The sequence below is a fragment of the Anolis sagrei genome, chromosome X, assembly GCF_037176765.1.
Source record: "Anolis sagrei isolate rAnoSag1 chromosome X, rAnoSag1.mat, whole genome shotgun sequence".
NCBI lineage: Eukaryota > Metazoa > Chordata > Lepidosauria > Squamata > Dactyloidae > Anolis > Anolis sagrei.
The window spans coordinates 22,354,389-22,497,806 of NC_090034.1; the positions used below are offsets into that span (position 1 = coordinate 22,354,389).

At 48.3% G+C, this 143,418-nt stretch overlaps 1 protein-coding gene across 1 annotated transcript; it reads left to right on the forward strand.

Moving 5' to 3' along the window:
• The first annotated feature begins 31,167 nt into the window (after positions 1 to 31,167).
• On the forward strand, positions 31,168 to 99,723 carry HS3ST4 (heparan sulfate-glucosamine 3-sulfotransferase 4). Its single transcript, XM_060786429.2, has 3 exons — positions 31,168 to 32,080; positions 96,916 to 97,591; positions 98,607 to 99,723. The coding sequence occupies exons 1-2, from the start codon at positions 31,545 to 31,547 to the stop codon at positions 97,553 to 97,555; spliced, it is 1,176 nt and encodes a 391-aa protein (XP_060642412.2). The 5' UTR covers positions 31,168 to 31,544; the 3' UTR covers positions 97,556 to 97,591; positions 98,607 to 99,723.
• Positions 99,724 to 143,418: the final 43,695 nt, after the last annotated feature.

Below are 143,418 nucleotides of genomic sequence, written 5' to 3' on the forward strand. Positions count from 1 at the left end.
ATCCATCATTGTTTGGGTTCATTGTGCGGTCTGGATGTAGGTGAACTACAACTCCTATAAATCCCTCCAAAGACCTCCAGTATTTTTTGTTGGTCATGTGGATTCTGTGTGTCAAGTTAGTTCCAGGTCCATCGATGGTGAAGTTCAGAGTGCTCTTAGATTGCAGGTGAACTATAAATCCCAGTACATACAACTTCTATAAATCATGGTGAATTCTCCCCAAACTTCTCTAGTACGTTCAGTTGCTTATCAATTCCTTTGTTTGCTGTGCAATAGAAAAGAATAGGAAAGGGTTATGGGAGAGGCAGTGGATGGGGCATGCACATTCCACATCAATGGAGAAACTAAGAAGCACTGGGATGTCTGTGGTGGAGGAAACACATGAAATCTAGGATGAAATTGTCCCTGTATGAAAGCCTTCATTTGGGTGGCAGGCAGTATGGCATTTGTGGAGGACATTGGCAGGCCTCTTGGACATGTTTATGGCACTCTCTATAACCTGCAGTGTCTTTGGAGGGATGGCCATTGGTGGGAGTTGTAGTGGGCGTTATAGTAGTGGGCGTTATAGCTGTTTGTGGGGGCATTAGCTTGTCTGCGCAAGTGGATACCATAGCCACATTTATACATATTTTCACTTTTATTATGTGTAGGTAAAGGAAAAGGTTTTCTCCTGACATTAAGTCCAGTTGTGTCTGACTCTGGGGTGTGGTGCTCATATCTATATCTAAGCTGAAGAGCTGGCATTGTCCATAGACACCTCCAAGGTAATGTGGCCAGCATAACTGCATAGGGCGCCATTACCTTCCTACTGGAGTGGTACCTATTCATCTACTCACATTTGCATGTTTTCTAACTGCTAGGTTGGCAGAAGCTGGGGCTAACAGTGGGAGCTCATGCCACTCTGCAGATTCGAACCTGTGACCTTTCGGTCAGCAAGTTCAGCAGCTCAGTGCTTTAACCCACTGCACCACTGAGGGCACACATCTATGTATCTAGATGTATTAAGAATGTAAATTTAGTAGAGTTACCTTTTAAATTGAGAGGTATCTGTGCTTATAAATTCCAATATAGAATAGAAGAAATCCTGTTTAATGATCACGTGTTAAAAAGTACTTCTGTGAGAACAAACACAGAGGATTTCTTCACATACTGTAAAAGAAAATGGGGCAGAAGACAGTGGGAGGAGAAATATGTCTCCTGTGTAATGGGAAGGCAAATGGATAATTTGAAACTGAACAAAGGAATATTTGTTTAATTTCCAAACGGTGTGTTGTGAAGCTTATGGGAAAAACAACGATACCCAGCACTTTACTTATTGCGTGGGATGAAGTCCTCTGCCATCAATGACCCCCTTGGGCCAGCAGGTGGCAGGCAAATGCATTCCTGGCTCCCACTGGCTGCAAAGGAGTCCGCTGCTGGATCAGGACCAGAAATCCAACACTGAGTCCCAACCCTGGTCCCAGTTCCCAGCACTTCGGAGAGCATCCTGCAACCTATGTGGATCCACACTGCTCCTGACATGGAAGATCAGCCAGATCCTATTGGAGAATTAACAAGCTCACATCCTTCTTCTGTTTTTATGACCCCCAATCCCATTGTCATGCCCATTTCTCCATGGCGCACACACATGACTAAAGGCCATGCTCCATCTCCTTTGAAGGAGGAGAGTTAAAAGCTGTTGTTTTTTCGTTCCCAGTCAGTGTGTGACTCTCTCTGCATTAGAATGCCAACCTGTTAGTACCTTTGTGTTAGTTTTTTACCCTTTTTGCATGATGCTCTAGTGGACTGCATGGGATATCTCTTCTTTTTTTGTTTTACCATGCAAGAGAAAATCCTATTTTACTCCTCATTTTCCCAGACTTCCGGTTTCTACCTGGATTTGATCCACCATGGGATTAGAGCCCATGTGGTACTATGGTTTTTAACTTTGAATATTTTGATGGATTTTAACTGCGAATTTTTGAGTGCCGTTGGTGTTTAATTCTGGCTTAATGTTTGCATATTGGTATATTTTAAATTGTATACTAATGCTTTTATGTCGGGAGAGATAAAGCGGGGTATATAATAATAATAATAATAATAATAATAATAATAATAATAATAATGGTGCACCTCAGCAGGAGTACACCTTGCTCACAGCACTCACCAAGAAACCAAATGAGGTAATAAACAGATTATTGATAAAAACATTGATCAAAAGGGGCAAAGGCACCTTAAGCAAATGGAAGGCTAAAAATCCAAGAGTTAATAAAGGAAGCAAGTCCCAAAGGCAATAGGTAAATCCAGAAAACAATGGTTAAAACATGAACATGATTCCAGGAAACAAGGAGCAAAACATGGGCCTGAATCCAGAGGTAAATCCATAAAACAAGGAGCAAAACTTTAGCATAAATCTTGGGTCTTGAACTAAGATATGAACTTGGAATTAGACAGGAATTCCTCACTCCAGTAGCAACATTTCTTGATCTAAATTCTTAACAGTCTCTCACTAATTTAATTTAATTTAATTATGCCGAATTTAATTTAATTTAATTTAATTGTGCTGAATGTAAACCGCCTTGAGTTGCCTTCGGGCTAAGAAAGGCAGTATATAAATACAGTAAATAAATAAATAAATAAACAAGGACTGCAAAACATGAACGCATTCCTTTGAGCCTGCTTCTGCCTCTTTTTCTCACAGATTTTCCTGCACCTGAATCTCTGCCTCCTCTGAAGTAGCCTAGTATCTCTGTCTAAGCCAGATACTCCCTCAGATGAACTAATGTTGGCCTCCTCTCCCTGCCTGTTGGATTCCAAACAGTTTAACTTTCACACTCTGTCTCAGCAGCAGCATCTTGCTCTGAAACGCCGTCCGTTCCCTCATCTACAGAACCATTTTGCCCTCTGTTTGCTCATCTAAAGAACCATCAGGCCCTGAACCCCCAAACCTACATCTTCATCTGACTGAATCACAACAAATAATCATTGTAAGTTACATTCTTGTTTAAATCTCATCCATTTGGTGGATGTTGTTTTATTTTGGTTCTCTGATACATTTACTAGTGTGCGTTATTTGCTATTATTTTAACAACGGGAGGAAACAGGCTTTAGCACAGCAGGTTAACCACCAGCTGCAGTCAATCTTGCCAATTGGATGGTTGACAATTGAAAGCCCGGGTCAGGGTGAGCTCTTCTAGCCTTTAGCCCAGATTCTGCCTATCTAGCGGTTTGAGAGCAAAATGTGAGTAGATAAATAGGTACTGCTTAAAGCGGGGAGGTATTTAAGGAACCCATAAGGAAATGCCAGGAAATGCTGGTAATTTGATCAAGGAGGAAGTTTACAAACAAAGTTCTTTGGTAGGAAGATAAAGTGACAGCAACCTCCTGTGGCCAGAACTGAGCACAAGCCTCCAAGATGCCAAAGATGGGGAAAGCCTATATATACCTCTATCTATGTCCAGTTCTCTGTCTTGTCAGTGTACAACAGCATTGAATATTTGCTGTCCTGTGTTCTGTGTTCTGTGACCCACTCTGAGTCCCCTTTGGGGTGAGAAGGGTGGAATATAAATACTGCAAATAAGTAAATAAATAAGGACTCAGGAACCTTTTCAGGCTTACTCTGGATAGCCTACCATTTACATTTTTTGTCTCTCTTCTACTTTGCCCATTGATGACAAATAAAGAGTATGTTCTTTAATTCAAACAAGTCAAAGGCAATTTTGGTCAAGTAGCTAGATACTTTTGCCCTAGGCATAAATTAATTAATTTATTTATTTATTTATTTGCTGCATTTGTTGACCGCCGTTCTCAGCCCTAGGGCGACTCACGGCGGTGTACAACATATAAAAGGCAATTTACAAAAGGCAATAACAAAAAAACAACATATCCACAATACAACAGTTATATAGTTACACTAAATAATCCGCTCCGTCTCATAGTAGAATCGTAACCAATCTCATAATCCATATTCCGTTCCAGTCGTCTTTACCAAATTATTGTAGCACTTAATTAAATGCCTTCTCAAATAGCCATGTCTTTAGGCTTTTACGGAAAGAGAGTGTTCCACAGCCGGGGGGCCACCACCGAGAAGGCCCTCTCCCTCGTCCCCGCCAGGCGTGCCTGTGAGGCAGGCGGGATCGAGAGAAGGGCCTCCCCAGACAATCTCAAGGCCCTCGTGGGCTCATAGGCCAAGATGCAGTCCGAAAGGTATTTTGGGCCGGAACCGTTTAGGGCTTTGTAGGCCAACACCAGCACCTTAAATTGGGCCCGGTAGCAGATCGGCAGCCAGTGGAGCTGGAACAACAAGGGCGTTGTGTGCTCCCTGCGTCTCGCTCCAGTTAGTAACATGGCTGCCGCGCGCTGGACTAGCTGAAGCTTCCGGGCCGTCTTCAAGGGCAGCCCCACGTAGAGAGCGTTGCAGTAGTCAAGGCGGGATGTGACCAGAGCGTGTACCATTTAACCCTAACCATAATGAATGTGAGTGAGTGAGGTCCATCCAGCCCAGTTCTACCCACTCTGGCTGGCATGGACTGCACTGTGTAACACTTTTTTTTGTTCCTGGGTTATAAATGTTATTTCCTAATTGGTTCCATCATAAAAACATAGAAAAACTTTATTAACCTGCAGAAACATTGTTTTTGCAGAAGGGACATCCTGCAGCACATTTTGCTATGAATTTTCAATAAATATCTCATCGAGTCTTAACCAATTCAACACAGGACTGCTGTGGGTTTTTCAGGCTGTATGGCAATATTCAAGTAGCATTCACTCCTGACATTTCACCTGCATCTGTGGCTAAGGCATCTTCAGAGGTTTTGTTGATAGTGAAGCAAGTGGAGTGTCCAGGATGGGAGAAAGAACACTTGTCTGTTCAAAGGGGCCACGGTGGTGCAAAGGGTTAAACCGCTGAGTTGATGAACTTGTTAACTGAAAGGTCAGCGGTTCTAATCCAGGGAGTGGAGTGAGTTCCCAGAGTTACGCCTAACTTCTGTCAACCCAGCAGTTCGAAAACATGCAAATGTGAATAGATCAATAGGTACTGCTTCTGCGGGAAGGTAACAGTGCTCCATGCAGCCATGTTGGCCACATGACCTTGGAGGCGTCTACAGACAACACTGGCTCATCGGCTTAGAAATGGAGATGGACACAACTCTCCAGAGTCAACACGACTAGACTTAATGTCAAGGGGAAACCTTTACCTTTACCTAACCCTAACCTAGACTTAATGTCAAGGGGAAACCTTTACCTTTACCTAACCCTAACCTAGACTTAATGTCAAGGGGAAACCTTTACCTTTACCTAACCCTAACCATAATGTTAACAGATCCTGCCTGCTTTGGTAACTGGCCTTAGAAGTGAATGGAGGGGAGCCAGAACAGTTCCTATAAAGTCCAGACCAGATTGAATGTTCTTCTGCCCTGGAGGAAAGAAAGCCTGGCCTGTGGAAGAAGGCTGCAGCTGCTCACTTTGCACAGCAGGGGGCGACGCATGACTGGAAGACGATGGCCCTCTGTACCCACGGATTCCACCATCCACAACCAGATAATATTCCAAAAGGAATTTTTAAAAATCCTGAATTTGCAAGGTCCAAACACCTCTTGGAGTTCTCTCATTCTCATTGTTTTCGGTTAAAGCTTGATGGCAAATAATAACAGCAGGATGCATTTGCTGGTCCAGTTGTATTGAGTACAATCACTAGACGAAGACCAGCGCAGACCCGTCTAATTAAGGACACCCAAGGGAAACCATTGGCATCTTCCTTCCTGACCAGGATGGCAGCCTCAATGCCAAATAGGAGGTTGAAACTCTGAGAACTGCCACCCTTCCCCCCCCCCCCCCAAAAAAAACCCCCAGCATTCTCTGGCTCTTCGCTTTCTGCCTCTCTCATGTACACACTCTCTCCCCTTCTTCCTTTCCCTCCCTCCCTCTTTCTCTCTGCTTTGATCCATAAACAAGAAGCTTGATTCCTTGGGCTCCAGGGGTTTGCCCCCTTTCTAACTGCAGAGCTCAACATTCCCCGCTCTTTGCCATAAATCAACCTCTCATTGTCTCCATCACTTTCCTTATCAGCTTAATGCAATCCTTATCCCCAAAGTGCAAGAATCCAATTCCATGGGCCAGATGAGCCCGATTACATTAATGAATCTGTCTCCTTGGGAGAGTCAGACAAGAGCTTGAACCCGATCCCACCGAGGAGATCCATCATGTACACACCCCACTGTTCCCTATGCTTAGGCATACATTTCTAATAGGCCTTCAAACTGCTCATCAACATACGGGGACCTCATGAATCTTACAGGGTTTTCTTGGGTAAGAAATACTCAAGAGGCTGCTGTCTCCCTTCCATTTATAGTCCAGGCAGGGCCCTGTTCAGCTTTCAAGATCACATGAGATTCAGTGCTTCAGGCTTTCCCCAGAGTGAAATAATAATAATAATAATAATAATAATAATAATAATAGTCATATGACCACCATAGTTTTTTCATGTTAGGAGTGACTTGAGAAATTGCAAGTCGCTTCTGGTGTCAGAGAATTGGCCATCTGCAAGGACATTGCCCAGGGGACACCCGGATGTGTGACTATCCTGTGGGAGGCTTGTCTTGTGTCCCCACTAATAATTCCACTACAGGGAAATGCTAGTACAGTAGAGTCTCACTTAGCCAACATAAATGGGCCAACAGAACGTTGGATAAGTGAAAATGTTGGATAATAAAGAGGGATTAAGGTAAAGCCTGTTAAACGTCAAATTACGTTATGATTTTACAAATTAAGCACCAAAACATCATGTTTTACAACAAATTGACAGAAAAAGCAGTTCAATACATGGTAACATTATGTAGTAATTACCGTAGTTACAAATTTAGCACCAAAACATCACAATGTATTGAAATAGCTGTGGATCCAGGCGGGAGGCAGACTGTGTTGGATAATACAGAACATTGGATGAGTGAAGGATGGATAAGTGAGACTCTACTGTACTACTAATATTGTTATTATCCCATTTTCCTCTCTTAAGACTCAAAGTGGTTCCTCGCTTTTCTCTCATAAATGAGACTCAAAATAACATATTTGTTGTTTTATACTACTACTACTACTACTACTACTAATAATAATAATAATGTTGTTGTTGTTGTTGTTGTTGTTATCCCACATTCCTCTCTTAAGACTCAAAGTGGTTCTTTACTTTCCTCTCTTAAACGAGACTCCAAATAACATTGTTATTGTTGTTATTTTCATTATTATGGTGTTTTGATCTGTGAGCTACCTGAGAGAAAATCATCACGTAAATAAAAATAGGGCTACTCATTCCCATGTGGGGTTGTTAGCCATTGGTAGGAGGGAGTCCCACTTGCCACTTATGTCAGCCAATGGAGGATGTTACCAAAAGCGAGGCAAAGAGGCTGGTGGTCCTGTCTCCCTGCTAATTTTCTAGGGCTTTAAAAAAAATCTCCAATGCTTTGACAATTGCGAGGATTTAATTGCACAGCATGTAAATCTGTCTCGGGAATCAAGCTAATCTTTGCCGCCAACAGAGTTCCCCCTTCGCTGCCTGCCTCCAAGGAAAGAATTGGGACTGAAAGGAGGACAGGCCTCTTTTAATTGTCACTGCTTTTCCAAATGGGAATGTCTTGGGCAATTCATGGCTCTGGCTCCTGGGGCCACAAAAGGGATGCGTCCAAAATATTGGCTCCTCCCACTAGCAGCTGAGCCTTTGCAGAGACCCTTCAGTGCAGTGGTTCTCAACCTGGGGTCCCCAGATGTTTTTGGCCTACAACTCCCAGAAATCCCACCCAGTTTACCAACTCTTAGGATTTCTGGGAGTTGAAGGCCAAAAACATCTGGGGACCCCAGGTTGAGAACCACTGCTTCAGTGCATCAGAATGGGGCTTTAGCCTAGATTTGGAGGGAGCTCTCCAAGGTGCGGAACTTCTACTCCTTTGAGGAAAACAAAAAGGGGGAACAGAGGTGGGCTCTTTGTTGGAAAGGAGGCCCCCTTTCAGCCTCTCCCTGTGCCAAAAGTCAGCCAGAACATGTCTACACAGAGGGAGAGGGAGCCCACACATTTTTGAGGACAGAGAAAAAGGCCCTTGTTGCTCTCCTCCTCCTCCCTTCCCTCCCTTTGCCTCCTCCTACTGCTGCCCCCCCCCTTCCCAATTTCCTGGCATCCCACATCAAAGCTCAACCCAGAACAACATGAATGGAGCCCAGATCCCTTTAGACATTTGCTTCATCAAGCCCCTGCTTCCTCCCTACAAATCTGCAATTAGTTTTTGTTCTGATTAGGGTTCGCTTGCTAATGAAAGGCTCCCGAGGAGACAGCTGGGACTTCCAAGGCGAGGCAGGCAAGCGAGCTCTTCAGCATTAATTGCCAAGGCAGGAGCCGCATAGAGTCAGCCACCAAAGCAAGGGGAGGTGAGGCAAGGCAAGGAATGGCAATGGTAATGGCATGGCATAGCAAGGCTAGGCAAAGCAATAACAAAGATAAGGCAAAGTCAACGGTAGTGTCAAAGACAATGGCAATGGGAAGGCATGGCATGGCATGGCATAGCAAGGCTAGGCAAAGCAATGGCAATGGAAATGGCATGGCATGGCAAGGGTAGGAGGGAGTCCCACTTGGAAAGATAAGGAAAGGGGTAAGGAAAAAGCAAAGGCAACGGCAAGACATTGCATGGCATGGCATAGCAAGGCTAGGCAAAGCAATAGGAAAGATAAGGCAAAGGCCATAGCAATGGCAATGGTAATGGCAATGGCATGGCATGGCACAGCAATAGCAATGGCAATAGCAATAGCAAGGCTAGGTAAAGGCACAGGCAAAGCAATAGCAAAGGTAAGGCAAAGACAAGGCTAGGCAAGGCATAGCAAGGCTAGGCAAAGCAATAGCAAAGGTAGAGAAAAGGCAATGGCAATGCCAAAAGGAATGGCAAGGTGAAGCAATGGTAAGGTAAAGTATGGCATAGCTAAGCAAAGCAAAGACGATGAAATAGCAAAGGTAAAGCAAAGGCAAAAGCCATGGCCAGAGCAAGGCAAGGCAAAGCAATACAAGGTATGGCATGGCATTGCTAGGCAAAGCAACAGTAAAGGTATGGCAAAAGCAAAGGCAAGTCATGGAATATCAAGGCTAGGCAAAGGCAAAGCAAAGGAATGGCCAAGGAAAGGGACCAAGAGAGAGGTCTCTCCTAGGGGTCTCAGGGCCAGGGGAAGACTGCAACCCAATACCCTCCCCCTTTTTCTGTCCCATGAACCACCATTCTGGGAGTGGAGCTGGTCCAAGGCCATCAAGTGAAAGGGAAGCTACCAGGAACACTGTCTGCTCCGCTGATAAGCCAAATAAGAGAAACAACATCAGCTTAATGCAATTACATTCCTGGTCCTTTCAGGGCTTTCGTCGTAGGAGGGAGACAAGCATCTCCCCAAACACATTATCTCCAAACACTGCCTTTTCATTGCAAGGCAGGAGCCTTCGGAGTTGCGTCAGCAGAACAGAAACACGCTTAATTAAGTATCTCATTTTTGGCTGTCAGTTTTATAAGAATCTCGGAGATCAAAAAAGAGCATCTTTAATTTGCAAAAATAAATGGGATCCCTCTTTATTTCTTTTATCGGTCTCTAGGAGGCTGTTCTCAAGAGCCCCTGAAAAGAAGGGCGAGATGGGGCTTTGATGCGAGCGTGTTTCACAGGCGCATGCACACTTTTGCACTCATTTCTCCCCCTTTTGGAACAGTTTACTTTCAAAATCTAGAGCAGAGAAGCAACTAGTTAGAAATAACTAGCTGTTAGCAATCAATTCCTTTTTGTCAACATGAATTTTGCAATTGCAGTTTAATTCTCTTTTGATGTACAATGATATGCTTTCCTTTCTTTTGCAGTTGCAGAGTGTGAGCTTACAAGGTGGAGGAGGACGATCATGCTATTCCTGTGCTGGCTTTTGCTCCTTCCCATCAGATGGTCAAAGAACAAGATGGGCAAATGAAGAGCCCGTTTTGTCATATAGGGCTGTGAGTGTGTTTAAACATTTTATTTACTTCTGAAAAATGGGAAAGTAATGTGTTTGTGATGAACTAGACCACCTCCTGCTGTCTTTCATTAGTCATTTAACAGCCATTTATTACTTCCAAGGGAGCCAATGTCATACAATGGTTGGTGATCAGGGGTTGAATCCTTCCTGGGAATCCACTGGAAGACTTTCAAGGAGTCACACTCTCTCAGCCTCAGAGGAAAGCAAAGCCAAATCTTGCCAAGAAAACCCCATCATAGGGTTGCCTCAGGTCACCATAAATTGAAAGTAACCTATAGGTCCCCAAGGACACAGCCTCTGCCCAACTCTTTGGGTCCTTCTTGGAGGCACTACTCTTTCGCATCAATCTGCAGGTTGCCCAGCAGGAGTGGGCTCTTCCTGCGGCTGCAGTCCATCACCAGAGCATCTCCTGGCCTTTCTTCCATCTTTTTTCAAGGGGAAGCCGTCCTGAAGACGCCACCCATTTCCCAGTTCTGTCTTTTCCCCCCAGGTTGCATGGAAATTTAATTCATGTGCAGAGAACTTGGAAAAACTGTGGATAGACTAGCAGGCTTATCATCCACCACTGCAGTTGTGTGGCTCCAGGAACCTCTGGGCCAGGTGGGTGAGCTGCTCACTGCCTTGCTAACTTGGCACCTTTGCCATGCTCAGCACCCAAGAGGCATCCTTTGGGACTTATTTTTAAAATCCATCTTCTATTGACTTGTTGGGAAGCACCAAGAATGCCTGTCAGGACTTGCACAGGCAAAAGGAATGGCTCATTATGGCACAGATGCAACAGAGGGATGCAATTGATCTTCTACCTTCTAAAAACAACCATATTGGCATTAAAACTCCAAGTCTAACCAATGAGGAGAATTTATATGCTGACACACAGAGACACATATATTTTCAGGCCGAGCTCTCCCTCTGAGATTCTTCCTCTAGATTGAGGAGGAAGGTCTAGACCAAGTGAGAGATGCCTCAAGGATGCCCAGGATAGGGTCAGGCTTCTCTGGGGCTTTCGGGCTCAAATCCAAGAGGAGAGGGCTTCTGCTAGAGGGTTGTCTGACCCTTTGGCACAATTGAGGTGCCTTCTTCTCTCCCTTCCTGCCCCACATCTGACCAAGAGTCAGTGGCTCCCTCTTTGCAAGCGAGTGGCGAAGGCCACTGATCTCCGGGACGCATCCGCTCTGCTTTTGTCAGGGACAATATTGATGTGGCCAGCGGTGCCAGACCCTGCTTTCGCTCTGACGGTGCCTGTGCTGTCTCCCAGACACTCTTTCTCCTTGAGGGTTTAATAGAGCCATCGGAGGGGCACAAACATTGATTGATTCCTATTGACTTGCTGGGAAGCGCCAAGAGCGCTTGTCGGGACCAGCGCAGGCAAAAAGGAACGGTTCATTACAGCACGGATGCAACCAATGGCAGGGTCACAAGGGCTCCATCCACACTGGGATGATACTGTGGGTCCTGATGGGCGGAAAGTGGACTTTGCTGAATATTGCAATTCAGGGCATGTGTGCATGTGTTTGGATGTGCCCCAAGGAAGGCGAATGAAAAGCAGATGACCTCAGGGCAATTTACTTTTATGGCTGGTTGATATGTCCTTGCCATATCCTGTCCTCCCTTTAGGCCAATGGCCATGTGCTCTATGTCAGGAGGGCTGATAGTTGTATGGCACGAGTGACTGATCACAACAGTTTGGCCATCAGGCTGTGCAGAATGGCCTTTGGCCCCTGCACCATTTCTCAGGCAAATTTCAGTAGTGCAATTTTTAACTTCCTTTTAAAGTTTCATGCAGCTGAGATGCCTCGTCACTGCTGGGATCTTGGCAAACCTGAAAACTGAGGGGATGAGAGACCTTGAAGGCTCCCACAGCCTCAAACCTCTTGCAATAGAAGCAGAAGCCATAGCTCCAGAGAGATGAGTCCTTGTGGACAACAAGTTAAACATGAGGCAACAATGTGATGCTGCAGCTAAAAAAGCCAATGAGATTTTGGCCTGCATAAATAGGAGTCTAGTGTCTAGATCCAGGGAAGTCATGCTACCTCTCTATTGTGCCTTAGTTAGACCACCTGGAATACTGAGTCCAATTCTGGGCACCACAATTCAAGAGAGATATTGACAAGCTGGAATGTGTCCAAAGGAAGGCAACTCAAATGATCAAGGGACTGGAGAACAAGCCCTCCGAGGAGCAGCTGAAAGAACTGGGCATGCTTAGCCTGAAGAAGAGAAGGCTGAGAGGAGACATGATAGCCATGTATAAAGATGTGAGAGGAAGGAAGAGGGAGGAGGGAGCAAGCTTACTTTCTGCTGCCATAGAGACTAGGACGCAATAGAGCAATGGCTTCAAACTACAGGAAAGGAGATTCTACCTGAACATTAGGAAGAACTTCCTGACTGTGAGAGCCGTTCAGCAGTGGAACTCTCTGCCCTGGAGTGTGGTGGAGGCTCCTTCTTTGGAAGCTTTTAAACAGAGGCTGGATGGCAATCTCTTGGGAGTGCTTTGAACGCGATTGTCCTGCTTCTTGGCAGGGGGTTGGACTGGGTGGCCCTCAAGGTCTCTTCCAACTCTATGATTCTATGATTCTATGAAGGAAGAAAAAGAGGATGCACCTTTGCTGAGATTTCCCTTCCTGGACAAAGTGGAGATGTTCTCTCTTTTCATAGGAAGCAAATAGCGTGGTGTACTTTTGCATGTGGTACAGCCGCTTTGAGTGTCTTTGTAGAAAGAAAAATCTGGTTATAAATAAACAACAAAACAATTGTTATAACAATAATGATAATAACATGTCCAAAGCAGTCTCTTTCAGCCAAGCAAGCCCCATGCCAGAAAGGTTCCCAAGGTGTAGAAATGCTTTCTGTGGCTCAGTGGCCCACTGAACTTGCCTCCCTGCTGCCTGGGGGTGAGACAAGCTGGAGGTGTTGTTGGCAACCCCAGATGCCTCCTTCCATGTGAGACCTGCCCTAAAGCTAATCCAGAAAGACCCCTTCTCTGGGTCATCTGGTGCCCCTTGCTATCCTTTGGGAGCCACAGCTTTCCAGGTGGCACAAGGATGGGACCCAATGGTGGGAAGGGAGATGAAGGCCCTCCTGTACATCTCCTGCCCTCTCTTCTGAACAATGAGTCAGGATGCCGGATGCTCTGAAAGACAGTTCTCTTTCACCTCTCCATGGATTTCCTCTCAATACTTTTAATTCTATCTGTGCCTTAATCACGTTTCAACAATGCCTTCCCCGTATGTTTCTGCCTTGGCCTCCGTCTTTGTCACGTCACCTGCCATCCCCAGGCGAGGCGCCTCATCCTTCACGGCCATCGCACCATCTGGGCGCATTGATTCTATAGATGTTGCATCTTATAAGCAACATCTTTCATGCTGATAAGGAGGACGGTGTGCCTGGTGCGGCTCATTGGGAAAGTGCACCAGCTCAGCACAAGGCATGTAAGACATGGGGGTCATTGCTTATGCTCCTGCCTTGGACCTGGGATAAGGAGAAAGGCGGGATGTAAAGTAAATAAATAGCTGTGTCTTCCAGCCTTGGCTTTGGCAGGCCTCATCCAGGTGCAACATAACATTTATGGGAAGCAAAGGACTCCCGCACCAGAAATGAGTAATTGCTGCATAGGCTAATTGTTGCACATAACAAGTACATAAAAGAGATAAAACTGCGTGTTTATCTTCTCACAGCATAAACTTCCTGAAAAACCAGAGCCGAAGGTGTGCCTACGAGGAGCGTTCATGCTGCCAATCTGCCTTCCAGAAAAACCTTGTGGTTTACAGGATGGGAGCCCAAAATGGGCAGCTCTGGTGAGAGGCGGGTTGGTCAGTAGAGATAGCAAAGAGGTACAGATAATTCAAGAAATTGTGAATAGGAGCCATACTTGTCCCACCATCAACCCCCCTTTATCATCCACACACCTTTGTGGGCCCAGGCTGTCCTCCTCCTCCGATGCTTAATTTGCTTTGGCATCTTCCAGCCAATAAGAGAGACACGGAACACAGTAGGGGAAAAGAAGCACTGAAATTATCCATTTGGGATCCCAGGATCTGCACTGGTCAGTGTTCCCACCTTCCATCTCCATGGAAGAGAAGACACAGCCTCATTGAGTGTTAGAGTTGGAAGAGACCCCAAGGGCCATCCACTCCAACCCCCTTCTGCCAGACCGCAAGAGGACAATCAAAGCACCTTAGAATCATAGAATCAGAGTTGGAAGAGACCTCATGGGCCATCCAGTCCAACCCCCTGCCAAGAAGCAGGAATATTGCATTCAAATCACCCCTGACAAATGGCCATCCAGCCTCTGCTTAAAAGCTTCCAAAGAAGGAGCCTCCACCACACTCCGGGGCAAAGAGTTCCACTGCTGAACGGCTCTCACAGTCAGGAAGTTCTTCCTAATGTTCAGATGGAATCTCCTCTCTTGTAGTTTGAAGCCATTGTTCCGCGTCCTAGTCTCCAAGGAAGCAGAAAACAAGCTTGCTCCCTCCTCCCTGTGGCTTCCTCTCACATATTTATACATGGCTATCATATCTCCTCTCAGCCTTCTCTTCTTCAGGCTAAACATGCCCAGTTCCCTAAGCCGCTCCTCATAGGGCTTGTTCTCCAGACCCTTGATCATTTTAGTCGCCCTCCTCTGGACACATTCCAGCTTGTCAATATCTCTCTTGAATTGTGGTGCCCAGAATTGGACACAATATTCCAGATGTGGTCTAACCAAAGCAGAATAGAGGGGTAGCATTACTTCCTTAGATCTAGACACTATGCTCCTATTGATGCAGGCCAAAATCCCATTGGCTTTTTTTGCCGCCACATCACATTGTTGCCTTATGACCTTGACAGATGGACATCCAGCGACTGTTTAAAAGGAGCTCCTCCAGACTCCAAAGAAGAGAATTCCATTGTTGAACAGCTCTTTTTATGGTCAGGAAGTCCCTCCTCATGTTCAAGTGGAATCTCCTTTCCTGAAATTTGAACCTATTGCTCCATTGAGTCCTAGTCTCCAGAACAGCAGAAAGCAAGCCTCCTCCTCCCTTATGACATTTGCTCAGACATGCAAACATGACTCTCATGGCTCCTCTCAACCTTCTGTTCAGCAGCAAAACAGACCCAGCTCTTTAAGCCGCTCCTCAGAGGGATTAGTGGTTTCTAGACTTTTGATCATTTGGGTCACCCTTCTAGCTTTTAAATATGCCTTTTTGTTGGGTTTCTTCCCTGACTGCACCAGTCTCTAGCCCTCAATGAGTAGTTAGACTAGATTAGCATGAGGGATTCCTTCCCCAAGCTCCCTTTGCATGTCTGTCTCAAGAAGGGGCTTAGAAGGGATGTTGTCTTTTTCTGCATGCCACTATCTCCTTCCTCTTTGAATACTTAGCAATGTGATCTCTTCAGGGAAAATGTAACTTCCTCTTTAAAAGTATTTTTATTTCCCTTGGCTGGCCATACGGCCTGTCTCCATTTTCTGGGTCTCTTCTTCCTTTATTCTGCTAGAGTGAGGAGGCATCTTGCCATTGTTCAGGCAAGATGTAGTACATATAGCTATTTTGCTAATTTTTTTCTTTTCTTTTTTCCCTTTTCTTAGAAGATAGTTCAGTGAAGCTATTTAGCTCCAAGAACTTTTCCTATCCAGAATGGATTTCTTTTGTCTCCAATAAACGTATTATTTTTGATCCCATGAAGTTGTGGATCTGCAATCCTGTTCCATCTTGCTGAATGGAAACCAGTCCTTGCTCTTTACACATAAGCTTCTGCTGGTTATAAACTGTGCTTCTGGCACTCTGCTATATTTTTGTGGAATCAGTCCAAGGGAGGGTTATTTTTGAGCCTAACAGCTCCTGATTCCCAACACTTTTGAATTTCTTTGCCCGGAACGGTACACAGAATAATCCAGGTGAGGCCTGACCAAAGCAGAATAGAAAGGCACCATGACTTCCCTCGATCAGAACACTAGACTCCTTTTGATGCAATCTAGAATCACATTGCCTTTTTTGAGCTGCTGCATCACATTGGTGGCTCATGTTCCACTAAGACTCCAAGATCTCTTTCGCATTGACTGCCATTCTCATAGGCCACAGCTAGCCCTGCTCAACACAAGTGGCCACTTCCGAAACATGTGAATTCTTCTACAGGGGAGGACGTTTTGTCCAAGACATCTGCAATCAGTCTCAGGTTGTGTTACGTTCAGGGGATTCGATGTAGAAAGGTTGTTATAGCATAGAAAGACCTGCCAGAGCCTTTTCCACAACAGAAGTGGGACACGCTCTCAATGCTCAAAGGCAAGCAGAAAATAGGCTTCGAGACCCACTGTTTAGGCAGAACAGCCTGATCCTTTCAGGCTACACTTCCAATTTGGCGTATCCAATGCGCTGAGCCTGTTCCAGGGTTGGAGTTCAGCATCCTTCAAGGCTGGTCTGCATGAAGAGTTGGCTTTCCCAGAGCTCCTGATTCCCTTCTTGCAATTGGAACCAAAGCATTGATTGGGGGGCACTGCCCTACAAGGCATTTGGGGAGGCAATGTGCCCTTTTGTGGGAAGAACACTTCCCCCTCCCTCAAACACTGTTCCATGGTGAGTTCTGTCGCTGCAAATCAAGCTGGCCATTGGAGCCGCTCCCTGCATGACAGAATCTGGATAAAAGAAGCATCCCTTTATAACAGCAGGAAGGAGAAATAATTGCACGGCGGCACGGCGGCCTCCAACTGAAGGAAGGCTCTCTCCCGTGCATGTAATTGAGGAGGAGTCTCTCCCTTTGGGGAACAGGGAGCACTGAGAAGCTAGAGCAGCTGGAGGGGGAAAGAAGGCCCACTGGTTCTCTCCCCAAAAGTGGGGCTTTGTTGCCCAGAAAGGGAAGCAGGGCATCAGAGCCCCAACCATTGGACATCCATCCACAGCAGAGGTACACCATGGCATCTTTCTCTCTCTCCCTCTTTATCTTTATGGAGTGACTCCAAAAGCTATGCCATCCTTTGGAAACCTAGGGCCCCTTTTCCTGTGATTGGAGCCCTCCAGGAACTGCTAAAAAGGAGCAAAACAAAACCATATTTTCATCCAAATACATTAGGCAGCAGAGTTGGGAAGGAGTACTACAACTCAGTCATAGGACTTCTGATGGCAAGAGCTGTCTGACAGTGGAACAGGCTTCTTTCTAGGAGTCCAGTAGAGCCTTCTCTGGAGGTTTTTAAGTAGAGGCTGGATGACCATCTGTTGGGAGGGATTGGATTGTGTCTTCTTACAAGGCAGAGTGGGGTTGGACTAGATGGCCTTGGGAGTTACTTCCAACTCTAGAATTCTATAATTCAGTTTTCCAGGAACCTTCAAATGTCTATGAAGTTGGATGGGCATCTATTGGGAGGGTTTGGATGATACCTTCCTGGCAGCAGGGGATTGGATTGGATGGCCCTTGGGGTGGTCCTTTCCAATTCTATATTTATTTTAAAATATTTATAAAAAACTATTCAAACAGTACTTGAAATTGCTTGGAGTATGGTATCATCTCCTCCTCTGGAAGGTTTTTAAACCAGATGGGCCTCTGTTGGGAAGGCTTGGATGGTACCTTTCTGTCTGAACAAAGGGGGTTGGACTGGATGGCCCTTGGGGTGTTCCCTTCCAAATCTAGGAGTTGGAGCAGGGTAGTGTCTCCTCCCCTGAAGGTTTTTAAACTGGATGGCCATCTGTTAGGAGGGTTTGGATGGTGTTTCCCTGACAGCAGAAGGGGGTTGGACTTGGGGACCTCTGGGGGACCCTTCTGGCTCTATGAGTCTATGATGGGGACCTCTTTGTCATCCTCCCTGACCCCCTGCATCTCCGACCCTTGGCGCTTTGGGATTCATTTTAGGCAAAAGACCCTCCGAAGAAGTACGGGGTTGGATTGGATGGCCCTTGGTTGTCCCTTCCTACTCTTCTAATTCTCTGATTCTAGGGTGGATGCAGAGAAAGATGCAGCTGTTGGTGAGCTTTGGAGGCTTTTAAACAGAACCTGGATGGCCATCTGTTGGGGGTGCTTTGATTGTGTCTTCCTGCCTGGCTTGGACCGGATGGCCTTTAGAAGTCTCTCCCAACTCTAGGTTCTATGCTTTGAGTCAGGCTTCCCCCAAAAATAAAGGGGCGAGGGGATGTCGGTGACACTGCGAAGCGGCTGGTCCTGTTGCTGTAACGGCTCCCAAGGACAGGGGAAGTGACACTGACTAATTGAATTCTGAGCCAGGCATTGCAATGCAAATATCTGACAAATGGATTTAATTGCATTCACGTACAATAAAGCTGAGATCTAAAAGGTCAGCGGGAAAAGGGAAGGGGTCCCCAGAGTGCTAACAGGGAGAAGTTGACTGTAATACACATTCATCACATTTTATCATCTAATTAGTCCACACAATGCCAGGCTGATAGACAAGGACCTGAGCAAAAGTATTGATTGATTATTACCCTGGTATCTATCATATCCCCTTCAGCCTGACAGCATTGGGAAAAAAGGGGGCTGGTGGTGGCTATGGATCCCAAGGGGCTTAAATGGGAGGAATATGGGGGGAGGAAGGAGTGATGAATGGTCTTCTCTATGACCGCCTCCTCCAAAGCCAGGCAAAGCTTTCATGCCACTGATCAATGGGGCCTATAGCCTCTCTCTCCAACAGGAAGCCTCACTTTCTCATAGGGCCCATTCCTCAATCCAAATGGTCATAGAATCCTAGACTTGGGAGAGAGCCCAAAAGATCATCCAGTCCAACCTCCTTTGGCCAGGCAGGACGGCACAATCTAAGCCCTCCCAACAGATGGCCATTCAACCTCATAGACATTAGCAGGTTCATGGAGAAATAGCGCTATAGAATCACAGAGTTGGAAGGGACCCCAAATACCATCAAGTCCAACCCCCTTCTGCCAGGCAGGAAGACACCATCCAAACCAACCTGACAGATGGCCATCCAGCCACATAGACATTAGCAGGTTCGTGGAGAAATAGGGATACTGAATCACAGAGTTGGAAGGGACCCCAAATACCATCAAGTCCAACCCCCTTCTGCCAGGCAGGAAAACACCAGCCAAACCAACCTGACAGATGGCCATCCAGCCAAATAGACATTAGCAGGTTCGTGGAGAAATAGGAATACTGAATCACAGAGTTTGAAGGGACCCAAAATACCATCAAGTCCAACCCCCTTCTGCCAGACAGGAAGACAATATCCAAACCCTCCTGACAGATGGCCATCCCACTGCTGTGTCTAACCACCATTGAACAATATCTTCAGTGGGACTAATATTTGCAGTGTTCAAGCTTTTTGAGTTACCTTTCCCCACCCAAAAAAAATAATGGATGGCTGTTGTTGTGTGCCTTCAAGTCATTTCTGATGCTTGGCAATCACAAGGTGGTCTTGGGAGTTTTCCTGGCCAGATTTGCCTTTGCTACAAAAGCAACAATACTTAGAATATTCAACCATGCAATTTACCACTTTGACAGTTTTCTGCATTTGACTAAAGTTTGTTTCTGTTTATATTTTTGGCCCATAGGTGCATTTTAGATGCCCAAATTTTTGTGAACTTTGCAAATGTGCAAATTCTCCAAGGGTGCCTTTCTGTGCAGCAAGTTTCTTGGAGGTGTGCAAATGGTACTTTGGGTTCTTGCCTTCCATCCCTCCTCCTTGGTGCCCTCTTGCTGGCGAGACCAGGATGCCTCTCCAAGGCTGAGCCCATTGAGAACTGGGAAGCCCTGGCCCTTGAGCACTCTAGCAGGAGGTCAACTGTGACCAGCAGTGCTGTAGAATTTGAAGAGGCATGAATGAAGGGCAAAAGAGAGAAATGTGCCAAGAGGAAGGCGCATCAAGCCAACCCCGACCAGGACCGCCTTCCACCTGGAAACCGATGCCCTCACTGTGGGAGAACATGCAGGTCAAGAATAGGGCTCCACAGTCACCTACATACCCACCGCCAGGACACCGAACTTGGAGGACAATCTTACTCGGACAAAGAGGGATCACCTAAGTAAGTAAGTAAGTAAGAGCCCATTGACTTACTGAAGATAAAGAGACGCACTTCTTAGGACATGCGTGTCTCTCTGTAAGTTTCCTTTGCTGAATGCAGTCAGATGCAGCCTCATGGAGCAGTGCAGAGTGTACAAGGATGAGGAGGAGCTCCTAGTCCAAAAGGCAGCCTTTGGGATTCCATTGCAAATTGCCTTCTTTTCCCTGGGAGTTTACATGAAGACAAATCCTTGCACCTGGGAAAAGGGTTGTTTTCTGCTTCCTTTGATTCTATTACTTACATTAGCAAAGTTATTCCACTAAGTGCTGCCATTTCTGACATGATCGCTGTTAATTCCAGCTTGTCTCTCATTTCTTTTTGTTCATTGGTGAGTGGGAGTGTGGCCTTAAAAGAAGCATTGCAATAACTTGAAGTGAGAAAATGTTTGCTGCATCTACATTACAGAATTGATGCAGTTTGGTGACACTTTAACTGCAATGCTACGGCATTCTTGAAGCATTACCACAGAGATAAACACCTTGCAAACGACAACTCCCATGATTCTATAGCACTGAGTCAAGTGCACCACCTGACATCCACCGGGAAGTAGCAGCCAATAGTGAAAGGACCAAGGCATCCCTTGTATGGGTATCAGCCAGCATGTCAACGACTTAAATCAAGAAATAGTTTTCTAAGATATACAGAGACACTTGCTGGAACACCTCAGCAACTGAGAGTCCAAAAGTGGCAGGATCAAACCCAGAACCTCAATCAATGGCTGATACCAGATGAGAGACTCCCCCCTGGGCACACAGAAGACTGGGCGACTTGGAAGGCACTGAACAGACTGCACTCTGGCACCATGAGATGCAGAGCCAACCTTAAGAAATGGGGCGACAAAGTGGAATCCACAACATGCGAGTGTAAAGACCACCTGCTGCAATGCAGCCTGAGCCCTGCCACATGTACAATGGAGGACCTTCTTGCGGCAACACAAGAGGCACTCCAAGTGGCCAGATACTGGTCAAAGGACATTTAATCAACTACAGGGCTTGCAAATTTTGTTTTGTGTCTGTTTGTTTGTTTTGTTCTGTTAGAAATGTAATACAATTGTCTGGTTGCCCCTGACACGATAAATAAATAAATAAGTCAAGTGGTATCAAAGTGCATTAAATTTCCAGTGTAGATGCAGCCATGCTCTCACGCTGAGAACACGGACACAGCTGAGTGTGCGTGTTTCTTAGGGGCTCGTTGGCCTGTATCGATATGGAGCTGTCTGTGTCCTTCTTTGGGCCCTTACTTGCACCATTGCTCCCTGTGCTCCTGCATCCATGGCAAGCTCTCCTTCGTGCCCTGCTGTTTGCCCGGCGGCAGCAGCGTCTTGTATCGACTGCCTGAAATTGATCCTTGCTGCCACTCCGAGGCGGTGGCTGCTTCCACCTCTGAATAATCCGGCCTCTCTATTAACATGGAGGAAACGGTGAAGAAATAAATCAGGCCGGTCCAGGAAACCTGTCAGCTTTCCGAGGTATCAATTCTCAGAAGTGGGATGTTTTATCTACCGTGGAAGCACCTTGAAAAGTCAAAACCGCCAACCGACCGACCCACCAAGCGCTGGCCAAGAAATAAAGCAATTGCTTGAACGAAAGCCTCTGTAAAAACAAGAAGTCGGTGGCTTAAAGAAGGGGGGATGCTTCTCTTCAATGAATCCACATCTCTGGCTAAGAAGGGCCCAGATCCATTGCTCCAAGGGACTACCTTCCCCTGAATAGGCTTCCTCAGTCCCTTCAGAGAGTGATTCTCCTTCTCGATGCAGCGGCTGGCAGCCTCCACACCTCTTTCCTCCCTTATTGCTTATGCATGGTTCTATTGCTCTTTATTTAACACATGTAAAATATTTAAATGAATTCTTCATTACTGAAATACCAGGGTGGCATAAAACACAGCAATACGAGGATGAGATAACGGGAGACAATTTGATACACTGGCAGCAGATATGAGGGCAAATATACTACAATTCCCAGCAGAGGGAACATTAAACACTTGGGGGTCCAGAGAAAAGCCTTTATTCCATTGCTGGTCACTGAGTGCATGTGCAAAGAGGGGTGCAAAGAAGATGTTTGGTAATAGGGAACACTGAGATCCAAATGCAATGGCCACTGATAATTAAAGTTGACTCACTGGATCAGCTGCCCAAAGCTATATTGACACTTCTATAATCCAATGGGTCACCTCCAGTTGGGAGGAGACAGTGAGAGACAGTTGCACTGTGGTCAATCTGTTCAAGCTTTTAGTTTGAAATGTAAGACACCAGAAGAAGGCTCTGCACTTTCAAACCAATCCAGGATCGTGGGATCTAGCACTTGACATGCACTGGGATGGAGGCTAAAGGTTACCCATGTTCCATGGCCGTTGTCCATTGGGTCAGCTCAAGGGCAGACCTGGTCCCATAGAGGCCTTAAAGGAGCTCTCCAAGAAACTAAAAGCACTTTCTGATCCATTACAGCACCTTGGAGAGCTCCTGTGCTGCTAGTCACAACCTGGGATGGATTCACTGACACAGAAGCCAAGAGTTGCCACTGTTTGCACAACGAAGGAACTGGGATTAGGATATCAAGGCTGCTATCGATTTCCACTCAGCTGTGCAACTCTCCTCCTCCAATACATCCCTACCCCACTTAGTGAGGAAAACAAAGCACAAGAGACACTGCATCGGAGTCCTGGATTTGCAGAGTCCCATACACCAACGTGCGAGTGACCTGAGTGTCATCATTTGCCCAGATGATAAAGATGCACCTAACCAAGAGCAGCACAGAGAAGGAAGTCTTGTGAAGAGATAACCAGGGACACAGAGGGTTCTGAGAGAGCGAATAGGACACCCAAGCATGCCTTGGCATGTTTGCATTCCCAAATTGTGGAAGGGAAAGAGGTGCTGTTTATGGGAGGGAATCACCATCTCCTCCAACGTTTCTTGGAAGAAATAATGGTGGGAAGAAGCCAGCAGGTGCCAGATGCAAAGCGGACATGGATTTTTGCCTTTGAGCTGCTCCGACACAGGACATGGAATCCATTAGCAGAAAAGCAGCTTTTGTGGGTTAAATCATGGTAAGCCGTAAAAGGAGCACATCCCCAGGACTGTCCAACCCTCCTTTCCTCCCCCCTGAAGCAAGAAAGAAAGGGAGATCTTCTTTCCTCCCTCCCCAACCTGGTAATACACATAATTAGCATGCAAATGAACCCCCTTCCCATGCCCCCCCAGTTCCCTCAAAGGGTCTCCCCAGAAGCGGATCCGGCCTGGGCTTCTGCCTTGGCTCCGAAGGGCAGCAAAGCCTGGCTCTGGGGCAGGAAGGCCCTTGAGCCGAGGAAGGCAAACAGCTTCTGAAGAAGCGATTTAATGAGCCAAGGCAAAGCAATGCGCCTGAAACGGCTGCCAGAAGGTGCCACTGGTTCGAGCAGAACATCTTGGCACCATGTTATATTTGCATGAATTTACATAATTTTTATGTCAGACCATATGGAATGGGCCTTCACCGATGGTAGGGGCGTCTCTCGAACTGACTGTCTTCGTACCCCACAGTTGCTCACTTTCATATATATATATATATATATATATATATATATATATATGTATGAAAGAGAGGGAATGACAGAGAATCTTCTTGTTGCCTACTAATTTGGAAGGATTAAGCAGCCACAGCAGGTTCTGCTGTGTCTGTCACATGCAGTCACTGCTGAAATAATAGAACTGTTTTAAGGAAAGCAAGAGGCTCCTCAGGAATGCACAATTTCTCCCTTTCGCTGGAAGGAAATAAATGCTTTGCCTTTGGCTTTTGCTTCCTTGGCTCAAAAGCCCTTGTTTTTAGGAGAGAAGGAAGGAAGGAGGCTGGAAGCAGAGGGAGCCACATTCTCTCAGCCTCATCCACCAATCAGTGGTTGCTATGGGAAGACCCCAAGGGAAGGGGCAGCTTTGGTAATGTGTTGGCTCCGCGGGAGGATATCCGGAGACATTGGTTGGCATCTGCTGGGAGTTGGCAGCACCGCACATCAACCTGCAATGGCTCCCTTTGGAACTGAAGCTTTGCACAATCGTATTCCTCAAGGGAAGTGTTGTTGTAGTTGCACCGCTGGGACCAAAAGTCGAGTAAACAGCATGGCTGTTGTGCAGTGGTTCTATTGCAGACAAGGCAAAGAAAGGGGTCTCAATGCCTATCAACAAAACCATGGCTCCCCAGAAGAGAGGGTACCCCATGCCTGGGCAGAAAAGTGTGCCTGCATTTACAATGCCCTCTTCATCCATGAGAAAACTCTTGATGTTACATTTGGTTTGTGCACCAGGATCACACACATGTGGTTGTTGGACCACATTTGCCACTCAAAGCAAAGGTCACACAATTGATGCTCAGCTCTACCTGCTGTCACCGAACCCTTCCTTGGCCTGAGGAATGGCTTGCATGGTTTCCATGGTCCCTTCCAAGTTTGCACGCAATGCTTCTTTAGCACGTTATGCCTGTATATGTTATGCCACCATAAAAGTAATTTACACCTCCTGTTCCATATTTTTGTTTCTCAAGAGACTCGAAAGAGCAGCTGTTCCTCCTGGGATGGTGGGAGTATCTGTGACATATTGGGAAAGCCCAGAAACAGGCCGGGGCCTCCCTCTTCTCCTTTCCCAAGAAACACAACCAGAATCCTCAGTCTCCCCAGAGCAGCTACGAGGACCAGACCTCTATTTCCCACTAAATGGCCTTGTTTGGCTCTGAGCCTCCTGAGTAACAAAGAAAAACATTCTGGATAACCAGATGAGTTTTTTCAACTTTCTGGGTTGTTTTGGTATTTAATATACTTCTTCCTTGTTCCTCCTGTTCAGAGCCAAAAGGCACCACTTTGCCTTATGTAAACTTCATGCTCTTCTTAGGCAACTCCATGGTCCTGATCCACAGAGCCACATTCCTTCCAAACAAAATGAGAGCCAGACTTGGGCCCGATAGTCACTCTTAACAAAGTATGATGACTGTGACCTGGCCGCCACCTCTCTGTTCCTGCTGAAGCCAATCTGCTGGGGGCAGCCGCCTCTTTTCCTGGGGCCAAAGGGGCTTCCTCTTCCCCCTTTTCTTTCCTTGCAAAAGGCGGGAGCCCCGGCATCACTCAGCGAAGGCAGAGACCTCGAGAGATGTTTAAATTACTCTCCCTGCCATAAATCAAAGGCAGAAACAAGACTAAGCCGGGCTCCCTCCTGTTGCCGAGCTGGAAAAAAGGCGCTGGTATATTTATGGTGGTGGCAAAAAGAGCAAGCAGTTGCTGCTATAGTAAAACAAAAATTAATCCGCTTGCAGTGTTTGGTGTGTCTTCTGCCTTTCTGTCTGTCCAGGGACTGCAGGGTCCATGAGGAGTGTGCAAGGGCTGGATATTCTTTCTTTGCCATATTTGGGGGTGGGGGGAGAAAAGAATAGGCTGCCAGGCCATCTGTTGGAAGGGTTTTGGTTGTGCTTTCCTGCCTGATGGAAAGGGGTTGGACTGGATGGCCTTTGAGGTTGCTTCCATTTCAATGCACAGCTCATTAACTGGGCTTTCTTTTTCTGCAAATGCATCTGTCCTATGTGTAGCCATTAAGAGGGAGTTACACAAGTCCTAACTTGTGTAATCTATCTCCATAAAATCCTACCCCAACAGGCACTCTTAACAGTCCAATGGGTATCCTGGTCAAAGTGTGACATTGTCCTCCAACCCCATTACCTGGCCTTTGAGAAGCCATCATCAGTGTGGCTTTCTTACAAGACCAGCTGGAGAGGAGTGACTTCTACTTGTTTTTAGAATCACAGAGCTGCCAGGGCCAACAATGGTAGGAAACCATCACCTAAGGTCCTCAACCTGTGGTCCCCAGATGTTTTGGCCTACAACTCCCAGAAATCCCAGCCAGTTTACCAGGATTTCTGGGAATTGAAGGCCAAAACATCTGGGGACCCACAGGTTGAGAACCACTGAGCAAAAGAATCATGGATAGTGAGCTGGTGAATATCCACTGTTCCACTTCCCAGCAGTTCTGCTACCTGAGAGACATTCCCCCTTTCTTCTCATTTGGACCCATTCAGGTATGGATTCTGCTTTCTGAAGCAGTAGCAACCAAACCCACTCCACTTTCCATATAATGGATGCTTGAATGTGTCATCTCCACTTACTGTCTTCACTCTCTGGGATAAACACCCCGAAATGACTCTATGTCTAGGTTCTTCTTCTCCCCCCTAAACAATGTCCATGTTCAATGTGCAGTCAAAGGTTTTCATGGCCAGAATCACTGGGTTGCTGTGAGTTTTCCAGGCTGTATGGCCATCTTCCAGTAGCATTCTCTCCTGATATTTCACCTGCATCTGTGGCTAATGACATCTTCAGAGGTCTGTTGGAAGTGAGGCAAATGGAGTGTATATATATACCTGTGGAAGAATGTCCAGGGTGGGAGAAAAAAACCCTTATCTGTCTAAAGCAAGTGTAAATCTTGCCATTAGCAAGCTTTAATAGCATTGAGTATCCACAGGGAGGGGCCATTGAAATCCACAAGCATGTGAACAATTTCAATAGAAAGGAGGGAACCATAAAAATTAACAAAAAAATGTTTACCAATCTTTAAAAAAAAACACCAGAATCAAGACAGTAAATAAGGGACACCACTCAAAAACAGTGGAACTCCAGACAACAAACAATGAAGTGCCAGTTAACACCTCCCAAACAGAGGATGTTTCCAGGCCACAACAGCCAGGCTACCTCTATGAAGATACCATCACTGATTGACTTTGTAGCTTCATGGCTACACAATGCTATTCAATGGGTTGTTTTAGGTTTTTTCGGGCTGTATGGCCATGGTCTAGAGGCATTCTCTCCTGACGTTTCGCCTGCACTTTGGCAAGCATCCTCAGAGGTAGTGAGGTCTGTTGGAACTAGGCAAAAGGATTTATATATCTGTGGCATGACCAGGGTGAGACAAAGGACTCTTCTCTGATAGAGCTAGGTGTGAATGTTTCAACTGACCACCTTGATTAGCATACAATGGCCTGACTGCGCCTGGGGCAAACTTTTGTTGAGAGGTAATTAGATGTCCTTGTTTATTATATTTAAGCTTGCTATTTGCAACATTCATACTTGCTTTACACAGGCAAGGCTTCTTTCTCCCACCCTGGACATTATTCCACAGATACACACACAACTTGCCTCACTTCCAACAGACTTCTGAAGATGCCATTAGCCACAGATTCAGGTGAAACGTCAGGAGAGAATGCTACTGGAACATGGCTATACAGCCTGAAAAACTCACAGCGACCCAAACTTCCATGTTTTAAGTCCTTAGACTGGACACTGCTCAGTTTCAGAGGATGTATGAGCAAAGCAGGGCAAAGAGGTTTGTTGTCAGTGGCCTTGCTCTGGTGGAAGTCCCTGCGGTCCTCATTGTGTCCATCTGGTCAAACCCCAGAGTCCTGAAGGGGCCACACTGACACAGCATGGCTTCATTTTAGGGCCTCATGAAATGGGTCTGTCTCCCTCATTTGCATTGTTTAAACAGAATTTGGAGGGAGACCTCTGCTCGCTCAGTTCTATGGCTCTCCGATCTTACCCTGCTGCCTTAAGGTCTTAAAAACTGAAATTAGAAGTGCATTAACATTATTAAAATTCCCGAGCATTTTCATGTCTTTGCTGGAATCCAGGGAAGCATTAGGTCTTAGCGTATAATGCTTTCTTTCTAACTTGTTTTATGACGTGTCTATATATCTGAGCGATATCATTTGCATTCGAAATCCCCCTGCAAGCACGTTGGTGTGTCTGCATGCATTCGCTCCATCCCTGCACATCGTATATGCAAAAGCAAAGCTCCCGGTCGGAACAAGGATGAATCTCAGGCTGAAACTGGGTTCAGAAAGTGATCCCTGCAAAGGAAGGGTTCGCTCCCAGAGAGGATTTGGAGGGACACGAGGGCAGAGGCAGTGTGTCTCCAAAACAGGAAACCCAGTCCACAATTAGAGCCAAACCAGGGACAGAGAAGGAAGAGGGGATGGTGCTTTGCTTCTTGAAAGGGTCTTCTAAAAAAAGAACCCTTGCTCTTCTTAAACTCAGCATCATTAGATCAGTTGCAGACTTCTATCTATCTATCTATCTATCTATCTATCTATCTATCTATTTATAATAAAAGTGAAAATATGTATGTGAGTATGTGGCTGGGGTGTCCACTTACACAGACAAGCTCCTGCCTCAACAAACAGCTATAGCTCCCACCACTCAGAAGACACCAATGGCCCTCCCTCCAAAGACATTGCAGGTTATAGTGAGCACCATGAACATGGCCAAGAGCCCTCCAATGTCCTCCACAAACACAATACCACCTGTCACCCAAGTGATGCTTTCATATGGGGACAATTTCATCCTAGATTTTCTGTTTTTCCTCCACCACAGACATCCCAGTGTTTCTCAGTCTCTCCATTGTTGTGGAATTTGCATGACCCCACCCACTGCATCTCCCTTAACTCTTTCCAATTCTTTTCTATTGCACCCAGCAAACACAGAGGAATTGATCAGCAACTGGACATACTGGAAAGATATGGGGAGAATTCACAATGATTTATAGGAGTTGTAGGTCCTGGGATGTATAGTTCACCTGCAATCATTGAGCACTCTGAACTCCACCAACAATGGACTTGGAACTAACTTGACACACAGAGTCCCCATGACCAACAAAAAAAATACTGGATGGGATGTATAGTATACTGGTGGGTTTTGAGGGGAATTGGCCTGGCCATTTTGGAATTGTAGGTACTGGGATGTACCTATAGTTCACCTGCAATCTATGAGCACTCTGAACTCAAACACAAAATACTGGAGGTCTTGGGTGTGTGTGTGTGTGTGTGTGTGTGTGTGTGTGTGTGTGATACACGTTGATTTGGAGGAGTTGTAGTTCACCGACATCCAAAGAGCACTGTGAGCCCAAACACCGATGGATCTGGACCAAACTTGGGACACAGATCCGGTATGTTGAAATTTGATTACTGGAGGAGTTGGTGGGGGGCTGACATTCCTTTCTGGGAGTTGTAGTTCACTCACAACCAGAGAAACTGTCACCTCCAACGATGATGAATCTGGACCAAACTTGGCACACCTGGCCAACTGAACCTACCGGAGGGGTTTGAGGGTACTGACTCTCCATCGTGGGAGTTGTAGTTTACCCTATTGCCAGAGCGCACACTGAACCCCACTGATGATGCATCGAGATCAAACTTGGCCAACATAAAAAACTTTAAGTTCGCATGGAGTTTTTCAGGGTTAACGTGGCATTATGTGAGTTATAGTTCACCTACAACCTTATGCAGTTTGTACAATTGAAAAATTGGGCAATGTTGGGTAACCAAGCTAGTCCATAATAAGGGCTTAACATTTGTCCTAGTCTCCAAGATGTTGTCTTCAAATATATGAGAAATAGGGAGAAACATCTCAGGAGAAAGTATGGAAAGTATGCTTTCTCCTTAGCCCTGGGCCCATGCTTTGAAAAACCTGCCATTTCCATCCAAATTGTCCCCAAAGCCATGGAGGGAAAGGGAATATATAGCCCTATCCCCGAAATAGGAGTACTACCTACTTCTGCTGTGATATGGTGTTGCTTTCTTAAGGAAGGCCACCTTGTTCTTCTCACATAACACTCGCCCACACAGAAAAGGTACAGCCTCCTTTGGAAGCTTCCAGCCCCAAATAGACGAAGCCTGGCCGAAAGTGCCCTGCATGGATTCTCCCAATTAACACCGAGAATCCCCTGTGTGTTTGTTGTGTGTTGCTTTAGGTCAGGCATGGGCCAACTTGGGCCCTCCAGGTGTTTTGGACTTCAACTCCCACTATTCCTAACAGGCCCTTTCCATTTCCCCTTCAGCCTTGTCTCGAAGGTGGCACCTTTTAAGAGATTGGAAAGAAAGAGGAAGGAGTGAAGGAAAGAGGGAGGGAAAGAAAGAAAGACAGAGGAAGGAAGGAAGGGAGGGAGGGAGGAAAGGATGGAGAGAGTGTAGGAAGGAGGGAAGGAAAGATAGAAAGACAGACAATGGAAGGAAGGTGAGAGAGAAGGAAGGCGGGAGAGAAGGAAGGAAGGAAAGGGAAGGAAAGAAAGGGAGAGGAAGGGAAGAGGGAAGGAAGGAGGGAGGGAAGGAAGGGATGGAGAGAGGGTAGGAAGGGGGGAAAGAAAGATAGAAAGACAAAGGAAGGAAGGCGAGAGGGAAGGAAGGAGGGGAAAAAAGGGAAGGAAAGAAAGAGAGAGAAAGGAATGTGGGAGTGAAGTAAGGAAAGAAATAGGAAGAAAGGAAAGAGGGAAGATAGAAAGGAAGGAGGTAGGAAAGAGGGAAGGAGGAAGAAGGAATGGAAGGAAGGAAAGAAAGAAAGGTGAAGGAAGGTGAGAGAGAAGGAAGGAAGGAAGGAAGGAAGGAAGGAAGGAAGGAAGGAGAAGGGGAAAGGAAAGGGAGGGAGAAGACAGGAAAGAGGGAGGGATGAAGGAGGGAAAAAGGAAGAAAGGAAAGAAAGGGAAGGAAGGAAGGAAGAGGGAGGGAGGAAGGAGGAGAGAGGGAGGGAGGGAAGGGGAAAAGGAAGGAAGGAGGGAAGGAAGGAAAGAAGGAAAGAAAGTGAAAGAGTGAAGAGAGGGAAGGAAGGAGGGAAGAAAAGAAAGAAAAAGGAAGGTGAGAGGGAAGGAAGGAGTGAAGGATAGAAGGAAAGAGTGGGAGAGAGGAAGGAGAGAGGGAAGAAAAGGACGAAAGAGAAGGGAAAAAGAAAGAGGGAAGGAAGGGGAAAGGAAGGAGGGAGGAAAGGAAGGAAGGAAGGAAGGAAGGAAGGAAGGAAGGAAGGAAGGAAGGAAGGAAAGAAAGAAAGAAAGAAAGAAGGGGAGAGAGAAGGAAGGAGACCCTCCCAGGGCTGGCCCACACTCCAAGCCTGTGGGGGTGTGGAGGGATACCCCCCTCCCAAGGCCTTTTGAAGTGAGGGCTGAGCTCCCTTTCCCTCCCTCCCATCCGCCCTCCCCGCAAAAAGCCTCCCTCCCACCCTCTCCGAGGAGCCCCAGGAAGGAAGAGGAGGACAAGCCCGCTTTGGGTTGGGAAGTTGAGGCGCTGGGAAGCAGGGCTCCTCCTCCTCCTCCTCCTCCTCCTCCTCCTCCTCCTCCTCCTCCGCGGCCTCTCTGGGGCGGGAAGGGGAACGGCGCTCGGCACGCGCTCAGAGGCACCAGGGCACGGGGAGGGAGGGGCTGAAGCGCGGCGGGGTGGGCGTGGCTTCCTCGACGAGAGCGCGCCGCGCTTTGGCTCCGCCCCCTCCTCAGCCTCAGTCAGTCGAGGCCAGTCTCCGGCAGAAACTTTCGCGGGGGTGCTTCGCCTCGCCACGCGGAGGAGAAGCGGAGAGGAAGCAGAGGGGATTCCAGGGAGGGGCGGGCGGGGGCTGGGCCATGCGGGGCTCCCCCCGGAAGGCGGAGGCCACGGCGGGATGCAGAGCCAGGACCCGGAGCATCGGAAGCAGCCCCCGAAGCAGCAGCAGCAGCAGCAGCAGCCGCCGCGCCAGCAAGACCCCGAGGCCGGGCTCCATCGTCGGGGGGCGTCCGGCTGACAGGATGCGGCGGGGGCCGGGCAGGAGGCATGGCCCCCCCGGCGGCGGCGTCGTCGTCGTCCTCGGGCCCGGCTCCCGCGGGGTCTGCCCCGGCTCCTCCGGGCGGCCCTAAGGCTCCCCCTCCCCGCCGCGGGAGGCGCCTCCTCTGCATGTGCAGCCTCTCCCTCTGCCTCACCTACGCCGCCTACAGCCTCATGGGGGGCCCCCCTCTGGCCCGCGCCCCGCCGCAGGAGGCCCCGCCCGCCACGCCCAGGAGGCCACGCCCCCCGGAGGACCCCACCACAGCCCCGCGCCCCTCCTTACCCCCCTCCTCCTCCCCCTCCCCCTCCTCCTCTCCGGAGGCCCCGCCCCCTCCCCTCTCCGGGACCCCCAGCCCTTCCTTTCCCCCTTCCCCTTCCTCGGAGCCCGGCGAGCAGCGCCTCCCGCAAGCCGTGATCGTGGGGGTCAAGAAGGGCGGGACACGCGCCCTCCTCGAGGCCCTCCGCGCCCACCCCGCCGTCCGCGCCGTCGGCACCGAGCCCCACTTCTTCGACCGGAACTACCACAAGGGCCTCCAGTGGTACAGGTCAGGAATGGGGAGGAAGGAGGGCCGGGAGGGGGTTCTCGCTGACCGTACTCCATTGCTGTATACTGGGGAGAGTGCGGGTGAGCTCCCTCTGTCAGCTCCAGCTCCCCATGCGGGGACATGAGAGAAGCCTCCCACATCTGGGCGTCCCCTGGGTAACGTCCTTGCAGACGGCCAATTCTCTCACACCAGAAGCAACTTGCAATTTCTCAAGTCGCTCCTGACACGGGGGAAAATAAATAAGAAAGCAGCAGCTCAGAGTGGCAGCCCAGGTCGCAGGTTCGAATTCGGAGAGTCGGGTGAGCTCCCGCTGTTAGTCCCAGCTTCTGCCAACCCAGCAGTTCGAAAACATGCAAATGTGACTAGATCAATAGGTAGATCAATAGGTACCGCTCTGGTGCTCCATGAAGTCATGCCAGTGGCCACATGACCTTGGAGGCGTCTACGAACAACTCCGGCTCTTTGGCTTAGAAATAGAGATGAGCACCACCCCCCAGAGTCAGACACGACTGGACTTAATGTCAGGGGAAAACCTACCTCTACCTGCCTCTCCAAAGGGTCATCAGGGAGACTCCTCTCTCTCCGAAGCGGAGTGTTTTGGAGGGCTGGAGTGGACTGCGAAGGACCACTGGCTGGGTTTCAAAGCTTCAGACCTTAAGAGGGCCTTCGGTACATGTAAGTCAGGAAGTGAGACCGAAGACTTGTTCACACTGGAGTGTCTATCCACATGGAACCTTGTGGCTGCATCCTGCTGAATTCTGGGGTTTGTTATTTAGTGCAGCCCAGGATTCCTCTGGCTGAGCAGTTCGAAGGCCCCTTCTTATACTACAAATCCCAGGAGTCTGCAAGAAGCCACCACAGGATTTCAAGTAGATACTCTAGCGCAGGCATGGGCAAAGTTTGGCCCTGCAGGTGTTTTGGACTGCAACTCCCACCATTCCTAACAGCCTCAGGGTCTTTCCTCCCCCCCCCCCCCCCGTCAGCAGCTTAAGCTTAAAAGGAAAGGGCCTGAGGCTGTTAGGAATGGTGGGAGTTGCAATACTAAAAACCTGGAGGACCAAAGTTTGCTCATGCCTGGGTTAGATGGTCATCTGTTAGGAGGGAGCAGATTGTGTCTTCCAGTCTGCTCCCTCCCAAGGTAATAAAGAGCCAAGAGCAAGGAGATATGTTTTTTTTGGGGGGGGGGGGTCTGTTCACAGGTCAAGAGGGCGATGAGTTTCCTTTAAGGAGGAAATGTCCTTTGGATCTATCCAGGAATTTATTGTCGCTTTCATGGCCAGAATCATTGGGTTGTTGTAGGTTTTTCGGGCTAAATGGCCATGTTCTAGAAGCATTCCCTCATGACGTTTCACCTGCATCTATAGCAGGCATCATCACAACCTCTGAGGATGCCTGCCATAGATGCAGGCGAAACGTCAGGAGAGAATGCTTCTAGAACATGACCATATAGCCTGAAAAACTTACAACAACCTATCCAGGAATTCTGAAGAGCAGAGTCTCCGAAAGAGAAGCCAAGAAGGGATGCCCACTTATGCATGTTGCCCTTCTCTGGGACATGGATGCTAATCCAGTGGTGTCCAACCTGCGACCCTCCAGACATTTGGGACTTCAGCTCCTGACATTCCTGACCATTGGCCAAGCTGCCCAGGGCTGTTGGGAGTCAGAGTCCCAACCACCTGGGGCACCAAAGGTTGGACACCACTGCTCTAATCTCCTTCCCCAAAAATACATGTGATGGGTGGAGTTGTGCAGGGTAGACCCACAGCATCAATTGTGGAGTGCTGAATTGAACTGTAGGTAAATACAGGTGGCCCAATGCATTTGCAAGAGGATTTGTACATGGCAGGGCTATCCAATTCATTCCCATGGCTTCTTATGGTTGGCCTCCAAAGCAGGCATGGGCAAACTTGGGCCCTCCAGGTATTTTGGACTTCAACTCCCACCATTCCTAACAGCCTCAGTCCCTTTCCTTTTCCCCCTCAGCCGCTTAAGGAAAAGGAAAGGATCTGAGGCTGTTAAGAATAATGGGAGTTGAAGTCCAAAACACCTGGAGGGAAGTCCCAAGTTGGACCATGTCTGATCTATATGTTCTTGAAGGCTTTCAGGGCCAGAATCACTGGGTTGCTGAGAGCTTTCTTGCCATGTTCCCAAAGCATTCTCTCCTGACGTTTCTCCCACATCTATGGCAGGCATCCTCAGAGGTTGTGAGGTCTGAAAGAAATGCTAATCAGGGTGGCCAGTGGCAACATTTACACTTGCCTCCAGCAGAAAAGAGTTCTTTCTCCCACCCTATACATTATTCCACAGATATACACACCCCACTTGCCTAGTTTCCCACAGACCTCAGAACCTCTGAGGGTGCCTGCTATAGATGTGAGCAAAACATCAGGAGATAATGCTTCTGGTACAGCCCGGAAAACTCACATCAACTCCAAGTGATCTGTTAGCTGCCTGGGGTCCCTCTCAGGAGGAAGGCGGGATATAACTCAAGATGATGATGATGATGATGACAATCATAATAATGATAATAATAATAATAGTACTCGATTCCGCAGCTCAGAAAATGGGATCCTGCCCCTGCTCCTCCCTCTCTTTCTTCCTGCCATCCTTCCTCCTTTTCTCTTTCTCCCTTTCCTTCCTTTCTCTTCTTTTCTCTCTTCCTCTGGGTCACTTCTGTCTTCCAATGGGCCAGTCCCGAAAGCCTCCTCCCTTTCTCTTCTATCGGGAGACAGGACCCTCCCTTCATTCCTTTCGGAGAGCCCTTTCCTCCTCCCCTTCCTTCTTTTCCTCCTGGTCTGGGCAGCCCTTCCCTCGCTTTCTCTTTCTCCTTCCTTCCTACCATTCTTCCTTTCTCTCTCCCTCCTTCGCTTCCCCTTCTCTCTTCCCCTTCCCTTCCCTCTGCCTTTCCTTTTTTCTTTTTGACTCTCTTTCCTGTTTCCTTTCTCTTCTTCTCTTCCTCCCTTTTTCGCTCGCTCTTCTTTTCTTCCCTCCTTTCCCCCTTTCTCTGGCCCTTCTCTCTTCTCTTTCTCTCCCTCCTTCTGTTCTACTTCCTTGCCTTCTCTCTCATTCATTTTCCCTTCCTCTCTCTTCTTATACATAGTGTTATTTTAAAGCTGTTTTTGTAATTGTGATAGATGATATTTTAACGAGTGTATATGTTTTTATGGTTGGAAACCGGGCTGAGTCCCTCAATGAGGTCGAGAAACTTGGTATAGAAATCTTTTAAATAAATAAATTCTTCCCTCCCTACTTCCTTCCTCTCTCCTTCCTTCTCTTCCCTCCCCCCTCCTTCCTTTTCCTCCCTCCCTCCCTGCCTCCCTCCCTTCTTCGTCTTTCTCTTCCCTGCTCTATTTTCTCTCTTTTCCCAACTTCCTTTCTGCTCCCTTCCCTTCTCTCTCCCCTTATCTCCCTCCTCCCTTCCTTTTCCTTCCTGCTTTCTCTTCCTTTCTCTTTTTCTCTTTTATCTCTTTTCTCTTTCTTTCACTTCTCTTTCTTTCCACTTTCCTTTCTCTCTCTTCTCTTCCTTCCTCCCTTTCTCTCCCCCTTCTCTTCTTCCCTCTTTTCTTTGTGGCTTTTGGGGATGGGAAGACAAGCCACCTTAACACAACATGGGTCCAGGGACTTGGAGCTTCTCCAGTTCTAGAACTGTGGGATTCCTCTGGGAAGCAGGGGCCTCCGCTTCTGGATCCACCCTGGCTTCTCCAAAGTATTGCCTCTCTTTTGAAGAGGAGTTTCAGCATTAACTTTAGGGTTTCCCTCAAACCCTGGAGTGGATCCACTGCCCCTTTGACCTGGGGAGGAATGTGGAGGAGGCAGAAGGGTGCAAGGATTGCAAAGGCAGGCCTGTGTTTCCTTATGTGGGAATTCCTTGGTCTCTGCGGGGCGGCAGAAGAGCCCCGCCTGAATGGCCAAACAGAGAAGCCCTGAAAGGATTTCAAATGGAGGTGCAGCCGGAACACTGTTGGCTCATTCAGAGCCCTTGAAAAAAAAGGGAAGCCAGCGTAGAGCTGTGTCTCACCACTCACCCATCCCATAATATCCCCCAAGCAGGTTTCCAGGAGACGGAGACTTTTGATTAATAAGTAATTAATTGGGAGGCATCTGTTTGTCTCAGGCAAACTTGCCACACGTTCTGACCCAGCCGATGTTTTTCCTGATGGAAAAGCCAGCCGTGGTTGCCTTGCAAAGCTCCAGGGGGAGGGAGGCCTCACGGGACAGTGACCAGTGGCTGTCTCTCCTGCAGTCCAGGCCTCAGACCCGCCCAATGAAGAAAAAACCCATTTAGGCCAGGGGTTGAGGTTTCAGGCAGAGGGGTGCAAGGGGCATCCTGGGCCCAATCCGCCTTTTCGTGGACATTCCTCTGTTGCTGAGAGCCATTTGGAGCCTCCTCTGCTTCAGTCCTGGCTCTGAGCAGAGACCTACAGATCCCAGAGCTTGTGCCGCCCACTCCTTGCCCATGGACATCACAGGGCTCCTACCTTTCCCTCCATCGTTCCTCCTCCCTTTCTCTCTGGAGTACAATGGTTTGAACCAGGCATGGACAAACTTAGGCCCTCCAGGTGTTTTGAACTCCAACTCCCACAATTCCTAACAGCCACAGGCTCCTTCCTTTTCCCTCTCAACTGCTTAAGCCTGAGGCTGTTAGGAATTGTGGGAGTTGAAGTCCAAAACACCTGGAGAGCCCAAGTTTGCCCAAGCCTGGTTTAAACCTTCCTCTTTGAGCTGAGAGAGCTCAATGGCACCTGCCGAGGTGATGATGGCAGCCCTCTCTCTTTCTAAAGAAGCAAGGCTTGTTTTGGAGTGGAGGTAGTCTTCAGTTTGAGTCAAGGCTCATCTTTTGGCAAACCTGACTCTTGAGTGGAAGAGGAAGGGACTTCGGTGGTCCTCTAGTCTTACCCGCAGTGGCCAGTCCAGGAACCCACAGTTGAAGCATCCATTGCATTGCTCAGTAGCCCTTTGAGGTGTGCCCTATAACATCTTGAGATTTGTAGTTTGTGGAGGGGTACTTAAGCGAGCCTTCTCTGGCAAGGTCTCTATGTAACAAGGAGCCTCAGGATGCTACAAGTGGGATCAAAGCACTCTCCTTGTGCAGAGAGAAGGAGTGCAAAGTCTCCCTCCATTTCTGCCAGTCTCTAGTCTCTTTCTTAGTCCAAGACTCTGCTGCATTGAGCTCAGAGTCACCTTGCACCCCTAAAGTAAGATATCCAATGGAAGGGGTTGTATTGCCTCTTGGCTGGCTGTAAACACATATGCAGAAACTATCGTAAACATGTATCAGAGTCCTTCATGTGTGTGTGTGTGTGGGTGCATGCCCGTGCTTTGTGCCTTGCATACTCAGAATCAGTGATGCCAATGCTGGCAATTGGACTGTTGTTTGTTCTGGCAGTGTTTCTTCTCATCTGATTTTATTAATAAAGGGGAAAAGGGAATGGCAGGAATTGCTCTGCGTTGCCCCTGGGGTGAGCACATGAATTAACCAAGGATCCTGGCACTGGATGCGTGTGTAGGAGGAAACGTTAACCTGTTCGGTAGTAAAATAATAAATAGGCCACTGGCTCAGCTGCCTACGCCTTTTCTGGATGGCTTGAAGTCCAAACCGTTCCGACTGAAAATCTAGAAAGCAAAGCATTGGGACCAAATGCTTCCTCCATCCTTTCATGGCTAGCAGGCAGAATCTCTTTCTCTCCTGCATTGAAACAGAGTTCCAAAACCAAGGCTAGCCAAAAGCTATTCCTCTGCCTGGGAAGACAAAAGCCGGCTCCCTTTGGAGCCGAGAAAGGCCCACTTTTCAAAACTGAACAGGCCCAGCCAAGCTTTGGGATGCTACCTTTCAAAAGGAATCCATTATGTCACTTGCCACAAAGCATCTGTTTCTCCCCTCACCAAATAATTAACAAATGTGAATGTCACTTGTTACCTTTTTATTATTTTCGCAGTCATTAGAAGGAAGAATGACAACTTGCATTTGGTGAGAACGTGGCATAAAACTTGGGAGAAACTCAAAATTCCTCTAATAACAAAGAATGATAAAAGCAATGAGGAAATTGCAGCTTTTACACACACAAGATAAAATGGTTCCCATGTATTACATTATTTTTTGGAACGTACCAGGGTTGGGCTACAGCCTTGCTTAGGCAAATAGACTAAAAACATTACCAATGCCATTTGTCACAGGCTCCTTCCAAACTCTGCCCTGTTCCCCTCAGCATTTCGTGTTGAGGAATCATCTGGAAATGAACCTCCATCTTGGTTGCTGAAACATTGCCGCTGCTTCATGCCTGCTTTGTGTGCAGATAACGTGTGATTCATTGGTTTGCCAAATAATTTCCTTTGGATATAGCCATGTAATAGCATAGGAGGGCCATGGCTCAGATGGAAAAACCAATCCCATTTGCGATTGCAGATTTTCAAAGCCTGGTCCAAACAGTCTCAAGTCTCTTCTGATGCTGAAGTGTTTGGATTGGGCAATGCTCGGCCCTTCCTTTCAATTTGGGGGAGACCCTTGAATGATTCAGGGAACTGGGGAGGTAAGCGTTCCCTTCTGATGATCGTGACTCTTCCAGAGCCTTGTCCACCCTCCTTATTTTGGTGTGTTCCTCCTCTGCGCTGAACAACGGTATCACCTGTCTCTCAAAAGGCTATTGATTTCCTTGGCTCTGGCTGACAGTTCTCTGTGACTGAAACCAAGTGGTGTTCAGGGGTGCTTTGCACATCATGGGCCTCTTGTGATGAGCCGATCCCTGGCTGCGGAAGGAGGCAATTAGGCAGGGAAACTTCTGGGCCTTGGCTATTGTTTTCTGGTGAGAGCTTCTCCTTCTGGGGAGGGTTTGGCACAGGCCTGCTGAAGTGAATCTCTGAATGGGATGTGTATGTGGTTGAAATGTAACCTAACTCTCCAGGAAATCCAGGCCTGGGGTACTCCTGATTGAAGGCGACCATCCAGCCTCTTCCTCAGAACTTCTGGCAAAGGAGGTTGTCCTGCATTATCCAAACTACACAGCATACCCCATAGTGAAGAATTATGTGCACTCCCATCCAAAAAAGTCTAGAGGGACCTATGATTCCTGCTTTAATTTGGGACCATTCTTGGTTCTCCCCCTCTAAACCTTTTCTCTGATAGTGAAGGATGTTCCTCCCTCTTGACCATCTTATAAATACCCAGCCCTGAGGCCAGTGCAAGAGATGGACTCCCTTTTGGGTGTTGGATGGTTTGTTTGTCTGCCCGGCTGCTCTCCATCCATAGAAGCTGTTGACAGATGGCCAAAGAGGACTGGGGTCAAGGCGGGTGGCTCCAGATGGAGACAATGGGTGGCAGCCAGCAGAAAAGGTAAATTCATGCTAGGAGTTATTAGAAAATGGATTGAGAGTAAAACTGTCAGCACCGTTAGGCTTGGACACAAATCTCTGGCGTGGCCACAACTGAAATCCGTCTCAGAGCAGATGCTGCAGAGCGAGGAAAGGGACAGCGAGGAGGGAAGGCTGAAGCATCTCTCTCTCCTTTTTATTTCTAGTCATACTAGTAGCCACTCACTGAAGCCGATTGATGAGAGATCCAGGGCCAGCGGATATTTAGGATTTAGGGGTTCTGACATTGTGGGTTTGTAGATTCAGATGCAGTTTTAAGATCCCTTTGGCCTCAATAGCAGGTGCTTTATAACTCCTTCTTGCTTCATGGGAGCTGTCCAAGGTACGGACCCTCTTCCAAATGGACTGTTAGGCAATTGCACCCCAGAAGGGCTAAAGAGCTGTGGTTTCTTACCCCATTGTTCCAAAATTTGCTGCCTCATGATGTAGAGAAGTTTGGCTTTACAGAGAGACTAAACAAATTCAAACTAGTCACCTTGGCTATTAGCATCCCAATGATTGTAGGGTAAGGATACCTTTCCTTACACATTACAGGGAGACAAAGTGGAGATTGGTGGGCCATTAGCTCCCTTGTTTGGTTTGTGGGCTTCCAAGAGACAACCAAATGCCCATTGTGTGAGAGGAGATTTGGAAGTAGATGGAACTGGCTCAAGCTCTTCTTCTGGGACACTTGCATTAACTCAGTGGAGCCTCCATAGTTTACGGCTCTGAGTAGAACATGGATGGGGTTCAAGAGAAGGATTCTGATTGCAGTTTTGGAAGGCGCTGGGTGGCTATTGTTCTTTAGGAATCTGGGCTGAGGAAGAGCAGATCCTTCAGTGCCATTCCTCCCTTCCACTTCCCTCTCTTCCCTTCCCTTCTCAGGAGAACCCCTGAATCTGTGGGGCTTTGATGGAGGAGCATCGGGCACACAATTTGGAGCCTCCTCCTCCTCCTGTGAAGAAGGGATCGACTCTCCTTTGTGCTCCGTAGCTCCTCCGCACTCCCCTCTCCTTGTTGTCATGGGGACTTCTTTTTTCCCCGAGTTATTATATTGTGCGCTTCAGCAGAAAGCCTTATTGCTTTTAGGGCAGGGGAGGCCCGTGTGGGACGCGTCTTTCCCCCGCGGCTCGCGCCGTGTGCCGGTAATTTCTTTCAAATGATTTTTGCTTGAAGTGCTTTCAATGAATTGAGAAGGGCGTCTGGGCTTGAATGAACCGCGAGACTTTTTCGCACCGAATCAGGAGGCAGGACGTACACTATCAAACTTCCTGGAGCATTCGCTCTGGGTATTATAATTTTGCTGGCACTACATAAATAGGCAGCGGCCCACCATATATTACAATCTCCTTTGAAGCCTGCTTTTCTATCCTCTTTGAGATGCATTACTCAGAGTCCCCAATGACCCCTAAAGCTTCCTTGGCAATTTATTCCACTCTCCAGCCAACATCCAAAGTTTCAACCTTCATCTCGCAGTGCTAATCTTCATGGCTGCTGCAGCTGCTTTGTGATCCATGAACAAGGGCCCCTCCTAGTCATGGACTCTTCCACTTTTTCCTGCCTGCTTCCATCCAGGAAGTACCTCTGGAGATGGTACCAGTGGGTCTCCAGTCCTAGAAAGGCCCTTTCGTCTTACGAAGAAATGCTGCACCATCTCCCTTTTGCACCTCAGCACTATGGGACCCACAATGATCAATGCAGAAGGAACCCCTTACTTCGTATTTTACAGTCATACTCCTCCCCTCATCTCATCAGGTCAGGGATGAAGAGCATGAATCTTGGCAGAGGATCTTAGTGTTAAGAGACCCCAAGAGCCATCTAGTCCATCCTATGCCATGCTGGAAAGACACACCAAAGCATCCCTGACAGATGGCCATCCAGCTTCTGTTTTAAAACTTCCGGAGAAAGAGACTCCATCATGCTTTGAGGCAGCATATTTATTTATTTATTTATTTATTTATTTATTTCAAACATTTCTATCCTGCCCTTCTCAACCCCCGAGGTGGGACTCGGGGCAGCTTACAAATGGCAGCCATTAGATGCCGACAATTACATCAATCACATTACAAAACAAATTGACAATTAGGTGAACAACAGGATTACAAATATACTTTAAAATATTAAAATAAAACATTAAAAATTGAAACATTAAAACAGCGCCAAGCCATAATCACAAATCCAAATCAAAGTCAGACTTCCAGTCTGATGTGTATTCATGATTAATTATCATCGGTCAGTTGCTGTTACTGTTCGGTCAGCTGCCCAAATGCTTGGCCCCAGAGCCATGTTTTGACCTTTTTTCTAAAGGAGAGGAGTGAGGGAGTCACCCTAATTTCACTAGGGAGTGTGCTCCATAGGTGGGGGCCACCACTGAGAAGGCCCTGTCCCATGTCCCCGCCAACTGCGCATGCGAGAGTGGCGGGATCGAGGGCACGGCCTCCCCGATGATTGTAAACTCTGAGGTGGATCGTAGAGGGAGATACGTTCGGACAAGTAAACTGGGCCAGAACCGTATAGGACAAGTTCGGATAACTAAGCTGGGTCGGAAACATATGCCACTGCTGAACAGCTCTGGAGCATGTGAAGTTGCTCATTAGTTGTGCTTTGCAACCTGGTGAGAAACTGAACCAAGGCAGCAGATGAGTCTAGGCATAAGTGTGCATGCACAACCGTCAGCTCATACCTTTGTTTGCAGTGCTCAGTGCATCTCCATGCCAATGGCATCACATACACATCTCCTTTTTCTTCCACAATGAACTCCATACAGGCTTCTGCACCAGACTAAAATGTCCAGCTGTTTCCATTGGAGAACTTCAGCATGCATCAAGTGGCCATAGTCTTCCAACGTGTGTGCATCAATGTGCATGCAGGACCAGAGCACCTCCGTCTCTTTGCCTGGGAGGTTTCCCTGCCGGTCTCCATCTGGGATCTCCTGGAGAGAGTTAAACAGAGAGTTGGTTGGCATGTGATTTCTCCTCCTCTGCCTTTGGAGATTCTGCCTTCAGCAGGAAGCTGCTCCCTGGGGGATGAATGTGGTACGATTATAATAGCCTCTTGGAAGGATGGTCTGCAAAGCATCTTTGCAGGTAGATGGAGGTCCTCAAGGCACCGCCCATCCTGTGCCCCTTTGGGCTTTCTTAGGATTCGAGGCTGGATTGTTTGGTGCAGAAGCCCCTCGGCACCCCCTCCCCTTTTCCCACCGGCTCTTCCCTCTCAGCAGCCTTTTTATTTCCACCCAGCTCTCAGCTTGGCAGCTCTCTTTATTTGTGTGTTTTATCTCAAAAGTAGAAGTGGGAGAAAGAGAAAGAGAGGGGGGGGGGGAAAGGAGGGGGGGAGTGTTTGAAAGGAGGAAAGTGTTTGAAAGCTGGAAGAAGCATGTGCCATGAGGAAGAGAGAAGGGGGTTTCAGAAATGGCTATTTTTGTTCCTCTTCCCCAACGCTTTTCCCTCAGGGATCTGCACTGCTTTGGTAAATCATGTTGGCAGTGGCAGTGGAGGAGTCCCTCCTCTCCTTGTTCCCCGCAGCCAGATTTTAAATCCCTACAAGCGTTTTTTTTTCCTGGGACGGATCATAAACCCCGCGGCCCCTTTACGACTTCAACATTGCCATCGCCAGTCACATTTTATGTAAATGCAAGCATTTACCTCCGCAAACTCTGCCGTGAAGTACGCCGGCTCCCTTAAAGAATTTATTTGGCCACATAAACAGGAGAGCACCGTGCCACGGATTCATGGCTTTGGGGTTCATGAGAGACATGGTCGATTGCTTGAATCCTTTGCTGCCATTTGGGGAATAGGACACATACACATCCACCCCAGTTGGGAAAGCCAAGCACCCTTTCTGAACTGGAAATACTACAATGGACCAAACTGGTGTTCTGAAGGCTGGGCAACTGGGCTCAAACCTAAGCCGTTGAGGTACTGGGATATGCCTCAGGCATCATTCCTGAGCTGGAGGCTGATGATGGGCACTCAGGGCAAGTTATAACTGGGTAAGAGAGACAGTGTGGTGCTGGTATTCCAGGGTTCCATTATTCTATGAAAGGGGCCCCTGGTGGCACAGCAGGTTAAACCGCTGAGCTGCTGAACTTGCTGTCCAAAAGGTTGGTAGTTTGAATCTGGGGAGCTCCTGCATTTAGGCCCAGCCTCTACCAACCTAGCAGTTTGAAAACATGCAAATGTGAGTAGATCAATAGGTACTGCTCCAGTGGGAAGGTAACAACGCTCCATGCAGTCATGCTGGCTCCATGATCTTGGAGGTGTTTATGAACAACGGCAGCTCTTCGGAGATGAGCACCACCCCCCAGAGTCAGGCATGACTAGACTTAATGTCAGGTGAAACCTTTGCCTTTATTATTCTATGATTATATGATCAACAAAGTCCCTGCTTTGTTACAGAAATCTACCAGATGACCTTGGAGTAAGTCTTGCTCTGTCTCAGCCAGAGAGGAATGCAAAGAGGGCAAGAAACTCTTATTTTATGAAGGTAGAATCATGCATAATTTGAGTGTTGGGAAGCCCAGGGCGAAATTCGCACTCAGCTGTAGACCCCTGCTGGGGGACCTTAGCTAGTCCTTCTCCTTTGTCTACAACATAGAATCATGGAGTCGGAGGAGACCTTGGGGAGTCATCCAGTCCAGCCCTTTTCTGCCTTCATGCAGGAAAAGCACAATCAAAGTACCCTGGACAGATGGCCATCCAGCCTCTGCTTAGAAGCCTCCAAAGGAGAAGCCTCTTCCAGATTCTGGAGCACTGGGTTCCATTGGTGAAGTTTTTCCTAATGTTCCTTTCCTGTCATTTGATCCAATCAAACAAAAGCAAGGGTAAATCTGCCAAAAAAAAAAAGCCCTTTAGAGAGGGATGCCATAGGTGGGAAGTTTGTGTCTTTGCCTCTTCAAGTCTGCCATCTTTTGTGCAAAGAAATACCCCAGGACCCCCTTTTCCTGCCCATTGACCCCATCAGCCATTTCCTCCAAGCAGAAGCAGTGCTTTCTGTGTATGTGTTGGTGTGTGATGGCTCCCCCTTTCCCTAGTGGTGCCCACCCCTTGGTGATTGATGAACGAGGGTCTCTGGCCTGGGCATCGATCCGCCTCCCTCTCTGCATGCAGAGTCAGCTCTCTCCCCTCCTGGTTAATTCCCATCCATTTATTTGGACTAAATGGATCCTCCGCTTGCTCTTCCTCTGGATGCCTTGAACTCCCCTAAGCCACTCACTGGAGATGTCATTGCACACCTTGAGGAAAGGGGCCTGGAAAGTGGAAGTCTTCTGCTTTAAGGAGGTAGAAAGTGGGCAGTTACTTTGGGAATGGTTTGACCTGCATTCCATGTTTTGGCTCCTCTATGGACTTGTGAATTGGTCTCTCCATGGCAAGCAATGGCCACTTCCTGGCTGGGCACCAAGGGAGCGTAGACTGGTGCCAAGCTTCCTTCCGGCTCCTTTGCAGAGCCGGAAGGAAGCTTGCCACCAGTCTACACTGGTGACCTTCCCAGTGACCAACAAATATGAGGCACTAAAAGATGGACTCTATTAGCAACCAAAGAAGCTGCTGAGGCTTCAGAGGCTTCTCCTTTTGCTGGTGGAAAGGGGGCCCGTGGTCACGATCTGCACGCCAAGAGTTCAGGAAGAGCCAAGGTCCCTTACTCAGCTCAAAATCCTCCAGAAATCAAAGCGCCGGGGAGAAAAGTGCTTGAAGCCATAACTTCATTGGCAGAGCAACACCTCCGGTCACCGCACCGAATAGGATCCGCCGCGTCAGGGCTAATTCCTATGCAAAAAGGGTTTTTATCTCTCTAAATGGTATTCTGCATCATTACTCATTGCAGGGAGGTGAGGGCTGGCTGTGTTTAACGGGCTGAACTTTGCAACCTGAAGCTGGGAACTGGCGGTGCCGCCTGGGGCCCGATGCTGCGCAGCTCCGAGTGGTGCGGACGACGTCGGAACACATGTTGGGTGGGGCCCCCATTAGGAGCTTTGCCGCACAGGATGCCCTCCTCCCCACTTCCCAATATGCCTCCATCTGTGGGGAAGACACCAAGGGATTCAAAGGCAGCCTTAGCTGCTGAGAATGGACTTAGTGTATGACTACAGCTTCGATCCAATGGCTGCTTCCAACTAGAGCCAACACAGTTTATTTATTTATTGTGTCAGAAGCGAATTGGGAATATAGTTATAATGCATAAAAGAATCCACAAATAAAGTTAACAATTAGCATTATACTAAATTTTCTTTGAATAGAAGCTGGCCACTTGAAATGCTTCTGGTGTCGCTGTGAGAAGTTCCTCCATTCTGCATGTGGTAGGGCTCAAACTGCATTGTAGTAAGTGGTCTGTGGTTTGCTCTTCTCCACACTCACGTGTCATGGACTCCACTTTGTATTCCCATTTCTTAAGGTTAGGTGTGCATCTCGTGATGCCAGGGCGCAGTCTGTTCAGTGCCTTCCAAGTCACCCAGTGCCCAGGAGGGAGTCTCTCACTCGGTATCAACCATGGACTGAAGTTCCGGGTCTTAACCTGCCACTTTTGGACTCTCACTTGCTGAGGTGTTCTCTGTAGATCTTATGAAGCTATTTCTTGATTTAAGACATTGGCTTGCTGGTTGATATCTGAACAGAGGATGAGCCAGAGATGTCAATGCCTTGGTCTTTTCATTACAGGCTGCTACTTCCCAACAGATGTCAGATTGTGCAATGTCAGCAGACCCAAGGATTCCATAAGTGTTCCCCATCAAGCAGCTGGTTTGTATATGCCTGCCCAAGCCCACGACTGGCCATTGGCTCTGGGCCCCCTTCTCTCATGCGTCTTGTGGTTTGGTTTGGTTTTCCATGAAAGTCTGGGTCAAAGCTATTTAGAGAGGGAGCTCCCTGTGCATTCAGTGTGGTTCATAAAACAAGAGAACAGAAAACAGCCAAGAGGAAAGGTGGCCAAAGCTGGGTGAGTTGACTCTAAACAGCTGGTTCATGGATTTGTGGTGAAACTGCTCTCAGTTTTAGTCTGAACTTCTCAGGGTGTTGAATTGTTTTCAGAATGCAATTTGCCGGGTTCAGTAGCTCAGTGAGAGTCTAGACCAGGGATTCTCAAACATTTTCAGCAACTGAGCCCTTTTTGAAGCAAAAGTTTCTCATGGAGCCCCAAGAAATGTTCATATTGTGGTGGTGAGTTTGGTGGTGGGTTCAGTTGGGGGGAGGGTGTCCCTCATCATCATAATCCTCGTTATCATCCTCCTTGGCGGGATCAGTGGCACAGGGAGGGCATCTCTCATCGTCCTCCTCAGTGGCGGGGGGCTTGGGGATGGGTTGGACAGTGCTGTGGGTTTGCCAGTGTGGGGGGAGGGGTCCCTTATCGTTCTTCTAGGCAATGGCGGCTTCAGTGGTGGCAGGTCCCTTGTCATCCTCCACCTCTGCGGCAGTGATGGCAATGGCCCCTTGGGCTCCAAGTGTTGCTTTATGTGGAGGTCATGTGGTTGCCAGGATCACGTGGCCAGCATGCTGCAATTGTTACTTCATGAGAGCCCCTGCGTTGTTAAATTCTAGCCCCAGAAGACTACATCAGGAAGGGAAAGAAGGGAAGTGACGGGCTAGGGGAGACAGAAAATGGCTGGAAAGTGGTGGGGTGCCTGTGGAGCCCCTGAGCACCTCTTGAGGAGCCCCAATGGCTCCACGGAGCACAGTTTGAGAAATGCTGGACTAGACTAACCCCTTTGGACAACCCCTTTGCTCTCCAAGGTGACAATCCGATTCTGGAGGAAGGGCAGGTGGGAGAGCTCCTGTACAGTTCTGACTATGACCCAAAGCAGGCTCACTGATGTCATGGGCATCAAAGCCTCAATTCTTCAAGGTTGTGGGATGAAGCCCTTGTATGAAATTCAGAAGGCCAAGAAAGGCCAAAGGCAGGGGAGCCAGTGTGGGAGATTCAAGGGGTCCTGTGACATGCATGCCAAAGGAGTGTGGGATGAGGGTCGAAGGCAAAGTGGGGTTGGCCAGGCCTCTTGTGGTCTGTGCTCGCTGTGAGCATCCCTCTGTTCATGCCCTGCTCCCATCTGTTTCTCCTTTTCTCTCTCTCTGATGGCCGCAAAGCACACCGATTCCTCTTTGTTAACATGCGGAAGACCCCTTGCGTTTTTATCGCCTGACTCCTCGGCATTTAATGAATAACCTTGGTGTTACATTAATGCAAGTTTGTGTGTTGTAATTAATATTTGTGTTGCCACTGGAAATGGAGGGTCATAAATGGCAGCGAGTCGAGGAAGCGGAGGGCCGGCTTAATTGGCTGTGTGCAGCTCAGAAAGGAAGGAGCCAGCCATTAAATGTGCAGCTGCTGAGAGGGAAAAAGGAGGGGGCCCCAGAGGCTATGATACCACCAATAGGGGATAAGGGTGGCATCCCCTAAAACCCAGAAGAGGTGCCTTGGGGGTGGGGGGGGGGGGGAGAGATCAAGGGCGTTGCAAGGCAAGGAAGACCAAGGCCAGGATGGCAATATGGGAAAGGAGAATGGAGGCAGCATGGTTTTCTTTCCTGCACCCCATCCAGGGAACATACTGCTCTTTCTGAGCCATCCAGAGGCCTTCTTTTGGGGCACCATCAGAGCTTTTGTCAGGACAAACAAGCAAGATGTGTGTGGAGCAATGTGAAAGACATTCCTTTCATTCCCCAACACAAACACAGAGTCTCTATTCAGTTGTGTAGCTGCTGTGTAGCTTGCACCAATGACAAGATTTGGTCTAGATCCCAATGAGGTATGTGGGGAATTGCCCAATCTGGCTTGGAGTGGTCCATGGTCTTCCTGATCCCAAGTCTCCCATTCATTACTATGAGGAGTTCAGAAATGGCTGGACTGGGATTTTTTATTTTTCTGCGTCAGGAGCAACTTGAGAAACTGCAAGTTGCTTCTGGTGTGAGAGAATTGGCCATCTGCAAGGACGTTGCCCAGGGACGCCCAGATGTTTTCATGTTTTACCACCCTTGTGGGAGGCTTCTGTTATGTCCCTGCGTGGGGAGCTGGAGCTGACAGAGGGAGCTCATCCATGCTCTCCCCGGATTCGAACCTTCAACCAGTTTGTCTTCAGTCCTGCTGGCACAAGTGTTTAACCCATTGTGCCACCTGGATGACTTGTGCAGAAGACTAGCAGTCCTTCCAAACACTTGTGCCGCGTTCGTTTGGGCCTTTAAATACATTGTTTTGGCTTTGAACTCCTACAAAATATAAGTGACCAAAGCAGGAGGGCCTGAGTTGGTTCATTTTGGCTTCCAGGAAGGGTTTCTGCTTGGTTTTCCCTTTTTGTTCCAATCCACCAATAGCCTCTGGTCACCAAAAGGCTTGCAAACCTAAGACTGCAGGCTTGCCTGAATCAATCCATCTGTAATTTAGTCTTCCAAGCACTATCATTTTTCCCAATCAATCAAGGTGTGATCTAATGAAGAGTTCAACATACAATAACTATCCCTCCCCTTTTTTTCCCTCCTCCTCCTTTCTCACTCACTTTCACCGTTCTCCAGATGCTATTGACTGCCGTGTCAAGCCATCAATGATTCAGATTCTCTCTGAGAAGGGAGGCACCCGCGCCGCTGTATTGTCAGATAATGTGGCATCTTCCCAATGGGGTCACTGTAGTACAATTGGGCTATTGTGGTCCTAACTGCAGCAATTTCCTTCATTACTGTTATTATTTACCGAAGCCGCTCGCAGCTCTCTTTAGTTTTTAACAATGTTTGGGAAGAAAGGGGGACTTCTAGCGAGGAATTAATTAGCGCACGTACACGGCAAAGGAACCCGACGAACATGATGATAACATAGACACGGAGCTGTGTAAAATAACCCTCCACGGCACAAACAAGTTGCATTAATGGCGAGGAGGAAGGCGATCCGTGGAGAGGAAATACTTGAGAGCAGCAAGGCTTGAAAGCCGGCGTGAGGCCAGGAGGGGCGGAAGAGGGCTGGATGTCTAATCCCTGGGCAGTAATGGGGGTCAGGAAGGGGGTCCTCGCTCCTGGGAGGAAGAGAAAGCCCTGCTCAGGAAAGATTATGAGTATGCCCAGAGAGGAGGGGGATTTGGGAGTTTGGAATTGCAACTGATGGAAGCATGGAAAGGCTGTATCTAAACCAGGCATTAGCAAATTTGGGCCCGCCAGGTGTTTTGGACTCCAAATCCCACAATTCCTAACAGCCTCAGGCCCTTTCCTTTTCCCCTTCAGCCGCTTAAGCGGATGAAGGGGGAAAGGAAGGGGCCTGAGGCTGTTAGGAATTGTGGGATTTGGAGTCCAAAACACCTGGCGGGCCCATGTTTGCCCATGCCTGATGTAAACCCATTCTGATCATTGCAGCCACTCTGTCGGAAGCATCCCCAGCAGCAGGTAGCTGTCCATCCCCTTTCTGATGACCAGAGAAGGCAGAGTTGTACCACACATCCCTTGAGGAGCAAAAAGGAGACCCAAAAGCACCAAAATCCATGGACAGGGGATATGGTCTAGTTGGTGTGGCCCTACAGATAGAATCATAGAGGGAAGGAACCCCTCAAGGCCATCCAGTCCAACCCCCTTTTGCCAGGCAGGAGAAGCACAATCAAAGCACCCCCAACAGATGTACATCCAGCCTGTGTTTAAAAGCCTCCCAAGAAGAAGCCTCCACCAGACTCTGAGGCAGAGAGTTCCACTGTTGAATATGTTCAGAATCAGCTGTTAAGCTCAAAAATAAAAATACCTTTAAAAATACCTTTGAAGAGGGAGTTACCTCATCCCTCACAGAGATCATATTGCTACATCTTCAAAGGGAGGAGGAGATAGTGACGAGAGAAGGAGAGTAAAGACAGAGCCCCTTCTGGGATAAGCATGCATAGGAATGTGTGGACGGAATCCCTCACTCTAATCCTATCTAGTCTAGCTACTCATTGAGGACTGGAGACTTGTGCAGTCAGGAACAAGACCTAACAGAACAGTTCTTATGGTCAAGAGGTTCGTCCCAATGTTCACGTGGAACCTCTTTTCCTGTCATTTGAACCCATTGCTTCAAGTCCTAGTGTCCAGGACAGCAGAAAGCAAGCCTACTCTGACTCAGATTCTGATCCAATCCAGCATTTATTAAAGGAAATCTTTTAATGCATGGGTACTTTAATGGGAGTTGCAACTGATGGAAGCATGGAAAGGCTGTATCTAAACCAGGCATTAGCAAACTTGGGCCCTCCAGATGTTTTGGACTCCAACTCCCACATTTCCTAACAGCCTCAGGCCCCTTCCTTTTCCCCTTCAGCCGCTTAATAGTTTTTGTGTCAGGTTAGAATGGGCATGGGCAAAGTTCAGCCCTTCAGGTGTTTTGGACTTCAACTCCCACAATTCTTAACAGCCGGTAGGAGGGCCAAAGTTTGCCCATTCCTGGGCTAGAACTAGACTAAAGGGATCCACGTTCCAGTCCTGACAATGCTATCCTGAGGTTTGCTGCATGGCATTGAGCGATCCACCCTGGCCTTGCAAATTGGAAACGCATTGGTGGGTCATCTGGGGTCTTAACTGGAGAGTGTGGTCAAGGAGCTGCAGGTTCACAGGGTTTGTGTGAACCAAAAAGGTCCCATAGGAAGAAAAGAAAGGGGAGTTTGTTGAAAGTGAGGCCAAAACCTAGCTGGTTTTTCCGAGCACTCCTTCAGATGTTGCTCTGTCTTGTTATGAGTTCTTGTGGTTCTATCATCCCCCTTTTGACCAATCGATAAGACATATATGCACAGTCACACGCACCCTTCCCAGGGATAAAACTACCTGAACAGAAAAACACATTAATCTCCTCTCAGCTGGAGGACGGTCCTCGCCTAGGCTCTGCTTTAGACGTCTTGCTTAAGGATCTCAGGATGACTTTGCAGGCCAAGGCGTCTTTGGAGCCGCTTAACACTGTGCCGGCTTCCCCTTCGTGCCGCTAATGAATTTCAGGAAACGTCTGCTGGGCTCCTGGTGAGGAAGGCATGTGGCCTCTTTATGTCTGCTGTGCAAAGAGACAGCCATTGCCTCTCCTTCAGTTGTTGGCTCATATTGATGCCCGTGGGGGCAATGCGGTTCTTGGCTGCAGAACTAGGCCATTCTGGGGCCTCCCTTGGTCACTAAATGGCCATTTGCTGCAGGTAAAAACTATTACAGGAGCCACACAGAGGTAGCCCAAATGCTTGACAAACCATCCCACCTCCCTCCTGCTTCCAGATCTTCGTGACATAGAATCATAGAATCATAAAGTTGGAAGAGACCTCATGGGCCATCTAGTCCAACCCATTCTGTCAAGAAGCAGGAAAATCTCATTCAAAGCACCCCCAACAGATGGCCGTCCGGTCTCTGTATAAAAACCTCCAAAGAAGGAGCCTCCGCCACACTCCAGGACAGAGAGTTCCACTGCTGAACAGCTCTCAGAATCAGGAATGTTTAGGTGGAATCTCCTTTCCTGTAGTTTGAAGCCATTGTTCCACATCTTAGTCTCCAGGGCACCAGAAAACAAGACTGCTCCCTCCTCCCAATGTCTTCCCCTCACATATTTATACGACCCTCATCATGTCTCTTCTCAGACTTCTCATTTTCAGGCTAAACATGCCCAGCTCTTTAAGCCACTCCTCACAGGGTTTGTTGCAAACCTTTCATTGTGCATCTTTGTACTGCAGCGATTCCACTTTAACTGCCATGGAAGCTTCCTATGGGATTCTGGGATTTGCAATTTAGGAAGGGGCATTGAGAAGCCTCAGAGAAAGGGCTCCAGGGTCTCGCCAAGCTACGAGTGCCACATAGATCCCCTTGGGATCTCTCCAATTCTTGCAAACTCTTTGCATCCCAAAGCCGCCTTGCTGTTCCTTGGCCATGAATATTCTGGCCTCATTCGGCCTCTTCTGTGCCTTGCGTGCGTGGGCGTGTGTGTGTGCGTGTGACATGTTCTCCCCTCTAACTGTGCTGTACCCACTCCTCCCCCCACCCCTCCTTTCTCTTTACCTCTTCTTCCTAAACTGCGGATTCAATTAGTTCTATTTGCTGCTTTAGTAATAAAACAATTCCCTCCGTGGCATTAAAATGAGTTTCTCTCATTATTTCATTTGGCTCCTTGTTACGCTTTTTTTAAAGAAAATAAAGTAGTGAGAAGAGGAGGAGGAAGAGGCAGGTACAGTGTAATTACGTTGGCTGCTGCCTTCTCCCCAATTAAATATATGGGGAGAGTGGCATCTCTGGGGCCGAAGAGAATGCAATGCATGGCTGGACCACTGTGTGCGTCTTCCTCGCACATAGGCTCCTTTGTAGAAGCGCGTGGGCACTTGGGCCAATTGTGGAGTTGTGCCTATGACACTGTTGTGTATTGTCACCTCTTGTGCCCACAGGTGTGCATTCACATGGTATAATCATGCTGGTTGCTTGTTCGGTTGCACAGGTGATTGTGCATAATTGCATGACTCCATGAAAATAATGTCTCTTCTGTGTTGGATCCAGCCTCCTTTGGAGTAATTTCAGGCAAAACGGGTCATAAAAGTTGTTGGGGGGGAATCTGAGCTGTTAGGCTCAAAATAACCCTCAACTGGGATGATTCCACCATGAATATAGCAAAGTACCAAAAGCCAACTTCATAACCAGAAGAAACATGTGGTGAATTGGGATAGCCTTCTATATCTTAAGATGGCTCAGGTTTGCAGAGTCAGAACTTTAGGTTCAAAAATGTTTATTGAAGTGAAAAAATACATTCTTGATAGAAAATATCTTGGGGCTAACTAGCTTACTAAATCTCATCTTCTAAAAGAGGTAAAAGATCCATGCAGCTACATTTTGCCTAGAGTCTAGGCAAAATGCGTTCTTACTGAAAGGAAGAAAAGGCAGAAGAGAGTCAATCCAGGGCAATAAGACTTAAGGAGGAAGTTCCCTCACAGAATTCCATTGTGTCATCATCAAAGGGGGAGGAGACAGTGGCTAGCAGTGAAGAGGAAAGAGAAAGCCCTTTAGGGCAGTGGTTCTCAATCTTCCTATTTATTTATTTTTTTTGTCGTGTCAGGAGCGTAGCTTCTGTTGTGCGAGAATTGGCCATCTGCAAGGACGTTGCCCAGGGGACACCCGGATGATTTGATGTTTTATCATCCTTGTGGGAGGCTTCTCTCATGTCTCTGCATGAGGAACTGGAGCTGATATGCTGAAATTTGAATACTGGTGGGGTTGTGGGGGATTGATTTTGTTGTTTGCGAGTTGTAGTTGCTGGGATTTATAGTTCACCTACAATCAAAGTGCATTCTGAACTCCACCAACGATAGAATTGAACCAAACTTGGCACACAGAATTCTCATGACCAACAGAAAATACTGGAAGGGTTTGGTGGGCATTGAACTTGAGTTTTGAAGCTGTAGTTCACCTACATCCAGAGAGCACTGTGGACCAATTGTGGCACACAGACCCAACTATGGCCAACTATGAATACTGGTGGGATTTGGGGAGTTGTAGTTCACCCACATCCTTATGCATTTACTAATGGGAGTATTAATAAAAAACAAAACAAAAGGAAAGACGGACTTTTTTCTAATATATAGCATTACAAATTACCTGAGATGTTTCTCTGCTGCTTCTCCTCCTGATGCTGCTGGGCCACTCTCAGTCCTATGTCATGTGGGCACTTGAAGGGACTCGCTGTCCTGAGCCTCCCTCCAGCCTCACGTTCTCTCCCTTGCCCACGCATGTGCACCATGCTGCCATGTGCTGAGCATGCCTGCTCTCCCCTCCCCCGCTGGAGTCTCAGAAACAGCCTTCCCCTTGGTTGAGAGTCCAGCTGAGAGGCTGGCCAATCACAGCAGAAGGAGGGCTTTTGGGGGGAGGATTTGCCATCTGTTTCCAAAAAGGAAGAGAAGCACAGGTGGAGAGACCTTCAGCCTTCTCTGCTAAAGGGGTTCCCAAGACCATCAGAAATATGCATTTTCTGATGGTATTTGGTGACCACTCTGAAACCCCCTCATGACCCCCCCCCCTCAGTGTCCCCACCCTCAGGCTGAGAAACTTCTTTAGGGAAACATGCATAGGAATGTGGGGAAAAGAATCCCTCAGTTTTGCCCCGTCTCTAGCCTAGCTACTCATTGACCACTGGCAACTTGATGACACAAGAAACTTGTGCAGTCCAGGAATGAAAGGCAACAAAAGCAGCCCAGTAGGGGCCAGGCTGGGCCTTTGCTTTCCGGCTTCATCCTGAAGCAAGGAAGTCCCATGTATGGCTCTTGGGGATAGGGATGAGCTCCTCTGGTCCTGCCTTTCTCCTTGGGTGCCTGTGGATGTTTTATGGCAGACTTTGGGGCCCCAGCAAAAAGGAGAAAAGGGGTGCTTTGGAGCCAATGATTGGACAGTGGACTCTCCAAGGGGAGTCCTTCCAGGGAGGCATTTCTTCTGGAGTGGCCCCACTCGCTCACTCTTTATGGGGCATCCATCCGCGTGATGCATTCCCCTTCTCTCTCCTTTGAGTTGGCAGGAAACCTCATTTGCTTTCTTTCCCTCTTTTTCTTTTAAGGAATGAAACAAAACACTGGTGCAATTTCACCTAGAACGTAGACGAGAGAGAAGCGCAATTGGGGCCTTTGAAGGGCGTATTTTTCCATTTGCAGTGCCCCGTCTCCCCCGGTTCCCATGCCCCCTGCAAGGAGAAAGAGCTTTCTGGATCCCTCTTGGGGAGGGAGGGGGCCAATTACAGGGGGGAAAAACACAAAGCCCTTAGAAAGTGCTCCCACCCACAAATTATTTGCAAAAGCAAGCTCTCTCTCCCCGGCATCAGGCAAGGAGTGGATACATTCGTTGGGAGAAAAAGGCTGCTTTTGGATGAACCTGGAACATGGATGGAAAGGGAGATGTGGCCGGAGGTAGTGCCTTAGGACTTCATCACACTAGAGTAGGCATGGGCAAACTTTGGCTTTCCAGGTGTTTTGGACTTCAACTCCCACCATTCCTAACAGTCTCAGGCCCCTTCTTTTCCCCCCTCAGCCGCTTAAGCATCTGAGTATCTACTTGAAATCCTGTGGCTGCCTCTTGTAGAATCCTGGGATTTGTAGTTTAAGAAGGGGCTTTCAAACTGCTCAGCCTGAGGAATCCTGGGCCATACTAAACTACAAACCCCAGAATTCTGCAGGAAGCAGCTACAGACACTCCAGCGTGAAGAGGTCTTTGGTTTCACTTCCTGACTTACATGTACTGAAGGCCTTCTTAAGGTATGAAGCTTTGAAACACAGCCTGAGATCCTTCCCAGTCCACTCCAGCCCTCCAAAATACTCTGCTTTGGAGAATACTTTGCTTCCTGACTGTGAGAACTGTTCAGCAGTGGAACTCTCTGCCCCAGAGTGGGTGGAGGCTCCTTCTTTGGAAGCTTTTAAATAGAGGCTGGATGGCCATCTGTCGGGGGGTGCTTTGAATGCAATTTTCCTTCTTCTTGGCAGGGGGTTGGACTGGATGGCCCACGAGGTCTCTTCCAACTCTTTGAGTCCCCCCAGGGGTGAGAAAGGCAATATATAAATACTGTAAATAAATAAATAAACTCTTCCAACTCCCAGATGACCCTTTGGAGAGGCAGGTAAAGGGCTGCCGCTCTTTGAGTTGCTGCTTTGTTACAGAGCATGGAGCTTGGCTCTGGGAGGCTTGACATGTGGCCCCAAAAACCAGGACTGATTGTCCTCAGCAAGGAACATACCACCGCTCTGTCTTTTGCTGGGACTGAGCAGCTAAGCCAGACTTCCCTGGTGAGTGCAGGATCTTGTCTTCCTTCTCCTCCATTTACTGCCAGCCCCATGAAATAATTGGAGAGGCCTGTTTTTGCTCCTTTGCTTTCAGAAATCCCAGTGAAGCTCCTCTCCTGGGACAAATGCAAGAAGGATGGCTCTCTCTCTCATCTTGAGAAGCGACTTGCAAGTAGCTTCTGACATGAAAATAAATATGTTGGGTTTCATCCCTGGACTGCACAAGTCTCTTTTGTCACCGAGTCTCCAGTTCTCAATGAGTAGCAAGACTAGAGATAGGATTCGAGTGAGGGATTCCTCCCCCCACATTCCTATGCATGTTTATCCCAGAAGGGGGCTTTGTCTTTACCCTTCTTGCTTGCAACTATCTCCTCCCCACTTTGAAGATGTAGCAATGGAATCTCTGTGAGGTATGAGGTAACTTCTTCTTTAAAGGTATTTTTATTGCCCTGGGTTTGGCTATGTGGTCATCCTCCATTGTTGCTCTCTCTGCCTTTTCTTCCTTCTAGTGAGGGCGCATTTTGCCTCTCTCCAGGCAAAATGTAACTGCATGGATATTTTTGACTTTTACCCTTTTACTTTTATTAGAATACTAGCCATCCCCTGCCACGTGTTGCAGTGGCCCAGTCTGTGTATATGCGTTTTGTGTGTGTGTGTATGGGTATATTTGTATATATGTGGTTTTGTGCATGCATTGTAATGTAGTTTTTTTTGGCTTTTAAAGTCTCTTCCGCTGTGTTTTTCAGTGTTTTTATGAGTGATGGTCACTCGTTGGCCCGATAGGTGTATTGTGTCCAAATTTGGTGTCCATTCGCCCAGTGGTTTTTGAGTTATGTTAATCCCACAAAGAAACATTACATTTTTATTTATATAGATGAGTTTTAGTAAGCTAGTTAGCTCCAAGATCTTTTCTATCTAGAATTGATTTCTTTTTTTTTTACTTCAGTAAATATTTTGAACCTAAAGTTCAGACTCTGTAATCCTGTTCCATCCTGTTGAAGGGACTCTTATCCTGGCTCACCACATGTAAGTTTATGATGGTTATGAAGTTTGCTTCTAGAACTCTGCTATATTTATGGTGGAATCACCCCAACCGAGGGTTATTTTGAGCCTAATGGCTCAGATTCCCGAATAAATAATTAATTAATCCAGAATTGCCTTTTCCAGGGCTCAAGAGCTGACTGTAAAGCAGTGGTTCTCAATCTGTGAGTCCCCAGGTGCTTTGGCCTACAACTCCCAGAAATCCCAGCCATTTTAGGATTTCTGGGAGTTGAAGGCCAAAATACTTGGGGACCCACAGGTTGAGAACTACTGTTAAAGAGGAATAAAGGCTTGTCCATATGACTTCCAGGCATCATGAGGGATGAGTTGTGGAACAACAGCCTCTGCCTAGTGCCTGTCCTTTTGAGAGACTCCTTTGGAGCAGAAACGGGGGGGGGGGGGGTCGACTGAGTCATTGAGCAAAAGAGGAATCGCAGTGTTGTGGCTCCATGGGTCGGGAGACAGAACCGAAGGGCATTGCATGGTGTTTCCTTAGTGTGTCTTGCATCCAGCACTTGGGCCTCATGCTCTCCTGGTGAAGAGCTATCCATCTTTTCAGTCATCTTCCTGCAGACAAGCACTCCCCATACCCCATAGTGTAGTGGTTCTCAACCTGTGGGTCCCCAGATGTTTTGGCCTTCAACTCCCAGAAATCCTAACAGCTGGTAAACTGGTTGGGATTTCTGGGAGTTGTAGGCAAAACACCTGGGGACTCACTGGTTGAGAACCACTGCCATAGTGTATCCCACCATCACTGCTTGATTGTGCAGAATTTCCTCTAGGTCACTGTTCATATCCATAGGTCTGTCTGAACACAAATCTATGTGGCTTTTGACACAGAAAGCGCATTTCCTGTGCAAGTAGCAGGGTCCTCTGTGCTGGCTACGCTGCTCCTTACTCAAGAAACATGTTTCCTGAAGTAATGTGTTTTCCGCAGGCAGGAAATGGTGTGTTTCTGCACAGGGATTCACTTGCCAAGCACCAGGGATGGTGTGGGTACTTCGTGGCAACCTCTCTGCTTCCTGAGGGGCTTCCCAAGCATCAGGAGGCTGCTTCATCAGCCAGGATATGAATAATGTTGAACGCTCTTCCCTCTTCCTTTGGAGAATGCCAAGGTTGAGAGGCGAGGAGAGACGCCTGCCGCTTTTCCTTTCATGCCGGAGGAAGAGTCTGGTGCAACTCAAAAGCTTCCATTGCTGGTTGGATGTGCCGCTTGTCTTCCTCACCATTCGCTTCAACTTCCCTTGTGACTTTAGACAGGAATCATTTTAGGTGGGACACGGTGGCTACAGCCGGAGAAAGGGGTTATGAATTGCTATTAATTTCATTCGCACAGATCTTTTGCTCCGTATTCTCCCACTGCAAGAACAGCCTCCAACGATTATTCACATTTCTGCCTGCATGGTTTATTTGTGCAGAAAATGGCCTTTTCTGCTCACGAATGTTCTTTCCTGTGCAGAAGACATGCTTTATGTGGGAAGAAAAGAACATTCCTGTGCGGAAAGGGATGGATTCTATGGAAAGAGAGATGTGTGTCACCTCCAGGGTTCTCCTCTATGTCAGAGTCTCCTGAAACTTGAATCCCCCTTTTCTCTCTGTGTTTACAATCAGGTGGGGGTTGTCTTCTGTGGGTTTGGGGGGGGATAATAGGGCTGCCAGACCCCTCCAATTCCACAGAAGGCAACCCCAAGGCCATGGGACTCAGTCAGTGAAGATTGTAGATCGAAGTCTGTTGTTAATATCCAGCCCTGAGGCAAGAAGGGCTCCGAAGCACCAGTGTCCATTTCGGTTGGAAGGGCCTTTAACAACCGGGTGAAAAATTGGACTGCAGGATGGGATGAGAAAGACGTCCAAGTCGGACCATTAATCATGCCGGAGGGAGCGCGAGGAGGAAATAAACGTGATGAAAAGGATTTGCTGGAGCAGATTAGGGACACATTTTTAAAAGTGGCACCGGGGGCCGGCCGGCCTGGGAATGGCCCTCTTCGGCCTCTTCAATCACCAGCGATCGATCAGTGAGGCGGCTGCTTCTTCTCCTTCGGTGAAAAAGAGAATGGCTCCCCAAAAGCCCTCCGCCTCCACTGCCTCTCCGCCCACAAACAGCCCCATCCTCCCCGCGGCTTTAGATTAACCACAAACGGCGGCCCATACATTAAGCAGCAGCAGCATATTGAATATTTGTCTCCGAACAAGGCATTGGGAGGTTGTTTATTTCTCTCCCTGGCAAAGCGTGTTGGTCCTAGGCCCACATTCTGCCTGGAAGAGGGGCTGCCCACGCCTGCTTTTTTGCCCCAATTTGCTCGCCTTCACCTGCCAAGCAATGGTTGGGGGGCTGCGCAATTACAGCCCGCACTCCTCATAAACGGATTGTTTGTTTCTGGAGACAATTACGCCCAGCTTTATTATATGACGTCTGCTCCGCCGCCAACAACCAACTGGGCTTTATGGGGTTTCGCTGTAAAATACCAAGCCGAGATATGGCTCCGCTCCTTCATATGATTCAATTGTATTGTGTTATCTGACCTTTAAAGGGAACTTGCAATCTATAATAAGGTGGAGGAGGTGGTGGAGGAGGAATGGGGCAGGCAAAACAGGTAGCAAAGAGGAGGAAGGCAGCAGCTCCTTTGGGGAGCAGAAGGGGGCCCCACAAAGAGAGGGGCTCTCCCTTTCCCTCATATGCTACAGAGGAGCATTTTGGGGTCTGGAAGGAGCCCAAGGACACAGGGGCACCTGGTTCAGGCCTTTGCGCAGTATATGGAGGGGGGAGGGGCAGGAAGAGAGAAATTATTATCATCATTGGATTGCTGTAAGTTTTTGCGAGCTGTATGACCATGTTCTAGCAACACTTTCTCCTGATGTTTCACCTGCATCTGTGGCTGGCATCTTCAGAGGTTCTGTTGGCAGTGAAGCAAGTGGGGTGTATATATACCTGTGGAATAATGTCCAGGGTGGGAGAAAGAACCCTTGTCTGTTAAAGCAAGCGTGAATGTTGCAATTAGCAAGCTTGAATTAGCATTTGACTTTGCAAAGTCAATCAGTGAGAGTATCTGCATATAGCCTGGCCTTTGTTGCCTGGAGGCATCCTCTGGGAAATCCACAAGCCCATGAACAATTTAAACAGGAAACAAGTAACATCCAGTAACATTCTCTCCTGACATTTCGCCAGCATGTGTGACTGGCATCTTCAGAGGTTCTTTGGCAATGAAACAAGTAGAGTGTGGAATAATGTCCAAGGTGAGAAAAAGAACCCTTGTGTATTTAAGGCAAGTGTGAATGTTGCAGTTAGCAACCTTGAATAGCACCGAGTAGCCATGAAGCTGCAAAATCAATCACTGAGGTTATCTGTATGGAGGTAGCCTGGCCTTTGTTGCCTAGAGGCAACCTCTGCTTGGGCGGTGTTAACCAGGCCTTAATTGCTTGTTTGGAGTTCTCCTGTTTCTATGTGGTGTTATTTATTTACTGTCTTGATTCTGTTCATTTTGTTCATTTTGGTTTTGTTCATTTTCATGGTTTCTTCCTTTATATTGAAATTGTTCATGTGGATTTCAATGACTTTTCTGTGTAGTCTGGCATAATGGTTGTAACAGTGGTTCAGCATTTCTATGTTCTCAAATAATATTCTGTGTCCAGGTTGGTATCGTCATCATCATCAATACCATCATTTTCTCCCCTATGTCAGTTACTGTGAGATGGTGTGTTTGGGAGACAGGGACATGTTACTACCAGAGAAAATCTGCCTTTTCTGGGCATTTGCATCCAATGTGCAGGATGCAGGAAAAGCAAGGTTCTTCGCCTTGTTGCACAAAGTGGCAGAGCACCAGGCACCTTGGGGTTTAGGAGAAGAAAGGCACATGAGAAGCCATCTTTGGGCTCCTTGGGTCCCGATCTTCTGTCCCTGCTTGCAGCACGGACTCTCTGGGGCTGGAACTAAGGGCTGAAGAATCAATCCTGTGCTGGGAACCGAGCCTGGTTTTTGAGACATAGTTCCCCTCCTTTCTTGAGAGGTTCTCCAGCAGCGCTGGCACTGATTCCTTCTTTGGGCTCAGGCACAGCACGTTCCTCCCATGCAACCTTCCTCCTGCCCTCCTCCTCCTCCTCCAATATTGTCCTGGCAGAGGCTGATGTACAATCTGCTTCTCCTTCCGGGACTCACGCACTTAAGGAGACAGTCCCTGCCCTGGATGCCCATTTCCTTTTGGCCCTTTGCTCCCTGGGCTTCTCCTGGAAGAGAGCTCTGCCTTTCCCCCCTCTCCCACCTCCATCCACCCGTCTATCCATCCATCCATCTGGGTTCCTCCATTCGCGTAGGCTGTTCCTTGTTTTTTCCCAGACTCCAGATTGTCACTTGGCTGCAGGGACCCACAGTTCCTTTCCAAGGCAGCCTCTTCCTGTGCCAACGGACAATTTGCCCCCTCTCCCGCCTTCCCCCTTTTCTTCCATTTGAGAGATGTCTTCAAATATAGGTCAATTACATACAAAGGCAGACGTATACAATCCCTACACTTCTGTTTGCACAAGGTTCCTAGGACATTATAATGCCACTTGAGGCCATGCTCTTAAAAGCGGAAGGCAGCTGTGGATGAGAATGCATTCCTTGCAAAAGAGAACAAACATAGGAGAGCCCTTGAGCTCCCAAGGAGGAGATTCTCCAAGCTGAATGTCAAGGGAAGTTTGGAGGTTGGAACTGAGTCCCAGAGATGCCCATTGACCATGGCCTTCAGAGGCAGGAAATGTTTGTGGAGCGCAATCTCAGAAGTTGTGCTTCTGGGGTGTAAAAGAAGGCCGCTCCTGTATTGTCGAAGGCTTTCATGGCCGGAATCACAGGGTTGTTGTAGGTTTTTTGGGCTATATAGAACATGGCCATATAGCCTGAAAAAACCTACAACAACCCAAGGCTGCTCCTGTTTACCTTTCCCCTTGAAAAGGCTTGGCCTGCTCCATTGGGAAGGGCAGCATCATGGTGTATGACATCGTTCGCCAACAGCTGGGTGAGTCTCTTTCTGACTGCTCCATTGGGGAGACTGACAGTGCCACAATGACAACAATTATTATAATAATTATTATAATTATAATACTAACAACAGCGACCTGTTCTTCCAGTTGTCATGGTGCCAACAAAGCTCTCCCAAAGGACGCACCATTTCCCTTTTCAAAGAGCTCTGTTGCTTGCATTGCATTACATTGCAAAGGAAGTGCCACCTCAAAGGGAATGGCATAGGAGCTGGGCACTGATGGAGTCTTCTGTATACCTGCCACCATTCAGGGCATTGCGATTAATTTGGTTTATAAGTCAACACATCCGCATTGTGATAGAATCATAGAGTTGGAAGAGACCAGTCCAACCCCCTTCTGCCTAGAAGCAGGAAAATCACATTCAAATTACCCCCGACAGATGGCCATCCAGCCTCTGCTTCAAAGTCTCCAAAGAAGGAGCCTCTATCACAATCCACGCAAGAGTGTTCCACTGCTGAACAGCTCTCACAGCTAGGAAGTTCTTCCTAATGTCCAGGTGGAATCTCCTTTCCTGTAGTTTGAAGCCATTGTTCCGCTTCCTAGTACTTCATCACACTAGAGAACGAATCCACTTTAAATCTAATTTCTGCCTCCTGCAGAATTCTGGGGTTTGTAGTTTAGTGAGCCTGTTAAAGGCTTCTCCTTAAACTACAAACCCCAGAATTCTGTAGGAGGCAACAACCGGATTTAAAGTGGATTCATTCTCTAGTGTGATGAGGTCCCTAGTTTCCAGGGCAGCAGAAAACAAGCTTGCTCCCTCCTACCTGTGACTTCGCTTCACATATTTATACATGACCCTCATCATGTCTCCTCTCAGCCTTCTCTTCTCCAAGCTAAACATGCCCAGCTCTTTGAGCCACTCCTCATAGTGTTTGTCCTCCATACCCTTGATCATTTAGTTGCCCTCCTCTGGACACATTCCAGCTTAGAGTCAACACCTCCCTTCAATTGCGGTGCCCAGAATTGGACACAGTGTGATTCCAGGTGTAGTCTGACCAAGGCAGAATAGAGGGGGAGTATGACTTCCCTGGATCTAGTAGGCACTAGACTCCTATTTATGCAGGCCAAAACCTATTGGCTTTTTAAGCTGCAGCATGACATTTTTGGCTCATGTTCACCTTCCAGTCCACGAGGACTCCAAGATCTTTTTCACATGTAATGCTGTCGAGCCAAGTGTCTCCCATTCTGTATCTTTGCATTTCTTTTTTTCTGATATTTCTTCCTTCCTTGCTTTCTTTCTCCCTCCCTCTCCCCCTCCCTCTCCATCTTTGTCTCCTTCCTTCCTTCCCTCCCTCCTTCCCCATCTTTGCTCCCTCCTTCCCTTCCTTCCCTTTCTCTTCCTTCTTTCCTCTCTCATTCTCCTTTTCCCCTTCCTCCTTTTCCTTTGTTCTTTCCTCTCATTCATTCCCTTCCCTCCCTCCCTCCCTCTGTTTTCTACAGAGCCTGCTAAGGTTTTCCCCCCATCGATTCGGATGTCCACTTCATGCCTGCTTCTGGCTCCTCCATCCTCAGCATGGGATGCCCCATCTTCCCATTCATCCCCCACGTTTAAACTCCCAGACTCTTCTGTGGTGAAGATGCCATTCCACAAGTAGCAACAATCAGCCTTTGGGTTATACTGTATACTTGTTTCTATAGCAAACAATTTTTTTCCCTTGTTAAAGAGAGAAACCTTGACTCTTGGATTGATTTTTAAATAAGCATATATTTAGCTGTTTAGTGGCTGAAGTGCATGCTGGGCGCCTGTTCTTCTGCAGAGAGAGAGAGAAAGAAAGAAAGAGAATAATCCACACCGATCTCCCTGATAAATAATGCAGGGCAGGCATTCAAGGTTGCCCGGGTCTGGGTTGGCCTCATCTATGGGGAAGAAGGGAAGGAGGGCAGCTCAAGGGGGCTGAGCTAAAGGGGGCTTTCTCCTTCCCTTTGGGTTTCTTCCCTTCATGAGTTTCCCACCACAGTTACTTGGAGCAGCAATTGAAGATTTTAGCACTGTAGCATACCTTTACTCATCTTGACTTCTTGAGGTTGGGTTTCTCCATTGGCTCGCCTATCTATGATACACACAATGCATACATACTTGTGTGTATCTAAGCAACCAAGCCACCTGACCTGGGAAACTTATAAAAAGTCTCCTCTTATCAACCTGTTTCCACTTTTCCTTTTTTTGTCCAATAAGATGTTAGATTCCAGTTTAGGGGAGCCTTCTCCCACCTAGTCTTCTCGTTTCTGATCTCGGGAGGAAGTGCTGCAAGGAGGTGAATGCCTTCCAAAAGCAAAAAGTGAAGTCCTTTAATTGTGTATGTGATGCAGTTGCATCAGGGAAGTAGGGGAGACCCAGTGTTGGAAATCAGGAGCTGTTAGGCTCAAAATAACCTTCACTTGGGGGTATTTCCACAAAAATATAGCAGAGTGCCAGAAGCACACTTCATAACCAGTCGAAGCTTACATGTAAAGAGCAAAGATTGGTTTCCATTCAGCAGGATGGAACAGGATTGCAGATCCATAACTTCATAGGATCAAAAATAATATGTTTCTTAAAGACAAAAGAAATCTATTCTTGATAGGAAAGGTTCTTGGAGCTAAATAGCTTCACTGAGCTATCTTCTAAGGAAACAAATAACAAATTAGCTATGTCTACTACATCTTGCCTGAATAATGGCAAGATGCCTCCTCACTCGAGAGAAGACAAAAGGCAAGAGCAAGGCCAAAATGGAGAATTAACCACATGGCCTCACCAGGGCAATTAGAATACCTTTAAAGAGGAAGTTACATTTTCCCTGAAGAGATCAAGTATTCAAAGGGGAGGATCAAGTGGCATGCAAGATGAGTAAGACAATGCCCCTTCTAAGCCCCTTCTTAAGATAGGGATGCACAGGAACTTGTGGAAAAGAATCCCTCATTCTAATCTATCTTAGGCTAACTACTCATTGAGGGCTAGAGACTTGTGCAGTCATGGATGAAACCCAACACCCAGACCGGTTGCTCAGCTGATTCCGCCTCATAATAATAGATTTAGCTTCATAGTTTTCTTCCAAGGAGCAAACATCTTCCTCTCACACTTGCTTAAAGGAAGGATGGGGCTGGTATGGTCACCTGAGGGACAAAATACCTTCTTTTGCTTTCCCCCCTTCCTTCCTTCCTTCCTTCCTTCCTTCCTTCCTTCCTTCCTTCCTTCCCTTTTCAGACCCTTCCTGCCTTCCTTTTTTGAAAGGATGGCTTGTTAATGCGGACACGGATCCACTTAATTAATCTCTCGTTGGCTTTTGAGCCTCCGCCTCCCCTTCGGTCCCTTGTCGCCCCTTTTGTTCCTCTGCCTTTGAAGCCGTGCTCTGACAAGGGGGTTTTTGTGCTAGAGACCCCCTCCCTAAAACATGCTTGCCTCCATCCTTCTAATTAATAATTACACAGCCCACGTCTGGTTCAAGCACAGGAGAGGAGAGCAGGCAGGGAAAAGGGAGGCTTTGGCGGTTCCTTCTTCACGCAGGGACGCTGACACATGTGTGTGGGTGTGTAGGGCTGCCCCTTGCCCACTTGGTTAAAGGATGGGGTGGGATAAGCTTCCCAGCCTTGAATTCAGAGCCTCTTTCTGGCTAATGCAGGGCTCAAGCTTTTGCAAAGCTTAGGGCTCCACCCCCATCCCTTGCCAAATCCCACAATCTCTGCGTAGAGAGAGGCACGGGGCTTTTGTCTTTAAACCAGGGGAGCAGGAGACGCATCCTAAAAGCTTTATCCCAGTTCTTAAGGGAAGGAAAGGGGCTTTCCCTACCCTCCGAGGGCTTAGTCCTGACGTCAGAGGCCACAAGGGAGATTTGCAGGGGGAGGGAAACACTACCTCCATCCCTTGACCTGTTTCTGCAAAAAAGAAGCCCCCAGTGGTGCAGCGGATTAAACTGCTGAGCTGCTGAACTTGCTGACTGAAAGGTTGGCGGTTCGAATCCGGGGAGCAGAGTGAGCTCCCGTTGTTAGCCTCAGCTTTTGCCAACCTAGCAGTTTGAAAACATACAAATGTGAGTAGATCTAGAGATACAGCTTCGGTGGGAAGGTAATGGTGCTCTATGCAGTCATGCTGGCCACATGGCCTTGGAGGTGTCTATGGACAACTCAGGGTCTTCTGCTTAGAAATGGAGATGTGTACCACTCTTTAGAGTTTGACATGACTAGACTTAATATCAAGGGGAAACCTTTACCTTTGTTATAGGTTCCACTTTCCACAGGGAATCATTTCAGCTTTGTATTAGGGGTGGTTGGAGTCTGAAGGCCTCCTTCTCCCTCTTGACTGTTGCTTGGCCTCAGTGGCGATGGGGGCTCCAATTTGGGGTGCGGTTGCCATCCCAGCCTTTACTGGAGCCACTCAGAGTCCGGCATTGGCAACAAAGGGCCTGCTTTGCTTTCATGGAGCCAAAGCTCAGTTTAACATCCCTTTAGAGCACTTGGTGCTTAACATCCTAATGACTGTAAAAACAAGCTAGGAATTTATTAGCGTGAGAAGGGAAGGCAGGAGGGGAGGCCGAAGACGTGGAGCAGGGCTCTTCTGCAAAGGAAGCAATAAGGAGGGTGGTAAGAGAGATGGATCCAGGCCCCAAATGCAACTCTGGATCTCATTCTCCATCTTTCGCTGCAAGCCCTTTGAGGCCAGCCCCTTGCAGGACCCATAGGACTCGTTTGTTGGTCCTCATTGGGGGCTTCTATGAGATGGAGTCCAAAAACCTTTGGAGTTGAGAGAGTGAGTGGGCCATTTCTGTGTTGTGTGGGAGCAGGTAGCCTCAAAAGGACTGTCTTTGGGGCTGGAGAGGGGGGAGGCTTGCTTCTTTGGCGCCAACATGCCCCCCTCCCCTCCCCTCCCTTCAAGGCTCAAGGCCACTCTCAGCCTCCAAACAAGCTCTGCCCCCCTCCCCTGCAATAACGGCATCCTCCCTCCTGGTATCTCCTGTTTTGAAGCCATGACAGCTCATGTGCAGCCGAGTGATTTGCTTGGCACGAGCTATTTGGCCTTGTCAAGATACATCTTCTGAGCACGTAAATTATGCAGCTGAAAATGTTTCTTTATTAAATCGCCTGCGTTCCTTTTAAACTGCTCTTGTCCTGTCAGTCATTCCCCTTCGCAGCGGCCAGGCCCCATTAAAGAGAAGGGAAATGGAGGGAGAGGGGGAAGTGCTTCCTCATAGGCAGTGGCCCTCAAAGAGCCCCCAGGATCCGCAATGCGCAGGATGTAGGGCGCGTTGGTGGATCCTCTCCAGCACCATCTACCCTGTTTAAGGACAAGAAGGACTGTCCTCCTTGGTGGGGAGGGAGCCCACACAGGAGAGCTAAAACAGGAAGGCTCTGAGCGGCACTTGTGTACCTGTGAACAGTGAGGGGGTGTGTGCCTGAAGGAATGGGGCCACTCCGCTTGTGCAACTAGTACATTGGGAGCCTGCATTGGATCCAGGCCTGCCTTTGGGAGAGGGGGGTTGCACACTATGAAATGAGGGGGCTGCATGTTCCTTCCAGCTCCTCGCCCCTCCCATGCGGGTGGAGGGACCCACTTTTGCAGGCACATCAGAGCTACGAGCTCACTAAAGAAGGAAATCCAAGTTTTGGAAGCTCTGTGAACTTCCCTGAGTAGAGAGGAGACCCTGAGCAAGCTTTTCCCATGAGCCACAATGGCTGCTGTGAATCGGATGGGATCATAGAGTTGGAAGAGACCCCATGGGCCATCTAGTCCAACCCCCTGCTATGGAGGGAAAACATGCATTGTAAGATCTTGCCAAGAAGGTCTCTGGTCTCCAGACTTCAGATCCAATACATGAAATGGTCCACTGGAAGTGGAGAAATGGCCAGGAAGTGGCCATGCCACCTTCTTCCCCTCTTCCTCTTCTTCCTTTTCCTCTTCCCTTTCCTGGGCTGCTTCTGGGTCTGGACATCTTCTCCTGACATGTTGTTTTTCAGTACCTAAACAGTGATGCCAACTTAACCATTTTTGATTTTGCCACCTAACAGACTTGGAGGAGACATGAGAACCATGTTTCAATATATGAAAGGATGTCCCATTGAAGAGGGAAGCATCACTGTTTTCTGCTGCTCTGGAGACTGGGACACAATGGATCAGTTTATTTAAATTGCGGGAAAAGAGATTCCACCTGAACATTAGGAAGAACTTCCTGATAGTCTGGGATGTTTGGCAGTGGAATGTGCTTCTGTCTTGGTGTCCAGTGAAGTCTCCTTCTCTGGAGGTTTTTAAGCAGAGGCTGGATGCACATCTGTCAGGGGTGCTTTGATTTTGCCTTTCCTACCTGGCAGAAGGAGGATGGACTGGATGGGGGGTCTCTTTGATTCCATAGCCCAATATTTCTATGAACCTGCTCATGTCTATGAGACTGGATGGCCATCTGTTGGGAGGGCTTTGATTCTATGTTCCTGTGGTTGGACAAAACAGCCTTTTTTGGTCTGTTTTGACTCTAGGATGATTCTAGGATTCAGTGGTCATGAGCAGGAAACTTGGGCAACTGGGAACAAATAAAAGGGACACCAGAGCCTAAGGAAACAAATGGTGAGTTCCCAGTGTAGTCCTGTCAAGGGTCAATCCATACTTTGAAGGAATTGTCCAAAGTGCTGAACTCCCCCCTAAGAGGTTCAGAGCCACATGAAACTCTTTCAAAGTCCAGACTAAAACCCAGACTAGATGCAATGGAAGCTGTTTTTGGGGGGAGGAGGGGTTTCCCACTGCCACTGCTTAAGAGACTGAAATCCTTCTTTAGATTCTAATTAATCCTACCCTGAGGCCTCTTAACTAGCGGAGGGAAAGACACACACACACACACACACACAAACAGCATAGCCCAGGGATGTGTGAGAGATTCCTCCTTATTTCTCCTGCCCCTACATTTCCTTGCTGCCTCTGAGGTGTTTCTGGCTTGGTTTTAGGATTCCTCTTGGATTTCTTTGTTTAACTATTTGAAACAGGAGGAAAAAACAGCCGTCTCTGCCAAAGCCTGCCTGTCAATGTCTTTTGGCATTTTGGAGAGCAAACAAGCAGGTGCTGGGACTGAAAAGGATCTCTGCATTTGGTGGGAGAGATTGGAGGATGTGGCTCTTGTCTTCCTTGGAGGATGCAGAATGTTTCTGAGGCCAAGGAAATCCCTGCGGTGTTCCCTGGATTGAAAGAAGCCCTGGGACTTCCTGCATTTGCATCATTGGAGGCCCATCATGCCTGTGTCATATGTGTCACACGCAGCTCCAAAACGTCCTCCTTCCCTCCTATCAGTATCTACAGGGCAGGAGTTGTGGCCATTTTCAGAAAGGGAGACCGGTGCGAGTGTGTGTTGTGTGCCGTTGTGCACTGATCCATGCTGCTTCCAACCTCTCCGCCCGGCTCTGCTCTGCTTTGGCTGCTGCTTAGGGCCCTCCGTCTCCTGCTTTGCCATTCGGCGCAGCTGCGACTTGTTACAGAGAAGGCCTGTGCATTATTCATTGGCAGGGAAGAGGAGCAGCGCGGATAAATTATGGATCTGAATGTGGCTCAGAGGCTGGTTAGGAATTGGTGCCCTGAGAGGTTTCCTTTGGAGAGGGGACGCCCTACTTCATGCCCTCCCAATTCCGCACACATACATTTCATCTCATGCTGGCGGTTGGCACAGGGCCTCCGTGGTGAGGCCAGTTTGAGGAATGTTGGCAGACAAAGAGGGCAAAGATAGGGGCAAAGAAGGAGAGAGGGAAGGGGCTGTGCAGTTGAGGAGCCCCTCCAAGTATGACTGCATGAGGTAAATGTGACTGAGGCCTAAGCCAGTTCGCTCTGTCCTCCTTGTTCTAAGCTTCCACCTTTTACTTGTTTGCAGAAGGGCAGACACCACTCAGTTCAGTTGCCCCTTGGAGAGCCATGTCTTTGGGGCAGACAGCAAACAGGGGCTGTGGGTGGAAATGAGGCAGCCTTGCAGATCTCCACAGCAATCCACAAGGAGGGGTCCAGGTCCAGGAAAATGAGTATCCTCTGAGCCAAGGCAAAAGGCACTCCTTCTACTGCTAAATTCCCCACCCCAAAGGAAAAATGGCTGTTTTGGGTTTTAATCCAGACTTTGCAACCCAAAGTTATGCACCCATTTGAAGATGACATTTGAAACCCGGAGAGTTCTTTTAGGGTTTGTGTTACAGTCTTGTGAAGAACAACTGCTTTAGGTTGTTGTAGGTTTTTTGGGCTATATGGCCATGTTCTAGCCAGTTTACCAGCTGTTAGAATATCTGGGAGTTGAAGGCAAAAAGCATCTGGGGACCCCAGGTTGAGAACCACTGCCATAGATGCAGGCAAAACATCAGGAGATAATGCTTCTAGAACATGGCCATATAGCCCTTCCTGGAGGGTCGATCCCAGATGGTGAAGCTGGGAGACGCCTGCTCGGACCCCTGGCCTTTGACCTGTGGGGTCCTGCAAGGCTCTATTCTGTCTCCCATGCTTTTCAACATCTACATGAAACCGCTGGGAGAGGTCATCCGGAGTTTTGGAGTTGGGTGCCATCTCTATGCAGATGACACACAACTCTACTATTCCTTTCCACCTAATTCCAAGGAAGTCCCTCGGGTGCTGGACGAGTGCCTGGCCAGTGTGGTTGTCTGGATGAGGATGAACAAGCTGAAGATTAATCCTGACAAGACAGAGGTCCTTCTGGTCGATCGTAAACCAGATTGGGGTATAGGGTGGCAGCCTGTGCTGGATGGGGTTACACTCCCCCTGAAGTCACAGGTCCGCAGTTTGGGTGTCCTCATGGATTCATCACTTACGCTTGAAGCTCAGGCGTCGGCGGTGACCAGGAGGGTTTTTGCACAATTGAGACTCGTGCGCCAACTGCGACCGTACCTCGTGAAGGTGGATCTGACCAGGGTGGTCCATGCCTTAGTCACCTCCAGATTGTACTACTGTAATGCACTCTACGTGGGGCTGCCCTTGAAAACGGCCCGGAAATTCCAACTGGTCCAACGGGCGGCAGCCAGGTTGTTAACTGGTGCTCCTTACAGGGAGAGGTCAACCCTCCTGTTTAAGGAGCTCCACTGGCTGCCGTTCATTTTCTGGTCCCAATTCAAGGTGCAGGTGCTTACCTACAAAGCCCTAAACGGTTTGGGACCCGCCTACCTACGTGACCGCATCTCCGTATATGAACCCACACAATATCTCCGATCATCTGGAGAGGCCCTGCTCACGATCCTACCTGCATCGCAAGCGCGATTGGTGGGGACGAGGGACAGGGCCTTCTCCGTGGTGGCCCCCCGACTCTGGAACTCTCTCCCCAAGGACATCAGACAAGCCCCAACATTGGCAGTCTTTAGGAACTTGAAGACATGGTTGTTCCCGTGTGCCTTCCCAGAATAGGAAACTCCAAGCATCATGTCCCAAATGCACTTTACTAGAGATTTAAGATTGTCTGCACACTGCACCTATCTCCAAAACCTATCCATTTCACCTGTCATGCCCAGCATTTTTTAAATTTTTAATCATTACATTTGGCCCGGCCTTAGTTTAAATGTGTCATGGTGTTATTGTCTAATGTTAATTGCTATTGTTTTAATGTTTATTGCTTGTTTTATGAGTTTATTTATTGTTGTATTTGTTATGCTGTTGTTTTATTGATGTGTTGGGCCTCGGCCTCTTGTAAGCCGCACCGAGTCCTTCGGGAGATGTTAGTGGGGTATAAATAAAGGTTTATTATTGTTATCATTATTATTATTATTATTATTATTATTATTATTATTATTATTATTAGGTTGAGAACCACTGATCTATGGCAAGCATCCTCAGAGGCCAGTTTTCGTGTGTCTTGGAACAGTTTCTCCCTGTAGAGATGTTCAATGTATTGTTGAAGACTTACAACAACCCAGTGATTCCAGCCATGAAAGCCTCTGAGGATGCTTGTCATAGATGCAGGCAAAACATCAGGAGAGAATGCTTCTAGAACATGGCCATATAGCCCAAAAGATCGACAACAACCCAGTGATTCCAGCCATGAAAGCCTTTGCCAATACAAACAACTGCTTTTCCAAGCTCCGGGGCCTATTTGGAGCAGCTTCATCTTTAGGGTGTCCCCCACTGCAATTGTTTGGGACCTGGTATTCACAGATGTCCTGGTCACCTTGCTTGCCTTGCAGAAGGAGGCAGCATTTGTGGCCGTATTTAACATCGACGGCTTTAATAGCTAGGGCTCTTTGCCAGGTCGGTGCTCGACTCTCCGAGGCGCAAACGGCCCCTTTCTCTTCTTCTTCTTCCCCTGACCTTGCTTTATGAGGCTTGGCCCGACTGGAGCCTGGAAAGGGAGCCGGAGTTGGGCCAGAGAGACACAAGGCTATAAAAGGAACTATCAAAAGTTCTCTTCTAGATCAGAGGGCAAGGATAGCTGCACATTTCTCAAAGATTCCCCACTTTGCAGTCCGTTTTTGGAGTTGCAAATGAGCTCCTCTGCCAAGAACAATTCTTCTCCCCCAGCCCCTTCCTTTGTCTCGCTTCCAGGAGACCCAATTCCTGGCTCACAAAGGGGGTGCTGAAAGGGGGTCTCAAAGAGCCTCGGTAGTGATTTCCAGCATTCAGGTGGGAAGTGCTGACTCAGGCGCCTGCCTCTCGGGGAGAGCAAATGGTGCGGCAGTAAAAGAGATACCTCAGAGTTGTGGCTACTATAAAAGTGCCTAACAAATCTGACTGGCAAAGCCAGCTGTTCCCTGCAGGGAGATGGGAAGAGGAGGGGGGTCAGGAGGATTTATGGCCCCAAGAGATGGGGCTGGGAAATTGGCTGGGAAAGTTTCCTCTCCTTTTGCCCTTGATCGAAGCAGTGTTTGTCTGGGTGAGGTGTGTGTATCTGTTTGTATATATATTTGTGAGTGTGTATACTTGCTTGCATGTACACAGCAGGGGCTTTGAGCCTGCCTGCCTGCCGTCCTTCCTTCCTTCCTTCCTTCCTTCCTTCCTTCCTTCCTTCCTTCCTTCCTTCCTTCCTTCCTTCCTTCCTTCTTTGGCAAGAGAGGAGTGCCAGTCTTTGGGGTCCCCTGCCAAGTGTAGTCCTTCAGAGGAGCCACATGGTGTTCCCTTGCCATCTTGTGCACTTTGCAAAGCAGGTGGTGGAGGGACAGTGTGGCCTGTCTCTGGAGGAGATGTTCCTGGTATTGCATCTGCCACCAAGCCGTCTTTCCCAGTAGCTTCAGCTACCACCAGTATTGCTGCTATTATTCTTATTAGGGTGTTTTGTTGACTTGCCGTGAGATCAGGGAGGAGGCTTAGCAGCAGCTGGCCAACATGGCATTGAAGCCCCTCAGGTGGAGGAGAGCGTTGTAGATGGACACCTGGGGAGGGTGAGGACTGGATATAAAGGCAGAATAACCATTGAGGTGGGAGGCTTAAAAATCCTTCCGCCGTTAAAACAGTCGGAATTCACACTTTAAAGGTCAGAAGGACAAAAGGAATCATCGTTCTCATCCTCATTCTCATCATATTTTAGTTGCCTGCCCGGTGCTCAGAAGGGCCCAAGGAGTGCAGCGTTTGTTATTGTTGTAGTTGTAGTTGTTGTTGCTGCTGCTGTTCTTTCTAAATGGCCACCAGTTGTTGGCTGTTTCTGGATAGGGTCCTGCCTTCTTATTCCCAGTGTTTTCCCCACCACAAAGACTGGAGCAGCGCAGGGGCTGAGGAGGAGGTGATCCTTTCCCCAAAATAGCATTATCCCCTGATTTGTGCCTAAAACCATGCAAATCAGTGAGGGTTCAGGACCTGGCACCAGGGAAGCACTGAATGCATCGAAGTGGGCTGCTTCTGCTAGAAGACCCTTCTCCTCAATTAAAAATGGATTGTTGTTTTGGCTCTTCTGCAGTGGCTGCCGGGCATTTGCCAACCCTCTCCTGCTCAGGGGCTCCATCGTGTGCCATTGGCCAGTCGGCCTTTTCTCCGGCAGGCAGCGCCCCTCCGCCTCCATTGCCCCCTTCCCCCTCCCTCTCCTTCTCCTCCCCCTCAATGGAGCCTGAGGCCTGGAGAGCAGGTTGACTTGAAGTGCATCACCTGTCAAGCAAAATTGATTTTGGCTCCGACTTATCTGAGATAACAGCCGGGCTGCCCGAGCGCAGAGACGCCGCTCCTTTTAACAAGCACATGGAGGATTTCACAGCTCTTAATGTGGAGACAGGAAGGAGGGGGCAAGGGAGGGAAGGGGGGCACAGGTTGATTTCTTTCTGGCAAACCAGTTCTGCCTGCTTTGGAGAGAAAGATTGGGGGAAATGCGTGGCTGAATCCTCTTTCAGCTCTGCCTGGTTAGGGCCAGGGAAGGAGGACCGGCACACAAGAGGAAGAAAGCAGGTGGTGGGCACCACAACAGCCCTGCGGAGATGGCCTTGCCTTGGGCACCCCTCTCTGCATGAGCTGGAGACATCTGCACATGAGAGCCAATGAGGGAAAATAGTGATTGGGTTATGACTTTGGAGTCTGTGGTCTGAATCCCTGCTTGACCACAGAATCCTACTGGGTGTCTTCTGGGTGCCCCAGAGGAAGGCAATGGCACCCCCTCAAATTCCTCCCTGGAACAAACCTTGTCAAGAAAACCACACAATAGAGTCACCAGAAATCAGAAATTACTTGAAAGCACAAAACAAAAACAACAGGGAGGGAGGGAGAGAGGGAGAGAGAGAGAGCGCTCCTGAAAGCCTTTGCTGCCAGAAATGGCTTTTGTTTGTTGCTCCAGAGAACTGTCTGTTCTTGGAGAGAGGGGATGGCCTTGCTCTGGAGTCTTTCACTTCTTGGCAGGAGATGCTCTCTTTTCCTTGGCCTCGTTTCTTCCTGGGGCAGGAAAGCAACCTCCCTCGGCATCACAGTGAAGGAGCCTAGCTAATGGCTATGCTTCATGCCCTCCAAAGAGCTCTGGCTGACACATCCTCTATTTCTGGGAGCTTCCCTGTACCAGCAGCCCAGTTGGCTCCTCTTTACCCAGTGCTGGTGGGGCTGGTGGCCCTGGCTTTGATTGGGCAGATTGAACATGCCAGCAACCCCACCCCCCCTGCCCCAAGTCAGCCCTTTGCCTGTCTCCAGCAGAGCCTGAGCCATGAGCAAAACCGCTTGCAGCTTGGAAAGAAAGGGTGAGACTTGACCAGACTCAGACCCTTCCAAAAGAGATCACAGTCTGGGGCTGCTGTTTCCATGGCTCTTGAAGCCATCAAGTCAAGGGCCATGCTGGGATGATACCAGTTTCAGCTTTGCATGTAAGCTTCCACATGGCCTCTCCCTGCCTTTTGCACATCCAACACTCTGTTTACACTCAGAAGGACCTTTTTAGCTTCCTTTGGTCCAGAGAGGAGAGTGGCCACTCCTGAAGCACAAACCCATTCCAGGAACCCCTCTCCTGAAAGACACCACTGAAGGGAGGTCCTGAAAGGCAGAAGGAGCAGAGCAGCCCAAAGTCTGAGTGTATTTGGGTTAGGAGGGACATGTGAGTCCAAGGTCCGTCTGGTGAAGATGTCCCGGGGTCTGCAGCACTAGACGCTGCTGCCTTTGAAGCTGTGGGGCCTCCTCCTCTCTTCATGCAAAAGGGGGGCACCTGCCTGCCCCTTGCCCTGCCTGTGTGCACCAGCCCGTGATTTAAGAGCTGCCGCAAGCTTTTTCTTTGCCAGTAATGAAGTCAGTCACATTTTATTGCTAAATCGCCCTAGTAATGGCCACGTTACGGCAGCGAAGGAGGTGCCCAGGCCCTAGCAAAGGGAACCGTAAATCCAATGGAGCTTTGCTGGGGGAGGGGTGTATGTTGGGATTTCTTCGTGGCTCTTGAGCAACTCCCCTCCCATGTTTGTATATGCGAGCATGCTCACTGCAGGAGATGTGTCTCTTGGGGGTCCTTTCCAAAGACCCCAAAAAGAGCTACTGGTGGGAAGGATGAGGTCTAAAGAGAAACAGTGCCCTTTTGCACCTGGGAACTGCAGGGAGAGGCTGGTATTTTTGTTGTAATATCAGAACATGGGTCCATGTTTTTCCTGCATTCAGCTGCTTCGAAGGTGCCATGGTGGCACAGTGGGTTTAACCCTTGTGCTGGCTGAACTGCTGACCTGAAGACTTAAAGGTCGGTGGTTCAAATCCGCTAGACAGGGTGAGCTCCCATCTGTCAGCTCCAGCTTCCCATGGAGGGACATGAGGGAAGTCTCCCACGGGATGGTAACACATCCGGGCATTGTCTGGGCAATGTTCTTGCAGATGGCCAATACTTTTAACACCAGAAGCGACTCTAATTTGCCTCTGACATGATATATAAAAAACTGCTTTGAAAGGCAGTCAATTATGTTGGATTGCAACACCCAGGATGCCTCACCACTGGTTGTGCTGTTCCAAAGAGTCTCTGGGAGATCATCCAACCTGGGATGCATGTGGGAATCCTGTATTGTTCCTTTCTCCCAAATTTTTAGAAATGTGCTTTGGTCTAACCCCATCTAGTAGAGTTGGAAGTCCCCCCAGTCCCATTCGTCACAGGATTGGCCCTCCAAACACTCAGGGAGAGGGCTCCTGCCCTGTTTGGCTGGAACAGGGGGCTAATAGAACCCAGTGCCCTGGAGTGGTGCTTGTGTTGCTGCCAACACACAAAGGCCACTCTGCCATTTGCCTCCTGGCTGTTTTCTGTGCCATTCTTGCATGCCAACACTCTTTCCCCCTTTGGGCCCAGTGCCTGAGAAAGTTCCAGCATGGAAGGGAGTGGAGAGAAGGAGAGGGAAAGGGAGGAGGGCGCACCAATGTTGATGCCGCAGAACCCTTTCTTCCCTTTGGAGAGAAAGATAATAAAGCCTGTTTGGCAGAGACAGTAAAAGAGAGAGAGCAAGCATGTTGGCTCAGAGGCCTCCTCATCTTTAAGCAGGAGCTGTTCCTTTTGAGGTGACATTATCAGCCCCTGACGGAAGGGAAGGACCCCAGCAAGCAGGAGGGAAGGAGACCTGTTTGCAGGTCCCTGGGCTGAGCAGCAGATCAAGCAAGGCTCCTGGGTCTTTCCCATCACACCTCCTCAAAGAGGGGACTGGCAGGAGAAGGCAGATGTGCATCTGTGGTGTGTTCCAGAGGAAAGATGCCATTCACCAGCAGCACAAAGCCAGCAACACCAAGCCTTCTCATCTCCTTTTCCCATGGCAGCCAAACGAAGGAGCAAGTGGCCCCATCTGGGGAAGGGCAGGGAACAATTGCCCTGAGTTCTTGAATAGGGTCTGGGGGGAGGGGGGGAGCTATGGGGCCAGGAGGGCAAACCATCGAGGAGTAGAACTTATGGGCTCCCCTCCTTCTCCAATGACTTGGGGCTGGGACTAACCATTCAGTGTTGGGTAAGGATGGGGATCCTATCATCCTCTAGCTGTCAGTGGATGATGATGATTACTACTATCCAGCTGTGAAGCTAGTTAGTGCCCAGGACTGCTGCTCTTGGTCCTCTGTTAGCCCCACAGGGGAAATGATAGCTGGGCCCTGGTCCTTTCAGCTCCCAAACGGAGCCCCCAGTGGTGCAATGGGTTAAACTCTTGTGCCAGCTGGACTGAAGATTGACAGGTCGGAGGTTCGAATCCATAGAGAGCATGGATGAGCTCCTTCTGTCAGCTCCAGCTCCCCATGCAAGGACATGAGAGAAGCCTCCCACAAGGGTGGTAAAACAAACATCTGGGCATCCCCTGAGCAACATCCTTGCAGATGGCCAATTCTCTCACACCAGAAGCGACTTGCAGTTTCTGAAGTCTCTCCTGACATGGGGAAAAAAGCTCCCATTGTTGAAGGCTTTCATGGCCAGAATCACTGGAGTGTTGTATGGTTTCCAGACTGTATGGCCAATGTGTTCTAGCAGCATTTCCTCCTGACATTTCACCTGCTTCTGAGACTTCTTCAGAAGATCCTCTGAAGATGCCAGCCACAGATGCAGGTGAAACATCAGGAGGAAATGCTGCTAGAACATATTGGCCATGCAGCCCAGAAACCACACAACACTCCAGTGAGGAGAAGGACTTGATTTGCAAATGCAGTGTTCCTCCACCAGTGCCTGAAAGTGTGGGTTGTGAGTGTGGAGGGGGTGGGAGCTGCTTTTATACCTTTCCTCTCCTCTGTGGATATCTATACTTTTATTATGCATTATGTTTTCATTTTATTTTGCTTTCGTTTTATGTGTTCCGCAGAAAGAACATTTGCTGCTGGGCAGAGAGAGAGAGAGAGCGATTGTTGGGAGCCCCCCTTTTTTGCAAGCCTCCACCCCAAAAATATTTGAACAAGTTGTTGCCGTTGAGGCTAACTTTAGCTTGAAATGTTCTGGGCCACCCTTCCTACCTTCTTCTCAGCAGCCAGGTGGTAATTTATTCCAGAAAAAGCTTCGTCTCATTGAACACACAGAAAGCACACTTGGGGAGAAGATCAGGACACAGCAAACACACACACACACACACAAACATAAAGCAGCAAGTCCATACATTGGATTTTAAACATATATGTGTGTGTGTGTGGGTGGGTAGGTGTAAGTTGATTAATTGCATTATGCCTAGGCTTCAGAGTACACACAGACCCAGTAAAGGTGGTCCCAGTGGTGATCGGCACACTGGGTGCAGTGCTTAAAGACCTTGGCCTGCACTTAAACACAATCAGTGCTGACAAAATTACCATCTGCCAGCTGCAAAAGGCCACCTTACTGGGATCTGCACGCATTATTTGCCGATACATCACATAGTCCTAGACATGTGGGAAGTGTCCAATGTGTGATCCAATATAACAACCAGCATAGTGATCTTGTTTGCTGTGTACTAATCTTGTTGTGTTTCAAATAATAATTTATTACTAGTCTCTAATTGTGGATCAAGGCGGGGCACAACATGGTTAAAATACACCAAAATCTTTGCTTGTTTGATTCCAAAGGAGGTGAGGAATGGGTGAGATGCCCCACATATTTATGGGGATTTAGGAATGTTAAATGAGAAAGTTCAACAGTGAAATAAACCCAATTCCTGATGAGTTAGGCAGTGGCTATGAAGGGTTCTCTCACTTTGGGAGGGGAAGCCCATGATGCTTGGCTTTAGGAGAGCTCTCCGTTGTGGGTTCAGGACCTTGGAGAGCTCTTGCAGAACCAAGGGTGGTTCCCATGAAACTGTGTGTTGATTCACGAAGCCATGGGGCCACTGGCCATCAAGGAGCCCCCGGTGGCACAACAGGCTAAACCCTTGTGCCAGCAGGACTGAAGACTGACAAACTGGAGGTTCAAATCTGGGGAGAGCATGAATGAGCTCCCACTGTCAGCTCCAACTCCCCATGCATGGACATGAAAGAAGTCTCCAACAAGGATGTTAAAGCATCAAAGCATCTGGGCATCCCCTGGGCAATGTCCTTGCAGACTGCCAATTCTCTCACACCAGAAGCGAATTGCAGTTTCTCAAGTCGCTCCTGACATGGAAAAAAAAAGAAACCTGGCCATTTCAGGAGTACTGGGGGGGTGGTTCCACTCCTGTCTATGAGAGGAAAGGAAGGAACCTAGGGAGATTTGGGTGGTTGCGAGGCATAGATAACCTCTTCCCAGCCCCTTCAGATCAAGACTCAAGGGATTTCACAGGATGGGTCCATAAGGGCTAGTGCCCACTCCTCTCTTGCTGGCCCAGGCCCACAGATTCCCTTCAAGGCAAGCAGATGGCAGGAGGAGAATGCCCTCCTCCTTATTGGGGTGTTTGCTCCAAATGTGGTTCCTGTTTGAGAGGAACCAGCTGCTGCTGCTTTCCGAAGCCCAGTTTTCTGCTTCTGAGTCAGCAGGGGCTGTTTACACTCAGAGTATGCCATTAAAAATGTTATTTTTGGGCCCGACACTGATGCTTATGAATAGCGTGCAGCTCTCGTCCAGAAGTGCATTAGCCGCCACTGTTTGGCTCCCAGTCGGAGGGCTAATTTTCATAGAGAGGCCTCCTTCCTCTTCCTCCTCCTTTCTCTTCCTCCGTGGCTTTTGCTAAGCAGCAACGGAGACACCGAGGAGGAGGTGGTGGCGGCAGCGACGTGGTTGCGCTTGCTGCCGCCTTGTTCCTCTTCTTCTTCTTTCTTGCTTCCTTCCTTCGTGGGAGGAGGCTGTCTTTGTTTGGCCAAGTGCAAGCCTGACTGGAGCTCTTCAATTACCTTTCATTAGCATAAAGAGTGGAAAGTCTTTGCCTCCACCAGTTGGAGAGGCGCATAAATGGGCGGCCTGACTCATCTGCGGCGGCTGTGTGTTGACACTGCGCATGGCTTATTGATGGCAACCCACAATCTGGGCAGCCTGGCCCCAATTAGCTCCCCTGAGTCCCTCACACGCCCTGCACACTCGCTTTCTCTCTCTCTTTCTTTCCCCCTCCTTTTCTCTCTCTCTCTTTTCTTCTTGTTACGGGATGCAAGCTGCTAACCGTCAAAAAGACTTGAGCATCTTTACAGAAGACGTTTTTTTAAAAATATAAAAAAATAGATTCCACCTACAAAGAAGGGCTGACTGGCAGCTTCCACAATGGAGGGAGGCTTATTTTTAATCAAGGCTTGCAGGAGGAGGCTGGAGCCAAGGCCCACGGCTCCAAGACGGTGCTTCTGGCTTTCCCAGCTAGACTGACTTGCAAAGAAGAAGCACCTGCGTCTCCCCACCCCAAAACACCCCCAAAGCACCTTTATTTCTTCATAGCCTTGATGGTGATAAGGAGACTTGGCATGTGACACAGAGCTTGCTTTGCCATCAGCTGTGGGAGCAAAGAGCAGCCCAGTGCACAACCTTCCCAGTTTCCACAATGCCTTCTCTTCTCCCCAGCTGCCTTGAGCCCTATGGGAAGAAAGGCGGATAATAATAATAATAATAATAATAATAATAGTTGTTGTTGTTGCTGGCAGAGCCTCCAGTGGCGCAATGGGTTAAACTCTTGTGCCAGCAGAACTGAAGACCGACAAGTTGTAGGTTCAAATCCAGGGAGAGCGCAGATGTGCTCCCTCTGTCAACTCCAGCTCCCCATGCAGGGACATGAGAGAAGCCTCCCACAAGGATGGTAAAACATCAAGTCATCCGGGCAACCGATCGGCAATGTCCTTGCAGACAGCCAATTCTCTCACACCAGAAGCGACTTCCAGTTTCCCAATGAAAGTCGCTCCTGACATGAGATAAGTAGGTAGGTAGGTAGATAGGTAGATAGATAGATAGATAGATAGATAATTGGCACTGGGCTGAACCCCCCCTCCCCAGTCTCCCCTGTTATGCTCCAAACCTGGAGGGAAGAGGAGGAAAGGAAAAGGATCCAGGGACTCCTAACAAAGGATCTCCTGGTCATTCCTTTGGCCCTATAAAGCCCAGAGGCTCCCTGCAGGTGCAGCTCCAGGTTTTTTAAAGGGTTGAATCTTCTCTCATACAGTGGAATGGCTGCTTTATAACATTCAGGATAAAGTCTGGATTTTGCACTCAATATTTCCCTGGTGTGAAGGAGGACCAGCTCCAGGGTCCCTCGACCTGCCCTATGTTCCCAAAGCCCCTCCTCCCATTGAGAATCCTGAGATGGGGCTTGGAGGTGGTTATTTCCAGACTGAGGACCCCCTCAATCCCCCAACCCTCTTCCCTGCTTGAGGGCCCTCCTTCTGGCTCCTCTGTGGGGCCCCATGTCAGATAGAGGAGCCAAACAGACATGGAAGTTGATGGCCCTCAAGGGAGGGTCTGCAGTGCAGGGTACAGCTCCAGTTGCCCTCCCCCCTTGACTTAGTTTCTCCCCACTTGGAAGCCCCTTCCTCTCCTTCCCACTCTGTGTCTATCTTGCTGCCCTTTGGAGTAGCAGAGAAGCAAAGAGAGGAGCCAAGTAAGGAAGGGGCGAACGCTTCCCTTCCTCTGCAACAAGCGCCATCCCCCCTTGCGTCTCCCTGAATCTTCTTCCTTCCATTCCTTTCAGGCACTCCTCCTCAGAAGAATTGCTTTCCCGTCCTGCAACATCCTGCTTTAACAATGGTCTTTTGTTATGTCCTGATCTGTTTCGGATTTGTATTTATCTCCATTTTTTGCATTGGCTGGAATCCCAGTTCTGCAGGAAAGGCAAAGTATGAACTAAAAAGGAACAAGTCCGGGCTGCTCTCACTTTGTCTCTGATCTCCTTCAGATGGGAGAGTCCAGATGAGGCAGGAACAGAGCGGCTCCTCACCAGCTGATTGCTGGGTTTCTCCTAATGTTGTGGGCTTGGATCACATTTGCCATTTTGGCAGCACTATCAGTCTGGCTCAGGTTGGGCCCCAAAAGGCACCTGAGTCCTTCTCACAGGAACTCTTCCCACTCAAGGCCACATTACCCTCCCCTCCATCTTTGTGACACATGTTACTTCCTCTATCTCCTCCTCTTCCGGCCCTGGAATAAAGGCATTTTCTGCCCTTCCATGGGGTTCAGTGGGGCATTGTGTGTCCCCCCTTCCTCCTCTTGATCCCCCAGCTCCTTGGAAGGTGGCTTGAGATGCGCTTGGGTGATGCTGGACTCTATAGGGGAAGCCAATTTTGTGCTCAGTGACATGGGATAAGCTGACAAAGAGAGAGTGCTAATTGGTTTGCGTTGAGCATTTATGCTAATCGTCCTGCAATGCCTTCCTGGCAGAGCCACTAATTCTGTTTACCAAGTGGGTCCCTTCTGCCTTGGAGGCTTGGCCTGGGACCATTGCCAGCATCTCTGTGTGAATGTGTGTGCATTGCAGGGTGTGCCATGAGACAATGGAGAACCCCCTTCATCTTAAATGCAAGGCAAAGAGGAGGGTGACACAGGGCTCCTCGTGCCCGGCGTCCACCTGGGCCAACAGCACAGTTTTCCATTTGACCCAAAGTCTGTTATGGCCACAGCTAACCCTGGGAGACCCATCACCTCTCTTTGGGGGTCTTGGTTGAGTGATCCTTGACCTCTCCGAGGCCCTTTCTGCCCTCCTGGAGAAAGAGTGGGAAGGGCCATTGGAAAAGAGCAGTTGGTTGCCTAGAAAGCTTTGCTGGGTCTCCTTGGCACGCAATTGATTCCTCTGGTGTGGCTTGTGCCAAAGTTGTATTCACACATCAGTGCTTCTTGGCAGAAGAACAGTGGAGGAAAAGGTAGCGTTTCCTTAGCAGCAGAAGAGATTTGTGCTTCTTATCAAAACAATTGGAGAGTATGGTTGGGCTGGATTACCCCACTTCTCTCAGGCTCCTCCCTAAAGTATCACAGACCTGGAATTGGGGCTGACCCATTGTTTCTTCCTGGCACAGTGCCCTCCACATTTGGAGGGAGAGCTGTGAAAAGAAGGGCCTGTCTTGCCATTATCAGCAGCTCTGTATGTGTGTGTGTATTGGGGGGGGGGGGTCTTGACAGTTTGCCCAAGGCCATTAAACCAGTATTGGGGGGGTTGAAGTCCAGGAGGACCCTCATCCGGCTCCAAGAGAGGAAGCTGAGCCTCTCTCCAGCCGCACTGAGAGTGTGATCCGGAGTCGGAATGAGCGTCATAAATCTTGATTATTCTCTGTCTCTGCTGATTTGAACCAAATGCCTTGGACAGGGATAGAGTCCGCGTCTTGCTGAAAACGGCAAAAAAATCTGATTAAATGTACAAACTTATACAAATACTACTCTGTCTGTGTTACTGTCATCTCCTCAGCGCGATTACAAACACCCACCCTTTGCCTGCTGTTGGGTTTGGGAAGGAAATAGGGTTGCCCTCAGACATTGCCCTTATGTCTTGGCAGCGAAGGCCCTTTGAGGACCTCGTCCAGTGCCCAGTCTGGCATTACTGCCTCTGGATTGCCCCCTTTGCTGCCAGTACGGTCCCTGCAGAACAGCAGAGGTCCAGGGGCCATCACTGGCCAATTATGGGAGGCAGAAGTGCCCAGCATAATAAGATGGCCAGTTCCCCCGCAGGCGGATGATGGGGAATTACCACTCTTGCATGCCTAATGAGCGACTCTCGGCCTTGGCACCTGCAGGAGAGGCAGCGGGGGCACTTTGGTGCCCGATTTTGAGTGACTTGCCTCCCGGATCAGCAGACAAAGGCTGGCACCTAACCTAATGCTGTTGACGTGCTTCTTGCACTTTTGGAAGCCCCAGACAGGGGTCTGCGCTATGGCTTTAATGACAGATAAATAGATAGACAGCCTGTTATCTGGGGACATCACATCCGTGTGGCTGGGCTCCAGAGAAGAGGAGTTTATCTGCCCAGAGCCCTGAAAAGCCTCTGTCCAGCATGTAACAACTACATTGCTCCTAGACTACTGTTGGTTGTCTGGCTGCTTCTGTCTCTGGCATGAGTTCTGGGCCTGGATGATAGATGCAGGAACCTCACAAAGAGTATCAGGTCCTGGGAGTCCCTCTAGACCTCTGGGTGTTTTGGACTTCAACTCCTACAATTCCTAACAGCCAGCTTCCTTTATCCTTGGAGGGTTTGACTATAGATCAGTGGTTCCCAACCTTTGTTTGACCAGGGGCCACTTTGACCAGGGACCACTTGACCAGGGACCACTCTCCAATATTAGTACCAAAAGGGTTATGAATCAGTTTTTGGTCAGCTTTTGGATTCGGTTTGGTTATTTGGGGTGCTGATTCAGAAAATGCATTGGATTGACCGCATCAACTCTAGTTTCTGATGCAGAACATATGCCATTCAGTCGTCGCCATCTGCTCACCCACAAAAAAATATTTAATAAGCCTTGGCACTTTAAGAGGGGTTTTGCAAGACCAGTCACTCTTGTTGCAACAGTATAGTAATGGGGAGGCCACAGGCCTTATTTTAGTTCTTGCGGCCACTGGTGGTCCACACACCAAACATTTGGAACCACTGTTATAGAATCTGCGGCTGCCTTAGAGTCTAGTGGAGTCTCCTTCACGGGAGGAAATTGGATGGCCATCTGTCAAGAGGAATTAGATGATGTCTTATTTTATGGCAGAATGAGGGTGGATTGGATAGTCCCTTATGGTCTCTTCCAGCTTTAGGATTATATAGCCCTATTTCTCCATGAACCTTCTAATGCCTATGAAGTTGGATGGTCATCTGTCGGGCTTGGATTCTTTTAATGCCTATGAAATTGAATGGCCATCTGTTGGGTGGGCTTGAATGGTGTTTTTCTTTATGGCAGAATGAGGATGGATTGGATGGCCCCTTGTGGTCTCTTCCAGTCCTAGGGTTCTATAGCCCTATTTCTCCATGAACCTTCTAACGCTTGTGAGATTGGATGGTCATCTGTTGGGTTTGGATGGTGCCTTCCTTTATGGTAGAACAGGGGTCAATTGGTTGTTCCCTTGTGGTCCCTTTCCAATCTAGGATTCTGTGATTCCAAAAAGCAAAGCAAGTTGATCCCCTGCTTCTCTGTGTTCTTGGGAGGAACATGTTTCTCAGTTTAGCTAGAATGGGGAGGCCATACTGAAAGTATGCACACACCCCTCCTCCATTTTCCGCTCGGCCTGAGCTGCCCTCCTGCCTTAAGAGTCTCCATCTCTTGAGCCGCTGCTGCTGAAGCTGAGGTGGGGGCCGTGGGGAGGGGAATCTCCTTTTGGGGCTCTCTGTGCACGATCTTCATCCAACATCTGCTGCTGGCCAGGGGCTTGAGTGTATTTACCGATTTCCTCCTAAAAGCTTTCAGGCTGATCCGACTGGGCAGCTCTGCTCCGAGGGCCATTAGTTCTCACGCGCAGCTTTCGGAGGGAGTGGGTGCCCCCCGGAGAGGAACGCGGCCCTTCGCCATGGAGAGCCATGGCATTATATTTATAACTTTCCATTTTGGCACGCTCCCTCCTTCCCTCCCTCCCTCCTTCCTTCCTTCCTTCTCTTTTCAGAAACATTGCCGGCTCCTGAGGTGGGGCCAGAACGGACTAAATGGCACAATTGAAGCAAATCAATATTTCTTGTGCGTTGGCATGAACTTCCGTCTCTGCGACTTTGTATTTCCTATGGTGGAAATATTAATACGATGGTGAGGACTCCTCTTTTCATGGGGAAAGAAGGCTACTAGGTGTTCAGAGTAGGAAGGGCCCCATCATTGTGGGCCAACATTTGGCTTCTTTTCCTGCCCAACTCTCTAATCCCTAAACCATCCCTTTCCCCATAAAGACCTCTCATACTTCATAGTGCGGCCAGATCTGCCTCTCACGTTCCTGAGAGGAGCAATAGGGAGGAAAAGCTTTGAGCTGGATAAGAAAGGGGCATCTGCAAAGAGAGAGTCATGGAGCCGCATGGGGGGAAAGAGCGTGGAATAAAAGCCAAGGAAGGTGCCGAATGGAAGAACACGATTCCAGCGCATATATACACACAAAGACAGACGCACTGCTCTCAGCTGATGCCCGAAGATGATTTTGCCCCCATCCAAAGCTCTTTAGAGGTTTAACAAAGGAAGCCAGCCAGCTTTGAAAACTCTTAACAATGGATCTCTGAGAGCCACGAGGCTCTTGATCTCAAGGTGCCTGGAGCATCGCAGCGGATTTGAGGTCAAGTGCTCACAAATACCACAAACACACCCTGTCCTGGGCCCATCACCACCCATCTCTTCTGCCTCCCATCCCTTTGGGAAGCCCCTTTCCCACTCCTGATTGTGATGGCTGTCAGTTCCCACACTTGCCTCTTTGCCTTCCTCCTCTGTACAATTTCCATGGCTAAAGTTTGGCAGTCGGCGGGCACATGCATTGCAAATCACAATGCTTTGTTTGAAAATGTTGAAAGCTTTTTGTTTCAAGATTGTTCTGAGGACACACTTCAGTGGTGCAGCAAAATGGTAGGAGTCAATCAAAAGGGAGTCTGCTGAAGTCTTTGGCTCGTTGTGCTTCTCTCTGAACCTGACAGGCTCAGAGGGACCTCCATAGAACGGCAGAGGGCAGTTTCCACCCAATTTGGAGGAGCAAATTTGGGGCCGGATTCCTTCCAAGGAGAATTATATATCTAAAAGCACGGGGAGGGGCAGCCCATACAAGGAGGGCACTGTGCTGGAAGCCCTTGGCTACCAGTGGCCCATGCAACACACCCCAGTTTCCCTATAGACACCTTTTTCCAAATCTATGTTCCAGTTGCTGTAGCAACTTAGGCCTTCCTTTCCCTTCTTTTCCTTCTTCTGCCTTTTCTGATCCTATCAGTTTGCAGCTGATGTTAGCACCTTGGTTGTTATGGTAACGCTTTCCAACACACTCCATTGACATGTACATGGGTGTGTGTGTGTATGCGTGTGCATGAGAAGCGGCCATTGTGCTTTGTGGCACATCGCTCTTTCAGGTGAGCAAGAAAGAGTCTTGCAAAGGGAAGCTCCTCTTTGGGGGTTTTGGATGGAGGCTGAAGCCCCCCCCCCCCCAAGGGCTCCTGCCGCGTCTGAGGGTCAGCTGCATGGTGCGCTTCCCTCCAAGAGCTCTGGGGTGCATTAATGGTGGTGAGTGCAGCTGCCCTCTGATGTTTTGGGGAACAGAGAGGTGGATGCCTTCCTTGCAAGTGGGTCACGCAGGAGGACTAGAGCCCCCAGTGACACAATGGGTTAAACCATTGTGCCGACAGGACTGAAGACCAACAGGCTGGATTGTGTCCAGACGAGGGCAACTAAAGTGATCAAGGGTCTGGAGAACAAGCCCTATGAGGAGTGGCTTAAGGAGCTGGGCATGTTCAGCCTGAAAAAGAAAGCTGAGAGGAGACATGATAACCATGTATAAGTATGTGAGAGGAAGTCATAGGAAGGAGAGAGCAAACTTGTTTTCTGCTACCCTGGAGACTAGGACATGGAAGAATGGTTTCAAACTACAAGAAAGGAGATTCTATCTGAACATGAGGAAGAACTTTCTGATTGTGAAAGCTGTTCACCAGTGGAACTCTCTGCCCCAGAGTGTGGTGGAAGCTCCTTCTTTGGAGGCTTTTAAACAGAGGCTGGATGGCCATGTCAGCGGTGCTTTGAATGCAATTTTCCTGCTTCTTGGCAGGGGGTTGGACTGGATGGCCCATGGGGTCTATTCTAACTCTATGATTCTAGAGGTTCAACTCCGGGGAGAGTGCGAATGAGCTCCCTCTGAGAGGAGCCTTCCATAAGGATGGTAAAACACCAAAACATCTGGGCATCCCCTGGGCAATGTTCTTGCAGACAGCCAATTTCTCACACCAGAAGAGACTTGCAGTTTCTCAAGTGCAACAATGCAGGAGGAGACTTCCAGTTGAATACTTTCTTGCAATGCTGTCCCTGAGACTCCGGCCACTGGCCAGTGGCTTCTTCTCTCAGCCCCAGAAACAGAGAGGAGGGTCCCCTCAGAATGGGATGGCTCGAGAAATATGCTGCCTACCGGGGGCAAAAATACACCATATCACTCAGAGGCTCACCAGGCTCCTCAAGCCCTATCACCGTCCTCCCCTCATGTTGATTCATGTAGGAACCAATGATACTGCAAGGCATACATTTCAAAAGATCACAAATGATTTTCGAGCTCTAGGAACAAAGCTAAAAGAATGTAATGTACAGGTGGTCTTTTCATCCCTCCTCCCTGTTGTAAGACACGGACCCACAAGAGCCAGAAAAATAGTACAGGTCAATGACTGGCTTAGAAAATGGTGTCAGGAGGAACGCTTTGGCTTCCTCGACCATGGCCTGCTTTTCCAGGAGGATGGCCTACTGGCAAGGGATGGGGTGCATCTCACACAAGTAGGAAAACACCTTTTTGCTCACAGACTCGCAAACCTCATTAGACGCACTTTAAACTAGGTCCACCGGGGCAGGGGGACAACAGCCTTGCGAACACTACTTTACCCATAATGTCTGGGAATCGCCAGAAGGCTAAACGGAGGGCTGCACAAACACAACAAGGACCAAGGACCAAAAGCACAATAATCCCAATTAAACAGCTCAAGGGAAGATCCCAGGGGCTCACATGTCTTTACACTAATGCACAGAGCATGGGAAATAAACAAGACGAACTCCAACTTTTAGCACAACACCACAAATATGATATCATAGGGATCACTGAAACCTGGTGGGATGACTCCTATCACTGGAATGTAGATATCGAGGGGTATAACCTCTTTCACAGAAACCGAACAAAGGGGAGAGGAGGCGGAGTAGCCTTATATGTCAAAAACTCTTATGCTGCAGAAGAGATTCAAGACAGCAATCTGGGAAACCAGCTTGAAATCATCTGGATAAGAATCAAGGGAACTGGGACTCAAAAAGATGTCGTTGTAGGCGTCTACTACAGACCCCCAAGCCAGGAGGAAGAACTTGATGAAGTCTTCTGCCAACAGTTGACCAAACAGGCACAGAAAAGAGATGTAGTAGTCATGGGCGATTTCAACTATCCCGATATTTGCTGGAAAACAAACTCGGCCAAGAGTACAAGGTCCAACAAATTCCTCACTTGCCTTGCAGACAATTTCATGGTCCAGAAGGTAGAAGAGGCAACAAGGGGATTGGCTACTCTTGATCTCATCCTAACAAATGCGGAAGACCTGATCGATGCGGTCGAAGTGGTAGGATCCTTAGGGGCAAGTGACCATGTGCTCCTGCAATTTGAGGTACAAAGGAAGGCCGAAACTAAGACAAGTCAAACCCGCATTCTGGACTTTAGGAGAGCTGATTTCCAAAAAATGAAGGAAACACTGAGCAGCATTCCGTGGACACAGATACTAAAAGACAAGGGAGTTACGGATGGATGGGAATTTCTCAAGAGTGAAATACTCAAGACGCAATTGCAAACCGTGCCAACAAAGAGAAAAAATAGGACAAGTGCAAAGAAGCCAGAATGGATGTCCAAAGAACTTCTAACTGTGCTAAGACACAAAAGAGACATGCACAAGAAGTGGAAAAAGGGAGAAATCACCAAAGAAGAATTCAAACAAATAGCAAACACCTGTAGGGAAAAGGTCCGCAAGGCTAAAGCAAAAAACGAGCTCAGACTTGCCAGGGACATTAAAAACAATAAAAAAGGCTTCTATTCTTATGTCAGTAGAAAAAAGGAAAAACAAGGAGGCGATAGGACCTCTTCGCGGAGAAGATGGGGCAATGCTGACAGGGGATAGGGAAAAGGCAGAACTACTTAATGCCTTCTTTGCCTCGGTCTTCTCACAAAAAGAGAGTCTTCAACCTCAGCAAGATGGAGTGGATGAGGGATTGGAGGACATCCAACCCCAAATTGGGAAAGAAGTCGTCCAGGAATACCTGGCCGCTCTTAATGAGTTCAAGTCCCCAGGGCCAGATCAACTACACCCCAGAGTATTGAAGGAACTAGCGGAAGTCATTTCGGAACCATTGGCAACCATCTTTGAGAGTTCTTGGAGAACGGGAGAAGTTCCAGCAGATTGGAGGAGGGCCAATGTGGTCCCAATCTTCAAGAAGGGAAAAAAGGATGACCCAAACAACTACCGTCCGGTCAGCCTCACGTCGATACCGGGCAAGATTCTGGAAAAGATTGTTAAGGAAGCGGTCTGCAAACACTTAGAAACAAATGCAGTCATCGCTAATAGTCAACATGGATTTATCAAAAACAAGTCATGCCAGACTAATCTGATCTCTTTCTTCGATAGAGCTACAAGCTGGGTAGATGCGGGGAATGTCGTGGATGTAGCGTACCTGGATTTCAGTAAGGCCTTCGACAAGGTCCCCCATGACCTTCTGGCAAGGAAACTAGTCCAATGTGGGCTAGGCAAAACTACGGTGAGGTGGATCTGTAATTGGTTAAGTGGACGAACACAGAGAGTGCTCACTAATGCTTCCTCTTCATTTTGGAAAGAAGTGACAAGTGGAGTGCCGCAGGGTTCCGTCCTGGGCCCGGTCCTGTTCAACATCTTTATTAATGACTTAGATGAAGGGCTAGAAGGCATGATCATCAAGTTTGCAGATGACACCAAATTGGGAGGGATAGCCAATAGTCCAGAGGACAGGAGCAGAATTCAAAACGATCTTGACAGATTAGAGAGATGGGCCAAAACTAACAAAATGAAGTTCAACAGTGACAAATGTAAGATACTCCACTTTGGCAGAAAAAATGAAATGCAAAGATACAGAATGGGGGATGCCTGGCTCGAGAGCAGTACGTGTGAAAAAGATCTTGGAGTCCTCGTGGACAACAAGTTAAACATGAGCCAACAATGTGATGTGGCGGCAAAAAAAGCCAATGGGATTTTGGCCTGCATCAATAGGAGCATAGTGTCTAGATCTAAGGAAGTAATGCTACCCCTCTATTCTGCTTTGGTTAGACCACATCTGGAATATTGTGTCCAATTCTGGGCACCACAATTCAAGAGAGATATTGACAAGCTGGAATGTGTCCAGAGGAGGGCGACTACAATGATCAAGGGTCTGGAGAACAAGCCCTATGAGGAGCGGCTTAGGGAACTGGGCATGTTTAGCCTGAAGAAGAGAAGGCTGAGAGGGGATATGATAGCCATGTATAAATATGTGAGAGGAAGCCACAGGGAGGAGGGAGCAAGCTTGTTTTCTGCTTCCCTGGAGACTAGGACGCGGAACAATGGCTTCAAACTACAAGAGAGGAGATTCCATCTGAACATTAGGAAGAACTTCCTGACTGTGAGAGCCATTCAGCAGTGGAACTCTCTGCCCCGGAGTGTGGTGGAGGCTCCTTCTTTGGAAGCTTTTAAGCAGAGGCTGGATGGCCATCTGTCAGGGGTGATTTGAATGCAATATTCCTGCTCCTTGCAGGGGGTTGGACTGGATGGCCCATGAGGTCTCTTCCAACTCTTTGATTCTATGATTCTATGAAATGGGGTGCAAAGAAAAGAAGCAGGAGCTGGAGAAAGGGGTGACAGCAGGGTTGCCTGTGTGCCGCCTGTGTATCTTTGCATTGTGCAAATATTTTGAGTTCTGCCTTTCTTCTGGCTCCTCTGTGAGATGACTCTGCCCTCTGCAGGGGCTCCTTTTCCACCCCTCCTCCTCCTCCTTCCTCTTCTTTTCCTCCTTCTTCTTTTCCCAGAATCCCAGGGGCTCATACAGTGAGCCAGATGAGAGAAGCCTCTCCTTGCCTCTGCTTGGCTGCAATGTATCAGAAGCCGCTCTGATCTCCTGTGTCATTGGGACGATCAGGTGACGGTGAGGCTGAGGGCCTCTTGGGGGCTGCAAAGGTGGCTTTGTTGTGGCAGCATCCTCATGTAGCTCAGGGAAGAGCCCTTCCCAGACACCAGACACAACCAATTCCTCCATCTATTCATTAAAGTGCAATTACACACATAAGTTCCTTTTAAAACATACATATTTCTGTTGCTAGCAGACAATCCTGCTGGTAAAGTCACACTTTGAAAGAGAATAAACAAAGTGGGCTGCAAGGAAGGAAAGAGCTTTGGAAATGAGTGGGTGGAGGAGCTAGATGGAGGAGCACAAGAGCAAGGGAGGAGACGATCCTCGAAGGGAAGGAGCCCTTTCACCTGTACAACACCAAGCCATTGTAGAGGAAAGGCCCGTAGTTGTTCTATTGGACTTCTGTCCCTACTTATTCTCAAGAGGGGATTCCAGGTCCCTTGGCTGTTGGTGGAAACCTGCCAGTTGATGTTCAGAACCTCATCATGGCCTTTATGATGTTACTGGCTGGCAGGGCCTGATGGGAACTGCAATCCAGTATCATCTGGAAGGTCACACAGTCCATTGAAGTAAATGGTCTCAGAGCGAACACCACAAGAATCCTCCTTTTGAGTCCAATCTGGGCCTGGCTGTGTTGGCTCCATGGTACATTAGTTGCTCCACAGGGCTCCACAGTCACCTACGGATCCACCAGAAAACTGATCCTGGAAGACTATCCTACTCGGCCAACGAGGAATCACCTAAGTAAGTAAGTACATTAGGTGCATCCACCTTCTTCCTCTGAGGGCCAAAGAGATGATTGGGACACTTTTTTAGTGCTTTGCAGAAACCAGAAATGATTTTTTGGTTGATGGTGGAAGACAGAAGCTGGATGGCCATCTGTCAGGGATGCTTTGAAGGCAATTTTCCTGCTTTTTGGCAGGGGGTTAGACTGGGTGGCCCATGAGATCTCTTCCAACTCTATAATTCTATGATTCTATGACTGGCACATTGAATGGCTGGGCCAGGGCTCCCTTTTCAGGATAGCTAAGTGATGGCAGAAGAGAAAGAGAAAGAAAGAAAAAGGGAAAGTCTGAAAGGGAGGGGGAGAGAGAGGAAGAAAGGGGGAGGGAAGAGGGCCCCCCATCTGGCAGATTCTCACCAGGTGTCGGACACGGACACCTTTTGTTCTCCCGAGCCTTTTTATTGCATGATTTATCTCATCCCTGCTGTTTCTCTGTAGTTATTGCTGTGTTTTGCAATATTTAGTAGCTATTGTTTTGATGTTAAACACAGATTTTCTTTATCTTTTTTGATGTGTTAACTGCCTTGGAAGCCTCTGTTGGAAACACTGGGGGGTGGAGTCCTTTAAAAATAAGTGAATGCTTCCACCAAAGTGGCACAAAAGGGCCTTTAGGACCCAGCCTTTCCATGACAGGGGTCAAGTTGAACCATGGAGAAGGCCTTGGGATGGGAGGGGGGGGGTTCCTAATGTTTGTCAAGACATTTGGTGAATCCACTCTGAGTTTTGGTCTGTACTTCAAAAGCGGTATCTATATGTTGTCAAAGGCTTTCATGGCCGGAATCACTGGGTTGCTGTGAGTTTTTTGGGATGTATGGAAATGTTCCAGTAGCATTTTCTCATGGTATTTTGCCTGAATCTGTGGTTGGCATCTACAGATGTCTGTTGTAAATGAGGCAAATGCAGTGTATGTGTGAGTGTGTGTGTGTATCTGTGGAATGTCCAGGGTTGGAGAAAGAACCCTTGTCTGCTTAAAGCAAGTGTGAATGTTTCAATTAGCCAACTTGAATAGCATTGAGTAGACATGAAGCTGCAAAGTCAACTTCCATCCTCTGATACCCTCTACAGATAACCTCACTGATTGACTTTGTAAACTTCATGGCTACTTAATGCTAATCAGATTACTAATTTCAACATTGACAGTTGCTGCAAACAAACAATGGGTTCTTTCTCCCACCCTGAACATTCCACAGATACACACACACACACATGCACCACTTGCCTCACTTCCAGCAGACCTCTGAAAATGCCAGTCACAGATGTAGGTGAAGCATCAGAAGAGAATGCTACAGGAACATGGCCATACAGCCTGAAAAACTCACAGCAACCCAGAGATATCTATAGTTTGAGGACAGAGTTCAGCCTCATGGAGATCACTTAAGAGCCGAAACCTTTTTTCCCTGTGTCAGGAACGACTTGAGAAACTGCAAGTTGCTTCTGGTATGCGAGAATTGGCCATTTGCAAGGATGTTGCCCAAGGGACACCTGGATTTTCATTGTGAGAGGCTTCCCTCATGTCCCCGCATACGGAGCTGGAGCTGACAGAGGGAGCTCATCCATGCTCTCTCCAGATTCGAACCTCCTACCTACTGGTCTTTAGCACAAGGGTTTAACACACTGCACCACCGGGGGCTTTAGAGTTGGAAGTAAAACCCAGAAAGAGAACTGATTTGCATTTGAATGGATCTCTCCATGTCTTTGGTGGCTGGAGTTCAGCACCTTGGAGAGCTCCCCAGAACTCCAAGTTTGTCTGCCTTTTAGAAGAACTCTCCCAGGTCCTGAGACCCAATTCCTAAACTCAGCAACATGGAAGAGGACCCCAGGGACCCCAGTAATCTCCTCCCCTCCATGTAGCCCCCGTCCCAAATAAGAAGGGCTTTGTTGGGTGGTGTTTTGGTATCCGTTCCTCTCCAGGAGCAGCAGATGGGGAGCCGGATGATGTTCCTTTGCAAAGCCCTTTATGAGCCGTGTTTAAGGTTGGTTAAAGCCCCCCGGGGAATTAGCGCAATATGCACCCATTACGGTGCGGCAGCTGCTGCCGGGCTCCTGCCGTTGCTTATTCAAAGGGATTGGAGGCCACGCTTTGGTGGCAGGGCTTTGGAGAGATTAAAATTATTTTCAGCATTAAGCACAACATTTCAATGTTAATGCTCTCGGTCTTGAATATGGATTCGGAGACCAGAAAGAGATTTACAAGACATTACAGCGATGCAAATTCCACCAGAAAGTGGGTTCCCCCTCTCCCTCTCCCCCTGCTTCCTTTCTTTCTTTTCTGTTGAGCAAATTCAACAAGAGATTTGACTCCGGGGCTTACAGCAAATAGACTTTGGTTTTCATGCAGATTGCTGCCTTTAATGGTGGGCCGGCTCAATCCCCTTAGATTCCTCACCCAGCTGCCTGGGATGCATATGCGGAGGGCACTGCCATTGAGAAAAGCCAGGCAATTACGGAGGCAGAACATGAGACGCGCAAGCCAGGAGAATGAGGCGGGATGGGGGTCCCTTTCCTTTGGGTCTCGAGTTTTTGTTTTTGTTTTGTGTGTGTGTGTGTGTGTGTCAGAAGTGACTTGAGAAATTCGAAGTCGCTTCTGGTGTGAGAAAATTGGCCATCTGCAAGGACATTGTCCAGGGGATGCCTTGATGTTTTGATGTTTTTACCATCCTTATGGGAGGCTTCTCTCATGTTCCTGCATGGAGAGCTGAAGCTGACAGAGGGAGCTCATCTGTGCTCTCCCCGGATTTGAACCTAGACCTCTCAATCTTCACTCCTGCCAGCACAAGGATATAAACCACTGCACTACCAGGGGCTCCTGGGTCTCCGGTGGGAGCAGAGGGTTTCCCCTCTTTGTAGGATGCCACCCAGAGACCCTTACCCACTCCTTTGGAAACCCTTGGCATTGATCTCTGCAGGCCAGAAAACTCTTCCCTCTCCTTGTTTTTTTTTTTTTTTTCCATTTGGGACAATGCTGTAATGAGAACCAATGCAGGGCTAAGTTGAGTACTGGACTAAGGTACAAGTTCCTGCTCAGCAATGGAAACCTACTGGGCAAGGCACACTGTCTCATCGTCAGAGGAGGCAAAGGCAACTATTTCTGGGCAGTTCTTGTCAGGAAAGCCCCATGAGAGGGTTACCTTAGGTTTGCCATAAGTCAGAATTGACATGAAGGCTGGGAATTACAATAGCCCTGTTCCCAGGAAGAGAAACAAGCACAAGGTTAGGCTATGCATGCAATAGGTGAAAGGATAAACAGGATAATCTGGGTTTGAAGGTGCAACAAAATGTAGCGGGATGGAAGTTGATTTCCATGGGCCACAGTAAGGGAGGGGCAGCTGGACTCTGGGGGTCCCACCAAGACCCCGCAAGGAGGGGTCCAAAGGGTCCCTGTGTGGCTCCTTCCTCAGTGGCTACTGAGGCCGTCTCACTTGCCGCTGGTTCCAAAGCCCAAGGGGCAGAAGAACCTTCCTCCTTCGCTCCTTCCCAGCTTCTCCTCCTCCTTCCTCCTGGCAAAGGAAGGAAGGAAACGCTTCTTGCCTGGGAACCTCAAAACCCGCCGGCAGTTAATTATTGACGGAGCGTGTGAATTAGAGATAAAAGAAAAGTCATCCCTCCTTGCGCACAAGATAGTAAATAAATTTAATTATAGGACAAGAGGCAAGGGATCTCTCTCTCTCTCTCTCTCTCTGTATTAAGTTTTATTAGCGGAGACATTTAAAAGCATGTCATCATAACAAAAAGGGCTTGTGTAATCCTAAACGTACCACTTTGGTACAAGGCTCCAAAGTGAATAGACTTAATTGAGCAGATGGCGGCCTGCTCAGGCAGGTATGGGACAGGTTTATTGTCAATTAACTTTTGACTACATATGCTTTTGGCAAACGGGCAGTGTAGCGGCTCCCAGGGACCAGTGTTAATGCCCACAAGGTGACCGGGGCCAGGTGGCATATGGCAATGGTGGCCTGAAAGCCCTGCCAGGGTTTCTGTGACACTCAGCCAAAGCTGGCCCATTGGGGAGACAAAGGGAATCTGCAGTCTCTGACCAATCTCTCTGTCTACAGGGACTTGATGCCCAGGACGGTGGAGGGGCAGCTGACCATGGAGAAGACCCCCAGCTACTTTGTCACCAGTGAGGCTCCCCAGCGCATCCATGCCATGGCCAAGGACACCAAGCTGGTGGTGGTGGTGCGGGACCCTGTCACGCGGGCCATCTCGGACTACACACAGACCCTCTCCAAGAAGCCTGAGATCCCCACCTTTGAGGTGCTGGCCTTCAAGAACCGGACCCTGGGTCTCATCGATGCCTCCTGGAGTGCAATCCGCATTGGGATCTATGCCCTGCACCTAGAGAGCTGGCTGCAGTACTTCCCGCTCTCCCAGATCCACTTTGTCAGCGGCGAGCAGCTAATCTCTGACCCAGCTGGAGAGATGGCCAAGGTGCAGGACTTCCTGGGCCTGAAGCGCGTGGTTACCCAGGCCTACTTCCACTTCAACAGCACCAAGGGCTTCCCCTGCCTCCGGCGGCCCGAGGACAGTGCCTCTGCTCCCCGCTGCCTGGGCAAATCCAAGGGTCGGACCCACCCCAAGATTGACCCTGAGGTCATCCGGCGCCTACGCAAGTTCTACAAGCCCTTCAACGTCATGTTCTACCAAATGACCGGCCAGGATTTCCAGTGGGAGCAGGAAGACGGCGAGAAGTGAGGACCTCCAGGCTGCAAAGGAGACTCCTCTCCAGAGGTAAGACCTTTGGACACTTCCCAAATCATCCCCACTGGGGATCCAGGAGGAGAGACAGGGCTTCAGAAGACCCAAGGCTGGCTGGCCTTTTATTAAACTCTGTTTCCATTCTTGTTGTTTCTGTTCTCAGTTTCCCTAAAGGCAGACTAGAAAGCCATACCCACCTCTGTCCATTTGGGTGCTATCCTCAGGTTGGGACCCAAGCAGAACTCTACTGCTACCTGTTCCTATCTCTCTTGGCCCAGTCTAATTTTGGGCAACTACGGCCCCCTTTTTCTCATCCAGAACCACAGAGGCGCAAAGAGCATCCATCATCCTCAGAAGACTCAATGCCGGAAATGCCACCAAAATCCAGTAACAAGGCAGCCCTCCCCCCACAATGGTGTGGGGAGGGGTCTCTTGTTCCCCGTTTGGGGGGGGGCTCTCCACCAGGCGTGGGGCGCTAAATGCATTTGTCAAATATGGCAGGAGGCCGGCCGCAGGGCAGGAGCGTTTGTTTCCGCCGAAGTAAATGTCAGCTCCTATTAGCTCAATTAGGTGTAAAGCCAGGCTCTGACATAAAACACTCTCCTTCTCCCCCCCACAACGGCCCCCTCCCCACTTTCACAGAATTATTACTACATGAAAATTGGAAGTATGCACCAGGGCTGGCTTTAAATTGTTTCACATGTTATTAAACTGTCATTTCCTTTGCTTAAATGAGAACCACGTTATGAAGTTTAATTCACAATGATTAATGAATCCAGGTGGAGGAGGGTTTTTTTTTAAAGGAAATAATTGCCAATGGCAAGGCTCCGTGTTGAGTCCAAGGTTTCCTTGGGAAAAGAGTCCATTTGGCTTCAGCCAAGGAGAGAGGAGACCCAGGCTTGCCAAGGGAGGGGACCCCCCGAGTGCCATGTTGATGCCCCCAATGCATGGGTCCACGGGGAAAGGGTGGGAGCCATGCAACAAAGGGGGGCTGTGAGGTCTCTTCTATTTCTCCTCCACCTCAGCTGCCTCTCTCTTTCCCTTCCAGGGATTCCCCCAAAGAAGGGGAAGGGGTCCTTCCTCCTGACCCAGGATCCAGGACCACGATGCTTCTGCTGCCATGATTGAGGGGTTGTTTTCTTGAAGGATTGTGGTTGCCAAGGGGGCAAAGGACATCTCCCCCACTGACCCTTGATCCCCTGCCTGCCTCCTTCCTTGGACCCTGGAGCCAGAGGGCAAAGCCAAGGGAAGGGCTCTATGGTAGAGCTGAGCCCCAGCGAATGAGAAGAGGAGGAAGGAGAAGCAAGGCCCTTTGGGGCCATGACCCACTCCGTGCTGCTATCAGTGGGAGTGAGGAAGATGAAGGAAGGGAGAGGAAGAAGAGCCAAGCCATTTCACCCATCCTGCTGCTGCACCATATTTTCAGAGGTTTATTTTTGATACGGGTTGAACTCTGGACATGGGAAGCAAGGCTCTGGAAACCAAAGGGGTCTCTCCAATGCAGTCCCTGCTCAGTGCCAAGGGACACCCTGAATCCCTCCATCCTGATTTGCCTCCCTAACACAAAGTGTGGAGCTGGTGTGCCGATCTCTTGCCCTCTAAATGGTAGGAACCGGCCCCTGTTCCAGGAGGCGGGAGACTCCTCCATCCAGAGAGAAGCCAAGCAGCTCCCCCATAGCAAGACCCGCGGAGCATGGGGTGCATTGACCCCCCCCCCGGGACCCCCGCCCATTTCTGACCCCTTCCCACAGTGTCCCACTTGCTGCTTTTGTGCCCCAAGGACCCTGCCGGTCTTTGGAAGAAGTCATCGTCTCAGAAAGCATTCGGCTAGATTTTGTTTTGCGCCTCCCCTCTCTTTAAATGTCAGCACTCTCAGCACGCAGGAGATTGAATTTTTATATTTGATTTCAATTAGCAAAGCATAAATTATATTTAATTTTCTACACACAGAGACCGGATGAGTCATTGTCCTGGAAAGCCAGGGATATTATTATTATTGTTGTTCAGAGACTGACAATGGAAAGGAGTTCTGGGGCTTTGGGCTCAGTGGCCGGGAGGGGAAAGGGGGCCTCCATCTACACCCCGGATCCAGAGGGAGAGGCGAAGGATGGAAGCGCAGGCCGAGGAGACAAACCACACAGAAACAATAAAAACTCCTAACAGCAGCGGCTGCAGACTGACTCCCTTCTCTTTGTTTGTTGAGATGCGAATCAAGGAAGAGGACAAGGAATAAATTGGGCAGACCCAAGATTAGCTAGCAGGGGCACCATTTCCACCCCAAAGTGCAAGCTGATAGGGAGCCATGAAGGAGGAGCTCCTCCGCAGCCCTCTTGCTTGCTGGCGCAGTGGGTTTAAACCCTTGGGCCAGCAGGACTAAAGACTGACAGGTTGAAGATTTGAATCTGGGGAGAGCACAATGAGCTCCCTCTGTCAGCTCCAGCTCCCCATGTGGGGTCTGAGAGCAGCCTCCTATAAGGATGGTAACACATCAAAAACATCTGAGTGTCCCCTGGGCAAACATCCTTGCAGACAGCCAATTCTCCCACACCAGAAGGGATTTGCAGTTTCTCAGGTTGCTCCTGACATGGAAAAAGAAATTCAGTGGGAGGTAAAGCTGTTTCCCCTCCTTTAATGGCCCCAATTTATAATGGAGCCAAAAAGTGGAGATTCAGCCAGTCCTGGCCTCCTGTTGTTGAAGGCTTTCATAGCCGAAATCATTGGGTTGCTGTGAGTTTTTTGGGCTTTATAGCCATGTTCCAGCAGCATTCTCTCCTGATGCTTCACCTGCATATGTGGCTAATGGCATTTTCAGAGGTTCTGTTGGCAGTGAAGCAAGTGGAGTGTATATAATTGGAGTGTGGAAGGTTCATGGGAGGGTCCTTGTCTGTTTAAAGAATCCTTGTCTGTTTAAAGCAAGTGTGAGTGTTGTAATTAGCAATCTTGAATAGCATTGAGTGACCTTGCAGCTGCAAAGTCAATCGGTGAGGGTATCTACATAGAGGTCTCTGTTGTTGCCTGGAGGCATCCTCTGTTTGGGAGGATAGATAGATAGATAGATAGAGATATATATTTATGTTCTCCCCCCCCCCCTTCTTCACTGCCAACAGAAAGAGTCCCCGATGGCGCAGTGGGTCAAACCCTTGTGCCAGCAGTACTGAAGACCAACAGGTTGAAGGTTCGAATCCAGGGAGAGCATGGATGGGCTCTCTCTGTCATTTCCCGCTCTCCATGTGGGGACATGAGAGAAGCCTCTCACAAGGATGGTAAAACTTAAAAACATCAGAACATCCCCTGGGCAATGTCTTTTCAGACGGCAAATTCTCTCACACCAGAAGCAACTTGCAGCTTCTCAAGTCACTCCTGACACAAAACAAAAACCTGCCAACAGTACCTGTGAAGATACTTGCCACAGATGCAGGTGAAACATCAGGAGAGAATGCTACTGGAACATAGCATAAAACCCAAAAAACTGAGAACTATCCAGTCCTGGCCTTCTCAAGCCTTCTCTGAGTTGCCAAAGTTGCCACCATTAAACAAAGGTTTAGAGGGCCACTTTCTTCCCCTTCCGCATTGATCCTTATCTCTGATTAGCGCTGGATGGAGAGAAGAGCCTCCCTTTCGGGGTCCGTTTTTCAGCAAAGAGCAGCAAAGGCTCCCACTTCAAAGCTGTCCTTATGAAAGAAAGGAGAGTGCTGGGCAGGGTTCATGTGCGGATATGAATGTGTGCGTGTGTGTTGGTGGGATATGGAATGATGATGGAGATGTGGATGCATTTGGAAGAGGTTTTATTTTATTGTAATTTTCTGTTTGGGCTTGGCCTCATGTAAGCCGCTCCGAGTCCCCATTGGGGAGCTGGTGGCGGTCTATAAATAAAGATTATTATTATTATTATTATTATTATTATTATTATTATTATTATTATTACAAAGAACAGGCCACCTGATCTCTGCCCAGGCCTAATGCATGTATACCACTCCCCATGGCTTCTGGGTAGCTGTCCAGCTTCTGAGCGTGCCCTCTCCACATAATCTAGGTCCACCCACCTTCTGTTCTTCCACAGTAGAACAGCCAAAGAAGCATTCTGCCCCTAACTGTGGTTTGTGAAGCCAGACATCAAGGTCAACCCAAGAGGTCCAATTGTGGTTTGCAAAAACTCCATCTAACTGGGCTTTGGAATGAGACAGTCTTATGGGTCGGGAACTGACATTGGTTCAGACACAGGAACCATCTGCCCCCAACCTGATGCAATGCCCAAAGTCAGGTCTGGTATTTCTGACTTGCCTTCAGCTCCTGGTTCAAATTGAAGGCTTAAGCAGCTGAGGGGGAAAAGGAAAGGGCCTGAGGTTAGAAATGGTGGGAGTTGACTTCCAAAACACCTGGAGGGGCCAAGTTTGCCCATGTCTAACCCTTTCCAACCCTCTGCCATGCAGGAAAAGCACAATCAAGCTCCCCCTGACTGTTCAGAAGCACTTGTGAGTTGGAAACTTCAGCTCCTGATCTCTCACATATGAACACATTTTTTGAAATGGGGAGGGCAAATCCGCATTTGGTCAGCACATGTTCCAGTCCTGTTAGATTGGGAGCATTTTATTGCGTAGCCCCATGCTGTCGTGTCACCTGATAAAAGCAACTGAGTGGTGGGGTTTTTATTTTTTTTCCTAATCAACAAAACGAAGACGTAGTGAACTATAAAATTGCTAATTATTTTCTAGTAAATTTGCTCCAGAATAAGTTGAGACACCAATTACAGGCGCCATTAGGCACCATTAGCAGAGGGCGTTGCCGAGGCGGGCAGCAAAGAAAGAAAGGAAGGAAAGCAAGTAAAAAAGGGGGGACTGGGGCTGAGACGTTGTGTTCAGAAAAACATCTCATTCTTCATCCCCAACAAACCCTCCGCCAGATGCTTAAAGAGTCATCAAATCATCACTTAAAGAGCAAATTATGACAGAGACTTTGTTTTCTTTCTCTGGAAGGAAGAAATGACATCTGAGCTCATTGAGACAGGAAGCAGACCCACTTCTCAGAGCAAATATCATCAGTTACATTGAAAGCTTCATTGGGAAGAAGAGCATTTGCAGCTGTGCAAAGGGTTGCCCAACAAGGCCAAAAGAAAGAGGAAGAAATACAGGGTTAGTCAAAATGCATAGGCCAATAAGCCATTCAATTGAATGGCTTATTGGCCTATGCATTTTGACTAACCCTGTACTTCTGCTTGGCTTCAATGGTATTGAGAGAGGACTAAGGGCCATGGCTCTTGGATCTCAGAATCCAGGCAAGGCCAGTTCAAGACCCATGGCCCTTTGGATGCGCTTGGATCTCAGAATCCCCAACAAGGCCAATATGTGCTCCTCCATTCCATTATTATGCCTCTTTTCTCCTGAAGTACTATGAAGTAACCTTGTAGAAGAGCAGACACTTTTGAGGATGGGAGAGGCATTACTATTATTATTATATCCAGCCATCATCATCATCATCAGTATTATTATTAGATACACAACAGAATTTGTACACAGCAAACAAGATCACTATGCTGGCTATTGTATTGGATCACACACTGGGCACTTTCTAAGTGTCTAGGACTATGTGATGTACTAGTGACTAATGTGTGTAGATCTGAGTAGGGTGGCCTTTTGCAGTTAACAGATGGTGATTTTGTCAGCGCCGATTGTTTTCAAGTGTTGGCCAAGGTGTTTAGGCGCTGCACCAGTGTGCCGATCACTACTGGGACCACCTTTACTGGCATGTGCCAGAGTCTTTGCAGTTTGATCTTTAAAACATTATTATTATTATTATTATTAGTAGTAGTAGTAGTAGTAGTAGTAAATTATTATTATTATTATTATTATTATTATTATTATTATTGAGCCCCTGGTGGCACAATGGGTTAGACCCTTGTGCTGGCAGGACTGAAGACCGACAGGTTGGAGGTTCAAATCTGGGGAGAGCACGGATGTGCTCCCTCTGTCTGCTCCAGTTCCTTATGTGGGGACATGAGAGAAGCCTCCTACAAAGATGATAAAACATCAAAAACATCCAGGTGTCCCCTGGGCAATATCCTTTCAGGCGGCCAATTATCTCACCCTAGAAGTGACTTGCAGTTTCTCAAGTTGCTTCTGACACGCAAAAATTATTATTATTATTATTATTATTATTATTATTATTAATGATTAATAACAATTGTTATTATGCATGGCTGGGCATTGGACTAGATGGCCAATGTGTTTGCTTCCTACCCTATGATTCTATCGTCGTCATCATAATCATTTCTATCCTACCTTTCTCCTCATAGGGACTCAAATAACTAATAGGACATCCAATAGGACAACTGATCATCCTGGCAAGGAGAGGCCAGGATTCTGGGATCTGCAGTCTAGGAAACTACCTTCACAAAGCTCTGGCTGGGTGAGAGGCACAGATCTCTTCCCCTGATGCTGTTAGCTCTTGAAATGAACAAATCTGATTTTATGTAAAACACCCTATCCATTTGCACTCGCTCCCTCCCCACCCCCAGGAGACACTTTTTGGCACAAGCTAATTCCAGTTTAGTCTTTCCCCTTTTTTTAATATATAAAAAATATGTTATGGAACAGTGATTCTCTTGAATTAATTAACTTGCAGCTCTTGGTTGATGCAGCTTCCCTGCAGATGTTACTTTCTGGAGGTGAAACGTTTCCGCAGAAAGCTGCTAATGCAAAGCGGGAGGCCTCCGCTCAGGACCCCACCCCCCTTGCCTGCCTTGTGAGGCCACACTCCACAATGATCCCTGTCATTGTGTGTGTGTTTGTGTGTTTCTCCTGAAAAGGGCTTTAATCTGTCAGGGTTGCTTTGATTGTGCTTTTCCTGGATGGCAGGGGGTTGGACTAGGTGGCCCATGTGGTCTCTTCCAACTCTTTTATTCTATGATTCTATTATGTTTAATGCCCTGTGGACCCTCTTTCCCTTGCCACCTCTCCCCTGCCCAGTGTGAGCTGATCATCCACATCTCTGCAGTTCCATCAGTGAAGGCTATACTGCCAACATCTCTAGCGACCAAGGTGGGATGGACTAGATGACCTTTGTGGTCGGTCTCTTCCCAGAATAAATCATTTCAAGGAGAGGGCAAATAGGCACCTTGGGAGTCTCAAGGGACAGTCACTACACTCACATCAGCACCGCTTCTGCCTTCAGAGTACCTGCCAAGTGCCCTCGCTTTGTCAGAAGAGCACGCCCTCCGCTGGAGGAAATACCTTCTGCCATGATATGCAATTCAAATCCTCCTGAATCTCAACCAAGAGTGGAGAGTCTTCCTGGAAAGGTCAGGGAAAGGGGCGGGTGGAATTGCATCAAGGCGAGAGACAGAGGCTCGAGGAGCGCATCTCCTGGCTTCGGGTCTGCAATGCGGTGCCCCCAACTGCCTGGCCCCACTTCATTACCTTTGCCAAAGAGCTGGCCCAGAGGACAAGATCACAGGGGCAGCCATAAAGGCAGCCAACCTTTCAACTTTAGTTGGGTTTCCTGCCACTTTTTAGAAAATCATTCTTATGCAACCGATTGTTCCCTGTCTGCTGCCGGGGAGGAGGGATCAGTCTGTTACAGACAGTGTGCCAAGAGTACTTCCAGGTGGCCAGTGGTGAAAGCCTCAGTGGCCAAGGAGGAGGCTAAGCCTTTCTGTGCCAAAATGGACATGCTGGTCCCAGGCCTCAGCACTGCCTTCTGCAAATGCTCAGGGAGTTGGAGTAGAGGGACTGAGGGAAGTCCAGTTGTGCATTGGAAAAGGTCTTTTGGTTGTCCTTCCAGGAAAGTCCCTCTGAAAAATAGGCTGAGGGCCAAACGCTGAGTCAACACACAATAAAATCCCATTCCTTTTATACAACTGAGCCTGTCATTGCCACTTCCTGTGGAGCTGTCCGTGGTGCTAGTCCTAGTTTTGAAATAAGGCTCAGAGCCATGGAGATCCTGTAAAACCAGATGATGCAATGCAGCTGGGGTTGAAAGAAATCTGTCTTGCATTCCTATGGCTGGACAAGACCGAAAGCCTTTAACAGGGTTTGCTTTGCTCCAAAATTATTTCCAGAAAATGTGCAGATCCCTCATGCAATGGGCACGGGCCAAATTGAAGGTTTGGGTTATTGGGTTGTTGTGGTTTTTTTCAGACTATATGACCATGTTCTAGAAGCATTCTCTCCTGATGTTTCACCTTCATCTATGGCAAGCATCTCCAGAGGTAGTGAGATCTGGGTTATCTGAGTGGATAACCGATTCTGTCTTCCAGAGAAAAACAAGATGCATTGCAGGAAGCCTTCCCTTCCTTGGGATTCCCCATTAGCCACTATAAAATATTACTCTGCCAAATCCTATTGTGCTCCAAGCAAAATGCAGAGTCACCAGTGGCCACTGGGGGAGGACGGAGGGGCTCCCAGATCTTCAGCCACAGTGGCTTTCTAGTGGCAATATTATTAAAGATGTAAATCACAAATCCCGGCCTTTTGCCAGGGAAAGAATTGCTTCCCTCCCAATTATAGTTAATAGGGGGGAATTAATGTACCAATTAATAGGGCTGCTCTTAAAACTCCCTCTAATGCATTAAGCCATGCTCCATCCCCCGAGATCCAGCACAAGGAAGAAAGCAAGAGGGAGGCATTTCCTAAAGCCTCAGCCCTCCATCCCTCGCTCAAGGCGCCTGGCATCGAGAGGCAGCACCTCGAGACGGAGGTTATTTAACGTCTGAAGGTTTGCGGGGGCCATAAATCACGCAGCTCACACGCCAGGGCGGTTGAAAAGGATAGAAGACGTTCAATTTTACAGTGTATTAAACTTCATCTAATTTGAACATAGGAACGGGCCGGCAAAATAAATGACCAATTTCTGAAGCAGAAATTACCATTTGGCTGGTGCCATTATGAAGCGGCTGGCATTTTATCATGTTCTTAACATAATATTGCTTGTCTATTGATGCATAGTTATAATGCCAGCGCAAATTAGAAGCCGGGCACAGAGAGGAGAGCGCAGGGAAAGGGTTTTTTGTCAAAAACGGGCATCATTTGTCAGGCCTTCCTCCCGAGGTCTTTTGCTCTCGGCTGATAATATGCAGATTAAAGTCAGGAGTGAATGTAGGGAATGGGAGGAATGGGGAGGGCAGGATGGGCCCCAAAAAGACAGAAGAGGCCCCACTGAAATTGGGGTCAGCTTCAGGTCTCATTCTACTTGGATCTTATGTGTCCCTCAATAGGCAGCTTCTGATAAAAAGAAGCCAGAAACATGATATTCCAGGCAACTGGTTCTGTGGACACCCCTCCCTGGGAAAGAGAAGAGCACTTTCATGGGGCTGTTGTAGGGGATAAGGCACACAACAACAATGGCAACACTAGAGAGTAGGAATCTGACATCTGCAAAAATGTCCGGGGGCCTGAAGCCCCCATACTCTGGGTTTCTCTGCCCCTCTTCTAGATCTGCTCAGGGTTTTTCTTTGACCAAGAAAACAGCATTCAAGGAGGGCAGCCCTGGGCCAGTTCCCTGGACATGAAGTAGGTCCAGCTATGTTTCAAAGGAGAACTACCCATGCCAGTACAGTATTATAGAACAGCCACCATAGAGCCTTTCACTCCCAAGTGGGGTCTGTGGGAAAGCAGGGCTTTGGGGCAGACGGAAGGGGCAGCCAGGCAGTCGGGGGCAGGACTTCCTCCTTGGAGAGAGAACTCTACTTTGCAAGTGCCAGAAGGTTCCAGTTTGGCATAGATAAAGGTATCTCTAGTGCAACTTGCAAGAGCCCTTCTCTACCCCTGAAAACCTCGACTCCATAGGGCTGCCTTGGCCTCAGGTGATCCCTGCTGTGCCTCTGAGCGAGTGCCTCTCTCCTCTCAGTCGGCGTAGGGCAAATGTTGTGTAAAATGCAAGCGATGATTTCTGGGCCGTAGCTCTGCCAACATCCCATTAGTGACATTAGAGGCAATGCTTTGCCTCCAGTTTTGTAAATCGACTGTGCAATGCAAATGTTTCCCATTGCCAAGCTTCTGTGGTGTCTCCACATCTATGGGAGCCAGGGGAGAGGCTGTGGCCCCCATCCTCTGGTGCTTTACCTACTTTAGCTCCTCTTCTTTATGAATAGCACAGCTGTCCACAACACATTGGGTTGAAATGTTGTACCATTGTGAGCCACCTCTGAATTTAAGGGTAATACATTCCCCCCTCCAAAAAACCCCATGCAGTTGTATGTGCTATAGAGTTACACCGAGGCACATGCATGCATGGGTGCACAGACACACCCACCCGTTCTATGGATCCAGCTGCCCATTCTGTCCTCCCATTTCTCTGTCTGCTTGTGTGCATTTCCCTCGCTCCCTGCTGCCGCCATCACTCACCAGCTGCAGCAGCCACAAATCTGATTGCAAATACAAATTATGTTTAGTTTGCAAAACAGGAGGCTGGTATTTCCACCCTGTAAAGTTCATTGTTCTGGGAGGCTCGGTGTTATAGCAGCCATATATTATGGGAAGCGAAAGCAGCCGCCTGGATCCCATTCAGAGTCAGAGGGAGGATGCGAGAGGGTCTAGATGGGGCACAATGGCTCCCGGGGTGAGGGGGGGGGGTGGATGAGGGATTGGAGAGGCATCACAGAGCAATGGAGGACTCAAGTAGGGCAGACAAGTGTTCCAGACATGGGGAGAGAAAGGAGGGAAGGAGGAAGGAAAGGAGGAAGGAAGTACCACTTTCCGTCCCTCAACAGCCCAGGTCCAGATGTGGAAGAAGAGCCCACGGGGGGTCAGTAAGTGGTTCAGCTCTGGAGCCCATCCACACTTTCAGAGTCCAGCAGTAACTTCCATTCCTCAATGAAAATGAACAGCAGGAGTGCAGAAACACGGGGCAAAGATGACCCATCCAATGTATGCACAGGAATCCAGTCACAGATTGGGAGGTCAGCGTTACTTAGTGGTGAGCATCGGTAGTCAGTTATGGCAGCATTGAGGTCATCATCAGACCCTTTGCACATTCACTAAGAAGCAACAATGAGGAGGAGTGGCACATTACAAAAACCCAGCTTATGGATGGACGCCCAGGAGGAGGAATGAGTGGCTCATTCAAGATAAAGCAAGGGCAGCAGATCCCGAGCCTCCCAGCTCCACTTCCCCTCTGTGGCTTTTTTTGGGTCTTAACACAGAATGGAAAAGTGTCTGATAGATGTCTCCAGACAGGAGGGGCTGTTCCTGGCTAGAGAGGGGCCAAATAACTGGGGAATCCACGCTGCACCTGCGCCGTGTGCTATGAGCTGGGTTGGATTGTGCAACTGCAGCAGCAGCAACAGCAGCGGCGGAAGAAGTGAGATTTCAATTACTTTCTCACCTTCAGCCTGACAGCCTCGGTGCCACACTCAGCTGGCTTGTCAGAGTTTGTTTGGCACCTCCGTACTTTTATTCCTTCCCGTTAAATATGGTCTTTGTTGTGCTTCATTGATCTCGGAGCATATTCGGCTGTTTACAACTTTGATAATCTTTGTGTAATCTTCAGGGATAATTGAATTCCTACTAACAGAGCGGAATATTAAACTCCAACAGATTTAAGCATTTGATTTGGGGAAAGGGGGGAGGGGGGCAGAAGGAGCCAGGCACCTTCCAGGATGAAAGTCAAAAGCACACACTCCCTTCCCACCACTTTAATCCCTGCTACAAAATTAGGCCAGGATCCAATGGAGGGGAAAGCGAGAGCAGGAGGGAGGGGCTCAGGGGCAGCAGACTCTGCTTTCTAGCAGACGTTTTGTGCTGTGTCACTTTGGTGTCTTGTTTTATGCTGTTTCTGGGCTGTTATTTTACTTTGGCCTGTAGCCTGGATAAATAAATGCTGTCTCATCTGGCAACAAAGTTGACCAAACTTGGAAGGCTGCCTCACGAACCTCCTGACCTTCTTCCTGCTAAGAAAAGCCAAAGCTCCTATCACTCTTTCATGAGTCACCCTCCATGGAACTTCAATGAACCTGGCCCCAGAGAGTGCAAGGGCCACACGCCGGTCTGGAAGGACCTAGGGATGCTCCTATTGAGTCTCTTTGCTGGACAGCTGGTCAGGGATGATGGTTTATGTTTCCAAGCAGCATCTTCTCTCTGGCCACAGATGTCTGTGTCAAGGAGTTGTGTGATGGCACGCTCGAGCCTATGGAAAACTATAGTGTCTGGCTTTACTCGGGGCTATCCATATACCTTCTGTTAAGATTCAAACCCTTAACACACAGAGGCACTTTAGGCCAGATGAAAAGATAACCGAATGAGTTTACTGAAAAGATGAATAAAGGGTTAACTCCACCCGGGACTATTATAAAGTAACTTAAAATAATACATTACAAAAGGAGATTTTTCTGGCTGCAGTCATCTCTCTGGAGTCTTCTGCCTCTGGTGCAAAGTGATGGTTTACAAGCTGTTGCTTATAAACTTTCTCAATCGTCTTTCTTGTGAAGCTTAAGCAGGTCAAAGCTTTGGTTGTCTGTGGGACTGCTGGTGTAAGAATACTGCTGAATGCAGGTGCTAAGGATGCCTATTTTTTAGATTGCTTGGGCCTAGGATTACCAGACAATGCCCAAGTCTCTGTTCACTGTAGCTCTACTGCAAAAAAAAAAAAAAAAAAAAGGGGGGGGGAGGGAAGTCCAGCAAAAGAGCTCTATACAGGCAAATGGAATAGACCAACTAAGTCTGGCCTCTAAGGGGATTTTATGCTCCGCCCAAAAACTAATACAATGGAAGGTATCTACACTATTCGGAAAACAGGGGGAAACTAAAGCAGAGGAGAGGAAAGGCCAGAGCCAAGACTTCACAAGTTAATCTGTTTGTCCATTGCAGGAACTGCCTCAGCTTCTCAGACTGAGGATTCCTGGGCTGAGCTGCCAAAAAGAAAAAAATGCCTTAGAATCCTAGAATCCCAGATTTGGAAGAGACCCCAGGGCCATCCAATCTGCCCTCCTTTGGCTAGGTGAGAGGACACACCCCAAACCCTCCTGACAAATGGCCATCCAGCCTCTATTTACAGACCATTCCATTATCTTCTCCACATTCTTCATCAAGATGTCACTTGTGACTTCATTCTTCCTTTCTTTCATTCCTCAAGATTTGTATACCTGAATTTTTCTTTATTTGCTTATGAGCACATGGTTATATCAAAGAGGGATGTGGGCCTCCAGTGCAGCTCCCAGGACTCTGCTGGCCTTGACTGTTGATGGTAAAAGGCCTTGGGTTTGACAGTTCCTCACTAGGAACTTCACAATTGTGTCTGTGGGTGGGATGCCACCAGGCCCGTAGCCAGGATTTTGATTTGGGGGGTGCTGAGTTTGATTTGGGGGGGGGGGTTGATTTGGGGGGGTCTAAGGATCTGCCCTAGCAAACCTTTCATATTGTTATCCCAATACCCCCATGCATATGGGATATATTGAGCATGGTGATCAGATCATGAGATGAATAAACATAACAGTTTAAATAATGTACCAGCAAGGCCTTCTCGTGGACCACCCTGAGAATTTCAGGGGGGGGGGGGAGCTGAAGCCCCTCAAGCCCTGCCCCCCCCCCCTGGCTACATGCCTGGATGCCACCATGAGGGTCCCACCAAGAGTCTTGCCAGGAATGCCAACCACTAATCGGGCGCTGACCTGCAAAAGACTCCTTGGAGCTCAGCCACAGAGGCTGTCCTCTCAAGGAAGGAGGGCCCTCCATTCGTTGATGCTCCACTTACTGGGAATTAAGAATCCATTTCTGGGCGCAGAGAGCAGTAGTTGGTCCTGGGCTGCCAATCAGGAGTGAAACCAATAAAAAGAACGGCGGCAGTGCCATTGATCCTGCTGGCTCCATAATGTGCAGCCAGCCCTGCCTTGGAGCAATCCATCCTTCATGCCTCTCACTTCTGGGGAAGCCTCTGGCACTTGGAGAGATGGGGAAGGAAGGTTTGTGGGAGTCATGGAGTCAAGACATCACAAGGGGAGGGTGGCATCTGGATGCGAGGCCACAAAAACACAGTCTGCCTCTTTCCCTCTCCATGTGGTCAGAAAAACAGCATTGCTCTTTCTCACGCACACACAGATTGTGATAACACATCGTTGGCTGTGCTCCCATAGTGTTAGGTGTTGTGCAGCATCAAACTCCCCAGAAGAAGCCTCACACTGTGCAGTCCTTGTGCAATGGGACTCACAGCTGAATGCACAATCAGTCAAAGCGGAGCTCCTATGCCCAGGGGAGATGCTTTCCTTGCTTGGTCCTTCCCTGTGAAATGTTTCCTTCTTCCTCTACCTTCGTCCCCAGTTCATCCTCAAAAAGAGCCCAGGAGGAGGAGGAGAGACGGCAGGGTCCACTCCTTGGTCCCACCTGGGCTTTGAGTCCCTGAAGCGGCAGCGATTCCCCTCCGGAGCAGAACGCTTTCCCAGCCAGTTCTCTGCAAAGGCCCAGCGCCTTCAACCATGAAATTATATGACACTGCCTTGACCTCAGATTTTCTACAGTTAATATCTCTTCCAGAATACAAACAGCAGCTCAGGGCTGTGGGCTTTCAGTTTATTCATTTATTCCCTTAGAGAGGAGTCTTCCCTCCCTCTCACTCTATGTCCCTTCCTTCCTCCATTACAGATCCATGCCCTTCCATCTCTGGGGAGATTCAGGAGGCTCTCAGCTCAGTGAAAGCCCCACTGTGTCAGCCCTGTAGGTCTCCTCCAAACAGAACCCCCCAAAAAGAGCACCTTCAATGTACTTCAGTATGTAGTGGATTCCCTGAGTTAGCATGAATAAGTTCTGAGCATGACACCCTCTTTACACCAAAGACACAAGGGCAGAGCTACCCCCAGGTGCAAAGGTACACACAACACACAGCCATACAAAAACTTGAGTGCGGATTCACCTTGCCCCCCACATGAAGTAGGACCTCTGCCCTGATTTGGGCTGGAGAACCCTAGAAGTGCCCCTTCTGCCACCCCCATCTTCCCTCCTGCCTTCCACTGGAGCAGAATGGCAAACACTGGCAATTGTGCCATGCGCAGCAGGCGGGCGGGGGGTATCCTTGTCGCTTAAGCGTCTCCTCTAATAGCTCTGTTAACAACAGATTAGGCCGAAAATCCCTGGCTCTGAACTCCAGAGTGGAGGGATTTGCGTGCAGTGATTGGAATGGAGTAAAATAAAATAAAAGGGATGCCTTTGCTGGAGTGGCAGCCATCCTTTGGGCTCATGGCAAGACAGAAGGGGGAAGAGGAAGAAGTGGGAGAGGAAATCATATCCAGGAGACATTTCCCTCCTGCTTCAGTGTGCCATGGGTTCCCTGGGTTGGCATGAACAAGCCCTGAGCATGATGCCCCCTTCAGACCACAGGAATAAGGGCAGAGATGCCCTCGGATGCAAAGCATCCATGGAAACGCTGTTGGCCATTTACAGTCCTGACTAAACCCCAGATGCACCATCCCACTGGTATGGTGTGGAAGTCCATAACATTATTGTTTGGATGTGATATCTGACCTAACCATCTTAATTGTATATCTCATTGCATTTTTAGTTGGACCTGTTGCTTGGTTTGTTTTTATGTTGGATCTTGAGATGAGGCTCCGACTCAAGGGTGTTATGGTTGTTCTGAAGTTGAACACTGGATCAGATTGTTTCCCATGGGATTCTGGTGGGGGGGATGGGACCTCAAACAAAAGAGGGGCTTCTTCCTCCAGCAAAGTTCCCAACAGCTCTGTCTTGGCTATGCTGTTTTAGGCTGGGCTTTAATGACAGGGAAGCATTCCAGATTCCCATCCAATTCAATGGGAAGGGAGAGTGGAGGCTGTCATTGCATCCCATCCCTCTTCCAGGGGCCTTCCTCCCGTTCATGTTCTATCTGCGTGCATTTGCACACTACAAATCCCATTGTCCCCAGATAGTTGGAATGGATAACTCAGGGCTTGCCCTTTCAGAGCCGGATGTGTTTCTGGTGGAGCGGCTGAGTGTGAACAGCCCTCCGACAGCTGCTTCCAAATGTTTGCCATCAAATCAAAATGACACTGAGTTTGTCACAAGATGTCACCAAATGTGGCCCAAAGCACCTGCTCTGAGCAACGGTCTCTTCTTAAAGGGAGAGTGTGCCAGTCCCCAGTCTGCTCCACATTACATTAACACACACTCTTTTGTGTTTCCCAACGTTTACATTCAAACTCACCCAAGCCTCCCCAAAATGAACCCCTCCCTTCCATTCCTTCTTTTCGGGGGGACATTGAAAGGCACTGAGGAATCTTCCGGATCAACACAAGAAACAAAAGGAGGAGGAAAGAGATTGTGGCTCAGCACTGGCCGATTATTTATTCAGCCATCCATTATTTATGTACTTATTTATGTATGAAAATATTTCCAGGCTGCAATTCACCCAAGTTCCTGAGCTGCTTACAATTAAAACAACAATGCAACTGCAATAAAATAAGAGCAAATGAAGTGTGAACAACGAGGCTGAGGGCAGCCAGCCAAGCAGAGATGGGGAACTCCCTGTAGCCAATTTGGGGCTGCAAGGAAGGAGGAGGGGTTTTCTGTGAGGAGGCCAGAGTGGAGAGCAAGGAAGTGGCCCTTCTCTTTTGCCTCAAGGGTTTTCTTCCCCAAGAGGTGACTTTGCCAGTCGTTTCCTCTGAATCTGGGGTTTATCCAAGCGCCGGGCAAAGCTGACCCTGCTTAGCCTCCTAGTTCTTCCATAATAGAGGCCGCCAAGCCCAAGGTTGGGAAGGTCCTAAAGAGGTGGAATTGCAGCAGGAAACAGACCTTTTTCTGTCCATCAAGGAAAGCAGATGAAAGTCTTCATTTATTTTTGAAGGCTTTGGTGAGGACGATTACTGTAAATCTTCAGATCTGACTCAAGAAACTTCCTGTTGATTGACACGTCTAGGAAGTATGTCTGACAATTAACATTCTTGTTGTTGTTAACTGCTGTCAAGATGGCTTTGGAACAAGCCTGTTTTCTGTAGCTCTGCAGACTGGGACACAAATGAAAGCGTAAGAAAACATTAGGAAGAGGGTAAGGACTGGACTAGACAGCCTGCAATGAATGTGGGGCTCTCTGTCTTTGGATGTATTTTAACAGGGGTCAGAAGGGCATCTTTCAGGAGTACATGCATTGCAGGGCAGAAGGGGGCTGGACTAGATGTTCCCTAGGAGTCCCTCCATGTGCCATGAATCTAGCTTTCTAGTATCAAGTTCCTTTAGGGTATTTGGGCCTAGAGAGAAGGCAACTTATGGCTCTTTGATGGTCCATAAGCTATGCTTAGTGGAGGGCAACTGGTGGCCCAAGGCCTCTATTAAACTAGGCATCAATGTGGCTGGATGAATATGTGGGCAAAGGGGTCTTTCCTCCACCTGCAGATTCAGGTTGACCTTGTTCCACTCAGTTTCCCAATGCAATCCAGGAAACATCCAACCTTAGACCCTGCTCCTTCTCCTGACTTCCCTGCAAAGTGCAAGGAGACACATATGTTGCCATGTCTGCCATAGTGAACAGGAAAGCACTGCCTGGCACCAGTTACCTGAGTGGGGATGCCAAGGCCTGGCACCACTCTCTGCCTGAAGAAGATGCAGGTGAGGCAATCCTTTGGTGGGTCCTCTTGCACCAGGTCTTTGGCACTTTGAAATGAGTCCTAGATGAGACCCTCAATAGCTTTGGTAGGACTGCCTCCAAATTTGGCAAAAGAGTGCAGGCTTCTATGAAGAATTTTTCATCAAATTGTGAATTCATAAAAAGATGGTGCAGCAGACCTCAGATGTGGATTTCAGAGCTGGAGTGAGTTCCCAGCCGCTGGTATCAGATTACCTCCTCGATGTCCTTCTTGAGGGGTCAATCCCCAATGACCTAAGGACATCCTGTCCACCAGCCAAAGCAGATCCTTGTCTATTTACCCAACTATCCATCTGTCCTTCCGTCTCTCTCCTTGGAGCGTGTTCTGCCTCTGCTCTTGCCAGAAGAACCGCCATGGCAGCTTACAGATCAATAAAGAAACGAGGCGGACCGTGACCTCAGGCTTATAGTCTAAGAAGACAAGTCATGAAAAGATTTGAAGATGGAGAGAAAATGAATAAGGATCAGGTGGCAAGAGAAGGAGGAGGCCTTGGAATAACGGCAAGCAGAGGCCGAATGTGGCTGCCCAAACCAGCCGCTCCTGGCTCCCACGTTGCAGTTGCCTTGGCCCATAGAGAGCTCCTGTGACATCAAAATGAAAGATGTGCCTTGGCAAGAAAGACTACCAAATTCTTGCCAAGGTAACTCCTTGGTTTTGGTGTCGGGGGAACTCTTTGGGGCCCAGGAGGCTTTGCAGCATAGATGCAGACCCTGGACAGCTCCAGCTTAAAACCAAAGAGCCACCAGCAGAATTGGTTTTTGATGGTTGCTCTGCCCCACGTCCAGTCTGGCCAGCCACTTCTGAATGGGATTTTATCCTTTTGAAAGTAGCTTTCCATTGTGTAAATAATCTGGTCCAACCCAGAACTGCATCCGCTTCCTCTGCCCTGGATGACTGGGCCTTCCATCATATTTCTTTTGTTTTTGGTTTGTTTGTGTGTCAGGAGCAACTTGAGAAACTGCAAGTCACTTCGGGTGTGAGAGAATTGGCCATCTGCAAGTACATTACCAAGGGGACATCTGGATGTTTTTTTGATGTTTTTACCATCCTTGTGGAAGGCTTCTCTCATATCCCAGCATGGGGAGCTGGAGCTGACAGAGGGAGCTCATCTCTGCTCTCCCTGGATTCAAACCTGCGACCTGTTGGTCTTCAGTCCTGCCGGCACAAGGGTTTAACCCATTGCACTACCAAGGGCTCCATTTTACCATATTTGGTCATGACAGTTACGGTTCCTCTTTCCTCCTCTCTTTCTCTTCTGTCTTTTCCTGAAGGCTTCCAAGGGGCTCCCAGCCTCAAAGCCATGCCTTTCTGCTGCGATTCCAGCTGGCCAAGGCAGCAGCGGCTGGGAACCAGCCAGACTTGGAGGAGCAATTATGTGCCGAGGAGGCAGCCAAGCCCATCTGCTCCTGAGCCACGGAGTCCGTCCGTGAGAACAGAACAAACATCTTCCTCCCGCTCACTTGCTCTTTGCTCCCCAGGCCAAGCGAGACGCACAGAGAGAGAAAGGGAGAGGAGTGGATGGATGATTGGATGGAGAGATCAGTGCCGCTGCTCTGAGAAGGAAAATGCCTCAAGGGAAGGCCCAGAGTCAGTGCAGTCAAGATGGCCGATACAGATGGTCCCCAGGAGAGTGACGGGCCAAAAGGATCCCAAGCAGTCCTAGGAGGGCTGCCTCTGCCCACATCATGAGCCTTCTTTCTCTTGCAGATCACCAGAGAGGCCCAGAGCTTGCTCAGAATCACAGCATTGTAGAGTTGGAAGGGACCCCAAAGGCAATCCAGTCCAATCCCCTTCTCCCATAAAGGAAGGGCACCACCCAAGCTCTCCTGACAAATAACCATCCGGCGGCTGCTTGATGATGATGATGATGATGATGATGATGATAGACCCCTAGAGCTAGACTAGTCTCTCAAGGGCCATCTGGTCCAACCCTTTTCTGCATCCAAACACCATCCAAACCCTCCTGACAAATAGCCATCCAGCCTCTGCTTGATGATAATAATAACCTAGAGCTAGAAGAGATCCCAAGGACTATCCAGTCCAACCCCCATCTGTCATCAAAACACCATCAAAGCACTTCCAACAGATAGCCATTGACTATTGCTGAATGAAATTAAATGTCTTCCCCAGCACACACAACAAAACAGCACACCCATCCCTCCTCACCCCACTCCCAAACTCTGCAGAACTCTTCTCCCCCAATGCATATGCATGATGCATACGCACATGCACACAAAGACATAGGAGCATGTCCTCGGCTCCCACCAGCCTTCAGTGTGGCCCGCGTCCTCATCAAGGTCATCTCAAGGACAATGTGGCCACTCTTGAAGGAGGACTCGGCTCCCTTAAATATGGAGGTGGTAGAAGGGGAGGGGAGGGGAGGGAAGTGGCTGAGCTGAGTGGAGGGTTGGCAAGGAGAAGAAATATCCTGCCTCTGATTCATAGTTAATAGTTTTCTAGTTAAATCTTAAATTATAGCTTCCAAGTGCCGGAGCGGAGCAAGCCGTAAACATCTCAGACATCAAAACAGGAGGTTCTGTCTCTCACAGTTGGTTTCCTGCTTCTTGTGTTCCTTTGGCAAATGTTCCAGAATCACATCCTCCAAACAACCGCGAGATGTAATTAAATGTGCCGGCTTTGTTGGCAGCGGAGCGTCTCTCCAGGCCGCTCTCGGCCCCAGTGAGCACCAGCCAAAGCACTAGGCTTTGTCCTCTCAACGCCAAGCAGGAGGGCCATCTAAGGGACCCAAAGGCACTTTGGGGATGTGCCCCCCTCAAACATACACATTGCATGCCCAGCTGGACTTTCTGAGAGGACAGCTGTCTGTCCCTTTGCCTCCCCAGAAGTGCCATATGGCCAGGGAGGGTCAGACCTGCCACACAGGGGAACCAGTATTTTCCCTGCTTATGGGGGAAGCAAAAATAGGGTGCTATGCAGACAGGAAGCTGGGATGGCACGGGGGTGGCATTTGGGGCCACAGAATGGCTTTGGATGGTACTGGAAGAGGCAGAAAAGGTCCCAAAGATTCAGATTAGGTGGCACCATCAGCAGGCCCCCTAGGCTTGAGCTTGCCCCCTTCACAAGCATCACAGGAGCTGTTGTGGTTGCTGTGAGTTTTTAGGGCTGTATGGCCATGTTCCAGTTGCATTCTCTCTTAACGATTTGCCTGCATCTGTGGCTGGCATATTCAGAGGTTCTGTTGCTGGTGAAGCAAGTGGAATGTATATACAGTGTTTCCTCACTTATCATGGGTGTTCCATTCCAGGACCATCCGTGATAAGTGAAAATCTGCGAAGTAGGGACGCTCTGCCCACTTAGCGGTAGCCTCCTCCTCCTCCTCCGGGCTGGGCTGAGGTCGAAGGCCTCAGCCTAGCCTGGCAGTGCCATCAACAGAGCCCAAGGGGCCTCCGAGGGGGGGAGCAGCAGAGGCGGCAAGGAGGAGGAGGCTGCCACTGAGTGGGTAGAGCATCCCTATTTTGCAGCAGCATCCACCTCCTCGCCGCCTCCACTGCTCCCAGCCTCGGAGGCCCCTTGGGCACCGATGATGGCACTGCCAGGCTGGGATGAAGCCTGGTCTGAGCCTCCTCCTTCTTGCTGCCTCTGAGTCCTCAGGACTGGGCCGAGGTCTGAGGCCTCAGCCCAGCCTGGCAGTGCCATCAACAGAGCCCAAGGGGCCTCTGAGGTGGGGAGCAGCAGAGGCGGTGAGGAGGAGGAGGCTGCCGCCAAGTGGGCAGAGCGTCCCTACTTTGCAGCGGCCTCCTCCTCCTCACTGCCTCTGCTTCTCCCCACCTCGGAGGCCCCTGCCAGGCTGGGCTGAGGCCTCAGACCACCGTGGACATTCCACACACACACACACACACACACCACTTGCTTCTCTGCCAACAAAACCTCTGAAGATGCCATTAGCCATAGATGCAGGGAAATATCAGAAGAGAATGCTACTGGAACATGGCCATACAGCCCGGAAAAATTCACGGCAACTCAGTGATTCCGGTCATGAAAGCCTTGGACAACACATTCAGCTGTCTTTTGTTCTGTGACTGGTCACTGTGAGCTCAACACAGGTTTCATTTGCAAGTGTGAAGATCTCACCAGCCTCTGGCCATTGGGCCATTCAATAATAGCATGGCTTCCTTGATTTTTCTGACTAAATCTCCAGGTCCATTGACAGAAAACTACCCTGTTAATGTGAGCCACAGCAGGAAGTCCCTCAGAACAATTCTCTTCCTATGTCTCTAAAGACAAACCTTTGGCTGGCAAATAAGACAATAAGGTGTGAATTGATCCCATCAAGGATCCCATCACACTTTGGAGGTCAATTTATTTATATGCTATCTCTGTGACTGCTGTAAGTCGCTTCTTAAGAACAAACAAGCATCTCAAACTCTGAGGATTACCTGGGAAGGAAACCCACTGGAGCACTGCAGCACACCCAAATACCCAGAAGTTACCCTGGATTGTGCTCTGACCTACAAGAAGCACTGCTTGAATATCAAGCAAAACATGGGCACTAGAAACAATATCATACAAAAGCTGACTGGCAGAATCTGGGGATCAGAACCAGATACAGTGAAGGCATCTGCCCTTGCGCTTTGCTACTCTGCTGCTGAATATGCATGCCCAGTGTGGAACACATCTCACCATATTAAAACAGTAGATGTGGCTCTTAATGAGACATGCCGCATGATCACAGAATTTCTACACCCTACACCACTGGAGAAATTATAAAGCTTGAAAAACCTACAGCAACCCAGTGATTCCGACCATGAAAGCCTTCAACGATACACAGAAATTATATTGTTTAGCCAGTATTGCACCACCTGACATCTATCGAGAGGTAATAATGAAAGGACCAAGGCAGTGACATCTCTGGCCCATCCCCTGTTCAGATATCAGCCAGCATACCAACGCCTTGAATCAAGAAATAGTTTGCTAAGATCTACAGAGATACTTGCCTCTGTAAGCGAGAGTCCAAAAGTGGCAGGCTAAGACTCAGCACCTCAATCCATGGCTGATACCAGATTAGAGACTCCCTCCTGGGTACACAAAATAATGGGTGACTTAGAAGGCCTTGGAAGGCCTGCACTCTGGCACCATGAGATGCAGAGCCAACCTTAAGAAATGGAGCCACAAAGTGGAGTACACGACATGTGAGTGTGAAGAAGAGCAAACTGCAGACCACCTACTACAATGCAGCCTGAGCCCTGCCACATGCACAATGGGGAACCTTCTTATAGCAATACCAGACGCACTCCAAGTGGCCAGCCTCTGGTCAAAGGACATTTGGTATAATAAATCTGTGGCTGCTGCATTCAGTCATTTGTTTTATACAATTGAGACCGATGAAGAGCTCCATAGAGCTCGAAGGATCGCACACTTATAACAGTTACCTGGCCCTAATAACAATTCCAGTTTGGGTTGTTATTGTGTTTTGGTCTTCAGCAGGAACAAACACTTGGCTGAACCCAAACTGTCCATCAACCCAGTCCTGCTGTGGAGGCTCTTTATTTCATGGGTAGCTGCACTGAAGGTGCCTGTATATAATAAGTATTTACTTTATAAATCGCATGCATGTAAGACCTGACTGCATAAGCAAAGATGAGCTCCCATACTGGGGGTGCAGAATGCAGACCTCTTTGTGTGGAACAAAGCAGATTAATCACCTCCCAACAAAGGATTCACCCAGACAATAAGAAGCCATGATATCAAGCTAGAATTTAGAGGCTCCTACCCAGGAGAGAGGAGCCCTTAGATCAGGCCCGTAGCCAGGATTTCATTTCGGGGGGGGGGGGGGGGGGGGGCTAACAATTTTTCAGGGGGGGGGTTTCGGGGGGGGGCTGAGTCTGAGTGAAAGAGGGTCTAGCCTAGCAAACCTTTTGTATCATTACCCCAATACCCCCATGCATATGAGATATATTGAGTATGGTGATCAGATCATGATATGAATAAACATAACAGTTTAAATAATGTACCAGTAAGGCCTTTTCGCGAACCACCATGAGAATTTGGGGGGGGGGGGGCTGAAGCCCCTCAAGCCCCCCCCCCCCCCCCCCCCCCAGCTACATGCCTGCCTTAGATCCACCAAGGAGGATCCGGTACTCTGGCAAGTGAAGAGAGAGAGAGAGCCAAAAGATTTTCTCTGATTTTTCCCAAATAAATCTCACCAAAGTTGAAGAAAAGCCACCGAGTTATATTTATTTCGTCCAGCTGGTACAGATGTCAAACCGCGATAGTTCGTCAGGAGAGACATACGTGCAATGCATTTTAGTACATTTTTATAGAAAAACAGAGCTGTCAAAGTTCAAATTTCCCCCTCCCCGCCCCTCAGCCGGCATCTCCCTGATTGGCTGTTGTCATCAGCTGGAAGGGAGGCACGGCTGGCTTTGCCGTGCCTCAGCCAATCAGAAAACCAGCGCCACTTCGAGCTCTCGGCCAATGGGAGTGGAGGAGGCGGTCCTTGGGAAGAACAATGAAGTGAATGTCCAGATGACTGAATTAAAATGACTTGATGTGTCCAAGTGGCCAGTGATAAATCAAAGAATAGATTCCTCAAGCTGGTCAGGTCTCTTGAAAGGTTGAGATATGCAGATATGGTTGGCACGATCACCCAGTCCTCGTATTTCCTGGTCACAGATATGGGTTCATTTTGTTATCTTATGTTTTTCTCGGTCCATGGGGAAATGACAAAAGGGAGGAAAGCTGGGACATCCTGGCTTCCTTTGAAAGCAGGATGCCTCTTTGTTGGGAGATAACCAGTTTACCAGGGGGCTCCCCTCAAGCGGTCCTGCTCCGAGACTCGAGGGGGCCGAGTTATTGTCATGCAATCAGTCTTTGTTTAAAACCTTGAATCAATAGGGATATGCCTTGAGAAATGGGCTACCCAAGGCTGATGTCATGCTGCAGGTCACGAAAACGTGGCTTCCCATATTTCATATACAGACATATACACAGGGGTCAGAGGAGATACATAAGGAATAATGAAGCATAAGGGAATTTCATATACACCTATCCCACCCACCAGAGTCCAGAAAAATAAGTTCATAAGCATGAAACCATATCAACCCTTAATCATGAAAAATGGAGTTCATAGGGCTTGGGGGAAAAGTTGCATAAATGTCTCAAAAGTTCTTGAAAGTTTGGGAAAGTTGTTCAAAGTTGTAAAATCCAGAAAAGGTAAGTGGGAAAATGTGTCCCAGTATCCATGGAGTCCTTATGGCTGTCCACCAATGCTGAAGATCAAGATCTGTTGAGAGAACAACGGATCCCTCCACACCAAGGACCAAGGCAGCCCACTGATATCTTAGGGATCCCATGGGTTGACCGCAACAGTTTTCCAGGATCAGCAGGCTCCTTGGACATCCACAAAATGGTGGCAACGGGGCAACGTCTTTGGAAAAACAGCTGGGCTCCAGGTTGGGGTTTCGGGGGCAAAAAAGGTTATTCCTGGGGCAAAAGGGGCAGCAGAGTGAAACCGAGATAGCCATTAGTCTTAGAATTCTCCCAGGAGAAGATTGACACATTTTTGAAGCGATCCGTTTACTCGTGGATACGGGGCCCCAAGTGGTTTCTGTATCCGCAGTTTAAGGGAACGCAGTTTCGGCCTCCCCGGGATGCGAAAATCGCATCCCAGGAGGGCCGGCAGCCATCTGCAGCCCGGGAGAAGAAAGGTTTATTGACAGAGATGTTTGAGGCAGTAAAGAGACGCAAAGTAACACTATGGAGAGGGAAAAGGTTACAATTAATTGATACTTTTTATTGGGGGGATTAATTACAATGTTAGGAAGGGGAAAAGCCAAAGAAATGAGAAGGCTTCTGAGTTGCAGCTGCTGCGGTGGCCACGTTCATGCGGTTGGCCCAAGCGGGGCAATGGAGAACTGAGGAACTCCCTGCTGCGGGTCAGATCAACTTGAGGGCAGGGAGTTCTGGGTTCGGCCTCAGCCATATCTGGAAACTGCTAGGCCTTTAAATGCTAATCAAGGTGGCCAACTGAAAATTCCCACCGACCTCAAACAGACAAGAGTTCTTCCACCCTGGACATTCCATAGATATATAAACCAATTTTTCTTATTTTCTAACAGACCTCACAACCTCTGAGGATGCCTGCCATAGATGCAGATGAAATGTCAGGAGAGAATGCTTCTGGAACATGGCCAGACAACCTGGAAAACTCACAACAAACCAATGCAGATTAATATCCCTCCGCCTTTGTTTTAGCCTTGGAGCCTCATGGCTTAGGAGGATGCTTACCTGGGCACATGTGTCATGCGTGTGTGTACCTGTGTGCATGGCATGTATTTGCACACACATGTCCAGACACACACACACACCCCGCACCTTGAGCCCCCCCCCCCTTTGCCCCAGCCGCTGCCTCCCGGCTGCTTCTAATCTCAGATGAGGAATTCTTCTTTCTCCCAAACTGTCTATTCCAGTTATAAAAATTGGCTCTTTTTCTGCCGTAAGTGCCACACTTTTCATATTTTTACTTCCAGCTGTCGAGATAGCATTTCGCTTTCTTCACTCCTCTGTTATTTAATGGGGATTTCTGAGGGCAAGGCGCCCTTAGCAGACACCAGAGCAATATAACACACGAGGAGCCGGGGAGATAATGTTCCAAGAGAAGGCCGGGACAAAAAGACAAACTAAGCTCTTAATACAGATGATGTTTGAGATTCATGGAATAGAGAAAATTGCATGCGATTAGATCTCCAAAGGGGAATCGTAACAGTGTGAAGGGGGGGGGGGGTCTGAGTGAGGGGCAGCTAATGGGCCCCTCTGCCAATTGTTTCCCTCTTCTTCAGAAAAGTCTCAATAATTCCTCTGGTTTTTCTTAGCTCATGGTCTCCCCCTGTTTTCTAGCAGCAAAGCCTCCAGCTCTTCTGGATGTTTGCAGACTTCGTTTTTCGCCAAAGACACCTAGACCATTGTCTCCTACTTTGGATGTGGAGGAGCAATACTAAGAGAAGGGCAATGAGCTTCTAGAGCAGGCATGAGCAAACTTGGGCCCTCCAGGTGTTTTGGACTTTAACTCCCACAATTCCTAAAGCCTGGGGCCCTTTCCTTTTCCCTCTCAGTCACATAAGGAAAGGGCCTGAGGCTGTTAGGAATCGTGGGAGTTGAAGTCCAAAACACCTGGAGTTAGTGCCCAAGTTTCCTCATGCCTGGACTAGATAGCCTTTAGGAGTCTCTTTCAGCTCTCTGGCCATCTGTGGGGAGGGTTTTTGGAGTGTTCCTTCTGTCTGGCAAAACAAAGAGGGTTGGACTGGATGGCCTTTGGGGGTCCCTTCCGACTGTGCTTCTAGGCTGCAATTCCACACCCTTGAGCCCTTCCTTGTGCCTTGCAGCCCTGAATAGTTCCCACCAGCTCCAGCTATGATCAAAGACCTCCCGTCCCGTCCCCCCCCCCCCCCCCGTCCCCCAATCTCAGCTTAAGCGGCTGCAGGGGGAAAAGAAAGGGCCTGAGACTGTTAGGAATTGTGAGAGTTAAACTCCAAAACACCTGGAGGGCCCAAGTTTGCCCATGCCTGCTCTAGATGGAAAAGCAGGGAAGGAAAAGGGGAGTGGGTGGAAGAAGTTTGGAAAGTAGGGGAGGGATGAGTGGCACCCGTTGCTCTGTTTTATCCATGGCTTTGGCTCAATACATGCGCTGATATTGGTATGTCTGCGTGCTTTTTTATTATCCTGGGCTTCCATCCGAACTTTGATTAGGAGTCGCGCGACCCCAATTTCAGAATCATCACTCATCATCTGGGAAATGAATGCCGCTTCCCTTGGCAGAAAGAGAACTGTTCAGCCCACGAACAGACAAGAAGAAGCGGGAGGGAGTTCCTTTCATTCCTGGGGGGCTCTTTCAGCATGGTTTGCCTTGAAGAGGAGCAATGGAGCATCCAGTTATTAAGCTTCTGGGTTGCTTTGAGTTTTCCAGGCTGTATTGCCATGTTCCAGAAGCATTCTCTCCTGACATTTTGTCTGCATCTATGGCAGGCATCCTCAGAGGTTGTGAGGTCTGTTGGAAACTAGGCAAGTGGGGTTTTATATATCTTATCTATGGAATAATATCCAGTGTGGGAAAAAGAAGTCTTATCTGTTTGAGACAAGTGTGAATGTTGAAATTGGCCACCTTGATTAGATATAAATAGCCTTGCAGCTTCAAAACCTGGATGCTTCCTGCCTGGGCGAATCCTTTGCTGAAAGGTGTTAGCTGGCCCTGATTGTTTCCTGTCTGAAATTGCCCTGTTTTTTTTAGTGTTGCTCTTTATTTACTGTCCTGATTTTAGAGGGGTTTTTTTTAATACTGGCAGCCAGATTTTGTACATTTTCATGTTTTTCTCCTTTCTGTTGAAATTGTCCACATGCTTGTGGATTTCAGTGTCTTCTCTGTGTAGTCTGACATGGTGGTTGTTAAAGTGGTCCAGTATTTCTGTGTTCTCCAATAATATCCTGTGTCCAGGTTGGTTCATCAAGGGCTCTGCTCTGGCTGAGAGGAAACATCAGGAGAGAATGCTTCTGGAATATGGCCATTAAGCCCAGAAAACTCACAGCAACCCAGTGATTCCAGCCATGAAGGCCTTCGACAACATATTAAGCTTCTACTTGTTGGTTCTTTTCTTCACCTCTATCTGACTTTTTCTATAGAGTTTCACAAAGTGTCTGGGGGAAGGGGCCTCATTCATAGCAGGGCTAAATGGGGGAGAGGAGATTCAGCCCCAATTGGGCTGCTTTGAGAGGAGGGCAGCCTGCTTTTGTTGGAATCTGAAAAGGTAACTTGGAGCAACCAAGCTTTGTCTCTTACCTTGTAGATCTGGGGATAGATGGATGCACTCAAGGGCCCCCCTTCAGCTGAGCCGTTCTCCATTCTGGGGCACAGACCCTCCTCTCTTTGAAAAGCTGTTCAAGAAGTTCAGGCAGGGTGTCCGGACCAACCGATGCAAAGGTTTTCTGCTCCTCTAGCCTTCCACCGAAATGGCATTTGGCCGCTCAACTAAAAGCACTGTATTGAAAATCAATAAGCATAAAGTGTTTCAAAGCCGAGCAAAATCAAATATTACAATGCAGCCGAGTTCATCATTTGAAATTAACCTTCAATAAGTGCCAGAATTGACACTGGTTGGTACTATGGAGAGGGCCAAGTGGGATTCAGATGGTATTAGCCACCAAATCAGGGGTACTTTGTGCTTTTCCTGCATGGCAGGGGGTTGGACTAAATTGCCCATGTGGTTTCTTCCGACACTATTATTTCATGATTCTATGAAATGGCCAACTGCCAAATGCCATGGCTTGTGGGGTCTGGGCCCCTCAGCAGGGACAGAAGCCCAAGATGGGGCAGAATGGAGGGACCGTCAGAGACAAGTCTTGGAGGGACTCTTCCTGGCCTCAAAGATCACAGCATTCCTTTCCCAGTTGTACAGAGTGACCATTTCATGATCTGTTCCAGGACCTTTCCTGGTATTAACATCAAACTGATGGGTCAGCAGCAGGAACCTTTGCAGGTCAAGTCGTTTTCAGTGTCCAGTCACTCAGATGTGGCAATGTAGAGAGATTGGGATGACAGAGAGCTATAGAGGAGGAAGAAGATTCATAACAACAACAACAACAACAACAACAACAACAACAGCCCAAGGTCTTTGAACTGTGGATCATCTGGAGTCAAGGGCAGCCATAACTCAGCAGTTGGACCACCCTCCGAGGCCATGCCTATGGTTTAGCTGCCCATGCAAAGAGCCCTCTCCACCTTCTAGGGAGACCCTCACTGAGTTTGCAGGGGCCTCTGAGCTGCTGCTGGAGCAAGGAAGTACCATTTGATCTCCAGGGAGCCCTCAGGTGGCCTTACTTCCCTGCGCTTGCCCTCAAGAGCAGAGGGGGCCTGCCATCGACTGGCCAAGCACTCAATTCTCAGCTGCCAAGAAGCAAGACAGGCTCTTGATCAATATTTCTCACAACAATCTACTTCCGTGTGATAAATGCTCTGGTGAGGAAGGAGGAGGCGAAGGCAGAGAGATTAACCTTCTGCTGCGGAAGGAAAGATGGCCACGGAAGAGGGGGCTTGGTCCCCCTCTGTTGGGCAACAGTTCAGCCCCTTCCTCTCCCTCTCTTGGGGGGGGGGGGTGGCAATGAGAGGACCACAGGCTTTGCCTCCATGTCTGCTCCCCACAAACACACATCGAGGAGGAAAGGGCTGCCAATGTATCCCTGGAGGCAAAAGTGCCCCCCCTTGATTATGGGGGGGGGAGGGAGGAGGAGGAGGTGACTCCCATGCTCCCAAGAAAAGATCACAGCCCCACTGACATGGAAGCCTCCAGGAATGTCCTTAATACTGAGCACTACTTTGCTTAGCCAATGGGCAACTACATGGCCTGGGGGTCTTCTCTTTCTCTCCTTCCCGTTACTGTCCCCCATAGGGTCCCAGCCCCACTGGAGAGGCCGCGAGACCTGGCTTTGAGTTCCCCATACAAACATAGAGAGACACCCCGGTTCCATACTATCCCTTGTGGGCAGTGGCACTGACCCTATCCATCCGCCAGCCCAGCACCCGCCTCATTCATTTCAGGGTCCATCTGTTTGTCTGTCCATCCTGGGCTCCAAAAATGCCCATCGGGGAAGTTTCCTAATTAATCTGCTGGAGAAGGCTGAGCAAAAGAAAGAGAAAGAGGGAGAGGTGAAGAGGATTGCTGCTTCTTTGCAGAGCCCCCTTTCCCCACCCCCAAATAGAGACGGGGAGGGTGCAGGTACATATATGGGGGTTCACCCTTAATTCAAAAGACAAGCCCCCCATCACCAACCCGACACCCATCAGCTGCCCACCAAGAACCAAGGGATTCAAGCCTGCAAACACTGCTTCAATTTGCTTCTATCTAGTGTTTCTACTTTAACAAATGGCTTGAGGTGCCTCACAATGGAATTGAAAAAAAACCCTGTGAAAGAAATTAGCCAAGCAGCCCCTTGCTGCCACAGTAAGCATCCCAGGAGTGGAAAGCTAGGCAAGTGTGTGTGTGTGTGTGAGGGAGGGGGGTGTCCATCAGGTGTTGGGGACTGTATGTATTGTGTGGGGACCCCCCCCCCTCCCCCCCCCATGGGCCCCACCATCTTTGTGGTGGGAGCTGCAGTGGAAACACTCCATAAACTCCTGGATGGAAGCGGCTTTCTGGAGCCCCAGACATTAATTTTGGTCACAGCTGGCCAGACGATATCACCCTATAAACACCTCTCCAGTTTCAATTAACATCCCTCTATCTCCTGTCTCCCTGCATATTATATTTAACTAATTTAGGGGGATTGGTAAAGATAGTTTTCACACTTCAGAGGAAAGCGTAATGAAATAATTATACCTATAGCCGCAGCGTCGGCATGAGGGCATTGCAGAAGAGGCGCTAAAGTCACCCCAAGTAGAAACTTCTTGGAGGCTTCCGCTCCACTTTGGCCCCTAAAGATGGATTAGTACTTGGCCTAAAGTTGCTCTCCAAGGTCCTAGATCCCTTCTGAAACATAAGTTTCTGAGAGCAAGGGAAAAGGATGGGGTGGTTTACATCGAAGGGATGCATGGAAGGCTTGCAAGGACCACCAAGTATCGACTGGATAGAAAGATACCCCAAAGGAATGCAAGGAATGTCCAGGCAGCTCTCAAGGCACTAATGGGACTAAGACTGGGTTCTCCATTGAGCTCTGGTTCCATCTGCCCAAGGTTTGGAAAGAAGTGCGTCTCTTCCAATGAAGCCAGGCCCCTGATCCACCAATTCTGAGAGCAAGCAAAGAGGATAGGGTGGTTTGTATGGAAGGGATGTATGGAAAACCTGCAAGGACCACCAAGTATCAGCTAGATGGGAAGATACCCCAAAACAAGTGCAAGGAATGACCAGCAGCTCTCAAGGCACTAATGGGACTAAGACTGGGGTCTCCATTGAGCTCTGGTTCTGTCTGTCCAAGGGTTGGAAGGAAGTGCCTCTCTTCCAATGAAGCCACGCCCCTGATCCACCAATTCCGAGAGCAAGGAAAGAGGATGGGGTGGTTTGCATGGGATGCATAGAAAGCCTGCAAGGACCGCCAAGTGTTGGCTGGATGGGAAGATACCCCAAAACAAGTGCAAGGAACGACCAGGCGGATACTGCAAAACAAGTGCAAGGAACGACCAGGCAGCTCTCAAGGTACTAAGACTGGGGTCTTCATTGGGTTCTGGTTTCATTTGCCTGAGGTTTGGAAGGAAGTTCCTCTCTTCCAATGAAGCCAGGCCCCCAATCCACCAATTCCTCTGGCATTTCTCTGGGAAGGAATTCCCCCTCCAGTTCCTCCTCCAAAATGGCCCACAAAACTCCGCGGAAGAAAAAGAAGACAAGGGGAAGATGCCCGGCGTCTTTCAACATTTTTAATTGCCCTGTCAAACTGACAATTCTGGAACTAATTATTGAGAAGACAATGCCAGATACACTGAAGAGCACATCAACAGTGCTTTTATGTAATTATGCAATTTAATGAAATGAAAGCTACAGTAATGGATGATTGCTGGTTAATTAGGGACTCCCTTTATGCTAATGGCACCATTTATTTCCAAGTCACGATAGTTCCTTTTCGCTCCGAAGTCGTCGTAATCCAGGAATGGAACTGGAAGTGCTTCCCTATAGAAGAGTGGGGCGGCCTCCGTTCCTGGGGAGCAGTGGCCAAAGCGGTCCTCCAGGAAGAAGCCCTTGGCCATTAGGAAACAAAAGCACATGCTATTGAACCACAACACACCTCGTTTGCTTTGGGATTGTTTTATGCGCCCATAAAGTTCTTTCTTGTTGCTTTATAGCAACTTGAATGGCTTTATGTTGCTTTTGCAATTGATTTCGGTTTCCTGCCACCCCGGGTGCGATATTAATATTTTAATCACATATACTGTGATTTTGGTTTATGTGATTTGATTTTGAAATGAGACATAAAAATAGGCTCCCCCCCCCCCCAAAGTGGACTTCAAGGCAGTTACAGTTAGGGTTTTTATGACATTTGTTGGCCTCTGGTGAAATTGGCAGGTACGGGAGGAAGTCAAGGCCCTTTTTGGAGAGGTCATGTCCCAGGGTCAGGGAGTCTCCTCACTCTCCCAGCTGGTGAGACTCTAATCCAGGTGTTAGCAAACTTCAGCTCTCCAGGTGTTTTGGACTTCAACTCCCACAATTCCTAACAGCCTCAGGCCCCTTCCTTTTCCCCCTCAGCCGCTTAGCGGCTGAGGGGGAAAAGGAAGGGGCCTGAGGCTGTTAGGAATTGTGGGAGTTGAAGTCCAAAACACCCGAAGGGCTGAAGTTTGCCCATTCCTACTCTAACCCCATTAAGTCAGAGGCAGCCATAAGCCATCTTTTCTGCCGCATCCTTTGAGTTTCACCTAGAATGGTTTTAGGACGTGCCGCCAACCATTAACTTGTCGTCTGTTAAATTAGATCTAAAACTTCATCCCAAAATTGTTTGATATTTGGACATGTGCAAAAGAGCAAGAACGAGAGAGAATTGACTAAGATCTGCCTGGGAGGTTTGACAGCTCCGGCACGAATCTGGGCGAGAAGAGTGACTGTTGCTTCATTGCTGTGATGCCGAACAGGCTCCGTGGAACAGGACTGCCTTCATGCTTCTGGGGATCCGGGCACTCTCCTCGTCTCCTTGGGCACGTCCTTGTCCCGCATTCACCATCTTCTTGGGAAAGACCTGCGCTCTCCATCCCCCTGTACTTCACTCTATCAATGAGGTGCGTTTCACGCAAACCAGATTCTGAGCTGCCTCATTTGCGATCCAAGCTCCACCTTTGAACTCAGCTTGTAATAGTCATTCATATTTAATCAGCGGGTGGCTGATAACATGAAGAGCTTGGAAATCCTGAAAAGGCGGAAGCCTGTGTCCTTTCGGCAGGCTTTTCAGTTGATCAGAGGAAATGGCATTGTTGGCTGTTGTACAGATGAGAATCTTTGGCCATTGGCTCAAAGAATGGGGTTGAAATGCTGCAATGAGGGGGGTGTCCCTCCCCACTGAAGATGGATAAGAGCTCCTTAGGTCCCCCTTCCTGGGATTTCCTCTGTCTCAGTTCTTCTGTTTTGGATCTTGGCCGAAGAGGCTGTTGGGTTTCATCCTTGGAATGCACAAGTCTCTAGTCCTCAATGAGTAGCTAGCCTGTAGGATTAGAATAAGGGATTCCTTTCCCCACATTCCTATGCATGCTTTTCCCATAAGGAACTTTGTGTTTCCTCTTCTTGCTTGCCACTATCTTCTCCCCCTTTGATGATGTAGCAGTGGAATGTAGGTTGTTGTAAGTTTTTCAAGCTGTATGACCATGTTCTAGAAGCATTCTCTCCTGATGTTTCACCTGCATCTATGGCGGGCATCCTCAGAGGTTGTGAGGTCTTTAAATGTATTTTTATTGCCCTGTGTTTTGGCCATATGATCATTCTTCATTACCCTCTTTCTGCCTTTGTTTTCCTGCCATTCTCCAGGCAAAATGTAGCTGCATAGACCTCACAACCTCTGAGAATGCCTGCCATAGATGCATGTGAAATATCAGGAGAGAATGCTTCTAGAACATGGCCATACAGCCCGAAAAACCTACAGCAACCCAGTGATTCTTGCCATGAAAGACTTCAACAATACATAGCAATGGAACCTTTGTGAGGTATGAGGAAACTTCCTCTTTAAAGGTATTCTTATTGCCCTGGGTTTTGGCCATGTGGTCATTCTCCATTGCCCTCTTTCTCTCTCTGTCTTCCTTCCGGTGAGGACGCATTTTGCCATTCTCCAGGCAAAATGTAGCTGCATAGATGCTTTTGATATTTTATCCTTTTACCTTCCTTAGAAGATGAGCTTAGCAAACTAGTTAGCTCCCAGACCCCTTTTCTATATAGAATAGATTTTTTTTACTTCAATAAATATTTTGAATCTCAACTTGTGACTCTGCAATCCTGTGCTATCCTGTTGAATGGAAGCTAATCCTGACTCACCACACGTAAGTTTCCGCTGGTTATGAAGTGTGCTTCTGGCACTCTGCTATGTTTTTGGTTGAATCACCCCACGTGAGGGTTATTTTTGAGCCTAACAGCTCTGATTCTCAACAGAGGCTAAGCAGGCCTCAAAGGATTGATTTCTGTGGCAAAAAATGGCCCAATGCCATATAGGGTTGCCTGGTCAGGACTGTCCCCAGTCATGAGGCTTCAGAGCCAAAATCTGTGCTCTTGTGACATCATCAAACATTATATATTTAACATCACAAATGCATAATTATGCCACCCAAAATTCTTAAAAAAAAAAAAACCTAGCAAACGAGGCCAATGCATGCACACAAAGGGATTTTCAAGGCACTGCTCTTGCCCTGGGATTCTCCCTTCACCCCAAGGACTATTTCTGAGATGGGACCCCAAACCACTTTCTCTGGGGGCCTCGCTCTGGCTCCATTCCTCCAGAAGCAGGAAATCCAAGCCAGGACGAACGTTACAGGAGCCTTGCAGTCAATTCCTCCCGAATGCCATGAAATTGCATGAAAGATTGGCTCGGAGCCACCATCGGGGCAGCGCTTCGGTGCTTTTGCTCAAGCAGGTTTTAATTCTGTGTTTATTATCTGAAGGCCAGGATCCAGCGGCAGCAGGGTGGGCCCCGCTCTCTCCCTCTCTCTTTGCATTCGGAGGAGGAGACGGCGAACCGGCAGCCTGTGAAATGCACCGAGGAGGCCTCGCGAGGATCCACCACCGCCTCTGCTTTTTCACAGCAGCAGCAGCAGCGAGTGGACTTAATTAAAATCAATGGAGAGAAGGGATTGAATCGAGAACGCAATATGAATATTCCAGACTCCTCTCTGCTGGAGAAGGGGGCTGCCTCTGCCGCCTCAGCCTCTTCTTTCATCTCTTCCTCCCTTGCAAAGGATCAACTGGTCCAATGGGGCCTTGACTCCTGAAACAGAGTGGAGGCAACCCCAAGACCACAGCTGTCAGAGCCAAGGCCCATGGCTTGTTTTCCAGAGACAAAATGAACTTTGGTCAGGGTTTGTGCCATGGACATTAATTTATCTATTTAGCTGCGGCATTTCGACCCCACCTTTCTCACCCCAAAGGGGGCTCAAGGCAGCTTTACATGCAGGCAACAATTTGATGCCCAAAAAGACAATGTACATCTAAATAAATATTAAAAGAAAATTTAAAAAGTACATTAAAACAATTTAAATATTTTAAAATCATACATTAAGAGTTAAACAGATAATCGACGAGCATAATCCAGACCGGGTTGTTTTGGTTTTTCGGACTTATGGCCATGTTCTAGAAGCATTCTCTCCTGACGTTACGCCTGCATCTGTGGCAAGCATCCCAGAAAACCTACAACAACTCAGTGTTTCCAGCCATGAAAGCCTTCAACAATACATTGTAATCTGGACAGTTCCTATGGTCATTGCACATTGTTCCAGGTCTATCTATTGCACAAGTTCTTTAAAGGCTTGGTCACAAAGCCACATTTTCAGTCTCTTACAGAAGGTCAGAAGGGAGGGGGCTAATATAACATTGCTATGGAGGGAGTTCCACAGTAGAGGGGCCACCACTGAGAAGGCCCTGTCTCTTGTGTCCGCCAATAGTGCCTGCGAGGGAGGCGGGACCGAGAGCAGGGCCTCCCCAGATGATCTTAAATTTCATGGTGGTTCATAGAGGGAGATATGTTTGGACAGATAAACTGGGCCAGAACCATTTAGAGCTTTATAGGCTAAAGCCAACACTTTGAATTGTGCTTGGTAGCAGATGGGCAGCCAGTGGAGCTGACGTAACAGGGGGGTTGTATGCTTCCTGTATGCCGCTCCGGTGAGCAATCTGGCTGCCACCCATTGGACCATTTGTAGCTTCTGAACAGTCTTCAATGGCAGCCCCACATAGAGCACATTGCAATAGTCTATTCAGGATGTAACCAGAGCATGGGCTACCATGGCCAAGTCTGACTTCCCAGGGTATGGGCACAACTGGCACACAAGTTTTAATTGTGCGAATGCTCCCCTGGCCACTGCAGAAACCTGTGGTTCCAGGCTCAGGAATGAGTCCAGAAGGAATGCATTGAGAGCGCTGAGAGGCCATCCCTGCTACTTAGCCTTGCAGGAGGTAACCCTTTAAAGCAGGCATGGGCCAACTTCAGCCCTCCTGCCAGATGTTTTGGACTCCAACTCCCACAATTCCTAACAGCCTACTGGCTGTTAGGAATTGTAGTAGTTGAAGTTCTAAACACATGGAGGACGGGGCCGAAGTTGGCCCATGCCTCCTTTAAAGGCCTGGAATCTGCATCTGTTTCTGTCCCAGACTTGTCTATGGCTGGAGTGGGTTTTTGGCCAAGGTCCACTGATCCTTCTCTGCCTGCCTGCCTTCTGCAGGGGCCAATGGGGAGAGGTTAACATTAACAAGCTGCAGAGGTTAACATCCACGGTGCTGAAGAAATTATGGATCGTAAATTGTTTGTAGAGAGGAGCCATAAAAGAAAGCTTAATTGGTGGCCAGAGGGCCTTGGATGACGGGATTCACACCCCAAACCTTACAACTGTGTTTGCATGTTTGTGTTGTGACAGAGGAGGGCCCTATTCATTGCCATTGCCACCAGCATTGCTTCCCCCTTCTCCTCCTCTTCTCCTTCCTCTTGTTTTCCAGGCGGCAACGGAGGCGGTCCTGCTGGCAACCAGGATAAAGGACATTTTTATTCCCTAACAAGCTGGCTGTGGTTTTAGGAGGCAATTTGCATAAGCAGCCCGCCTGGCCGTAAACAATCCCAGCAGTAGCTGCTATTTACATATAGAGTAACCCACTCAAAAGGCAATTAAAGCCCTGCCAGGACCAAAGGGGTTGGGGGAAAGGGAGGGAAGGAGAAAAAGGCCCTGATGGATGGGTGCGTTGGCCAAAGGAAGGCACCTGAACAGCCGCCCCACTTGTCTCCCCGCCTGAGGCAAAACTGATGTGGAGCCACCTCTATTTTGGACCTGTGCCCCCCATCGTCCCCTCCACCCGTCCTCCTTCGTGGATAGATCCCCTGCGCTTCACATTCCGCGGCTGCGCTTTTTATCCGCATTGATCACACTTTATGGTATGATTAAATTTGTATGGAAGGGAACCAATTACTTTTGTTTTACATTTATTGAATGTGCTTTACAGGGAGACAAATTAACCGGTCGCTGTTCCCTGGATTAATCTGACAGCGGCCCCAAGGAACAGGGAGTAGTGGCTGTCTTCTCCCACGCAAGACCCTCTCCTCCTCTGCAAGTCTCCAAAGAGGGCCTCATGAAGGACCCCCACCGCGTCACTCCTGCATCGCCCACGTTGCCACCAGAAGGGATCAATAGTGTTCGGCCACATGGCAGCTCTCCGGGGGAATTTCTTGCAGGTGCAAAAGTGTGGGTTTTTCACATGGAAGTCCTGGTGGACGAAGTTGTAGCAGAAAAACAGAAGCTTTGGCTGGAATTAGCTGGTGGCAGCATGAAGGCAAATTGAGTGTCAGACTCAGAATAGATCTATACTGTCAACTTAATGCAACTTGAAAGCACTTCAATGGCCATGGTTCAAAGCTCTGACATCCTAGGAGCAGTACTCTGGGGAGGCACCTGCATTCTTGGGCAGAGAAGGCTGATGACCTTGTGAAACTACAATTCCCAGGATTCTACAGCATTGAGGCTATTATAAAAACATGGGCAAGAAATGAATGGAAGGACCACACTGAGGCCCCTTCTACACTGCTAGATAATCCAGGTTATCAAAGCAGAAAATCCACATTATCTGATTTAAACTGGGCTATCTTAGGCCCCTTACACACAGCTGTATAAAATACCACCTTATCTTCTTTGAACTGGATTATATGGCAGTGTGGGCTCAGATAACCCTGTTTAAAACAGATATTGTGGATTATTTGCCTTGATATTCTGGGCTATATGGCTGCGTGGAAGGGTCCTTAGTCAACACTACCATATAATCCAGTTCAAAGCAGATAATGTGGATTTTATATGGCAGTGTCGAAGGGTCCTGAGTTGGAATTAATTTGGAGGCTCCTAAGAATAGTGGGAGTGCCTCTTTCCAGCTTTTTTATGCACACATATCCATTTCTCTATGCAAATATACACCCGGTGGTGCAGTGGGTTAAATCGCTGAGCTGCTGAGTTTGCTAACCAAAAGGTGTGAATCCAGGAAGTGGGGTGAGCTATCACTGTTAGTCCCAGCTTCTGCCAACCCAGCAGTAGCACCGCTCTGGTGGGAAGGTAACAGCGCTCCATGCAGTCATGACCCTGGAGGTGTCTACAGACAATGCTGGCTCTTCAGCTAAGAAATGGAGATGAACACCAACCCCCAGAGTTGGATATGACTGGACTTAATGTCAGGGAAAACCTTTATGTTTACCTATGAAAATATGTGTATGTTTCTTATTAGGTTCTTTCTACACTGCCTTGGCTGGAATATCAGAATATCAGAATAATCCAGAATATCAAGGCAGATAACCCACTTAATCATCATCATCATCATCATCATCATCATCATCATCATCATCATCATTTATTTCTAACCCGTCCTCTTTCCCTGGAGAGACTCTGCTTTGAACTGGATTATCTGAGTCTACACTGCTATATAACCCAGTTCAAAGAAGATGATCTGGAGTTGTATAAGGGGCCTTAGACCTCATGATGTGGATGACGGTGGTGTTGTGGTAACCTATCCCCAAGCCCATGTCCCATGTGTCCCCTAATATTTATCAATGCACTGTCGGTGCCATTTGAGCCTGCCTGGCTCTGCAATCCGTGGCTTTTCTAAAGGATTTGACTGAAGCAGAAATCTCTGCTTCTACGGCGGGCATTTAATTACAATCCATTAGACATAACCGATGGGTTCCGTCCTCATTGATTTCCTCCACCGCAGGAAGATGGGATTCAATGCATATTTTCAGGAAGCATGCTGTTTGTGAAAAGAGGCTGCATGACTGGCCCACGTTCCTTGAGGACTAGGCACCAGCAAAAGAAAATAGAAGAACAGGGGGAGGAAGAGAGATGTACAGTATTTGATTGACATATGTATTTGTTGCTTCATGGGGGCAATGCAACTCGCCAGCTTCATTTTGCAAATGGACCTTTGCTTTAACTTCCCATTGATTTGGATTTTTTTTCCAGAGGAAGGGTCCCTTTGCAGCTACAGTATCTGCATTTCTTTCAACACAGTTGGTGGAACATGAAGCAATGTTTTTTCCTTCTTCAGGAGGAGGAGGGTTCTCTCCAGGGTTGGCTCTTCTTGCCTTTGAAGCTGAAGCACCTCTGCTGCCCTCCCACCGGCTTGTGTTGCTTGTTTGTTTTTTGAAAGAGAAATATTGCCTGAAATGCTAGAGGATGCCTTTAGTATCCTTCCCTTGCATAACATGCCTGGGGTCTGTGTGGCTCCACAGAAAAAGGGTCCAGGAACAGCTCTGCTTCTCCTCTCCTTCTCCTTCCTCTCCTTTCTCCTGGAGATCAGTCTAGATCAGGAATGAGCAAACTTTGGCCCTCCAGGTGTTTTGGACTTCAACTCTTACAATTCCTAACAACCGGTAAATAAATAAATAAATGCAAAACCAGCTTTTTTCCTGTTTCATGTGCAAAAATATTATTTCCTCGACTGTGCAAATAAACCAAGCGTGAATCTGGCGCAGAATAAACCCCAAACTGTGAAGAGGAGTCTTTGAGAACCCTATGGTTTTTGAAGGCTTTCTCACAGCAAGAAGGCAATTGGTAATATGACTCAAGAAGAAAATGAGTGAAGCATGGCATCCCTGGGGCAGAAGAGCTGCTTAGCAAATGTGGAAGAGGGGCGGGACTTCAGGACTCAGAGGCCCAATGGTTGCTGCTCCAACGGAGGAGGCCATGGAGAATCGTCCTCTGGCGCTTTTTCACAGAAGTGAAAAAGAACCAATGGGAGAAAATGGTATAATGAATACTTTTGAAATAAAGGTTCTTTTTATCAAAGGCTTTCACGGCCAGAATCACTGGGTTGCTGAGAGTTTTCCAGGCTGTATCGCCATGTTCCAGATGCATTCTCTCCTGGCGTTTCACCCACATCTATGGCAGGCATCCTCAGAGGTTATGAAGTCTGATGGAAATTAGACAAGTGGGGTTTATATATCTGTAAATAATGTTCAGGGTTGGAGAAATAACTCTTCTCTGTTTGAAGCAAGTGTGAATGTTGCAATTGGCTGGCTTAATTAGCATCGAATGGCCTTGCAGCTTCAAAGCCTGGTTGCTTCTTGCCTGGGGAAATCCTTTGTTGGGAGATGTTAGCTAGCCCTGATTGTTTCCTGTCTGGAATTCCCTTTTTTAGTGTTGCTCTTTATTTGCTTTTTTGATTTTAGAGGTTTTTTTTAAAAAAAATACTGGTAGCAAGATTTTGTTCATTTTCATGGTTTTCCCCTTTCTGTTGACATTGTCTACATGCTTGTGGATTCCAATGATTTCTCTGCATAGTCTGACATGGTGGTTCTCCATGTAGTCTAACAAACACCACGTCAGATTACACAGAGAAGCCATTGAAATCCACAAGCATATGGACAATTTCAACAGAAAGGAGGAAATTGTGAAAATGAACTAAAGCTGGCTATCAGTATTAAGGAAAACTCTAAAATCAGGACAGTAAATAAAGAGCAACACTAAAAATACAGGGGAATTCCAGACAGGAAACAATCAGGGCCAGCTAACACCTCGCAACAGAAGATCTTGATGAAGTCTTCTGCCAACAGTTGACCAAACAGGCACAGAAAAGAGATGTAGTAGTCATGGGCGATTTCAACTATCCCGATATTTGCTGGAAAACAAACTCGGCCAAGAGTACAAGGTCCAACAAATTCCTCGCTTGCCTTGCAGACATTTTCATGGTCCAAAAGGTAGAAGAGGAAACAAGGGGATTGGCTACTCTTGATCTCATCCTAACAAATGCGGAGGACCTGATCGATGCGGTCGAAGTGGTAGGATCCTTAGGGGCAAGTGACCATGTGCTCCTGCAATTTGAGGTACAAAGGAAGGCCGAAACTAAGACAAGTCAAACCCGCATTTTGGACTTTAGGAGAGCTGACTTCCAAAAAATGAAGGAAACGCTGAGCAGCATTCAGTGGACACAGATACTAAAAGACAAGGGAGCTACGGATGGATGGGAATTTCTCAAGAGTGAAATACTCAAGGCGCAATTGCAAACCGTGCCAACAAAAAGAAAAAATAGGACAAGTGCAAAGAAGCCAGAATGGATGTCCAAAGAACTTCTAACTGTGCTAAGACACAAAAGAGACATGCACAAGAAGTGGAAAAAGGGAGAAATCACCAAAGAAGAATTCAAACAAATAGCCAACACCTGTAGGGAAAAGGTCCGCAAAGCTAAAGCAAAAAACGAGCTCAGACTTGCCAGGGACATTAAAAACAATAAAAAGGGCTTCTATTCTTATGTCAGTAGAAAAAGGAAAAACAAGGAGGCGATAGGACCTCTTCGAGGAGAAGATGGGGCAATGCTGACAGGGGACAGGGAAAAGGCAGAACTACTTAATGCCTTCTTTGCCTCGGTCTTCTCACAAAAAGAGAGTCTTCAACCTCAGCAAGATGGAGTGGATGAGGGATTGGAGGACATCCAACCCCAAATTGGGAAAGAAGTCGTCCAGGAATACCTGGCCGCTCTTAATGAGTTCAAGTCCCCAGGGCCAGATCAACTACACCCAAGAGTACTGAAGGAACTAGCGGAAGTCATTTCGGAACCATTGGCAACCATCTTTGAGAGTTCTTGGAGAACGGGAGAAGTTCCAGCAGATTGGAGGAGGGCCAATGTGGTCCCAATCTTCAAGAAGGGAAAAAAGGACGACCCAAACAACTACCGTCCGGTCAGCCTCACGTCGATACCGGGCAAGATTCTGGAAAAGATTGTTAAGGAAGCGGTCTGCAAACACTTAGAAACAAATGCAGTCATCGCTAATAGTCAACATGGATTTATCAAAAACAAGTCATGCCAGACTAATCTGATCTCTTTCTTCGATAGAGCTACAAGCTGGGTAGATGCGGGGAATGCCGTGGATGTGGCGTACCTGGATTTCAGTAAGGCCTTCGACAAGGTCCCCCATGACCTTCTGGCAAGGAAACTAGTCCAATGTGGGCTAGGCAAAACTACGGTGAGGTGGATCTGTAATTGGTGAAATGGAAAAACCCAGAGGGTGCTCACCAATGCTTCCTCTTCATCCTGGAAAGTGGAGTGCCGCAGGGTTCCATCCTGGGCCCGGTCCTGTTCAACATCTTTATTAATGACTTAGATGAAGGGCTAGAAGGCATGATCATCAAGTTTGCAGATGACACCAAATTGGGAGGGATAGCCAATAGTCCAGAGGACAGGAGCAGAATTCAAAACGATCTTGACAGATTAGAGAGATGGGCCAAAACTAACAAAATGAAGTTCAACAGTGACAAATGCAAGATACTCCACTTTGGCAGAAAAAATGAAATGCAAAGATACAGAATGGGGGACGCCTGGCTCGAGAGCAGTACGTGTGAAAAAGATCTTGGAGTCCTCGTGGACAACAAGTTAAACATGAGCCAACAATGTGATGTGGCGGCAAAAAAAGCCAATGGGATTTTGGCCTGCATCAATAGGAGCATAGTGTCTAGATCTAAGGAAGTAATGCTACCCCTCTATTCTGCTTTGGTTAGACCACATCTGGAATATTGTGTCCAATTCTGGGCACCACAATTCAAGAGAGATATTGACAAGCTGGAATGTGTCCAGAGGAGGGCGACTAAAATGATCAAGGGTCTGGAGAACAAGCCCTATGAGGAGCGGCTTAGGGAACTGGGCATGTTTAGCCTGAAGAAGAGAAGGCTGAGAGGAGATATGATAGCCATGTATAAATATGTGAGAGGAAGCCACAGGGAGGAGGGAGCAAGCTTGTTTTCTGCTTCCTTGGAGACTAGGACGCGGAACAATGGCTTCAAACTACAAGAGAGGAGATTCCATCTGAACATTAGGAAGAACTTCCTGACTGTGAGAGCCGTTCAGCAGTGGAACTCTCTGCCCCGGAGTGTGGTGGAGGCTCCTTCTTTGGAAGCTTTTAAGCAGAGGCTGGATGGCCATTTGTCAGGGGTGATTTGAATGCAATATTCCTGCTTCTTGGCAGGGGGTTGGACTGGATGGCCCATGAGGTCTCTTCCAACTCTTTGATTCTATGATTCTATGATTCTATGATTCCCCCAGGCAGGAAGCAGCCAGGCTTTGAAGCTGCAATGTTATTCAATGCTAATCAAGGTGGCCAGTTGCAACATTCACACTTAGCTCCAACAGACAAGTGTTCTTTCTCCCACCCTGGACATTCCACAAATATATGAACCCTACTTGCCTAATTTCCAACTGACCCCACAGCTTCTGAGGATGCCTGCCATAGTTGCTGGTGAAATATCATGAGAGAATGCTTCTGGAAGAAGGCCATACAGCCTGGAAAATTCACAGCAACCCAAAGGTTCAATTTTTTTTTGTTGCATTTTTAGTGTGAGAGGTGTAGATCAGAGCAACGTTTACACAAACAACAACATTAGACCTACAGATTCTATATAACTAAATTGGATACACAAACAAACTACAGCTACATTGGCTAACAAACAAACAAAGGGTATTTTACCACATCTACTCAGCATTCACACTTACACATATAAACATTCATTCAACACATGAATACATCACCATTCTTCCTCCGTCTCCTGGAGAAGAACACTTGTACTTAGGCCAGATTGCTTCCCTGCAAATCTGCCGATTTTCCAATATTTCCCAAACTTTCAAAATGCAGCCTTTCCCTGAGAAAGAAGAAAGTGACCAGATTCTTGAGTTCCATTGCAGATCTGACACTCTCCCAAATACACCAACTCTCTCTTCCTTCCCAGAGCAGCGGGTAGATCAGGCCAGCTGTCTGCCACAATTTTTGGATGGTAAAGTGTCTCTTATATAACAATATTTCTTGCTGATGTTCCAATTGTCTTTGTAAATGACTGACAGGTGTTTTTCTAGCCAAAATATGCTGATTCTATTGGTTCCTGAACAGATGTTGACTTTGATTCCTTCAGTGATAAATGGTTTTCCTACTTAAGGAGCACTGTTTGTTTCCTTCTTAATGTAAGGAACCTTGTAAACACTTCCTTACTTGAAAGAGCCATTGTCTTTGGTAATGCAAACATGTTGTTTTCCACCAAGAGTTCAACAGTTAATCATTTGTCTCTGGTCATCAACAGTTCAACAACTTTTAATTACAGTTCATGAATTCTTTGCCTCCTTCTTGTAGTTTTCCAGACTTCAATCTTAGGATAGCATCTCTAGAATATATAGATCCTAACCATATTCCTGTTCAAACAATACATCTTATTTATCATTCCAATGGCAGAGGATAGGCCTGGGTAACAATGCAAAAATTTGTTTCTAAAATCGATTTGTAATTGGGGTGTTTTTTTGTTTCGATATTTAAAATAATTACAAAATTTTCCAAAAAAAAGTTCGGTATTTACGAAATTTCGTAAATATTTACAAAACATTTTGTAAAGATGGCGCCCTTTTTTTTTCAATATTTTTAAAATATTTTTTAAATTTAATTATTAATTTAGTAGAATAGGGAGGAGAAATTATTATTGAGGGAAGGCAGGCACTCACTCTGGCGGGCCCTCTCGCTCGCCGCTCGCTTGCCGCTCGCCCTCTCGCTCGCCGCTCGCCCTCTCGCTCGCCCTCTTGCCCTCTCGCTAGGATGGGTTCCTTCCAGGAGGGGCTCTTTTTCCCAGGCTGCCAAACTACAACTCCCAGGATGCTACAGCATTGAGCCAATGTGGTGCCAAACCTCATCCAGGCTGCAGTGTAGATGGCTGCAGGATGGAGGGGTTTCCTGCCTCGAATTGAGAGAGAGAGAGAGAGAGAGAGAGAGAGAGAGAAGAGGAAGCAAGTGAGCCTTCTTTGGAAGAGAGCTCAGAACCCCCCTGCGAAAGGTGAGAGAGAGAGAAAGAAGAGGAAAGGAAAGAAAGAGGAGACCTCCCTCTCGCCCTCTCGCTCGCCCTCTCGCTCGCCGCTCGCCCTCTCACTCGCCCTCTCGCTCGCCGCTCGCCCTCGCCCTCTCGCTCGCCCTCTCGCTCGCCGCTCGCCCTCTCGCTCGCCGCTCGCCCTCTCGCTCTCCGCTCGCCCTCTCGCTCGCCCTCTCGCTCGCCGCTCGCCCTCGCCCTCTCGCTCACCGCTCGCCCTCTCGCTCGCCCTCTCGCTCGCTTGCTCAGCCGGCGCCGAGAGAGGAGAGCTCCCAGCAAGCCAGGCGGCCATCTTACATATTTCCGAAATGGACGGAAATACAAAAATTTTTGGCGCCTGCCGTT

Coding starts and splice junctions, on each gene's coding strand:
- HS3ST4 (XM_060786429.2), top strand. CDS start 31,545: ATGGCCCCCCCGGCGGCGGCGTCGTCGTCGTCCTCGGGCCCGGCTCCC. Junction 32,081..96,915: donor AAGGGCCTCCAGTGGTACAG/GTCAGGAATGGG, acceptor CTCTGTCTACAG/GGACTTGATGCCCAGGACGG.